The sequence below is a fragment of the Balaenoptera acutorostrata genome, chromosome 12 (genome assembly GCF_949987535.1).
Source record: "Balaenoptera acutorostrata chromosome 12, mBalAcu1.1, whole genome shotgun sequence".
Lineage (NCBI taxonomy): Eukaryota > Metazoa > Chordata > Mammalia > Artiodactyla > Balaenopteridae > Balaenoptera > Balaenoptera acutorostrata.
Window position 1 is genome coordinate 53,661,563 of NC_080075.1, and position 105,642 is coordinate 53,767,204.

General features: G+C 39.4%; 1 protein-coding gene across 3 annotated transcripts; it reads right to left on the reverse strand.

Annotated features, from left to right (window-relative positions):
• Window positions 1–10,349: 10,349 nt before the first annotated feature.
• On the reverse strand, window positions 10,350–72,553 carry PPP1R21 (protein phosphatase 1 regulatory subunit 21). Of its 3 annotated transcripts, none has more exons than XM_057558594.1 (22): window positions 72,446–72,553; window positions 63,830–63,898; window positions 60,772–60,918; window positions 58,544–58,645; window positions 57,236–57,400; window positions 56,601–56,659; window positions 55,531–55,625; window positions 53,363–53,415; window positions 52,721–52,870; window positions 50,131–50,232; window positions 49,955–50,043; window positions 47,515–47,651; window positions 37,107–37,199; window positions 32,836–32,963; window positions 30,230–30,382; window positions 27,452–27,544; window positions 24,730–24,972; window positions 19,014–19,046; window positions 17,703–17,819; window positions 15,523–15,621; window positions 14,376–14,504; window positions 10,350–12,097 (listed from the first exon to the last, which is right to left on the reverse strand). In XM_057558594.1, exons 1-22 carry the CDS (start codon window positions 72,536–72,538, stop codon window positions 12,068–12,070), a joined length of 2,379 nt encoding a protein of 792 aa, XP_057414577.1. In that variant the 5' UTR covers window positions 72,539–72,553; the 3' UTR covers window positions 10,350–12,067. The 3 variants fall into 3 exon arrangements, with proteins under 3 accessions (XP_057414577.1, XP_057414579.1, XP_057414578.1); XM_057558596.1 differs by lacking the exon at window positions 72,446–72,553 and adding an exon at window positions 71,935–72,111 and having other exon boundaries at window positions 10,351–12,097; XM_057558595.1 differs by lacking the exon at window positions 72,446–72,553 and adding an exon at window positions 72,261–72,428 and having other exon boundaries at window positions 10,352–12,097.
• Window positions 72,554–105,642: the final 33,089 nt, after the last annotated feature.

The following is a 105,642-nucleotide window of genomic DNA, read 5'->3' on the forward strand; positions in this document are numbered from 1 at the left end:
GGACGCTGTGGGGGCGGCTGAGGCGACTTGCGGTCATGTTTCCACGTTGCTTCATTGAGCTTTTGGGCTTGGCTTTCTCTCGTGATTAGAACGAAAGAATTTTTTTTTTGCCTTTTTAAAAAATTGAAGTACAGTATAGCTGATTTACAATCTTATATTAGTTTCAGGTGTACAGCATAGTGATTCAGTATTTTTACAGATTATACCCCATTAAAAGTTATTACAAGATAATGGCTGTAAGTCCCTGTGCTATACAGTATAACCTTGTTGCTTATCTATTTTTTACATAGTAGTTTGTATCTCTTAATCCCACACCTTTAATTTTCCCCTCCCCCCTCCCCCTCCCCTCTGGTAACCACTAGTTTGTTTTCATGAGTCTGTTTCTGTTTTGCTATATACATTCATTTGCATTATTTTTTAGATTCCACATATAAGTGATATCATACAGTATTTGTCTTTCTCTCTGCCTTATTTCACTAAACAATATTCTGTAGGTCCATCCACGTTGCTGCAAATGGCAGAATTTCATTCTATTTTATGGATGAGTAATAGTCCACTGTGTGTATATACAAACACACACACACACACACACACACACACACACCCTCATATCTCCTTTATCCATTTGTCTGTTGATGGACACTTGTGTTGCTTCTATATCTTGGCTAAGAATTATTTTTGAAGCCTCTGTTGAGTGCCTCCTCTTTTCCCCTAAGGTGAGACCAGCCCTGGTCACAGGGTAAGATGAAAGGATGTAGAAGAGAAGGGGAGCTGTCCTCTGAGGAGAGGTTAGAGGGTGACATCTAGTCCCTAATCCATCACTTGCTAGCAGGTAACTCTGGGCAAGTCCCTTGACATCTGAGCCTCTTCCACAAGCAGGGCTGCCTCACTGGGAGTCAGAATGAAAGGAGAAGATTCACTGGAGGGATACCCAACCCCAGGATGGGAGGCTTGAGTAGAGTTTGAACAGACTCAGAGGAGAGAAAAGAGGGTATTCCAGGCCCTGGCACACAGAGCTTTGGAGGCTGGCAAGACTAGAAGGCTTAGGAGAGGTGGGAAATGTTTGGATGAGAAGGTGGAACTAGACATAAAGCAGGAGATGGGAAATCCATGAAAGTTTTTAAGCAAAAGAATATTTTGATGCAAGTGGTATCCTATTCACTTTTGTATTCCCAGAGCCTGGCATACAGTTGGCACTCAGTAAATCTCTGTGGACTCAAAGTGGTGATTGAGGAATATTGATTTAATGGTCTGAAAGATGGACTACCTGGGAAGAGAAGGCTTGGGCCCAAGGAGAGGAGTTAGGAGGCTCTAGCGAGCATCTCAACTTGAAGTGCAATGCCTGGATGATAGAAAGGAAATGAGGGAATTCTGATTAAACACTTCCTTTGTGTTTGCACAGCAATGTGATTTTCTTTTTAACGCTCTTTCAGGTGTAGTCTTGTTTTTGATCTTGGAGTTCCTTGGTGAAATGGAAAAGATAATCAGTATCCTATCCAAATGCTACCCAGTGGTTGGAACCTGTGCTGAGGGCTTTGAGGAAGGAAGAAAACATTCAGAAAGGGCACAAGAGTGCCTCAAGTCACACAGCTGGGATCTATTTAGGATACTTTTAGTTTCAGATAAAATTTCTAATTGTGTTTAAGCTTAAGACACCCTAAGCAAATAGAAAATGGCATCAGGTCCTCCTCACTTCTCCCTTTCCTGCAGCTACCATCCCTGTGATGATCAAGGGTTGAGGGAGAGCAAGAGGGAGTCTAGAGAATAGAAAGTCAACTGACTGGTAACTTTTCAGAGACTCTTCTATGGAATCAGTCAGGTACTGGGCCGGAGCCAGCCTTCTGGTAAGGAGGTGGGCGAGGTGCAGAAGAAGGACAAAGGAAGAGGGAGGCAGAAAAAGGGAAGAAAAGAGATGCCCTGAACCCAGGCAGTCTGGCTGAAGCCCCAAACTGAAACTCCTGTGTCCTGTGTCCTGTGTCCAGCCATTGGGCCATCTAAGAGGCCAGCCCACCTCAGAAAATGCCACAGGTAACAACTGGAGAAAAGACTCATACAGGAAACACCACCACATTGGACAAACCAGTAATTATCACTGCATTTAAATAGAATCCTAAGTGCATCTTTTAAATTCCATCATCTTTTTAATTCCAAGCAGTATGGCCTTGATTAGTAGGTAGCCCACCCAGTGAAAGAAAGCTTTTTTGGAAACTTTGACACTTCTGCAAAGCAAATAGGCCCATAATTTTCTAAAGACCAAATACAGTTCGTTGAAAACCATTTATCTTTTGCAAGGGACAGCCCCTCCTCTTCTGCGTGACTCAACGTGACTCCGAAGGTTACCACTTCCATGAATGCAGATTTATTTCTTGTAACTCTTCCACGTACTTTCAAAGGACCCTTTCTGGCAGTGTCCCTTTGTATCAAAATCTGGTGGTAAACAGCTCAGCCTGGCCTCAATAGCTACGCCACCGCAGCTGTTCATGGCCAGCTGTGACCTCATTTTACTCCAGTTCCTGTCCCTTTCCTTGCTCTACAGTAAGGAGACCCTCAGACTATATCATTCTCCTTTTCATTAACAAGTTTCCCTTTTCAGACAGCCTATTCACAGAAACCATTTAGAATTTCCACACTGGTTAACAAGGGGTCCCCAAGTTGTCTGTAAATATGATCTAGTAGATTAACTTGGAACCTCAAAACTCAAATCAGCTGAAGCTGTCAGGATCAATTAATATAAATTCAAACCGGCTTTCAGAAATGCCCGATTTGAAAGGGGACTTGGTTGGAAAGTGAGGATTTCAGATCTAGGACAAGCTTAGCCCTAAATGCTTGATAAGAACATTCCTCTCTAAAAACTTTACAACAGTAAGTCTCTATTTATATTACAACATTCATTCAAAATAAAGACTTGTGGAAAACCGTATTCAAAAAAACATTAATCATTGATGGCTTCAACTACAGTGAAAATGAAACAGGAAAAAAAAAAAATCACCATTTTAAGTACATGATGCATATTGGCCTGATTTATTTATTTATTTATTTATTTTGCTGCACCGCACGGCATGTGGGATCTTAGTTCCAGGGATCGAACCCACATTCCCTGCATAGGAAGGGCGGAATCTTAACCACTGGACTGCCAGGGAAGTCCCTGGCCTGATGTTTTTAAACAACTTTATCCATGAGGAAACTTGAATATTCTTTCAAAGGAAATTTCCAGAGATAAATAAAACACCTGCATCTTCACTGAGAATGCCAGCTGGAGAATGCCAGCTGAAATCAATGATACTTAGGAGGAGGATCACTTATTTCAGAATGGCCTGAGATTCCAAAAAGCACATGAAAAGATGCTCAACATCACTAATTATTAGAGAAATGAAAATCAAAACTACAATGAGGTATCACCTCACACCGGTCAGAATGGCCATCATCAAAAAATCTACAAACAATAAATGCTGGAAAGGGTGTGGAGAAAAGGAACCCTCCTACACTGTTGGTGGGAATGTAAATTGCTACAGCCACTATGGAGAACAGTATTGGAGCTTCCTTAAAAAACTAAAAATAGAATTACCATATGACCCAGCAATCCCACTACTGGGCATATACCTGAAGAAAACCATAATTCAAAAAGATAAACGCACCCCAGTGTTCATAACAGCACTATTTACAACAGCCAGGACATGGAAGCAACCTAAGTGTCCATCATCAGAGGAATGGATAAAGAAGATGTTGTACATATGCACAATGGAATATTACTCAGTCATAAAAAGAACAAAATAATGCCATTTGCAGCAACATGGTTGGACCTAGAGATTGTCATACTGAGTGAAGAAAGACACAGAAAGACAAATATGATATCACTTATATGTGGAATCTTAAAAAAAAAAAGGGGGGTACAAATGAACTTATTTACAAAACAGAAGTAGAGTCATGGATGTAGAAAACAAACTTATGGTTACCAGGCGATAAGCAGGGGGAGGGATAAATTGGGAGATTGGGACTGACATATACACACTACTATATAGATATAAAATAGATAACTAATAAGAACGTGCTGTATAGCACAGGGAACTCTACTCAATACTCTATGATGGCCTATATGGGAAAAGAATCTTAAAAACAAAAAAGAGTGGATATATATATATGTATAACTGATTTACTTTGCTGTACACCTGAAACTAACACAACATTGTAAATCAACTATACTCCAATTAAAAAAAAAAAAAAGGAATGGCCGGAGATTGGCTCTCTTTTGTCCTAGAGAAGGGACACTCTTAGGTGTGGCTTGAGCTACAGTTGTACAGTCCCTTGGCCTGCTTCCTAGAATGTATCCAATTAGCATTAAGTGAACACCTACTATGTACAAGACATTCTGCTAGGCACTGTGGGGGAGTAAATATAAGGGCATGGTTCCTGCCACACAGCACCTGGAAGTCGTTCAGGGAGCCGGCATATATGAAAATGACGTGAGGTGTGTTGACAATTTAACATAACAGAAGAGATGCCCTAAGGAAATACAGGAAAGCTGGAGAAAGGGAGAATATTCTTCAGCATCTAAGCGAGATAGTGACATTTTTTTTCTTAGTTAACTGAACTGTGTTGTTTCTATTCTTGGACCTATGGGGTGTCACCACTGAGCTATCCCACTGGTGTTTAGGGAGCAGTGGGGCTATTTAGGGAGCAGAGATCATTAAAAACAATACAAAGGTTCTAAGTAGGGGAGGTGCCTTTTAAGGCTCCTACACCCACAAGCCAGACAATAGCCTCTAGCATGTTTCCACCCAGGAGTCAATTCTTCTGATCCTCCCTTTCCCAAACCAGTTATTCTAATCCTGCTCTATAACCTTTTCTTTCAAAGAATTAGAAGAACTGTAATGGGTTTTCCTGCTCTAATTCTCTGATTGCCAGTTAATTTCCTAATTTGGAGCTAATTACCAAACAGCTTAAAAATGCTTTTAAGGCCCAGGCAAAGCTTACTGACAAGCTTTCCATTTATCATCATGGTATCTGAGGACTGGCCCTTAGCCGAGAACAGAGCTTCCTCTTCTTGCCCAGAACAGACCATTCCTTGTCAGTGTGGCTCTGCCAGATGGTTTCTCAGCCATCATCAACCAAGGTGCTATCTTCATACGTGAAAGTTATAGAGGAGTTAGAAGCCTTTTAAGAGCTGGGAACAACTGCCAAGGTCAACGCTGCATAGAACAAAACTGCACATTTTTCTGTCTGAGGATTTTTACTATGAAGAAAGCTTTAATTCATGGTCATTTGGAGAGAGCTTTTTGCTCCAAATTTTTGGTGGCTTTCCTAGCTAATTGGTTCCTTACTTTACTTATTTTTTTCTCACATTTTGTTTGGAAATAGTGCAGCCAAGTTTTTGTTTTGTTTTTAGTGGACAATGAACTTGGAAAGTTGTCACGTTGTTAAAAAGTATCTGTTAGTATAACTGATATAGTTTCTTACCAAAAGCAGTGGAGAATCCAGTCTTATCAATTTGGAAGTGAGCAGTACTGCTTATAACAGCATAATGGGTGGGTGGTGTTTAAAAATGACATAACAAGACACATGCTATTTATCATAGTTTCTCAAGCTGTGCCTGGAGCATCTTATCCCTTGACCCAGGTCTGCTGCAGAACAGAACGTGAACAGTGCCCCCTGGAGTTGTGCAGCCAGCAAGCCAACATGCCCACCCCATCACATCTCATTAAAGAGCCTTTTTTTTTCATTTGGAATTTCTTATAACATAATCCCAATTTTGATTAAAAACATATATATGCATGAAAAAGAAAAGGAATAAACAAAAATATTAATAGCTGAATCTCTACAAAAAGAGATGTGTGCTCTTGACACTTTTCCTCATTTTCCAAATTTTCAACAAGAAGCATGCAGTATGTAATGAAGAAAAAGTCGGAAATGTCATTTCAGTAAGTTCTGAGAATTCCGTCTTCTCCAGGAAGCAATGAATGATTAATTAAAAGCCCTTTTCTTTTTTTTTTTCTATTTCTTTTGCTTCTACGTGGACTTCAGCCAACTGAATTCCTACGCTGTGCCTAGACTGAGAATTATCTCTCATTTTTCACTTTCCATGCTTTAAGAGGCCTAGACAGAATAGATGATTCCTTGAGAGGGCACTGCAATGTCACGTAGAGGCAAAGGACACCCACTGGAAAGGCTCGTGGAGTGAGAGAGAGTTATTTTAAGAGCAGGAGACACTTGATGCCTGGGATGATGAGGCAGGGAGATCCCAAGACAGCAGCAGTGCTGCTGGCCTAGAGACCAAACAGGATAGCCTGGAGCAGATTGAAGGACTCTAGGAGAGACTTCTTTTTTTTTTTTTCTTTGGCCACACCACACGGCTTGTGGGATCTTAGTTCCCCGACCAAGGATCGAACCCAGGGCCCCGGCATTGAGAGCACTGAGTCCTAACCACTGGACCACCAGGGAACTCCCTAGGAGAGACTTCTTGAAGAAGATAAATTTAGCTAAACACCCAAATGAATCTGACCACACTGAGACAAGAGTTATACACCTGGGAGAGAATTTAGGAATAAATTAGTGATAAGCACCATGGAAGACATAAATAGATGATAGATAGAGAGAGACAGACAGACAGACAGATAGGCAGACAATTATTAACTCCAGGGAAAACAAAGAGTTGTACAAGAAAGGAAAAGTCATCACAGTACATTACATGACCCAGCTACCAACAGCATTTAAATAATCATACTAAAGTATATATGCAATATCGGCCTAATCAAAATGTTGATGTAACTAGTTTGAAGAGAAGACAGGAAAACAGAGTAGCAGGGAGAGGGAGGGAGATGAAACAGAGACAAATCCTCATCTTCCAACTGAGAAGTCAATTCATAACGCCTAACTGGAAAAGCAAAAGTAGTATGCCATTTGGAAATACGGAGACAGATACCAAAACAGTGAGTGAAAGTGCTTTTCTCTGGGGAGCATGAAATGAGGGGGAGGAGCAGTAGACTTTTTGTTTTGCCTTGTTTTTTCTTTGTAATAAGTATTTTTAGTAATAAGTATTTTAGAACAGCTTGACTCAAACTGAGTGTGTAACTTTGGTAAAAATACAGACATTTAATAAAAGATGTTACAGCCTCTATGTATTATCTCTCACTTGCTGCCTTGTCTGAGACAAGCCCAGGGCAGGATGGATGACATATGGCAGTTTGTAATTATGCATTTTCACGATCACTTTGTTGCCTCACTAGCAAACTATACGCTCTAAAGGGCAGCCAGCATGTCTGTTTTGCTTATCACAGTCTCATCAGCACTGAGCACTCAGCAGGCACTCAACACATACTGGTTGAGTGAATGATGAAATGGGTAAGGCAGATCTAGAAGTTAGTGCTCACCATCTTTACAAAAGTATACATAACCGAAGTGTTTACAGGGGAAGCGATCCAATGTCTGGGACCTGCCTTAAAATACTCCAGGAAGAATTGTGGGGAAAAAAATGAAACAAGATTAACAAAATGCTCATAAGAAGTGATGGGGACATACGGGTTCATACTAGTCTCGAGTTTTGTGTAGGTTATAGAAAATTCCCTTAAGAAAAGAGAAATAACAATGAAGGTTGTACAGAAAGAGGATTATAAGGAAGGGGCAGCATCATGGCATAAATTTATTAAATTCAGAGTTTGGTAGTTGGGAAGGTTTGTGTAATGGGGAATACATAAATAAAAATAAGGATCAGACAGAGAAAACCATAATTCAAAAAGACGCATGCACCCCAATGTTCACTGCAGCACTATTTACAATAGCCAGGTCACGGAAGCAACCTAAATGCCCATCGACAGACGAATGGATAAAGAAGATGTGGTACATATATACAATGGAATATTACTCAGCCATAAAAAGGAACAAAATTGGGTCATTTGTTGAGATGTGGATGGACCTAGAGACTGTCATATAGAGTGAAGTAAGACAGAAAAACAAATATCGTATATTAATGCCTATATGTGGAACCTAGGAAAACAGTACAGATGAACCAGTTTGCAGGGCAGAAATTGAGACACAGATGTAGAGAACCAACATATGGACACCAAGGGGGGGAAGTGGCAGGGGGGTGGGGGGTGGTGATGGGATGAATTGGGAGATTGGTATTGACATGTATACACTGATGTGTATGAAATTGATGACTAGTAAGGACCTGCTGTATAAAAAAATAACTAAAATAAAATTCAAGAAAATAAAAAAATAAGTGTCAGAGAAGAAAAAAATCATGTCAAAAGCAAACCTTGTACCTGGGCCATTAGCCCATGAAGCTAAATAAATGCTGAAAGAAGGGGTAGAGATACTTAATGAAGACATGGGAAGGGAAAGTTGAATGAAGTATAGGAGTTACTGAGAACTTTAATATTTTATCCTCCAAATATATACCAACAGTGCCTGCAGGAATAGAACTGAATGCCCCCGATGTAAAAGGCTCACACCACAGCAGTGAATAACCCATGCTCTGGAATCATACTAGCCTGGATCTGAGTCCCAGCCCTACACGTACTAGCTGCGTGACTGGGGGCAAACTGCTGAGCCTCTCTAAGCTGTAGTTTTCTGTCTATACAATGGGGACAGTAATAGCACCAATGAGATACAATTATTGGAGGTTCCAATGAAGTAAGTCCTGTCAAGTCTTACCCATGCCTGACTTAAGTAAATGGCTAACAAATGGTGGTCACTATATGCTTGGGCAAGGGATTCTGCCAAGAGAGTGAAGATCTTAGCAGATAAGTTAAAAGGGGACAATTTTGCCAGGAAACCAACTGCCCTGTCCCTCAGGCCTAGGAAACCTCCCAGAGGCACTGACCCTTACAGAGTGGCCGAGCAGTCCACAAGTACGGCCTGCAGGTCTGTGGGACCAGCCACCAAGAAGGGCGACAAGGGTGGCTGGTCTGGGAGCTCTGGCAGCTCACGGCTGGTGGGAGATACAAGTCTCAGCCACCAAAGCCAAGAAGGACGCAACCCAAGGTTCACATTTTCTCTGTAAATGTGAAAACAGGACAGGTCCACGTCTCGGGAGAAGTGAACTTAGAAAAACAGGCCCATGTCTCAGGAGGAGTGAAACTCTTCCTGACCCAGAGGTCTGAGGAGTTTCAGAAAGGCAGAGGGAGAGTACACTGGGTGCTTGGAGGAGGACGAGGAGAAAGTGAGCGACGGTCAGCGTACATGTCTCATTTGTACACGCTACAGCCAGATCGCGCCCAGTGGGCAATGAGGGGCCACGGTGAAGGCCTTCTTTCCAACAGGGAAACAGCTCTGCAGAGATATGTTTCAGAAAGAGTCTGGTAAAAGGGGCGGGAGGTCTGGAGAACAGGAAGACGAGTCATCCAGACGGTAGGGAGCCAGGACTTGATTTAAGGTATCGAATAAGGAGAGGTTAGAATGGAGAGATATGCAAAGGCAGGAAGATTCAGCAGGACAAGATAAGCAAATGAGATGGGCCAGGCGAGGAGCAATCCAAGGTGATTCCCAGGTGTTCAGCTAAGTCACAACCAGGTGGAAGCTAGCTCGACCCTCCCTCTCAGTCAGGTTTGTTCAGGTCAAAATCCTTGGCTTCACCTTTGACTCCTCTTTCTCTCATACTCCACATTCCGCCCAGTCAACATTCATTCAACAAATAACTGCTCACTGAATGCCAGGCAGTGTTCCAGGTACAGGGGAAGACGGCAGTGAACAAACTAGACCCAAAACCTGCCTTCGTGGAGCTGTATCTTCTAGAGGTGGAAACAGGCAATAAATAAGATAAATAAGCAAAGCATTATGGTATGTTAGATTCTGATAAGTATTGGGTTGGCCAAAAAGTTCGTTCGGGTCTTTCCATAAGATGTTACAGAAAGACCCAAATGAACTTTTTGGCCAAACCAGTATTAGGAGTAAAACAAAGCAGAGAAGAGTAATAGAAGTGTACAGGGGAAAGAGTTGCAATTTCAGCAATTCCTATCCACTCTCTTCAAAATAAATCCAGAGGACTTCCCTGGTGGCGCAGTGGTTGAGAGTCCGTCTGCCTGCCAATGCAGGGGACACGGGTTCGAGCCCTGGTCCGGGAAGATCCCACATGCCGCGGAGCAACTGGGCCCGTGTGCCACAGCTGCTGAGCCCGTGTGCCTAGAGCTCGTGCTCTGCAGCAAGAGAGGCCACTGCAGTGAGAGGCCTGTGCACCGCAACGGAGAGTGGTCCCCGCTCGCCACAACTAGAGAAGGCCCGTGCGCAGCAACGAAGACCCAACGCAGCCAAAAATAAATAAATAAAATAAATTTATTTTTAAAAATAAAAAAATAAATCCAGAAATAGACTTCACACAACTTCCACTGCCACCAGCATGGTCCAGGCTACCATCAACTCTCAACAGCCTCCTGCTACTGCAATAGCTTCCCAACTCGTCTGTCTGCTTCCGCCGTTGCTCCCCTACAATCTATTCTCAGCATAGCAGCCCACAAATTCCACTAAAACATAAGCCAGATGAGGTCACTCCTTCGTCCCAAACTCTCCAAAGGAGGAATAGAAATGGACCAGAAATTCCAAATGCAGCGTCACAGAACACTGAAGGTCTAGCAGGGGCGGGAAACTCTAGGTTTATGGTGGAGCTAATCAGCATGGTGCTTGGGGGCTTAGGTGCAGCTGCAGTGAAAACAGCTGGTTCAGTTGATGGAGAATTAAAATGAGCAGGCCACAGAAAACGGAAAGGGCAAAGGGGCTAGGGACTCAAAGGGCCGGGAGGATGGGACTGAGTTGGCTGACCCAGAGATCCCCGAGACAGGATTCAAACACTTTCATACTGTGAGGACTGGGCACGACCACCAGAGTCTGCCTCTACGGTGGTGCAGAGGCCAAGGAGTTGGCCTTTATGTTGAGCACGGAGGGAAGCTGGTGATGAGCTCTCAGGTGAAACAGAATAAAGCGTTTTGGAGGGTGACTAGCAACTGCCTAGAGAAGAGGCTCAAAGGAGATGGAGCTGCAGGCAAGGAGGTGAGGAAGAAGGGGTTTCAGGTCTGCGGACCTAGTCGGGGGACTTGGACCCGGAGTGAAATGGGCATGTGCAGGAAACTCAGCAGAAAGGAGCAATATATTTAGAGACTTGGGGATGGAGGTGCTGGGAGAAATTTCACCCCTGAAATATACACTAAAATGACACAATGTTTATGAAAGAAAGCAAGAGGAGCCTGAAAGGGCTCAGGGTCCTTGCTTGAAGCAGGGTTACAAGTACCTTGGGAGGTACTTAAAGGCTTAATAAAGGATTAACTGTACAATTATTCCAATTTGGGGGATTAGAAAGATTATATCAAAAATCAATTGGGATTTGGTAATTTTGTGAAGCTTACTTTAATAAGTTTTAGTTTCCTTCATCAGATTTTCATAGAGAGACTGAAAGTTTGATATAAGTATGAATTTATTGACATCAATTTCCTTAAGCTATTATTCCAACACAGAGAGGGTACCGAAGAGCTGAAGACAATGATGATAAACCCACAAGATCTGAAGTTTTCAAGGCCCACTCCCTCCAGAACAGAGAGAGAGACAGAGAGAGAGAGAGAGAGAGACAGAGAGAGAGAGAGAGAGAGAGAGAGAGCAGGAGAGAGGGAGGCAGAGAATGAACAAGTCTTCAAAAAGAATTGGAGACTGCTTTCAATTACAGCAAGAATTAATGACAGTTTGACAATTTAAGCATTTTATCCAGAAACACATACCTATTCCATAGATACCAAATTGATTACCATATCACTGAGTCTGAAAATATACAAAATATTTGTTGTTCTTACACACTGCAATTAAAGCCTAATTTTAAAAAGTGCACAGTAAAAACAGCATAAGGAAACCTACAATATCCATGGTATGTGTCCTGTTTTCTGTTTTACTGTCAACATCAAATTCTGGATTTACCTTACTGGTTACAAATATATTTTAAATACTTCAAGGCCATTTACAACACTGACTACTTTACTAGGTCCAACAACGCTCCAGCTTCCTGAAGGCGGCCAGCCCTGGACGTGGAGTCTCGGCCCCGCAGCTCCGCGCAGCAGTAGCAGCTCTGCAAAGAAGTCACCAACCAGCTCTCTGTAAACTATCGACTCTTGTTCTTTTTAGAATTCCCCTGTGCAAAGAAAAATATCAACAATAAGAACGGCAACCTCTAGAAAAATCATTCACGCGGTTTAGACACCAAGCTGTCTGGAAGCCATATTTCACTGTGGAAAACTTTAGTTTCCAAGAGGGAGAACAGCTGATAACCTTGTATCGCTGACTTTTATACAGGAATCACATAGCGGTTTGTTACTTTTAACTCTCCCCACTTTCTCCATCCATGAACCTTATTCCCCTGGGGTCTGAGGACAGGCAATAAAGAAAGAAAAGAAAGCTATCTTGGATTTATCAAACCTCAAATATTCATTTTGTTCCAAAGACAATGTAGTTTATGATTTCATAAAGCTGATTAAAAAATGTTAGCCTGAACATGTTCCTTTGCTGTTGAAATAAACACCTTTTAAAAGGTCTTAATAGGTACTAATTTTGAATATGTGCCAACTAACACCCCAATAGTAATGATTACTGTCAAGGGGAAGATCAGATACCAGTTGAGAACAAGTTAGAGAGAAGATGTCTTAACTTATTCCCAATTCCCTCACATATCGAGATTTGGACTTTCCAGTTTTATGTAACTTTTCTTCCTTCTGGAGAGGTTCAAATTCCTACATTTAACTATTATATATAAGTACTTTTTTTTATTAAGTTGGAAATGATTGCAGAACACAAACATTAAGAGCAAGATCACAGCAAACAAATGGTTTCAGGACGTTTACTTGGTATCCGGTGGAGACCATGTCAACTCAGCCATAAGATGATGCTACAGCAATTTAAATGACTAATAAATGGGGGGGGGGGTGCAAAATATAAGAACCACAGAATGATCAAAGAAAGGTTAACAATAGAAACTACAAAGTGAAGAAGGATCTCTAACTCAGTGTTTTATTAATGACAGATATTCTAAGGACTAGATTGAAAAGTTCTAAGAGGGCTTAAAACTTCCCTCACTTCTAAAGTGGCTGCAATACAATTACCTTTGGGACAATGAGCTTTGCTATACCCCACATTAACCCTTCTCAATTCAGAACTGAATGCCTTCTGCAGCTCTGAGGTCTGAAAACTTTCCCTATAATTGCTACTTTTTTACAAAGGTTAGGTGCTAAAGCAGGCTTTCTCCTACTACTCCCACTAACACATGTGCTTTCTAAATGAGTCGGCTATTGCCCTGATGGACTATCAAGAGGCCAAAAGGGTTAAAGGAGGTATTCTTCAAGAGGACCAACACTCCACGCTCTACCTCCAAGCTCAAGTTCCTGAAGTACAAGCAACTGGAGAACCCGAATCAGAACCACACTGGCTGGTTACAATCATCACAAGATGTCCCAGGAAAGCATCACAGACATTCTCTGAGGCAGCCAGAGGCCAATCAATAACACGAAACTACACTGAGAAGCAAAATTACATAACGCAGATTCTAGTGCATGAACATGATACATTTTCCAAAGAGATACCAACTGGGCGGGATGCTGCTCTGTACCACCGCTGGCAGATGCTAAAATGAAGCTATGGTTTGTTCATCTCTCTGTCTTCCCCAGTGCCAGCACACAGCAGGAACTCAATACATGCCTGCTAGGTCAGTAAGGGGCAGCAGTGGATTTCAAAGAGCACAGGCTGGAGACAGTAAATCCAAGCTGCTGGTGGCAGAGTATTGTCTGAGTTACCAAAATATGCCAAGCATCTGAGATGATGCATGAAACCAACTCTCTGGCCTCTTGAAGCTTACCTTTCATGGTAAGAGTATATACATTATGATACAACAAAGAGACATGATACGTGGATATGCCTTTCAACACAAAAACATTACCAATATCTACTGACCCCAGCCTGGACAAGCAGAGGCTTTATGGGAAATGAAATCTAAGAAGTTTTTGGAATTAAAAGGACAAGACAGTCCTAGGTTATATGAATATGTATGAGAATAAATTTGCTAAAGAAGGTTACTCTTCAACAGCACCATTTTAGATTCACATAGATAGAATAATCCCCATCATAAACCCCCCAGGAATCCTCCTAACTAACAGAACAGTAGCATAAATGCCAAAAATGCCCAAAATGCCAAAAAAGCAACGGTCACAGTGTTAGGGCCTCAGAGGTCAGACCTTCTCTCAACTTATAACTCAATCAAAGAATCTTCATTCTACTTTCAGATAAGAAGACAAGTGAAATGATTTATAAACACTTCAGATCTCTTAACCTTTTGTTCCTGAAACACACAGCAATGAAATACCTTGTATTAAATACATTAAATATTAAATATTACACTGCAGAGAGACCCCTTCCTCCCCTACCTTACTAGACATCTTTAGTGTGTCAATCTCTTCTCTCTGTTTAGATAGTGTCTCGTTCATGCTGCACAGGTGGTCGCTCATCATACTTAACTGATCCTCATAACTCCTCTTGGTAGTTGTCAGCTCATCCTAAATGGCCAGGGAAAAAAGAAAAGAGAAAGCAAGACCCCACTGATCATACCACTCTAAAGCTTTTTTAATTTAGGAAAAAAATGTTTGAAAAGTAACCTATCAAGATGACCTATCTGATCAATTAATATGAAGGTTAAGCCACAGGCCTAACAGGAGAGCAAAGTTAAAAGAAACAGGGCAGAGGTTTTTCTCAGCCTTCAAAATATGTACGGAATTTCTTTGCAAAAATGAAAAAGTTTCCTTCTATGCCAGGGATAAAAATGTCACAAAAAAAACAAGAGGGCTATATGATCTTTCTCAATTCTCTTAGGTTTTCCTGAACCTTCGGTGAGGTGGGGAAGGCGATCTCTGGCACATTCCCACTACCCCACACCTTGACGGCCCACCGCCCTCTGGGCAGGACCCTCCCTGGAAGAAGCACCTTCCTCTCTCCTTCCATCTCTCGGGGCTCTCTTTGACCTTTTAAAATCTAATCCTGTGCTCCTAGCTAATCTGATAAACGAACTTGAAACCAGGAGGAAGTGCATGAATTATTTCTTTGCCTGCATCACATTTATATTTAATAGGGGCTTTCCGGAAGCTAGGCTTTAAAACAAAGCAGTGAGTAAGGAGGAATATTTTGCAGCCCTACCTTTCAGTTTACGTCAGTTTTATGAAACAGTAAAGAGAAGGAACAGAGTCACATGAACAGAACAAGCCTCCCACCCACCATGACAAGCATTAACTGGGAGGAGGAGAAAAAGGAAGGACTCTGGGTAAATAAGTACTATTCAAAGAAATGCTGACTGCAAAACTACTTACAATTAAGATCAAGTCAGAGCAATAAATAATACAACTACTTCTTGCCTGACATAAATGAGATGTTACTCTAAAATGAGTTAGAAATAAAATGGTTAGAAAAATGTTACGTCTAGAGGTCAAATGCCACCATTTGAGAAAGGAAATGCTGATTTTTTTGGCCCAAGGACTTTCAATGAAAAAACATACTAACACTGCTTAGGTAACATGAACTCACCTGAAGTCTGCTGATATTCTGACTGGCTACTTTCATCTCTTCTGCCAGTGCCTCTTTAGACTTTTCAGCCAAGGCCAGTCTTCTAGAGAGTGCTCGGCACTGTTAAGTCAGAAAACATTCCATTATCCCAGGGACCATTTCCCCAAACCAAATTTACTTCAGGGAAGGTTACTAGAAAACAATCCCCCAAACCAAAAGTACTTCCTCCCTTCCTTCCACAAGTATCTACTGAATGTCTACAGGCCTTGTACCACACACCGGAGCACACGAAAGAAAGATGTGGTCCTCACTCTCATCATTTTAATAAGGGAAAAAAAGGCTACTAACCCAAGCTCATGGATGTTTTTTCCTAGCTCTAGCCTGATGACCAGTGGCTACAAAACCACCAGAAGTTTCTACATTTATCCAGGATTCATTTACACCCACACTGGATGAGATGGGAAGTGGTTATTTCAAAAGTGATCAATGGCATCATGCAATACGAATCCTTGTGTTTTAAGTCCTTTATTGGAGACCATATCACAGGAACAATAGAAGCTTTATAGCCCCACTCTACAGATGAAAAAAAAAGTGAGTGCAGGACTTTAAAGATCCCACTTGCTTTCTTTGGGGATTCTAACCAAGGCTACCCAGAGACAGAGTAGATCAAGAAGAAAAAAGAAAAATTCTATTTCATACTATTGTTCAAAGAGGGCATGCCATTAAAAGGATCACTAAATTTTCTGATAAACCACGAGATTGACAAGGAGGATCTGTTAAGGACATGTTCGAATGTGATGTCAACATCAGATGCTTGGACTGACCATTCCAGTGAAGTAGTACAGAGGGCTACCGCTTCCTGTTTACAGACAAGGAAAAACTAGAACAATTTAAAAATTCTTGTATCACAATTGTGCTGAAAGAATTTACTAAGATAAGCAAATCTCTTGGAAATAAAACAGCCTCAGAAATTCCCCGGTTACTCATTTCATTCCTCACTGGAGAATTTCAGGAAAGTTCAGCCCACCAAATCAACCACCCTCCTTTAACCACACATCTATCTGTGTGCTCAGCACTGAACCTGAAAAAGAGGGAGAGAGTTTTGCAAAGCACGGGTCCTCATGAGGATGACAATCAAGTCTAAGAGAGTAACTCAGAAGGCAGTTAGGGATCCAAACCAGGCCACCGTGATGGGCTGCGTGCACCGAGTGGCTGGGATGGTAAGCACTGCAGCAGTTCTATGGTGAGTCGTCCAGCTTGCCATCCTCCCCGTTTTCTACAGCTCAACGGCTATCACTACTGATCATCTTATCAAACAGGTATGTATCACTAAGCTAGGCACATCATTTATTTCAGCAGGAGAAAAGAAGCAAAGCCCCCCTCCACCCCTAGCAACTGGCTTCCTGTCAACGTCTCCGTCTCTGTAAAACAGGAGAAAATCACAAAGTCGCATCCCAGTGAAGGGTGTTGTCTTTCCTTTGTCAATTTCCTTAACAGTTTAAAGCATTATAATTCTCCGTCTAACATCTATAACCTTTTAACAAAAAGTTTCTCATCAGAGACCTTACAGGTATTCTTATATATTGAGCGACATCCATTCTATCTTATCATTTGTTTCTCACTCTTTGATATCTGTAATTTCTTTCCTTCATTTTCTCCCCTTCTCATCAATGAATTTGTATAATTTTATTATCTTGTATAGTGTTTTTCTAATCCTCTTAAGAAAATGAATTATTTGGTGAGGGAAGAAGAAAATGTAACAAAAAGAAAGATTTTGTATTTTTTAAAGGTTGAAAGAGGTTACATTTTGCATTTTATCACTTACAAAAACTGATTTCCACAAGCTGTCATTTAGAAACTAGAGTATTTAAAAAAAAAAAAAAAAAAAGAACCAGGCATACTTTGCTTTGAATTTCCCTAAACGAAAATTCCTTGACCTATGAGTGTTACCTGCCTGTAACTCTCTAAAACATGCTCCAAAACATGCTACATAACCATAAGAAAGGCTACCTGTTATATTCACTGCAATAAAGATTTTTGGTTGGTATGTGGACCAATCTATACGAACTCTAACCAAATCCATATTGCGGACACACAGACCCTGACCTCTCTCTTCTAGTGAACAGCAGGAGGCCAGGACACTGACCTAATTCCTGAAGGGGTTAGAAAAATCCACCTGATCCAATTAACTCTCCACTCACCTCAGCATAAAAATGCACTGACTTGCTATCAGCCAGCTGTAGCTGAGACGTCAGTTCCACTATCCTTGCCATGTAGTGATTTCTAATTAAGTCTTCCCGAGAGTCCACATCTGGAGCCTAAACAGAGCACACATAACTCAATAAATAAATGCCAGTGGAATGAAGCAGTTCTGAGAGAGAGAGAGAGAGAGAGAGAGAGAGAGAGAGAGAGAGAGAGAGAAAAAAAATTAATATCACTTTAGCAAAAAAAAAAAAAAAAAAAAAGACATTTCCTACATTTTCCTTTGAAATTTGATGGGAAATCGTAGTTTTCCCACCCCTCGGAGAAACTTCAGACAGGGCAGGTAAATATATATTGCAAATTTCTTTTATTCATCACCCTGCCTAACTCACAATGAAGCTGAGGCTTCAAGAGAGCAAAGCAGAAGTGAAGTCTTGGGAGGCCCACCACCAATGGGGCCATGTCTCTCCACTCAGTTTTTATTTGCCACACACCTAACTTTCAAAATCTCAATCTGTCTGACTCCTATGTCCTCCTCTAACTGGAAGAAAACAGGTGAAAGGGGAGCATTTATTGGAACTCCTAAAAATCTGAACATTCTTTTTTCCCCCAAATTATCTTAAAATAGCTCTAATACTCTTAAACATACTATCAAATTAAACTATTTCTATAATGAACAATTTATGGTCCTTGTCCCAGACTAGTTTTCTACTAGTTACTCTAGCAATGACACACCACTCAGTTTAGTTTAAAAATACATGCAGAAGTTCAAGGTTACCTAAAGTATAAGGCTAATAAGGAAATCAAAGAATTTACCTGAACTATGTTTACCAGTTTACCATACTGACTGGAAAGCTGAGTGACTTCAGTGTTTTTTTAATGGTTATTTGTAAGCTTACATCTTGTAATATTTCAAAACTAAAATGTGCAAACCTATCTGACAAGCCAAATCTGACCTGGGTTCAGTCACTTGAGGGCTGAAAAGAACTACCAAGCCCACTGATGGTCAAGGCCCTGAAAAGCCCTGCTTTGCCAGCCGGCCCACTGGGAGGGTAATGGCTTGCAGCCTCCTGCCACATGCCAGCGAGCTTGTCAAACTGCCAAGTCAAGTCATTCAAGGAGGCAATTACAGACAGGCTGTAATTTATTGGTGACAGTTAAAACTGACCCAGAGAGAAAAGCAACATGGATCCACATTTGCTAGAATTGTCAGAAACGCAATTAGATGAAGCTGACTTTTGCCGGATTTTGTCAACAAACATGTGGCAAGATGTTTACTAACAAACAACATGATGTTAAGCACACATTACCTCACTGTCAGACGTCCTGGTTAAAATCCCAATCTAGAACATAAGGGAAAAAAGCTTTAGAACAGACTGCTTACACTTCAAACGCAATAGCTTAAACACTTGTAATGCTTTTCTCTTCTCGGTTCACACTGTTTCAAAGCACACTTGCGGGAATTCCCTGGCAGTCCAGTGGTTAGGACTCAGAGCATTCACTGCTGTGGGCCTGGGGTTCGATCCCTGGTTGGGGAACTAAGATCCCACAGGCTGCATGGCGCGGCCAAAAAAATAAAATAAAATAAATAAAAATAAAATAAGCAACATTAAAAAAACCCAAAATGAACAAACAAAACAACAACAAAAAACCAAGCACACTAGCAGTGGAGCTCTAGACGATTACCCTCAAATCAACCATCTTTCAATACAAAGATGCTGGACCTACAGATAAGTATTCACAGTCATGATTTCTGTCATGAGGCAGTAATGGATAGTGACCATCACTACTTCCTCTATCAGAATGCTGTTAGCTGTTTTCACTGAAACCCAACAAATTGTCTGGGAAGAGAGAGAGGAAGAACAGTTTTTAACTCCTCTTGTCATTGCTACGCTTATTTCCAAAGCAGCGGCCAAGGAGACCTAAAGACAGTTTCATGGTGACCATAATAACTAAACATTCCAAACGCAAAACACAAACAGCAAACTCTCTGGCTGAAAGCTCAAAAGGATAAAGAAGAAATATCATTATGACATTAATAAGTATTCATTTCAGATTTAAACTAATGAAAAAGAATATGTATTATACACATAGTGAAGTGCTGCCAGGTTTTTTAAAGCTTGCTTTGGTGGATTCAGAGTTCAGAAACAGATAGTAGTCATAGTTCTTGAATTCATTTTATTGTTCACAGTGGAAGGGCATGTGCTTGGGCTCAATAAGTTAAGGAAACTATTGGAAACTCAGTTTTGATGGATTCTGTTAATCAGAGATGACACTCAACAAACAGTTTTCATGGATTCTAAATAATATCCTCAAGAGCACTACTCTGAACTGTGAGCAGTACATGAATGTCATGCCCACCCAGCTGTGAAAGGATCTTTTATGAGACCTTTTTTGATAGAGGAGCCCTAATTTTCTACACACTAAAGCAGGAACAGCAATTAGTCTTTCAGTGAAAAACCGTTTACAGTAACACTCATCACTTTAATTTTATAGACATTCAAATATGAGTACATTTGGCAAAATAAATCACAAGCATGGGTTTTACCCCTTATCCCCTTTACTCCTGGGTTATGGTTTGACAATGTGGTACAACACACAGTCCTGAAAAGGAATGGAATCATATAACTTCAAGAAAAAGCTACAACATTTATAATTTCAACATTTTCTCATATGCCGTTGATGAGAGTTTAAACTAATACAGTCCTTTGATAAAATAATTTGGTAATAAAGATCAAGGAACGTAAAAACATTCATGCCTTTTGACCCAATAACTCTAACCTTGAGAGTTATTGGGTTATCCCAAAGAAATCATCTGGATGCAGAAAGAATCTTATGCATAAACATGAGATGTTATTTAAAATAATAAAAATTGTAACCAATGTCCAATCATAGGTAAACTAAGGCATATTCTATATAGAATACTGTGGAATCAATAACTAAGTTTACATAGAGTTTCTAATAACAGGATAAATGTTTGTGTATTAATGTTATGCTAAAAGATTTTAAATTTTATATAGTATAATGTCAACCAAGTATGAAATTTTGTAGAAAAAAATGTTAACAGTGGTTGTTGGGTATTCAGGAAAATGTCAACATTTTTTTTCTTCTTTTATTCTTCTGTATTTTAATATTATCTACAATGTACATGTATTGTTTTTATACTTGAAATATATATATTTTAAAATTCTGTGAATTTAAGCAATGCTTTTTAATTTCAGCAAAAAAAATGGAAACTTGTACTTTTCTTTCTTGAGGTTACTGCTTGTTTGTTTGTTTGTTTTTTTTGGCTACATTGTGTCTTCTTTGCTGTGCATGGGCTTTCTCTAGTTGCGGCAAGCGGGGGCTACTCTTCATTGTGGTGGCTTCTCTTGTTGCGGAGCAGGGGCTCTAGGCACGCGGGCTTCAGTAGTTGTGGCACGTGGGCTCAGTAGTTGTGGCTCATGGGCTCTGTAGTTGTGGCTCACGGGCTCTGTAGTTGTGGCTCACGGGCTCTGTAGTTGTGGCACACAGGCTTAGTTGCTCCATGGCATGTGGGATCTTCCCGGACCAGGGATCGAACCCGTGGTCCCTGCATTGGCAGGCAGATTCTTAACCACTGCGCCACCAGGGAAGCCCCTATCTTTTATTACAATAATTAACAGGGGGCTGAATGTTCAAATTACAGTCCTAGATATGTTAATGAAACATAATAAGCATTTAACTTTTGCAATGCTATAGGGTTAGAAATAAGAAGTTTCTATCTGATGTAACTTTTTCGGCCCCAAAGTGCTTGAACCAAAGGAATCTTCTGGGGGCTTGTGAGTTTCCTTTGTTAATCAATTAACTTTACAATGGGCACAGACTTTGCTCCAACACCCAAGAGGAAGACAACAGAAGGAGACACACACACTTAGTTCACTTAACTTTACTTAAGGCAGGATGGGAGGTTGGGGGGGTGGGGTGATAAAAAGAAAGGCTGAAAAGGAAACATCAGGGAAGGCAAAAAAAAAAAAAAAAAAATGCCGTTGCTTTTTCTCTCTATTGTCTCCAGGTTATTTTTGGCAGGAATCTGCCACGTGCAGAAGAGAAAGAGAGTTATGTGGGGAGACCCTTCTCTCAGCCTGAAATACTCTTCTCCTGCCTTGGCCTCCTGCTCATTTATGAAACCCACCCATGTTACCTCCTTTGGGATGTCCTCCCCAAGCCCTCCAGGCGACTTCTCTGTGATCCCACAGCACTCTGGACAGATGTCTATCCAGGCTCTCATTCCATGAGACTGAAAGCAACCAAGGGACGGGAATAGATTCACCATATAGACTAGACTGTGAAAAATGCAAGGAGGCCAACCAGGTCTTGGTTCTCTGATCCTGACTGTCAAAGACAATGCCCAAAACTGGGGTTCATGGAAAATGTGGCAACTCAACTGTACCTTAAATGATGGGAAGAGTTTTGAATTCAAGAAAGTCGAGGAGTTGGAAGGCAAAGTATTTGAGCATGTAGGTGACAGGAGTTATGAATAAACAGGCATCCAGGCAAAAGAAACAGCTTGAACAATGACAGGGAGGCAAAAACACAAAAAACATTACCAGGAAAGAGAGCTCAGTTTGAGTTTGTACAGGGAAATGCTGAAGAAAGGTAGTTTGGAATAGGTGTTCACAGACCTTGAATGCCAAACTAATGAGTGGACTATATCCTATAGATAATAGAGAGCCACTAAAAGTCTAGAAGCAATAGAGTGCATAATCAGTAACATACTCTAGGAAAATTACTATGCTAGCACCTTATGAAGTGGGTGGGAGGAAAGAGATCCTTAACAGATGCAGACAGAAATAGCACACACATGCTAACCAGACAGACAACTTAAAGTTATAGCAATTTCCAAACTCACCAAACCCAAATAAAGTCATCATCACTCACAGCCCAATAGTGTTTGGTACTAAAGGTTTCCCATGTCCCTGGAAATCTTTCTCACTTACATATGTAAGAATAGTGTGCTCTCCTTTGAAAATGTTCAAATAAAAAGACAGTCCTCAACTTTCAGCAATTGACATTAATGACTCAAATACACCAGTGTTGCCAACTTGCAGTACTTCAGAAAGGCAAGCCATAAACAAATACATTTGTCTGCTGATCTATTTTCTGACACCCATCAGAGCACAAGGCCATGTTGATTAAAAGGACAGGGTGTGGACCTAGATGTTCTGGGTTTGAACCCTAGATCCATCACTTACCAAGTGTGTGATTTCAGATGAGTTTCTCTACCTCTCTGTCCCCCAGTTTCCTCATCTATAAAATGAAGATATGATAGTACCTATAATCTCACAGGATCTGTGTGAGGACTGACTGAGTTAACACACTGAAAAGTCCTTAGAACCGTGGCTGGCACATGATTACTGCAATTACTATCACTGTCATCAGTGCCCTGCCTGGTCTGGTCCCATAGTTACTCCCTGACAGCACCAATTACTGTTAGTGCAAATGGGAGAAAACGGAAGGAGCAGATGCAGGGAAGCAGGGAGAGAAGACAGGAGTAAAAAGAAATCAGACCCAGTGGAGAACAGTCTGACCTGATCAATAAGACAGGCTCTGAAGGGAAGTCCAAAGATGAGTGCTGGCAGTGTTGCACTTCCCCAAATGGTACCCGGACTGACGTCAGAATTCTGCTCTGTTTGTTAAATGTTCTTCTAGGCAGTCATCTTCCCCTATCAGAGGCAATGTGCAACACTTGTGGCTGAGACTCAGACTTGCCATCAGGGGTCACATAGGATCATCCAGTGAGCATAGCAGCCATTCACATCACTGCTCTGAGAAGTCTGCTTGATGTTTTTTACTTTTCTAAAAAATTTTCATTCTTTTTTCCTCCCCTACATTTTATTATGAAAATTTTCAAACATATAGAAAAGTTGGGGAAAAAAGTATAATAATCATATGTAGCCACCATCTACATTCAGTAATTAACAATTTGCTCATTTGCTTTATTTATCTGTGTGTGTATATACTTCCTGAACAATCTGAGAGTAAGTTGCAGATATGATGATACCTTACCCTGAGTACTTTGGCATTTATCTCCAAAAAATAAAGGTATTCTCCTAAATAATCAAAATATCATTATCACACCTAAGAAAACTAATAATAATCCACGTTTCTGACACTGTTGAGGTGCAGTGAGGTCTGTATACATCTTGAAAATAGAAGTTAATTTGTATATATTACTATCAGGTACGCTCTGAATCAGATGCAAGGGAGATGTGAGGACCATGACGTGCTCTTCAACAGCATCAGTGAGCTACAGGGGTAGCCTTAGGACAGGGCTGTCAAGAAGTGCCATGGCTCTCCTCAAATTTCTCAAAAAAGGCTAACGAAAATATATTTAATGAGATCCTTCTAATTTTGAGGGGTATTTTTCCCTTCCCTTCCTGATTTCTCATTTTCTAGATTTTCTAAATTTTTTTTTTTTTACAGTGGGCAGAAAAATATAATCAGAAAACTTTTCTCAATGTAACTGAATTTTATAATTCCAACAGAGATGTTTCTTCACCTTCTAAATCACAGCAATTAAATATAAGGCAAGAAATATAAAGTTGCAAAATAACTTGTCACTATATTGTCTTATGAAGTTTAGCTAACCTGATGGGTTTCTATATTATACATATGTCACAAAGCTTTATACTACCTAGGAATATACCACGTAATTGGTTAAAAATGGTATTTGTCGTCATTTCTATAAAAAGTTAGGCAGTTAGTCCTTTGTCAGAAACATAACCCCCATATCACCAATGTTTCAGTGGAAAAACAGAATCACCTTAAATTTGACTTACTATATCTTCTCCAGGAACACAGCCCTTACCATGGGGAAGTCTCGCGTGTAAAATCAAAGAGAATTTAATAAAGTTGCTTTTTGAAGGGGGCATCCTGCTTACCAATCTGCTTTTTCTAGAGCACATGGATTATTCCTGTTATCAAGTGACATGTACTTTAGATGGTTAACACTGAACACTAAGATGGATCCCCACCAATTACCATTTAAAAAAAGAAGACACTTACCAGACTAGTGCTGTGAACGGGCTCTGGCACAGCCTTGGCGGACGCGTCTTCCTGGCCCGCAGTGGTCACCACGGCGGCCCCTTCCTGGGCTACCCCAACCGCCTGCCCACTACTTGTGCTCTTCAGTTTATCTGCAGTTCGCTGGTTTTCTTTCTCCAGCTTGATTTTAGCTAACTGTGCTTCCAACATCCAATGTTCTTTTTCCTGCTCCAGTTTAGAAATCTTCTCCAAACTCTGCTGAACCTTGAAAGCAACAGAGAGTTCTGCACCTTAGAGGATGATGCAGACAAAACTTACCAGCCAAAAAAAATACTTTATAGAATGTAGACCAAAGCTACTTCACAGGTGTGAAAACAAAAAAGGTTGATCCTGGAATAGGGAACATTTTATTAAACAGGATACAAAAAGCACAACCATAAATTGAGAAATTGAACTAGAATGAAATTTTTAAAATCTCTATTTATCACAAGGTATAATAAAGAGAGTAAACAGGAAAGCCACAAAGTGGAAGATGCATGTATCCAACAGTGGACTAATACCCATAACATATAAAGAACTTCTATAAATCAATGATAAAAACATAGACAACCCAATAGAGAAACAGGAGAAAAGAAGACTTGAATAGGCACCTGAACGTTACTATAAACATAAAAAAGAAGGTATTCAATGTCACTATTTACCAAGGAAAAGCAATTTAAAACCACCCAAATGAATAAAAAAATAACAAAACAACAAAAAACACCCAAATGACTAAAATGAAAGACAGAAAATACAAAGATGGACATGTTTATGGAGCAATTGGAACTATCATACAGTGCTTGGGGGAGTGGAATTTGGGACAAACACTTTGAAAACTGTTTGGCAGGATCTTTGAAAATTGAACTTGTATCCTATGACTTAGCAATTCTACTTCTAAGTATATGCCCAAGAGAAAAACATGCATGTTTATCAAAAGACAAGTATAAGAACGCCCATAGCAGCCCTATGATAGTCAAACACTTGAAAACTACCCAAATAGCCATAAGCTGTAAGAATGGATAAATAAATTATGTATTTTCACACGATAGAATACTCAACAGGAATGAAAATGGACCAATTACAACTACACATAACATGGATGAATATTATAAATATAATGTTGAACAAAAGAAGCCAGATCTGAAAGAGATGCGACATAATTCTCATTTAATATAAAGTTCAGTATCAGGCAACAGAACAAAGAACGCAGGATAATGGTCACCTCTGGGGAAAGAGGAGAGTAATAACTGGAAAGGGGCATGAGGAAGGTTTCTGAGGTCCTGGCAATCTTTTTTTACAGGTATATACCTTACATGAAGAAATGTTCTTTTTTAAAAATTTTATCTAGCTACCGGTTACATTAATGTGTTTACTTGTGAAAATTCACTGAAATATATTAACAATTTATATACGTTTCTTTAAGTATGTTATACTTCAATAAGAAGTTTAAAAAGAGCTAATTTTCAAGGCAAATGAAAGCTGGAGAATTAAATAAAAATAAAAACAATCTTAGAGTGAATTCCAAATGCTTTACCAACTATCATCGTTGAACAATTACCACGTACCACTGTTCATGATATTTTCCTGCCAGTATCCTACTGAAGCCTCCTAACAGTCCTACAATTCTCACGTCTCAAAGAGGAGAACTTGAAGTCCCAGCAGCTTGACCACCTGCAAAGCTAACAAACAGAGCCAGGATGTGGGACCTCGTGTGTCTGGCTCATAAGTCTGATTCTTTTCACCATATCACACTGCCTCCCATTGGCTCAATTAATCCTTACGGGACCCTGAAAGGTAGATATTATCCTCGCTTTAGAGAGGCAGGATGTGAGACCCGGAGTGCTTATCAGACTAGCCTGCAGCTGGTCAATGGCAGAGTGGGAAAAGCAATAGCTCTGAAGTCAGACCATTCTGCTACTTACTAGCTACTATGGATAAAAGCTGTTTAATTTCTTTGAGCCTTACTTTCCTCACATAAAATAAGAAGGAAATCTAAAATAAATTTTTAAGATATTCCACATTTCACTGTCTCAGGAGTTTTTTTAGGAATTATTATGTGGATTAAATTTTTAGTTTCAACATCCTCTTGAATTAATGTTGAAAAGATAAGTGATATGTGTCCAATGAAAATAAGGTCGGCATAGGCAAAATACTGTCTCAGATGAATTTGTACTCTCTTTAAAATAAATATTTCCAAAACTAAAGCAAGCCAGGTGTTAAAGTAAATAAATCTCTGGCGAATGCTAAACTGCGGTCAGTTTGTACCAACTTCTGAAAAAAATAGTACCACCTGCCTCCACGTACCCCCCAAATTCAACTGATCAATTGAGCGCTGGAAATTTTTCATTCCTGTCCATTTAGGAAATAAAAATAACTCACTAAGTCTCTAGCCACACACCCCCTTTTTTGCCTTATTATTTCAGACATTTAAATCTAGTACCTAAATAATTAATCAGCATGGCCAGAGTGTGCTGATATTACTTTATTGGCAATCATAACACCAATTGAATCAGGATGACTTATTTAGAGTATCAACAAATGGTTTTCAATGAATTATGCTTATGGTGCTTTTTAGCATGTGTTAATTAACTTTACATGTTTACTTACATAGCCTTTTAAATTGCTCTATGTGTATGAAAACCTTCTATAGGGGATTTTATATTCATGCTCTTTAACAAGTATCATGATTTTCCTGATGCCATACCTGTTGTGCAAGGCCTTCTCGACTTTCAGTAGAGCTGAGAAGGACCCGGCGGTTTGCCAGTGCTTCTTCATAAGGCACAGATTCCAGGAGGGGCTATGGAAAAAGCATCATAAGAAATAAAGAAAAAGGTCGCATCATTTCCCTGATCTTACAAATAAGAATGCTAAATGAGGTCTGATAATAAAATTCATATGTATGTCAACATAGACTAGTTCCTTTAATACACATAAAAAAGGAACTTTAAAAAAAAAAGAAAAGAAAAAGAATGAAGGGGAACATGTCATACCAGTTATAAGAGACACTATCTAAAACCATAAGACTTGCACCAAAATAGACAGATGAAGGAATGGCATAGAAAATCTAGAAACAGACAAAAGCATATACAAAAATGTATTATGTGACAAATGTTGCATTTTTAAGTCAATGGAGAAAGGATAAGTCATGTAAGGACAATCAATTAATAATTTAGAAAAATAACTATTTAGACCCCAATTTCATACCTATATCAGAATAAATAAATTCAAGATGGGCTGAAGATTTCAATCTAAAAAGTTTAGACCACAAAAATACTAGAAGAAAATATAGGTGAATTGACTTTCCAAGAGTCACCTGAGAATCACCACCGTAAAGAAAAAGCCTGGTTTAATGATATAAAAATTTAAACTTCTAAATTTTGAAAAATTACTACAGCAAACTGAGGAAAAATATTTCCGACATAAACAAAGGACTAAAATCCTTAACACAGAACTCCTTCAACCCTAATTAGGAACATTTATTTAAAAACAGGTAAACAACTTGAACAGGAAATTGAAATAAATATAAACAGTAATTTTATGAAAGGATGTTCTATTTCAATAATAAGCAAAGAAATGAAAATTAGAACAATAACACGGAACCTCTTGTTTCTAAGATTGACAAATTAAATTTACGGGTTAAATTTATACTTCTATTGCTGGTAAACTATAAATAGGTAACCTTTGAACCATTCATAGACTTTGAATGAGCAATTCCATTTTTAGGAATTAATCATAAAGATATAATTAAAACAATTAGGTAGCCTTATACGTTGCTAGGAGTGTACAACCACTCTTACGGGTAATCTGGCAGTAAATATTAAAACTTAAAATCACATTATCCAGAACATTCCACCTCTCAGTAATCCACACATATGCCCAAGGAGGCACTTACAAAGCTATCCATTGCAGTATAATTCTAACAGTGAAAAACTGGAATCAACCTAAATGCCCACCAAAAAGAGACTACCTAAATGAACAACGGAATACCTATATCATAGATTTCAATGCTGTGTTTAAAATGAATATAGTAGCCATCATATGTATTGATACAGACAGGTCTCTAAAACATATTTTAAATGAAAAAAGGAAGCTACACAATGAAACATGCATTTAAGTTAAAAAAAAAATTTAGAAAAGTCTTTATATTCTTCATATTTTACATACAGTTCAAAGTTTACAGAGATGAGTAAAAATGCTCCAAAAGAGTCTGGAAGGTTGCCCACCAAACTGATAACTATAGTTACCTCTGGAGAGGAACTGGAATTAGGGATTGTAATTTACCTATAATGTTCTCATGTAATATAAGAATGTATTTATGCATTATGTGTAACTAAAAGTTAAAAAGAAATAAAGAGAGAAAGGTAAATACACAAAGTTGCATGTGCAAGAATATCCCCTGTAGTATTGCATATAACAGTGAAAAATAGGAAGCAACCTAAAAATCCACTAGCAATGGATGGCTTAATTAAATTATCACACATTTATAGAATGAAATACTATAGATGAAATACTAGATGCATTAAAATGATAGCAATTTATACTTATAGATATATATTTTTGTTATATAAAGATATCCACAATGCATTAAAGAGGAAAAAAAACAGATTCTAAAACAGTCTATGGGGGCTTCCCTGGTGGCGCAGTGGTTGAGAGCCTGCCTGCTAATGCAGGGGACGTGGGTTTGAGCCCTGGTCTGGGAGTATCCCACATGCCGCGGAGCAACTGGGCCCGTGAGCCACAATTACTGAGCCTGCGCATCTGGAGCCTGTGCTCCGCAGCAAGAGAGGCCGCGATAATGAGAGGCCCGCGCACCGCGATGAAGAGTGGCCCCCACTTGCCGCAGCTGGAGAAAGCCCTCGCGCAGAGGCGAAGACCCAACACAGCCATAAATAAATAAATAAATAAGTAAATAAACCCAAAGTTTAAAAAAATAAAAAAATAAAAAATAAATTAAAAATAAAATAAAATAAAATAAAAGTCTATGTATCCAGATACACCGCTTTTTATAATGTGTGTGTGCGTGCATGCATGTATACACATTAAAATTTTATGGTTAAGAGAAGCTACCTTTGGGTTGTGGGATTTTCTTCTTCATGTACTGCTGTTGCTTCTGATTTCTTTTTGCAACGATCATGTATTCTTATTACATTGAGAAAAAAATTATAAATGTATTTCAATTTTTTTATTTCTACAAGTTTAAGATTTTCTGAAGTTTGACACTTACTGGCTGCCTGGCCGTCTCACCCTAAACACGCTACCAGCCACTGGAAACGTAAGTCTAATACGGCCTAGAAAGTGAGATTCGGGTCTCTGTCCCATCCTCCTCTCCAAAGACCACCCCCACCCCGCAACACCCACCAACCACCTGTCCCTCAAAACTGTATAAAACCTAAACAATATGAACTGTGGGAAAACTTCTGCCTTTCTCTGGAATTATTCCAGACTTTCCCTCTGATTTAAATGTTAACAGCAGCGCACAAACCTTTCTCAAAGCCTTCATATAGGCAGCAGCTTTTTTCTTATACTGCAGCATGCATTCAGCTGAGAGAGGACTGATGAATCCACTCGCTGCCTTAGGCCCGTAGCTCAGGGAAGCAATGAAGTAGTCCACGTTGTTGCTGAAGAAAGACGCAATCTAAACCAAGTGTGACAAGAAGATAGATTTTGTTTTCCAATAATATATCTAAAATGCATATCTAATAGTTTTCAGAGCAAAGTTAAGGATACTGAGAATGGAAATGAAACTTCAACACATGCTCAAAAGCCCACATTTATGTATTTGAAAAGAATACATAGGGAATGATTTATAATAAACACAATACAGTATAAATTTTGAGACCAGACTTGTGACATGTCTTAATCTAGACAAATTCTACTGTTCCTAAAAACCAAGGCTGATTCTGATTTATTCTGTAGACAATGTTTATGAGCTGTTTACCTTACTAAGTCTGCCCCTGCTCTCAAAATATATACGTTTGGGTTTATACATTCCATTTGCATTTTAACTTTGAATGTTTCATATTCCAACACAAGACATGATACAAGCATATTGAATATATGATCTCGCATATTGAATATATGATCTCTACTTAAATTTCATCCTGTAAATCTCAATCTGTGCCTTACAAATATAACAGGAAAGAAAAAGACTGAAAATTCAGCAGACCCTTGTCATTTACAGGTTTAACATTTGCTTAATCTATGTAAGCAACAGCAAAGATCCATGACTGTAATTTTGCTGAGCCATGATTCTGAATCTACAGTGCTATATGAAATGGTGATATAAATAAAAATGTCTAAGAAAGTTATTAGCCAGAAAAATTAAAGTCTTCGATACATTAAAGAGTATTCTATTTCAATAAATAAGAAAAAGTAACTTGTGAAACAAGAGTACTTTACCTTGGCAAAAACTGTTCAAAAAGTAAGCAATCACTCACTAATGGTCTAAAAGATTCTCTTTTTCATTAATATTTTACTGTATCAAATGAAATTCTATGTTAGGTAGTATTCAAGAAAATGAAAACTCTAAAAATCTTGAGCTGTATATTCCTTGTGTATGACATAGATAGTACAGTGTTTGCATTTCAGTCATGGTAGTATACGGTGAGGTTTACTTTCTTTCCTCTCTCTAATATTTCTACATTTCCCAAATGTTCTTTAACATGCATATGTTATGCTTTCCTAGTGGGTTTTTTTAAAATTACAAATGATAAAATTTAGTTTAATCAAATCACATTAGCTAAGTATTAAGCTGCCACCAACTAATACTTAGTTCAGATACTTACTTTAGCTAAAAACCATTTATAAAAATTTCAGAGTGAAGATCAAGTACCTTTCCTTGAGACAACTCTTAAGGTTTCAGGCAAAGCAAATGTAAAATAAGCTACGAAGTATATAGGTATTTAATATTCCAGAGTTCTCCTAAAAAAGTGACAAATGCAGAGACTCTTGTAAAATGTCAACATTCTCTTTTTCCAGAATTGTTCACAATTGAATCAAAGTTAGAATCAACCTCAGAAAGTTTCCAGAATGCCTGTGGGTGAAAGCACTAAAGAGGAGGCAGTGGGGATGGTCTTCTGGCTAAGGAATCCTGTAGGCACTGACCTGCGAGCTGACAGATCCAAAAGGTAACACCTTTTAATTACAGCCCCAAACTTAGCAGACTGTCAGGAAGACTGATCTGACTTTGGGAAAGATGACACTGAATACCTAACATAACGTATGATCATTTCTGATTAACTTAAAACACTTGAAAAAAGTGTGCTCCTACTAAGGTCAACCTGTCAGAAAAATAAAGGTATATGACACAGATAGAGATTAGCACTTTCTTGAGAAATTATGTTGACTCTGCTGAAATAAATGGGCTAAGACAGTCCTGAATACAGTACTTTTGGTTTTATATGTATGGGTAGTTCTCAGAGAAATCTTGGTCACTAAAGGCTTTGATGATAGCCACATGAACATGTGCTCTTAGAATGTGACCTGCTGAAACCAGTTATCCAAGACAGAACAATTTTTAAAGAAACTGCACTCTGGTCAGTTTATAATAACAATTAAGTACTTACTAATCCAAATGATCATTATCTAATATTAAGAATTCAATGAGAAGACACATGTTGAAGTCACCTTAAAAGTAATTATTAGGGTACAAAACCACAGAAGTAGCATTATCACAAGTGTTGCCAAAAAACAAACAAAAACCTGGAGGGGAAAAAACAAAATATTAACAAAAGTCTTATAATTCTTTTTCTTTTTCTATATCCCAATTTCTGTATAGCAGACCTTTAATATACACAAGGATCTATAGTGAGACCACCTGGAATCTTTCAATCATCAAATATCTCATTAAAACATCAGAAGTGAGTGACCTACTTCCTCATCACAAATGCTTAACAGTAACTACCATATTGTTTCAAATATTAGGTAGGAAGGAGGAAAAGGGAGACAACTTTATTTTATAAAAAAGCCTGGTAATCGAAAATCCTTTCACAGATCAATTTTCCTATTAGGTCATTCAAAAAAAAAAAAAAAAAAAGGAGCACATTTAAGAGTTGAATTTAATGTCAATATAAACCAGAGAAAAATTACCTTTCCTGCTCCATTTGTCAATGCCACTACTGATGACAGGATGCAATCATTAGTTGTTATGAGCTTCTGTGTTGCTGTTGGAAGTTCATGCTCTATTGTAGCCTTTTGACTATAATGTTTGGAAATATCTATAAACCCAATCAAACAAAAACTCATTACTATCTATATACAAGTTGTATACAGATAACCAGCCCGTTAACTTCTTATATCTACTCTTACAAATTTACAAGACAAATCTGACAAAAAATGGCCCCAAATATGAGGATTGTGCTGAATATCAATTAGGTCTCAAGTTCACATGGAAAGAATAGAGAGTAGTGAGGGTCTCTTAACACCATCCTGGTGTCTCTATTACAGCCCCCAGCAGGTGGGTCTCATTCTCCTTCATTTGAGTGTTGGCCCTTATTCTAGTGCCCGGTAAAGGACCCTGAGCAATATTTACCAGTTAAAAACCTTGTTTTGATAGTCCAGCAGGTACAAATGAGAGTTTACATTGTGCTTATACAAACAAACCATGAGGCTGGAAAAGAACAGCTAACACAGGCACAATGTCCCACAATCCTCAATGGATTGTAGCCGGTTTGCCAGTACATACTTTAACAATAAGAAAGGTTTGCATGGCCAAATAAGGACTGGATACTCTAGCATCTGGCTTCACATTCTATTGCCTCTAGTCCAAGAAAGTTATAACAAAGGCCTGTGGTTATGGAAGCATAGAAGAGAGGCTTAGATATAAATGTGTTGAGAGAAACAGCAGTAGGTGAAATTGGCCAAACAGCTAAGCTTGGGGTTTTCTGGGTCTCTGAGAAATAAAGTAATTTCACCCTGGAAATAAGGGAAAATGGGAGAATTACCAAGACAACATTGATTTACAAGGAAGGGCAATTATATTTTTAAATAAAAAGGTGTTTATGATACAGCCTCCTTTGAATTTTTTACAGTACTTCAGTTACAACAGCATTAATTATCATTACCAACAAAGCAAAAAATAAATCACAAAACATGGAAACTAACTTTTATAGCAGGTGTGTATACAAAGAATTTCATTTATTCAGAATCAAGAAATTTAGTTGATTTTAGACTATAGATAATTAAAAGGGAATAAGACTATTCAAAAAGAAAGGGGATTTGAGATTTAACCTAGTATGATACTGATATTTAACAAAATTACTGTTTTATGAATAAGATTACTTTTACTGAAATTTAAAACTAGGAAATTGCATTACTTATATATATTGTGTTATATACATATATATATAAACTTTTACATATATAAACTTTTAATTTAAGATAGTCTTAGATTTATAGAAAAATTACAGAGAGTTTCTGGATACGCTTAGCCAGTTTTCACTATTGTTAACATCCTATACTACTATGGTACAGTTGTCACAGTGAAGGAACCAACTAATTGGTAATTACTATTATGTTTAATATTTTTTAAAAATAAATGATTATCCTCTATATATTCATGAGATATCCAAGTGAATGAAAATTCAATTGGAACACTGAACATTTTTTTGTATACTGAACTTGCTAGCCCCTAGAGTAGACATTTTCTTTCTATACACCACAGAAAGTTTTATTCAATATTTTACTGTCTGTATACAATGCTATAATACAACTGGGTTGGTAGGCAATCTTGGTTGATTGGTGTAGGTGACTGAAATACTTATAAAAGATGTACAATACTAAGAATCCTCCCATGGCTTCTAGTGGATCAGAGCTACTGTAGTTTGACTATAATAATTCTCCCAATCCAACTGTTTACTCTTTATCGAGTCCAAATATTTTCATTATTTAGGGTGTTCCTCAACATTAAAGTTTAACTCCAAAAAGTACAAGGAAATCATGTGACCTAGACAAGAGATTTATTTTCTTTTATGTTTCCTATGAGTCTACCTGCTCTAGACTTGAGACTAAAGATCAAACAATTCTCACTTAGAATGCCACTTGTTAAAAGATTAATTCACTTCCATTTTAATTCCTTGTAGGATACACATTTTTATAAATCTCTCTCTTTTTACACTAAGACCAGCCTGCCTTCTTTTTTTTTTTATAACTTTATTTATTTGTTTATTTAATTTATTTTTGGCTGCGTTGGGTCTTCGTTGCTGCGCGCGGGCTTTTTCTAGTTGCGGCGAGCGGGGGCTACTCTTCGTTGCAGTGCACGGGATTCTCCTTGCGGTGGCTTCTCTTGTTGCAGAGCACAGGCGCTAGGGCACGCAGGCTTCAGTAGTTGTGGCACATGGGCTCAGTAGTTGTGACGCACGGGCTCTAGAGCACAAGCTCAGTAGTTGTGGCGCACAGGCTTAGCTGCTCCACGGCATGTGGGATCTTCCCAGACCAGGGCTTGAACCTGTGTCTCCTGCATTGGCAGGCGGATTCTTAACCACTGCGCCACCAGGGAAACCCCAGCCTGCCTTCTTGATTGCCTTCTTTCCTTCCTTCTTTCCAACTTGGACCAAGCAATTAAGGAAGCATCAAGGGAAAAGATTTGAAATAAAAGTTCTCTTAAAAACAAAGTATATTCTGGTAATGCCAGTTAATGCTCACTCTGAGTTTTCATGAGAGATATACAATAGTCTTCCAACTGGGTAAGAAGACAGATTTGAACTGTAAAACTAGCAACAAGAGGCCATAATCTGCTTGCCAACCATCCTTCATGTTTCCCAATATTCTCTCTTTATATTATGTTCACTTTCAAGGACAGAAACAAGCAGAGGCACAAAGGGGGCTAAGGGAGCCTCTGATCCTCCTCTGACAATCTCCACCAGCTCAGAGCAAATAATAATAGTAACATTCTTTGATTTGGACCACTTGGCATCTTATGTCATATATGAACAAAAGCATTTTTAGAAAACTCAGAAGTACATTATTATTTATAGAAATATAAATAAAATCAAGATTTTTTTAAATGTAAATGAAGCTTTAAGATCCTCAAGGGACAGCTACCCTCCAGCCTCTCTTTTATCAAAATTCTAGAGAAAACACTAGCAGGAACAAATCATAACATTAGCATAGGAAAACTTAGGAAACAAAACCAAAAAACCTGTAGCCACAGAGCTACTTGTGGTTTCAATGGCCTAGTTCTACGTTATGTAAAGTTCTGGAATAGAGGACTATGGTTAAGTCTGAGCTCCCCAAACCAAAAGCTGCACAGGAAAAAGGTACCAGTCCCTTGGGTTTTCTATGGACCAGACTAGGTTGTGCAGGGTTGGGGTTGCCTCTTGTCACCTGCCACCAAGACTGTCTACGCAAGCTGTGATTCCTGCAACCAGTGTTAGCTCCAGAAGTACAGTGACTTTTAAAGTTCCTTATAATTGAAGACAAGCCACAGGAAGGACCATTTTCCAGACTGAATGGTAAGGTAGTACTGGGTAATTCCACTGAAACTAAGAATGATTCCCAGTAACATAGGTTATGTGGTTATGTGCCAATCTATAGAAAGGCCCCAAATATACCCATCTTATACATGCCATCCAACAAAGTTTTAAGTTTTTAAAAAGTATTTTCTGTGAAACCAGTAATTGGTCACTAATTGTACACTAAACACCACAGTGAAAAATCTAGGCACCTGGGCTATTTCCAATAGTCCTTAATAATTGCTCCTGCCCTCCTCTCCTCCCCGTACTCCAACAGTCTTCAAAAGGAAAAGAACGGAGGAAAAAAACCTAGAAGCCATGCAGAAATACAGATTAAAAAGTCAGGACTCAGAATCACATGCTAGGAAGCAAATGAAATGCCCTTCGGCAAGCATATTCTTAGGAGCACATAGCAACTAAAAGCTGACCAAAGCTTGAAAACAGACCTTCATTCCTTAAGGCTCTCCTGAACAAAACAGGACTTATAATGGGTACTCTAAACACAAAAACATACAGGAGGGTAGAAAACCAATGCACTCTTTCTGGGATCTTTAAACCTTCATTTCCTCAGTTCCTTCATGTATGGGCTCTAACAAGTGCAGTATTTTGCTAAATGCCTCTGAACAGCATGTCTGGCTTGATAAAATTCATACACCTGCCTTAAGTCAGTGTAATGTATTTTTGGCTAAAGTTCCGTGCACAAGGGTTTCTCTTCAGCACTTTGTTTACCTTCAGGAAAGAAGCAGATGGGAAAAGCAGAAGGCAGTAAGCTGTGCACTTCAACGTAAGCCAAATGCTACTAAACCTTTATCTGGGGTCTATTAGCCTTGGCAGTATTTGTTTAAATCTCATTCAGGCAGATCTGAGAAAATGGGACAAAGCTTATTTATGTTCTTTTCCAAGCCTCACCTTTCATGACATCATGAAATCCATGCAGAGCAGCACCAACATTTATTAAGACAGAACTGTAGTTTGTCCGAAGGAGTCCATCTGGCTCCGTACCTAGGAAACCAAGATCACAAACCTAAGCATTTTCCCAGAAGAATTCACCTGAAAAACTGACAGCCCACCATCTCCCCTCTACTTTTGGGAAGAGAGAGAATGAATACTGATTGTGATATGTTGAAAATAATGGCTCTTAAAATCATTGTAGACACATTCAGATAGAATGGTGATAATTACAGGGATCTAAACTGATTTGCATCCCCCATGTCCACAGATATTAATGGTTATAAAAATCAAAATTAAATTGCTAAGCAGGATTATGTCTTTCATGATTCTTTTTGAAATGAAAGCCTTTGTGAATTTCACCTTGTTACTACAGAACACATTTCTCATTTTGTGCTTTCCCTACATATTATTGTTTGCTGAACATCACTAAAAACACTATTATTCAAACATCACAGTTCCAATTCTGGCATGACAGCATAAGCAAGCTCCACATATCCACTCACCAGCACAACTGGTGAAAATGATTTAAAAATAAATCCTAAGGGCATACAGCAAGTGAAGAAACATTTAATCAAGAAAACCTATATTAACTCAGTAAGAATAGCAAGAATCTGTGGTATGTGAACCAGAGCCCACTCCGTCCCCTCACCAGTCAGTGAGCTAGAAATCCCAGTCCAGAGGGTGCAGCCAAGAACACAAGATTCCCTCTCCCCTAACTCAGCTGGAGGGCTGTATTCCTTATCTCACTCTCAGCTACCTATTGCTGAGGCTAAGTTCTAGGTAAGTATGACTCAGAGGTGGGGGGGTTCTCTTCTTTTACCCAGCCCTGACTTGTGGGATGGAGGCTCTACATGGGCATGGTGCTGCTGAGAATCTGTGGCCCCGATCACCCTGGCCCCAGCTCATTAACAGGAGTTCCATGCTGAAAGAGGCAAGCTGAGGGGACCAGCAGCTGCTGCCCTACCCTCTCCATGGAGTGCTCAGCTACTAATGCAGGGGTGTCACTCTGAGAGAAGTGCATCACTTTCATCACCCCCTGCGCAGAACCATGGCTCAGAGATTTAACCCAAGGGAGAAAAGAAACAGTTCTTAAAACAGAAAGCTCTGAATCTCTTCCCAACGGAATTGACTTAATTCACAACAGACTGTGGAAAAGTTCAAGCCTAGGGATGCTCTCAAAAATAATGGCACTTGTGCTGAAGGTAATTCGGAGGAAACTGGTGGATTCATTGGAGATATAAGGTAAACTGACACCTATGGTCAACCGATTCTTAACAAGGGTGCCAAGACCATTCAATAGGGAAGGAATAGTCTTTTCAATAAATGGTGCTGAGACAACTAGATATCCACATGCAAAAGATGAAGTTAGAGCCTTACCTCACACCATATACAAAAATTAACTCAAAATGGATCAAAGGCCTGAATGTCAGAGCTAAAACTATAAAACTCTTAGAAGAAAACATAAGGGTAAGTCTTCACAACCTCATATTTGACAATAGTTTCTTAGATATGACACCAAAAGCCTGAGCAACAAAAGAAAAATAAATTTGACTTATCAAAATTAAAAACTTTTGTACTTCAAAGGATACCATTAAGAAAATGAAAAGATAACCCACAAAAACGGAAAATCTTGCAAATTACATATCCAATAAGGGATTTGTACCTAGACTATATAAAGAACTCTTATAACTCAATAATAAAAAGACAACCCAGTTGGAAAATGGAGAAAGGATCTGAGCAGACATATCTCCAAAGAAGATATACAAATGGCCAATAAGGACACAAAAGGATATTCAACATTATTAGACACCAGGGTTATGCAAATCAAACCCACAATGAGATACTACTTCAAAAAGTCAGATAATAACACGAGCATGGCAAAAATCAAAAAGTCATATAGGGCTTCCTTGGTGGCGCAGTGGTTAAGAATCTGCCTGCCAATGCAGGGGACACGGGTTTGAGCCCTAGTCCGGGAGGATCCCACATGCCACAGAGCAGCTGGGCCCATGCGCCACAACTACTGAGCCTGTGCTCTAGAGTCCACGAGCCACAACTACTGAGCCTGCAAGCCACAACTACTGAAGCCCGTGTGCCTAGAGCCCGAGCTCCACAAGAGAAGCCACCGCAATGAGAAGCCCACGCACCGCAGCGAAGAGTGGCCCCCGCTTGCCGCAACTAGGGAAAGCCCGCGTGCAGCAACAAAGACCCAGTGCAGCCAAAAATAAAAAAATAAAATAAATAAATTAAAAAAAAAAAAGTCATATAATATGGGGGGAGACCCAGATGGCAGAGTAGAGGGACATGGAGCTCAGCTCCTCCCACACATACATCAAAAATACATCCACATGTGGAACAATTCTCATAGAATTACCTACTGAAAGCTGGCAGAAGCTCTCATACAACCAAAGGTGCAAAACAGATCCCTGTGTAACTGGGTAGGACAAAGGGAAAAGGGAGAAGAAGAGGAATCGGGATGGGACCCACACACCTGGGAGGGAGCTGTGAAAGAGGAAAGGTTCCCTCACCCTGGGAACCTCCTTCAACAGCTGGGAGGTCCACCAAGACAGATAGGGAGCTTCAAAGGTTCTAGAGGAGAATGCAGGAGCTGGCCTGCAGCCCCGCAGGGTAGAGAGAGACCAAAACAGATGGTCCTTGCCATGTTGCCGCACTTCCTAGCCGCAGACACAGCTGCTGGCGTGTGCAGCACTGGGTGCTGAAACTCGGGCTCAGCAGACAGACCCAGGGAGAGGACTCGGTTTGGCTGCATGGACATAGCCCAAAGGGCCCAGAGTGTGGCCTGGGGCCACAAATGGGGGTGCATGCAGACAGAACATGAGCCTGCCATCGGAAGCCCACTGTCAACACAGGAAGGGAGGGGCATGGATCCCACTGTAGCAGCCTCATCATCAGTGTGCTCACAGTGGGGCAAGGCTCCAGCCGCTGTGGGTTTTGCAAATTTTGTGGTCATGCACACAAGGAGGTGGGGCTGAAATCTGAGCCAACTACAGGTGCTCCCGCAGTGGAGGCAGCCTCTGAGGGCAATGCCAGCAACAGTGAACTTTGTGGGAGTGCACATCAGGTGGCAGGCAGTGTCACAGAGTAGCACATACTGGCAGACAGCTCCTGGGGAAGGACACGCAGTGGCTCCTTTTCCAGAGGGAGCACTCCAGTTCCACCTACTGCATACCACAGCTTAGAACTAGATCTGGGGTCTTCTACTCCAACAGCTAGGGAGCAGACCCTGCCCCCTGACAGGGCAGTGACAAGCAGAGAGCAAAGAGGACACCACCCAACATCCAGTGCAGGCTCTGGTCACCACAACACAAAACACACCACTCAGCAAGGGAACAAGGGCCAGTACACTCTGAAGAAAGATGTGGCAAGCATCCATACCAAAAACAGCCTTCGCACCAAAAATACTAGACTCACACAGTCTATACAGGATCGCTCCCTCATAAAAACAGACCTTCAAGACAACAGTAGATAACTGTTTCTCCTAAATTCATAGAATCAGAGAAATATAAATCAAGTGAAAAAGCAGAGGTACTACTCCCAATTAAAAGGACAAGAGAAATCCCCTGAAAGAACCAACAATGAAGCAGACCTCTCCAGTCTACGAGACCCCAGGTTCAAAAAGGAGGCAATAAAAAATGCTGAAGGAATTAAGAAAGACTATTGATAGAAATGCAGATTACTGTAATAAGGAACTAGAAACTACAAAAAGGAGTCAATCAAATCAGACACCTCAATTGCCAATATAAAAGTTGAGATAAAGAAAATAAACAGCAAACTAAATAATGCAACAAAATGAATAAGTGATCTGGAAGATAGAATAATGGAAATCATCCTATCAGAACAGAAGACAGAAGGACAAATGAAAAAAATGAAAGCAACATATGAAATCTATGGGATAATATAAAGCATGCCGATCTACGCATAATAGGAATCCCAGAAGAAGAAGAGAAAAGGGGATCAAAAATTATTTGAAGAAATTATGGCTGAAAACTTCCCAAACCTAAAGAAGGAAACAGATATGCAGGTACAGGAAGCACAGAGGGTCCCAAACAAGATGAACCCAAACAGATCAACACCAAGACATATCAATAATTAAAATGGCAAAAGCAAAAGATAAAGAGAGGATTCCAAAGGAAGCAAGAGAAAAACAGAGTCAGTTACAAGGGAACCCCCACAAGGCTAGCAACTGATTTCTCTACAGGAACTTTGCAGGCCAGAAGGGAGTAGCTAGATACATTTAAAGTCCTGATAGGGAAAAACCTACAACCTAGGATATTCTACTCAGTAAGATTATCATTTAGAATAGAAGGAGAGATAAAGAATTTCTCAGGCAAGCAAAAACTAAAAGAATACAGCAATACTGAACCTATCCTAAAAGAAATATTGAAAGGTCTTCTCTAACTAGAAAAGAAGCAAGAATGTACAGGAAAGGGAAAATCACAACAGGAAAGGCAAATATACAAAAAGATTGAAGATCACTTACATAAGCCAGTACATAGATTTAAAAAAATTTTTTTAATTAAAAAAAATTCTGTGAAAGCTATTATAACTATGATGAAAGTAAAAGGATAAACATGCAGATGTAAAATAGGACATCAAAATCACGAAATGTGGAGGAGGCAAGTAAGAAAATGTAGATCTTTTAGAATGTGTTTGAGCTTATATAACTACCAGTCCAAAGCAAGTAGATATAGTTATGGTTTAACATACTTGAAAACCAGGGTAACCACAAATCAAAAACATAAAACAGATTCACAAAAACCAAAAAGAAAGGAAATCAAGCATAATACGAAAGAAAACCATCAAACCACAAAAGCAAAAATAAAAGAAGAATGAAGAAATACAAAATCAACTGGAAAGCAAGGTTTAAAATGGCAATAAATATGTACTTATCAATAATTACTTTGAATGTCAGTGGACTAAATGCTCCTCTCAAAAGACAAAGAGTGGTAGATTGAATAATAAAACAAGAACCTACAATATGCTGCCTATAAGAGACCCACTTAAAGGCAAAAGACACACAAAGATTGAAAGTGAGGAGATGAAAAAAGATATTTCATGCAAGTAGAAATGACAAGAAAGCAGGAGTAGTAATACTCCTATCAGACAAAACAGGCTTTAAAACAAAGGCCATAAAGAAAGGCAAAAAAGGACACTGTATAATGATAAAAGGATCAACAAAGAAGAGGATACTACAATCATTAACATACATGCACCCAATATAGGAGCTCCTAAATACATAAAACAAATACTAACAGACATAAAGGGAGAAACTGACAAGAATACAATAATAGTAGGAGACTTTAACATCACAGTGACATCAATGGACAGATCTTCCAGAGAGAAAATCAATAAGGCAACAGAGTTCCTAAATGACACAAAAGAACAGTTAGACTTAATTGATATCTACAGGACACTACATCAAAAAAAAAAAAAGAAAAAAGAATACACATTCTTTTTCCAAGGGCACATGGGACATTCTCTAGAATAGACCACAAACTAAGACCCAAAACAAGCCTCAACAAACTTAAAAGGACAAAAATTATTTCAAGCACCTTTTCTGACCACAAGGGCATGAAACAAGAAATCAACCACAGAAAGATAAACGAGAAAAAAATGATTATATGGTGACTAAACAACATGCTACTAAAAAACCAATAGGTCAACAATGAAGTCAAAGAGGAAATTAAAAAATACCTTGAGACAAACAACAATGAAAACACAACCATACAAAACCTATGGGATGCAGCAAAAGCAATCCTAAGAGGGAAGTTCATAGTGATACAGGCCTATCTCAAATAAACCTAAACTACCACCTGAAACAATCAGAAAAAGAATAAACAAAATCTAAAGTCAGCAGAAGGAAGGAAATAATAAAGATCAGAGAGTAAATAAATAAAATAGATATTTTAAAAACAACAGAAAAAAATCAATAAAACCAAGAGCTGGTTTTTGGAAAGGATAAACAAAATCAACAAACCACTGGCCAGGCTCACCAAGAAGAAAATAGAGAGGGCCCAAATAAACAAAATAAGAAATGAAAGAGGAGAAATAACAACCAATACTGCAGAAATATAAAAAAATCTTAAGAAAATATTATGAAGTTATATGCCAAAAAAAAATGAACAACCTAGAAGAAATGGACAAGTTTCTAGAAACATACAGACTGCCAAAACGGAATCAAGAAGAAACAGATAATCTGAACAGACTGATCACTAGAAGTAAAATAGAATCTGTAATTAAAAAAAAAAAAAACTTCCCTGCAAACAAAAGTCCTGGACCCAATAGCTTCATTGGGGAATTCTACCAAACATACAAAGAAAAACTTACACCTATCCTTCTCAAACTCTTCCAAAAGATTGAAGAGGAAAGAACACTCTCAAAGTAACTCTATGAAGCCACTATCACACTGATACCAAAACCAGAAAGAGACACTACCAAAAAAGAAAATCACAGGCCAATATCTTTGATGAATATAGAAGCAAAGATTGTCAAAAAAAGTTCAGCAAACCAAATCCAAGAACACATAAATAGGATCATACACCATAATCAAGCTGAATTCATTCCAGGGTCACAAGGATGGTTCAACATATGCACATCAATCAATGCAATACACCACATGAACAAAAGGAAAGACAAGAAACACAAGATCATATCAACAGATGCAGAAAACGCATTTGACAAAATTCAACATCCATTCATGATAAAAACTCTCACCAAAGTGTGTATAGATGGAACAAATTTCAACATAATAAAAGTCATTTATGACAAACCCACAGCCAACATAATACTAAGTGATGAAAAGCTGAATTCTGGAACAAGGCAAGGATGCCCACTTTCATCACTTCTATTCAACATAGTATTGGAAGCCCTAGCCACAGCAATCAGACAAAAAAAAGAAACAAAAATATCCAAATTGGAAGGGAAGAGGTAAAATTGTCATTTTGTGCAGATGACATAACACTCTATATAGAAAACCCTAAAGACTCCACACAGAACTATTAGAACTCATAAATGAATTCAGTAAGGTAGCAGGATATAAGATTAATATAGAGAAATCTGTTATATTTCTTTACACTAACAATGAAATACCAGAAAGAGAAAGTAAAAAACAATTTTGTTTAAAATCATATCAAAAAAAAAAAAATCCTAGGAATAAGCCTAACCAAGGTGGTGAAAGACTTATACACTGAGAACTATTAAACATTGATAAAGGAAATCAAAGATTATTCAAGAAAACGGAAAGTTACCTCATGCTCTTGGACTGGAAGAAATAATATTGTTAAAATGCCCATACTAGCCAAAGGAATCTACAGATTTAATGCAATCCCTATCAAATTACCCATGACACTTTTCACAAAACTAGAATAATCTTAAAGTTTATATGGAACCACAAAATATCCAGAATTGCCAAAGCAATCCCGAGGAAAAAGAACAAAGCTAGAGGCATAACCCTTCCAGACTTCAGATAATACTACAAAGCTACCATAATCAAAACAGCATGGTACCGCACAAAAACAGACATATGAATCAATGGAACAGAATAGAGAGCCCAGAAATAAACCCACACACCTACAGCGCATTAATCTTCAACAAAGGAGGCAATAATATACAATGGGGAAAAGACAGTCTTTTCGGCAAGTGGTATGGGAAAGCTGGACAGCTACGTATAAATCAATGAAGTTAGAACACTCCCTTACACCATACACAAAAATAAACTCAAAATGGCTTAAAGACTTAAATATAAGACATGACACCATAAAACTCCTAAAAGAGAACACAGGCAAAACATTCTTTGACATACATTGTAGCAATATTTTCTTAGATCAGTCTCCCAAGGCAAAAGAAATAAAAGCAAAAATAAACAAATGGGACCTAATCAAATTTATAAGCTTTTGAACAGGAAAGGAAACCATAAACAAAATGAGGACAACCTACAGACTGGGAGAAAATATTTGCAAACGATGCAACCAACAAGAGCTTTATTTCCAAAATATACAAACTGCTCCTACAGCTCAATATCAAAAACACAAACAACCCAATCAAAAAAATGGGTAAAGGGAATTCCCTGGCAGTCCAGTGGTTAGGACTCTGTGCCTTCACTGCCGAGGGCGCAGGTTCAACCCACTGATGGGGGAACTAAGATCCCGCAAGCCGCGTGGCACGGCCAAAAAAACAATGGGTAGAAGACCAAAACAGACATTTCTCCAAAGAAGACACACAGATGGCCAACATGCACATGAAAAGATGCTCCACACTGCTAATTATTAGAGAAATGCAAATCAAAACTACAATGAGCTATCACCTCACACTGGTCATAATGGTCATCATCAAGAAGTCTACAAATAATAAATGCTGAAGAGGGTGTGGAGAAAAGGGAACCCTCCTACACTGTTGGTGGGAATATAGATTGGTACAGCCACTATGGAATGCTCCAGTGATCCCACTCCTGGGCATATATATGGAAAAGACAAAAACTCTAACTCAAAAAGATACATGCACCCCAATGTTAACAGCGGCACTATTTACAATAGCAAACACATGGAAGCAACCTAAGTGTCCATTGACAGATGAATGGATAAAGAAGATGTGGTATATTTATACAATGGAATATTACTCAGCCATAAAAAAGAATGAAATAATGCCATTTGCAGCAACACAGATGAACATAGAGATTATTATACTAAATGAAGTAAGTCAGACAGAGAAGGATAAATATTATATGACATCACTTATATGTGGAATCTAAAAAATAATACAAATGAACTCATTTATAAAACAGAAATAGACTCAAAGACATAGAAAACAAACTTATGGTTATCAAAAGGGAAGCGGGGGAGGGATAAATTAGGAGTATGGAATTAACTGATACACACCACTATATATAAAGTAAACAACTAGGATTTACTGTATAGCACAGGGACTATATTCAATATCTTATAATAACCAATAATGGAAAAGAGTCGAAAAAAAGGATGGATACACACACACACATGCTGTACACTTGAAACTAACACAATGTTGTAAAACAACTATACTTCAATTAAAAAAAAAGAAGAAATTTTTTAAAAATTCACATAATAAGTGTTGGTGTGGATGTGGAAAAATTGGAACCCTGCTGCTGGTGGGAATATAAAATGGTACACATGCCTTGGAATACAAGCTAGCAGTTCCCCCAACAATTAAACATAAAGTTACCATATGACCCAGCAATTCCACTCTGAGCTATATACCCAAGAGAAATGAAAAGATATGTCTACTCAAAAACTTGTTCACAAATATCTATAGCATCATTATTCACAATAGCCAAAAGGTGGAAACAACCCAAATGTCCATCAACTGATAGGTAGATAAATAAAATGTGATATAACCATCCAATGGAATATTATTCTGCAATAAAAAGGAATGAAATACCTATACATGCTACAACTTGGATGAATCTTGAAAATATTATGCTAAGTGAAAGAAAGCAGTCACAAAAGACCAAACAAAAGACCACAGACTGTATGATTCCATTTATATGAAATGTTCAGAACAGGCAAATCTATAAACAGTAAGTAGATTAGTGGTTGCTTGGTACTGGGCGGGGACAGAACAGTGGAATAAGAGGGTGATAGCTAAAGTATACAAGGTTTCTTCTTAGGGTGATGAAAATATTCTAAAACTGACTGTAGTGTTGATGCACATGTCTGTGACTATAGTAAAAACTACCGAACTGTACACTTTAAATGGGTAAATTGTATGGTATGTAAATTATATCACATTTAAGCTGTTACAAAAAACAAATAATCAAATCACTACTACAAAAATCATGGTTTTCTTACAAACATCATTTAAACTGAGGTCCATTCAATGACCTGAAAATACTTTTTTCAAATTAAACCAAAGGGCAACACACAGCATTTTTTTTCCCCAAGACCGTCAACCTTTACATTTTGGGGCTTTGTTATGATACAGTTCTGCTAAAAATAGCATTTTTACTATTAACCTTCCCCTATGCTACTTGTTGGAAAGTTGCTACGAATTCTTACGCTTTGCCCCTCTCCATTTAAAAAAGAGGAAGGAGAGAAAGAGATTTAATATTTAATGTATGTCTTCGATGCCTGATATTGTACATTCTTAATTTAACTTAATAATCACATTTACCTCCATTTCATAAGTGGGAAAACAGAAGCAGAGAAGTGATTTGCCCAAGACCATAAATGTATAAGGAGCTGGAGGATTTGAATTCAAGTTTTTCTGATCCCAGGTCCTAGGCTCTTCTCACTGCGACATGCCAAACCACCTCCCTCCTCAAGCTTCTTGTACTCTAAGTTCTTCAAGTTGAACCATGAGTAACAAACACGCTTACTTGGCAAGGCGAGAAGACCAATGTAAGTCTGCAGCTTCTCAAACACAGCTGTCATCTTTTTCATGTCCTGGGACAGCTCTAGATTCCTGGCTCGTAATGCAGACGTGCAAAGGGAAGCTTCACATTCTTCTTCTAAGCTAAGAAAGGGCAGATTTTATAAAAGCGAGCATCCTGAACGATTTTCAACTAGCTATAAGAAACCATCTAAATTCTCAAACATCTATATCTGAAGAGAGAATTTACCAAAAAAAGGAATTTGATCTCATTTACAAGGTTCCATTTTTTATACCATAATACATACACCTGCTTGCTGCAAACGCCAATGCAGCAAAAGACGACTAAATGGAAGAAAAAATAAAGGGAGGTGCCCATTATCTTTCCATCCTGAGAGCAGCAAAAACATGTTTCCCTTAAAAATATTTTCAGGAGAAAAATATTTCATAGACTGAATTCCTAAAGAGAATTAATTACACAGGAACTAGGAGAGAAAATCATTGAGAAACCTTTTTCAGTGTATGTAGGTTCAAAAGTCAAACAGATTGGAAAAAACAATCTATAGGCTCAATACAAAAATAAATGCTTAATATTCATAAAATACATTTTACCATTTTCAATTTTAAATGATGCTTTGGAAAACTTAATTATAAGGTTAAAAAAAACTACATTGACTCTTAAGAGTGTTTATTTAAAATGTGCAGTAATCAAGTAAAATGCTTTTTACACAAAGCTACTAAAGTTATTTGCACAGAATGATAATCATATCCATTCCCTCGACCTTGCCTCGTCTCCTCTTCTACTTATTTATAGCAAACAGCTTCATTCAGTACTAAGCCCATTTACTACTAATGAACATGTCATCTTGTCAACTAAAGTGGTATTTAAACCAATGACCAAAAAATTGCCTAAAAACATGAATACGTGATAAGATAGGGCTGAAGGCATATGGAACAGAACATTCCAAGAATAGGAATCTTAAATCAAGAAAGGACTTATCCAGTGTTTCTAAAAATGTAATAGTGAAAAAATAAATTAAGATAAAATAACAATGCTTAACTGTTTCAAGTAGTAAATACCACTTTTGCAATGGTTCTTTTTTTTTTTTTAATATAAGAAAAACAAATTTAATTACATATGTAGGGGAGTCCACAAAGACAATGAGACTCAAGGGCAAGTGGGGCAACTGAGGCTTATATATGCCATCCTGAGGTAAGGAATGGGATAGGAGCCTGGAGAAGGGGAGGTCACAGGATGATAAGAAAAGCAGATGTTTGGCAATTAGAAGTTTTGCAATGGTTCTTAGAGTCTTTTCAACATAAGCCAAATCAATAAAGTGTATTCAATTTAGTGTTAAACTTCCAGAGTCAATTTTCAAAAAAACTTTAATTATACTCAACTAAATAAAACATTTAAGGATCTGAATGAAACTGTAATTCACAATTATTAGTTTGTCATAATTCCGATTCCTAAAATTCTGTCATGTGCACAAATCATTGAATTCAGTTACTGAAATACCTTGTTAGGTTAGAATTAGGAAATAAGATGGCTCTTAACACATTAATTTTTTAATAATAAAATTTCATATTATTGAAAAGCTAAAACCTACTACTTTAGTTTTACAAGGACTTAAAAACTATAATTATTTGTATATTTTCAACATCTGTAAGTTATTCATCTACGTATTTCCTAAACCTTATTTTGCAATATACTATACTACATATATGCTCTTATTTCTCCTACGTTCCAGTTGTATTATTCTTTGATTACTTTTTTTAAAGACTAAATCTTAGGATGAAAAGATTTAGATGAATTAGGACTCTTGGTAGTTTTAGACCAAAAGTATCAAAATGTACAAGCAGTATTCTCAAATTTCCAATTACATAAATTATTTTCTCTTGCCTTTCCAGAAATGTTTAAGATGGAACATTTAAGGTTACTTAACGACACATCCTATGAGGGCTGAAGTATGTAAACAAAGTTTTTACTTTATAACTTAAATAAATCACCAATAATAAAAACAATATACTATTTCAAAGAAACCTAAGGATTATAAATTGCAATGTAGAGGTTAACTATTATAACCCCCATCTAGATGTTTATAGTAAAAGGATAAAAAATACCCCAAAATGAAACATTTCCTTCAATAAATGTGTCATTCCCAATCATTAAAAATACTCGTTCATATTGCATTATGTGGTTATAGTAGTAATCTCAGTACAGAATACTGAAAAAACCCTAGCTGACAAACTACAATTCAATTTTCTTACATATATGTTTGTGCTGCTCAAACCATGACTTTCCTTTTTCACAGAAGTCCAAATTGGTTGTGGTGCAGAAAGGTCAGGCAGATCACAAGAAGCACATGTTATTACTTTATTAACTCCAGCACAGCTCAGATGACACCTCACAATTCCCCAAGCTCCCTGGCCCAGAGGGTAAGTACCTTTTTAACTGATAAGGAAGAATCTTCCTAAGAAAACATATGTAAGAGGTTAAATGCTCTGAAAAAGTTTTCAATTTCACAGTTGTCTCCTGGAAAAGAAAAAATTTCAAGGTTAATAGTGTCATTTGAAAAAGAAGAGCTCCCATTTCCAGAAGTAAAACAGAGAAGAAAATTACCAGGACAGTCACAGTATCCTCAGTAATACTTTCAAATAAATGAAGCATTCCTTCCTCAAGAGGGCGGACATAGGATGCATTTTCATGAAGATACTGTGAGAACTAAATAGAAGGGAAAGAATTGTGAGTTAAATCACTGGAAAAAAAAGAATAGCAAAACATTCATAAATGGACTCGCTGAGTTTTAAACCTAAATTCTTCTGCAAACTTTTTTTGGGAAATCAGGCTTTTACACAGAGCTCCCCTCTAAAATCCTAGATATTATCCCCAAGTCCCCATTCCACTGCAAAATGAGGAACTAGAAGAGGGATGACATAATTAATGACCAGGCATGAAGCAAATGGGGAGGGGATACAATTTACAACACAGCACCGACAGGCCTTCTTCTCCAAACAACTGCTTCTTCATAGGGGTCCCAGTTAAAAAAAAAAAAAGATTTGATAATCAAAACTGTATGACAGATTTTTGTGTTATATAACTCATTTAATTTAACTCATTTTTTAGAAGCAAAAGACTTTTAAGTATAGTTTCTTATTTTCACTGTATACAATGTTCAAGGTTAACAAATTCCAGTAATGTAATTATCATCTAAATGAGAATATAAAAACTTTTATAACTGTCATGGATACTGTAATATTTACAAAGGACTAATTCAGTATGAAGAATAGATTCAGAAGAAGATCCCCCAGGCATTTAGACAATTGAGAAGCAAGAAGTTAATTTTTCACTTGTGAAATATCTCAGTTTTCTAAATACTGTATAATGGCTTAAATTTCATTTTCTCAGTATAGAAATGTAAGGTCTCATTTTGCAGATAGGTGATTCAATTGGTCCTAGTGCAAACTACACAGATATATGGCCCTGGGAAATTCAGTCTCTCTGGGCTTCGATCTTTACAGCTGTAAATAAGTTGAACTCTAAGCTCAGGTATAAATGTCTACTCTATGATTCTATGAACAAGTCTAAACGCTTTGGTCATCTTTTAACAAATGGTTTCTGAATCTTCAGTAATACAGACTTAATAGAAAATCACATAGGGCCTTTCAGAGGCCAAAGCACCAAGGGTAAAATATTGAGAAAAATATGAATTCTTCAAAGTAATGAAATGTTTCTGTTAAGATTAACATATTTGATTCTCGCTGTGTGGGCATAATATGGCAACAAGCTAAAATAAAGTAATGGCTGGAATTCCCTGGTCGTCCAGCAGTTAAGACTCAGCGCTTTCACTGCTGGGGTCCGGGTTCAATCCCTGGTTGAGGAACTAAGATCCCGCAAGCCAGGCGGTGTGGCCAAAAAACCCCAAAAACCAAACAAACAAATAAATAAATAATTAATTAAAAGTAAAAGTAAATAAAATAAAATAATGGACAAAGAATCAGTGGAAAAAAATGTTTTTATATTATAGGAAGTATAAAAGAAAATATAACTACATTAAAATGCTGCAGTTCCATTTTCCTTACCGAGGTCATCTGAAAGCTTTTTCCCATGGTGATATTAAAGAGCATTTCAAAGGCCCAAAGTTTAATTTTTATGAACTTCAAAAGATTTGTGGAGTCAGATGAAAACTGATGAAAAGCAAGCATCTGCTGAGGGCTTCCTATGAGTACAGCAGCATGATGACGATGGTAAGAGCTAGCCTTTACTGAGTACTTACTATGTGCCAAGCACTGTTCTTAGGACTGTACACGTATTATCTCATTAAATCCTCAAACATACCTACCTGTGGGGTAAGTACTTTATCCTCCATTTTCAAGATGCACAGAGAGGTTAAATAAACTGACCAAGGGGACACAGAAAGTGGCAGAACTGGGCTGCCACCCCAGAAGTATGACTCCAGAATCTAAGCCTTTGCTATACTAATAGGATCTGTGGACATAAACACTATTCAAACCCTGGAAATACTGCATGATGCACACACAGACACCAAAAAAAAGCTGATGAGAAGAATCAGGTAAGTAGAGAGTGGCATGACTCACTTCAGACACCACAGTATGGGGCACTTAGAGTTCATCTATTGCAAGCCCCCTAATTTCCTCCCTTCAAGATGGCCCCAATAATCCCCACCTCCTGCTATTCTTGGCTCTGAGTAACACCCTCGCACACTGTGTCAGGGCCAGTCTGTGTTACCAGCACGATATGGCAAAAGTGGTGGTATGTGACTACGTGCCTACTCCCTATGGTTTCCTACTCCATGGTTTTGCTCATGTCTTTCCCTCTTCTGCGGGGAAAAAATACCCACCCCGCTTCGCTCCTCCTATGCAAATCATGCTCATTTTTCGAAGTCCAGTTAAATCACCAAAGAACCTTTCCAGACACTACCACAGACAGCAATCTCCCCTCCCTGATGACCTCATATCACTTACTGCCCATACCACTCACTCACACTAAGGTCTTTAACAACTCCCTTACTATTTCATTTCTTAAGAATCCCCACGTTTGCCGTATTTTATCTTGAGGGTAAAGACTACGACTTGTAGCTTTTCCCACGTCCTCCACAGTACTTGGCGGAGGCACAGAAGTGGTCTGATAATTAGTAACAAGTCTCCACATTTGTTCAGGGCAAACAAAAGGTATCCTGAGTTAAATGTACCTTCTGATTCAATGGAGATATAGTGTCAATGGCAGAATCAACAGGAAAAATCTGAATCCTCTGTTCTGTATAGGTGTGAAAGTTCAGAAGACCCTTGACAAGATCTTGAACAAAAGCCAGGGCCTGCCCAGCGATATCCCGCATCTTCAGCTTTAAAATGAAAAGGATATAGTTAAAGTCAACTATCAAGTTATTACCCCCAAACAACTTTGTTAAGTCTGCTTTTGGAGAAACATTTGAACTCTAGTATAATTAATTATTCCTTAATTTAAATTCATTTGCTCCCACTTAGATTTTAATACTACCGTCTAAGTAAATTACAATAGAAAGCCGCCAGTTTTGGTAAATATACCTCTCCACTTAACCTAGACTGTTTAAGTGCAAAACCTAAAAGAAAGGTATGACTCAAAAATCAGTGCATCCCACAATTCAGTTCTAATGTTATCGGACAAGAGACAGCAAAAATCTATATTATTTACCAATTCAAAAACCAGCGAGTTACACAATTTTTAAGAATGTATGAGAAAAGAAAGTAAAGTTAAACGCAATGGTTTGGTGCACTAAACAGGGGCCCAAACAACTAATTGGTGTTTCTGAAAAGTCTGACACACACATCACTGAAAATAAAAACTTCATCTTTACCTGATGTCTCCTATTGTGGACTGGAACGTTCAGAGCGTTATACCGACTATATTCTACAAAACAAAAATGGCTGTTCATTAAGTCATTTTACATTGACGAAAAAAGAGCTTAACTGAGAAATAATAAATGCTCACCCCATTTCCCAGCTTCTCTCCCCCTCAGCCCCTTCCCTTCCTGATCACTGCGGTGCACTCCGTACAGGCCTCTTTGTACTCTGTACCCCTCATTCCCACCACTCCCAACAGGGGGTTCATCCATCCCAGTTGGGTCAACATCAGTTTCTCTCCCCAGATCTAGGCTTTTATTCACAAATGTACACACCAGTAGGTAAAGAGATGCACACCAATCTGTTAGAATATTAAGCCACAACAAAGTTACCCTCAACATCTTTCCCATAAACCTGCTCCCCGTCTGCCTCTTTGATTTCCGTCAACTGCACCACACTGCCTCCTCTTGCTCCCTTGCCTCCTTGCATCTCCCTGACAACTCAGGCTCCCGCCCCCATCACAGCACACCAGGACTACCATCACAACAGCATCAGCCCCCTTCTCCCATTCCTGGGTAGTCTACACTCTGTTGCCAGATTAACTCTGTGAGTGCACAAATTTCACCAAGACATCCCCAAAAGCTTCTGCAACAACCTACTGCCTTGCAAATTAAGTCCCAATTCCTTTGCCCAGAACTTGAGGGTCCAGCCCCACCCTCCCTTTCAGAACTTACCCATCATTGGCCTCCACATCCCACCCACTCTAGCCTCCAGTCATACTTAACTAATTACTGCTGTCAGGCCCTGACAGCACCTTTATCCTACATACCATACTCCATGCAATTCCCTGGCTCGTTCTCCCTCACCTCTCTGACCAATAAAACCTACTTTTGCATCCTGGCCCAGCTCAAAGCACACTTCTTCCAAAAGGCTTCCCCAAACAACCCCACCAGTAGTAATCATCCTTACTCTGAAACCCCAAGAGGTTCTTCATGGAATAGCTTAGCTTATATTTTAGATATTTCTCTATCTTATTTCTCCCCTACTGGACTATAAATTCCTTGAGGGTAGGTAGAGATTTTCGTCTTATAAGTTTTTGCATATCCTGTGCTCCCCACCCATTTAGACTTTCAGTAAATAATCTCTAAATATTTCGGAACTAAAAGTAGTAACCTACTTGTGACATGGTAAGAACCTAAAATAGGGTGACAACTAGTATTGGAAAAGAAAGGATAAACCCAAAGAGATTCAGAAGGAAATGATTAGAACCTGATGACTAAGGATTAAGGGGAAAATGAAATGCCAAGGTTTTAAGTCTAGTGGATCAAAGTATGCTGGTGCTATTTACATTAATGTAGAAAGCAGTAACAGGTGTTGTTTTCAGAAGAATTTAGGTTTTTGATATAATAATGACATATGCTGATTTCAGTGTTAGAGCAAACTGCTATTTTTCTTTGGTGTCTTTTCTTCCCTCTTTTTTTAGGTCTTCCCTAAGAAAAATTGAGAAGTCAAAAATTAATTTCAATCATATAATTGTGAAAAGGAAATGTGTACTAATTTAAGTTTCTGCATCAAAACAATTGTTTTCTTTGTCTTCAAGGTTTAGATTTAATACCTGTCTAAAGGTTACAAATTTGGCATCTGTTATATATGTAAATTGATTTTTCTTTTTTTAACTTCTTTTTGTTGCTCTTGGCTGTGTAAATTACCAGACCATTCCCAGGATGAGCAGGAAGCAGGGCTTACCCAAGTCAACTCCCTAACTATCTCTGGGGATTGTCCAAAGGGCAGGAGATACCAGGCTAAGAAGATTTACCTCCCACCCATCCCCCTACTCCTCTCCCACCTTGCCACCCATCATGATCAAATTTTCTTGTACAAATATTCAGGTACTTTATGTGCAGGTTGGTTTTCACCTTGGGATATGTTAAATACATGCAATTAAAAAATGTGACTTTGGGCTTTTTCCAAGAAGCCTAACTTCAGCATAGTTATGTGACAAATTAAAATCTCCCTATGAAACATGAAGGCCAAAGCTGATCAAAAGGACAAAAAGAAAGCAACCCTCTGTTACAAGGCCAATGAGATTTTCTGCCAAATAGATTACAAATTATTTTAATTAGTTGGCTATCATAAAGAGGTTCAGAGTTGCAAATAATGGAAAACTGTACATAATACCTACTTGTATCATTAAAAGGTACTTTTTCACTGATGATTGATAAGGATTCCTCTAATCTACTTGACAAATTTTCATGAAGATTCTTTAACTGTAACTGACTGAAAGAAAAAATACAAAACCACATTATCAATAGACAGTAGATCATCATTTGCTTGTTACTTCAACAGCTGGTATCAGGCTTTCAGAGGATGGTACCTGACACCTGGGATACCCTTGGTAGTAGAGAGTTGTTAAAAAAAAAATGAAGATAAGAAAAATACTAAGCCTTGATTCTAAAGCTCCTGAGACTCCTGTTGAATGACTGGAAGTTTCGAAGAATTTATCACAGTCCCAATATCTTATACAATTTTAAGTTTATCTCCCCAAGCTCAAAATAATCTTAGAGCCATTTCAAACTCATAAATTTTCTCTTTACAACACATAAATATTTGTCCAAGTATTATGGTAAACGTTTTTAAAGTATTAAAGCGTTTATTTTTTCCTTGAGCTCAAAATCTGATCATTTTTGGTTCTGATTCAATTAAGAGCATAGATACACCATGCATATTCAATGCAACTAAACTGAAAAAATTCACTTGATTGATCCTATTAAAACCTAAAATATGTCATTTATCAAATAAATGTTGGTGCATGCTCTTACTACCTAGAGATAAGTAATATTTTAAGATGTAAATATCTCCAAATTATCAATAGATTGCATAACCTCATTTTATTTAAAATGTACCATTAAAAGGTTGACACCATGATCATTAGTCAGTTTTCCTGCCTGGGACTCTCAGAAGGCCTCCTCTTTAGAGTAGTCTAAAACAGAAAGGATCCAGTCCTCAGTATTGGAGCCCCAGAATGCCATCTGCCACAGTCCAAAACATCTGCAGGCTGAGGACTAACGCACAGGCCACTCTACAAAGAATTCATAAGGTCCCAGAGATAACAGAACTGAAAAGGACCCTGGAGATGATCTACTCCTGTCTCATTGCAAATGTGAGAAAATTAAGACAGAGGAGCTACTACACCAAAACTCGGGTCTTCTGATTCTCACTTCAGGGCCCCTTGGAATTCACGTTTCCACATACCATTCTTCTGTCCGAAGTCGACATTCCTTGGCCTCCTTTTCTAGAGTCTGAGATTTTACCTGAATTTTAGAAGGAAAAAAAAGCACAGGGAACTCTACTCAATATTCTGTAAGAAACCTAGATGGGAAAAAAAAATCTGAAAAAGAATGAATATATGTGTATGGGTAACTGAATCATTTTGCTGTATACCTGAAACTAACACAACATTGTAAATCAACTACACTCCAATAAAATTTTAAAAAATTAAAAAATTTAAAAAATAAACTATGCCAAACTATATTGTTTGGCTTTCCATTTTGAAATCCTGCAGGTAGAGAAAAAATTTTTCTACTCTTTTTTTTATTTTCTGGTTTTCCCCTATAAATTTTATATAGCTATTTACTTGAAATTGTGTTCAATTTGCTAGAAATGTGGTGTGACAAATATAACTAACCAAAATTATATGCATATTGGTCTGTCAAAAAAAAAAAAAAAAGAAGAGCGGACGGCTCAGGCCACAGATGTGAGCTCGCTGAGGAGACGCTGCAGGCAGCAGTCCTGCCTTGAACAGCTAACTTCTGTTCTACAGAGCAGGCGGATGATTTCCAAAAGCCTGGACTATTTTTTCACGTGCTCTCCCCAACGGCGGATCTTACCTCTAGTTTAGCCTTGTCGTTCTGCAGCTTCTCGATGGTTTCCATGTACTTCCGGGTCAGGCCATCGACCACAGCTTGGTGCTGGGCCGTTTCCATCTCCAGAGTGGCCAGCCGACTCCTGAGCTCTGCTTCCACGTGCTTGTGCTGCTCATCGGCTTCAAAAAACTGAAAAGAAAAGAGCATGGTGTCTTCTCACAACATCCCAATATACACAAATGAAGAGAAAACAACTGCAGCAACTAATCACTGAGCAACTTCCATAAGGTTCCATGTGCTGACTGTGCAAAACCACACAGGCATGAGCTCGGTGGAGACTCGCGGCAGGTCAGAGGTGGTGTACTTGCAATCCCTCCTTTACAGACGGTGAAACAGAAGCTTCAAGGGATGACCTAACTTGTCAAATGTCTCACAGTCACAGACTGACTCCAAAGCCTGTACCTCCTTCCTCCCAGGCTCATGGATTTCTATTTCAAACCATTTCTGGCACACAGAGAACTCAACTGACCAGGGTATAACTTTTCTGTTAGGCTGACTTCTGCAATTAAATAATCAAAAATCAAACAGATGTTACTCCTGAAGCAGGTAAGGCTCCTTTCCTTAATGAGAAGCCAGTAGTAATTAAGAATTATGAATACTTAACACAAAATTCATGAAGTCAAAAGTTCAGTTTGTAAACATTTTCAAAGACTGAGAATGCATATTTATTTTCCACTGTTTGACTATGCTCACCATTTCACACAAAAAATCAGGAGGCATAGTTGAATACACTACCCTACGACTCTTAAAAATATGCTGAATGGTTTGGAGCAGACACTGATTACTCAACATTCCATAAATATTTGAGGGCCTGCCATGAGTGAGGCCCTGTCCTGAGGCTGGGCAGACAAAACCGACATGGTCTATACCCTAATGAGACCTTACAGACTAACAGGGAAACAGATAAAAACCAACTAAGCTGTCATAAATTAAAAAGCAAACACTACTTATTGATAAGCCCCCATCTAAATGATCCATCCAACCATCTCCTATATAAAATGAAGAGTGCCCAGTATACTTCTTTATTGTTAACTTATGAAGTTATTCTGCTGTCCTCTGAACAAGTGCATATTCAAAGCACACATCCGTATTAAAACATGAATGAGATCTAAGAAATGAATGAATGACAGTGATGTATGTACCTAAGGACCACAGGAAACATTAAAACACCCACCCATACACAAAACACTCTATCTTGCACTGGTTTTCCCACATTGCAGATCATACAACCCATTTTTAAATTCATATGGAAAAACAGAAAGATTTTCTCACTTGTATGTGCAACCGTTCATTCTCTTCTATCTTCTTTTGCAGGTCTTCATCAAAGACACTCTTCTGCTCTTGACTCAACTGAGAAGAAGATTCTCCACTTTTCTGATGGAAAGAATAAGTTATGTCCACATAACTTTCATCCTTTAGAGAAACATCCTAAGGTACACAGATTCTCTATCACCTTAGTAGCTTGTCTCTTCTACGTGTTCACCATTCTCAAACAATCCTGCAAAAGGTATACAGTCCATCATTTAACTTTTCCTATGTGACACAAGTTGGAACTGCAAATATTGCAATGAGCAGGAAAGCTTAAAACAGAGAGAGAAAATAACAGATAAGGCTCACTATTCTTTGCAGATGAATTCAGGAGTAGTTCTGTTGGAAGACAGAGCAGACCCAGAAAGCTAGCAATACAAATATGCTAATAAATATCATTTCAATTAATCTTTTGGTGTGGGAAATGACAGTTTTACCAATTCCATGAGTCTGAGTTGCTAAAACTCCTTTAAGAAATTAACAGCATTCACAAAAATACATTTATACAGAAGTTCACATAAATTTCTAATTTAAAAAAACATAAGATAAAGCTATTATAAATAAACAGAAGGAAAAAGCTCAAAGATTATGAAAAATACCTGCCTTTTGCCTTTTTACCAATATTAACTTTTTCTACATAGAACAGCATTATTTAAGAGCCAATAATGAACATCTGTTTTCATGAAATACACACAGAAGTGAGACTATTCAAGGGACAGCCTAACAATGAAACTGTTCAGACATCAGTCACCACCCTCCTCTGCCTTTCTTGTGCTTCACTCCTCACTTAAAATGAAGTCATTTACTGATCCAATGTGAACCAGTGATTAGAAAGCCCTTTGAAAATGGAGCAGCTATGTAACAAACAGACAAACAAATAAACATTAAATGCGAACACAAGAGGTATGTGCACACAAGGAACACTGTTGAATGACATATTCTGGGTGCTTAGTGCTTCCAAATGTGGAAAGCTCTTATTAAAATTAATTCAGAAGTAATTATACCCAAATCTCTGCTAAAACAGCCCTGGGAGAGGATCTCACTAACCTGGGGACAATGTTTGAAATACAGATGGTTATTCCCTCCCCAAGGGTCTTTCAGAATTTCCAGAGCATGTGTATTTTGACAGTTTCCCAAGTGATTCTAATACGTATCTGTTTTGCCCTCTCTCTTCCCCATTTATTTGAAAATTACCACTCTAGAGAATTCTTCCATGTAGGGGAAATGCATATGGAAATGTACTAACACATAATTATGTCAACTGCCCATCATATGGCAAATACAGTCCTGGGTACTTCTACATGATCCCATTTAATCCTGACAACAAACCTGAGAGTATCTTCCCCACAACTGAGGTTGCAAGGCTAAAAAATTTGCCTAAAGTCATAGAACTACAAATGGCAGACAAAGAATTCAAGCCTGGGCTCAACTGCAAAAGCCAGCACTCTTCCCTCCACACCATGCTGCTTCAGAGTTACTGCGGGCCTTCTTCCCTCCAACCATTCTATTATTATTGCCTCAATCCACACATTTGTGGGGTGCTGTTCTACAAACATACAAGACTTCTAAAGACTCAATCACTAGCTCCTGCCCTTAAAAAGGAAGCAACTTCTAAGTCACAGAATGATCAAAAGTACTGGATCATCCATCTTAGAGTAATCAGAATCTCACCTCACTACATAAAACCAGAAGGGAAAAAATTATATTTACATCTCAGGACAAGAATACCAAATTGAACTCCTAAGACTAAACACCCGAAGAAAATACATCTGCAACAAACTTACAAGCCTAATGTATGAGTACTTCAACTGCTACTTTCACAGACAGCAGTTATACTTTGACAATGTTTCTCATTCTACCTGCCCTACCTTGGGTTAATGGCAACTCAGTATAACTAAAAAATATCAATAATTTTGACCAATGTGAGATACTCCCTTCACTTTTCTCAGTCACTAAATCAACTATGTGCATGTTGGCTCCTAATAAATTCTTGAAAACTCACTTCCATATGAAAATGCCTCTAATACTTGGTATATATTAATAATAAATGTCTGCTTTCTTGACCCAATATCCAGGTGTAATAATGGAACTTTAGAGTATCTGCAGGTGAGGTCTTCTGTTAAAACCAGGATGGCCTGGAGACGTCTGTACCTAATGACAAGGTCACACTAACTTGCTTTTACTTGACCTACCTTGTTTTTCTTGCCTCGGGGTTCACTAAGAGCCAGTTCATCTTGAAGTAGCTCTACCCTCTTGGCAAGCTGCAGATTTCGGAATGTCAAACTGTCCATTTCCTGCTGCAGTTTTCTCAGTGATTGATCCTTCATTTTCAGTTGTTCCTACATCAAAGTGAAAACAGACCATTCCTTGTAATTTAGCCTTAACATTTAAAAATAATGAAAAAAAAAATATTTTTCTTTCACCAAAATATAATCAAAACCTCTTGCTTTAAGGAATTCATGTTGTATGTTTATCATTACAGTTCCTATGTTTTTAGCTCTGTTTTGTGACAAAATCATTTTCTGGCCAAACCAAGCATATTTAAAAATAAAACTAAAAGCGTATATATACTGAAGTAACAGTCATCGACTTAGAGTAAAATATCCACAACTACGTGTTGTTATATAATGTTGTTATACTTGTGTCTGGCAGTGAGGAGACACAAAGTCTGAGGCTACAATTTTATAAACTTGAAAGTTCAAAGAGAACCTCAGACTCACTGATGATGCCCTTCAGTATAGAATAGAAGAAATAAATTTGTATTCACTATTTCCTATAAATCCTCCTTGAATTTAAGTCAGTTGAAATGAAGTCTTTTTAATACACTTTAAATTATTCTGATTTGTCAAAGATAAAAATCAATATTATCCTAACACAAGAATAGTTTCAGATGCTTTAAAGTGAAAATAGAAACAAAATCTAAAATCTAAACAACAGATCTTCTACTGACCATTCTGTACTGTTTATACCATGACAGGGTAAGAAAATGGGAAACAAGAGAAATATTTAGTTTCACTCTATTTTTTTAAAAAAATATTATTCTGGGGCTTCCTGGTGGTCCAGTGGTTAAGACTCTGTGCTTCCAATGCAGGGGGCATGGGTTCGATCCCTGGTCGGGGAACTAAGATCCCACATGCCATGCAGCATGGCAAAAAAAAAAAAAAAATTATTCTAACTATATTTTCCTTATGACGTTATGATAACTTTGTGTTCACTGGTAATCAAACACAGATGGCCATATACTACCATATATTGAAAGATCTTTACTTTTATTACTTTCATTGAAAAACCACTGTAAAGCTAAGAGGTCAAGTTTTAATGAATAGGGGATTTAAGGATATTGAAACAGCAACCTAAAAACCAGAGGCTGGTGTCTGCAATCTATTGACATTATTTGCATGTTGAGGGCATGGCTAGAGGGATAGAATATGTTTTCATTAAAGAGAAAAACATTTTCCTTTTCTGTTGTTTGTTTAGTAAGTCCTTAATTTTTACTTGAAGTTCAATGGTAAACTTAGGCTCAGCCCATGTCCAAATTACTATATATTTCAAATTATAGAAATTCAAATCAATGAATGCTTACTGTATCTATCAACTCATTGAAGAGACAAACCCAATATAATCAAATGCCTACTCTAACAGAGACATCCTAACATTCCCATTGAGCAAACTGGCAAACTGTCATTCTCACTATAATTTTAATGACCACTGTGATGAATAGTAAAACATAAAGTAATTTCTTTACATCCTTATAATTAGTTAATCACTAGTTGACTAACGTCCCAACTCCATTAACCAATCATTAATTTCAGAAGACATCCATCCCAACCTCTCTGTAAACCCGTTTCTGCAATGAGGACGATAATAGTGGTGTCTGCCCTCACAGAGCTGTTGTGAAAACTGAGATAATGGATGTAATGTGCTAGTGTAATGCCTGACACACAGTGGGTGCTCAATAAATAGAGCCTGCTGTTGCCAACATGGCCACTATCACAGAGTTAATTGAACACAACCAGCAACAGGAGGGTGTCAAACACCAGAGTGGGCTACTAAGACGAGCTAGGAAATACCTTCCCCAGTCATAGGTTTTAAACGAGCCAGGAAATACCTTCCCCAGTCATAGGTGTCAAACACCAGAGTGGGCTACTAAGACGAGCTAGGAAATACCTTCCCCAGTCATAGGTTTTAAACATCATGAGGAGAGATAATAATCATTTCTTCAGTGATTTAGGCAAAATAATAACTTGGCTAACATATCCTGACTTTAAAGCTTATTTTTAATCATCTCAGCTTGGGCGCAGAGAGCTTTGGGAGTATGGGTAAGATGCTCTGAACTGTCTCAGCCCTGAGTCTGTGGCATAGCACCTGAGGAGGGAGCGCCCTCAAGAGACAGATTTCTCTAGTGGAGGGTCCAACACCAGCCAAGTGAAAGGACATATCTCTGGGTCTTGGAAACCTGAGTGGAAATTCTCAGGATATGTCACTGGTTGGGGCCTACTCCAGAAAGAGAGAAGAGTAAAGGGAATCTTAAGCCCTTTTCTCTAAAGAGGGAGCAAGGGAGAGTGGGAAAGAATGAGGTAGGCAGTATATTTAACTGAAACTTGGCCAAGAAGGAATCCATGTCCTAGAATTAATTTTTCCAATTAAAAATATCACTAAGCAGTACTTATTATATGCCTACTAAAATGAGGTAGAAACATATTCCTGCATCTCCCGCCATATTTCTCCTCTCAGTTAAAGGTGTTGATGATAAGATGTATCACTCAACCAGTCCTCATTAACACAGGTTATTTATTACTATTAAACAGCTTGACCTCAAAGCAAGATTAATGGACTAAATGATTCACACTTTCAAATCCATTTAGTAGGGGACAACCATCGGCTGAATGCTGGGGATATAAACATGAATATGACACAGCCCCACAGAGTGCTATCAGATGAAGCCAGATAAGAAGCCCCATTAATCCTGATGAATTTAGCTATGAGAGAAGCAAGGTATGAGAGAAATGCATTACATACAGTCCAATAATACATTTTTGTAATTTCTAGCTAAGGAAGTCAAAGCACATCACATTCATACCTAAGCAAGTAGGAAAGTTAAACACAAAAAAACTCTTATTACCCTCCCCTATTCCTAGTGAGTCACTGTCAGAGTTGGGAATTTAACCCAGAAAACGAGCTGAATTCCCTGCTGTGAGCTTCACCAAACACTAACCTAACCCTCACAACACAAAATACCCTGTAGCCTACCTTTAAAGCAGCAGAATTCGCTTGTTCATCCACGACACCTTTTTTCAAGACCTGATTCTGAGCCCGAAGCTGAAAACAGAGGAAGTAATAATTAATTTTTAATATAAAGCAATCACTTATAGCAAGGAAATCACTTACCATAACTTTACAGGAATCAGTACGCTGAGTAACTATCTGCTCACATATATATGAGAACAAGAATATTAGCCCAGAAGAGAATAGTAGAGTTCATCAGTCTGCCATTTTACAAATAAGGACACAGAGGCTGAGCTGCCCAATGACAGAAAACTAATCAATGCAAAATTGAGACTAAAATCCAGGTCTCTCGACTTCCTGTACATGGTTCTTTCTATGAAACCAATCACCTCCCTAAATAAAAACTAATGCAATAGATAATAGGGTACTGAGTATGTCATTTTCCTTGAAACTCTGACACACCATTCATCTGTAAAATACATACAACTGGACTGATTATGGAATAAGAATTCAACAGAAAATCGAAGTATAGGGCATCAACATACCCAGCAGTACACTGTGCCTAATGTTAGTCATGCAAATATCATCACCCACAATAGCCTCAGGAATGGAGAACTTTTAATCAGGCATCAGCGGAAGCAGTGTACAAAAGCAACTAAGAAGCAAGCTCAATATAGAAACTGATAATAATAGCAGCTAGCATTTGAATGCTCGTTACATACCAGGCACTGTCCTAAATACTTTACATACACTACCTCATTAATCCTCACAACCCTATGAAATAGGTGCTATAATTATCGCCATTTTACAGATGAAACCAAGGTACAGAGAAGTTCAGTGGCAATGCTGAGATTCAGACACCAGCAGTTTTGACTCCAGGCATAATGTCATTAGACAATACTGGCTACTATTTTATAAAGCTACATATAAATGAGAAAAGTAGTGGGCTGGAGAGGTGGCAGAAGCCTTTGAAGAGGTAGGACTTGGGCTTCTTTCACAGTTTTTTTTAAAAATTGAGGTCTAACTTTATTGTAAATAAAATATACAAAACAGAAAGTATACAGCTTGATGAATTTCTACTTAGGTATACATCTATATCACCACCACCAGCAGGGTTTTGAAAGATAAACCTTCTGTAGTTATCAGCAAGCACAACACAGAGCATGTATAAATATAAATATACCAGCCCAGTGTAGCTGAAGCAAAAAGGGTTACAGACTAATTTTCTGAGGACTCAGTACAGAGACCATGAAAGACCAGGTTCTTCTCTGAGAAACTAAATGAATGGGACAATTTTATCTATGAGCTTAAAAAAAAAAACTACTTCTAGTTCTGCATAGCTCACATCTGTCTCCTGAGAACAGAAATGACCTTTTTCTATGCCAAAAGAGTAGGAATATTTGAATATTTATGAATTATCTATGATTGTTTTTGTGTGGCAATGACAGAGATGAGTAGATGCAACAGAAACCATACGGCTCCAGGACTAAAATATTTGCTATTAGGCTCTTTACACTCTGCTCTAGAAGTTCAGAAGAGAGAAATAAATACCACTTTAATGTTGACTTCCATTGCGTAGTATTTTACCTTTTAAGCAATATCAACATATTCTTGGATAATGTGCTACCTAGGTAAGAGAATTCAAAAAATACTTTCAAATCCATATAGCCAAAGGACAGTGATACTACTTCGGTCTTTAGGTTTCATTTCAGACCCCTGTTCTAACTTTGCTCTCTGATCTTCTTTGTGTGGTATTTAGAAGCTCCTAATGACTGCCTCAAGGACTAGGGATGAAGCTTGAAATCTGCTGAACTGACAATTTTCTGTAGGACCAGAACTACATCAGTTTTCAAACAAACAAAAAAAAAACCTCACCTTTAATTTTTAGGGCACACTTATAAGCTACATAAAGCAAACTGAACAGCCTACTGTGTCATAAAAGCAAAATTAAATTTTTCAGATTACTGCTGTTTGGAACTTAATCTGATTATAATGAAAAATGATTTCGATTTTCCTTTGGAAAATAGTGTTTGCTAAATTGACAACAATTCAAACACAGTTTCAATGGAAACATTCAACAGAAAATGCAGCTTTTAGAAATATTTATCGAATATCCCTTTCTATTATTTGGTAGGTAGAAAAGGATAAGCTTGGCCTACTCCACTGCCTTGCTACCTGCACTTGGCATTTGGCATCTTCCTGCGTTTCAGCATCACTACTGCCACATCTCTGCATTACTGACCAACATCTTGTCAAATGCGGATACCGCTGTGACCAGTCTGGCCTTTTACAATCTTATCTTTCTCCTCACCGGCATTCACCGCAGTGGGAGGCAAATGCAGTGTTTGTTTCAGAAACAGTTACCGATGGTCACTAATGCCTCTAGGAGACTAGTGTGGAGACTCCAGGGGATGTGGATGTAACTGAGAAACAATTGCCCTGAAGTCTCCACTAGGACAGAAGAATTCTCCAGAAGGTGACAGAGCCTATTTCCAGCAGCTGTGCCATGCACTTTTGTTCCATTCAGTAGAGAAATGGTCCTCTGAATCCCAACTCAGAAACCCTCTTAGTCCTTTCAAACCTCATTTTTCATTGTGTTGTAACCTTTTGATTAGCTTTACCTTTACTCTGAAAGCACAGCCTTTTCTCATTTTGACCAACCAAACCCCAACTGTTCTTCTTGAGCCTACCTCCTACTCTGGTCCTACTTCTTCCATAAGTTTTCCCTAACCATTCTCTATAGTGCCCCTATGGTCCACAGTGACCTTGCCCTCAGTTCCCTGGGCACTTGCTAGTAACAAGACATCTCTTATTTAAACTGTTCGGTTTTAATTTTACTTTTTAAAGCAGTACATTTTATGTTTACTAATTTATGTACGATTTCTATACTCAAGTCCCATCTGCCAATTAAACTGTCCTTCACAGTAGAGACTACAGTATACTTCCTTGTATCTCCTGCCTACAATGAAAGATCAATGCTATGGATAGAGAAGGCACTCAATAAATTTTTAGTTAATTAATCAAATTAAGTGCTGTAAATAAAAGGTGTTTAAATGTAACACATTAAACAACTATAAGAGATAGCTAGGATCTTCTGTGTTAGAATCACTCTTACATAACTGTTTCCATACAGTGGACATTCTGACATTTATACATGTTTTATGACCCTATAAAACAAATCTTTAGATGTATAGCTTTTCTCCATTACAAAGTAATGTATGCAACAGACAACCTGAAGCCCATCCCTAAGCCTCACCAAAACCCTGATTTCAGCACACTTGAGTCATCTGCAAACCACGGCTTCAGTATCTCTGGCCTGGATGATCCTTAAGAAAACTCCCAGTTCTAACATTTTAGGTATTCTACAGTGCTGGGAATACCACTTAGTCTTTCTCTCTGCCTACTAGCTTGCTCCTCGCCGTGGAAAAGGAAAAATTAACTGAAGGCTACATACTATGTACTAATGGCTGGGGTCATTTTGTCACCGAGTTGGGAAGAAAACTTTTTTTTCAGAGCTGCCCTCAAACGAGACCCTTTCTCTAGCTCCTGCTCCCATGCGAGGAAATTCATGAGGACAAAACTCCCACTCCCAATCCTGTAATCTAGCTGCCTCATCAGGGACTGGTTGGAAATTCAGCCGAATTAAAGACGGAGAGTAGGACACCCCTTGTCTTTCTAAAGCCTTGCTATTCAAAATACGGTCCGCGGACAGCTGCAGCAGCATCACCTAGGAGCAGAATCTCAGGCCCCACCCCAGACCTACTGAGAAAGGATCTGCAGTTTAACAAGGTCTTCAGGTGAGTCGCATAGACACTTACGTTTGTGATGATCTAGGGGCTAAGCTAGCACAGCTCGACAGGGTAGCCATATCCACATGTGCCTATTTAAACTTAAATTACGTAAATAAAATCCAAAATTCATTTCCTCAGCTGAGCTAGCCACATCTCAAGTACTCAATAGCCCCACATGCTAGTGGCCACCCTACTGGACAGCAAATATGCAGAACGTTCTCACTCTCCTGAAAGTTCCACTGGATAGCACTGAACGCAGACTGTTTTCCAATCCACCTTTAGTAGTGAACCCTACACATTAGTGTAGAAAAAAGCTGATACTCCATTTTAATCCAATCCAGCCCCAGAGTCTATTTCTCTTACAAGAGAGGGCGATCAATCAGGTTCAGCCAAGCCCTGCTATCTGGAAAGCAAACACACCAAATCAAGACTGATCCTTTCCCAAAATGAGCAGCTCTAAGAGTATAAGTCTAAAAAGTTTCAAAAGGCAATCTCCTTTGTAACTAAAAGAAGCATCAATTGCAAAGTCAACTGTTAGAGAAATAATGGATGTTTACCTTTCCCATTGGCTTTTTTTTTTTTTTGCCAGTATCACATTGTTTTGATTACTGTAGGGTTTTTTAAAAAAATATTTATTTATTTACTTGGCTGTGCCAGGTCTTAGTTGTAGCACATGGGATCTTCGTTGCCGCGTGAGGGATCTTCCTTGTGGCACTCGGGATCTTTAGATCTTTAGATCTAGTTCCCTGACCAGGGATCGAACCCGGGCCGCCTGCATTGGGAGCGTGGAGTCTTACTCACTGGACCACCAGGGCAGTCCCCCCATTGGCTTTTATTGCCTTGAAAAGAGCTTTAAAGAGATTATCTGAGCAAAAGCTACTATACTGATACCATTTCCTGAGCAATGGTTCTGGTAGGCATCCAAATGACTGGAGAGGTTTGTTACAACACAGACTGCTGGGTTCGACCACCAGTTGCAGATTCAGTTAAGTCCTGGGTAGACCCAAGAATTTGTCTTTCTAACCCATTTCCAGCCACCGATGATGCTGATCCAGGGTCTACACTTTGAGAACCCAGAGTAACACAGACACTGGAAAGATCAGAACTTCAATCTTGCCTACACATGAACATGGTACCAGGCAAGAGTGCAGAAGCCCGTTCAGAGAAAGCAGGCTGAAATCAAATGAGCCAGGACTGCACGCTCTCAGCCTCGTCTCCAGCATGAGATATACCAGAGCATCAGAAGCAGAGCAGGCCGTGGAAGAAACACCAAGTAAGAAATGGTCTTTGAAAAATGAGGCCTTGATTAACTTTCCCTCACATCTCAAAGGGGCAGCCTCCGTCTATTACCTATTAACTTCATAAATCTCTGAAAACCAGCTTCTACATACCATTCCCCTCCCCCAAACTCTGTTAAACCAGAAATGTTTAACGCCTCCAGTGATTGCCTAATTGCCCAGACCAGAGGGTCTTAATCTCCACTTTTACTGACCTTTCCATAACAACCTGTCCACCTCAGAAATTCTCACCTGCTTCGGCCTCCATGGTTCATCTTTTATCTAACGAAACTCTCAGCCTCTTTAATGGGAGCTCCTCAGACTGCTTTTTTTCCTTCTCAAGGGGAAAAAAGACTATGACAGAAGTTACAAAGGAAGAAATGGGCCCCTTCCCAGAACACAGGCCAAGATCTGCATTAAATAAGAATGAGAAGATTCTGCAAATGTCCTTGGTTTAGGGATCACACTTGCTGCTCTCTTGATTTGTAGGCCTCCTTCTACATATTAAAAGGAAATCTTTTTTCTTTGTATTCTAAATAAGGAAAAAGAAAGATGTAACTGGATTTCAACATCAGCCCACAATTTCTGCACCAGGGAAGCTATCAAAAAAGTAGACTACCCCCTTCCATAGGCACAGGGCTGAAGGTATCGATAGCATAGATCTTATCTAGAAATTGCTTGGCACTAGAACTGACAGGGAATGAAAAGCACATGAAATCTTTTGACCAATCCCTGTTCTCACATTCTGAAATTTCCATCACATTGCAATTAAAAGGATGAAAAATGGTCTGGCCCAATACGGGAGATAACCTGAAGTCTGGCAGACCTCCTATAGTCTCCTTAGCATTTCCTGCTACAGTCACATCCTTCCCACAGGTGTTCCCCCAAAGAATCTACCTAAAGTGATTAACTCTCAAAGTTCAACTATTGTCTTTATGGGAATTATTCCAAAAGCTTTGGCCTTTGTCCTGATTTTCAGCCAGTCCCCCTCCACTAGAAATTTTCAGCAATTACCCCAACATCATCTCAAGCTACTATGTGAATAAGATAGCTTCAATGTACCTTCCAACCATAAATACTCTGATTGCACCTAAACTTCGCTCCAAACTGGCTCACCTTCCTGCCCACCTTCCTCTGCCAGTGGCAGTGGTGTTCCCTCAGAGCAGTCCATGGGTCACCTTCAGGGTCAACTCTCAGTCTTCCCTCACTCATCACGTCCCACAGAATGAATGAGACACAAGGATGACTGCCTTGACACCTTTATATCCTTCATAAGTTTGCTGCTATGTGCAAAGCAGGCACACAAAAAAGAGGTAAACTAAACCTTATTTTTTAACCATAATTCCTAAATCTAAGCCCCCCTCTCCATCTCAACAGTCACAAACTTTATTTAATCCTACATTACACTCCGCAAAATTATTCAAAGAGCCTATAGTCTGGTCTTCTTTTCACCAATCTTTCCCCATTTAAGTCCATCCTCCACACAGCTACCAGTTTTCTTTCTAAAAGCAATGTCACTCTCCTGTTCGAAAACCTTTAACGTCTCTCCATTACTCAAAGTTCAAACTTTTTATTTGACATCCACAACCCTTCATGATCGGGTCCAAATTATCCCTCCAACCATATTTCACCACTCTCTGTCATGTATCTGAACGTGCCTTCATGTCAGCAGAGACTGTCTCCTTTGCCTGGAGTACTACCATCCATCCCTTCCTCCCTATTCCCTACTCCCCAATCTAAGTAACTTCTACCCTTACCCGCCATTTCTTCTGTGTTGCCACTGAGCTAACACTTGTCATCCTGTATCATAATTATGTACAACGGTTGAACATTCTTTTAAAGGGTTCCCCTTAAGGTGGAACTCTGCCTCACTCAACAGGGCCTGGCAGATTGTTCACAGGTGGCACTAATTGTCTGCTGAACAAAAGAGCTTACAAATCCAAAATAAAATCTTTCAAAGTTTTTATTACTTTTGGGAGGCTATACAATTATTTCAGCAATGCAGTCACTGTGCAAAATATTTCTGAAACTCTCTTCTGCCATTTGGAATTGCCTTGTGAGCTTGTTTACTCTCCAGAAAAGAAAATCAGTCCCCTTACTTTATACGCATGAAACATTTTCACCCAAAAATAGTAGAGCCAAGTTTGAGTACTGTCATCCTCCACCCACCACACTGCAACACATGGATTTGTTCCAAATAAGTTCCGGCCCTTTCAAACAAAAAAGTATTCCTTCAAAGGATAAAAACTTGCCGTCACTAACATCATGCCACAGGCCCTTAAGGCAAATTCAAATGGAAACGCAAGAAGTTTTGCCAATGGTAGCACCCATGGAATAAGTGTAGCATCCCAAAAGGCTCCCATTTGATGGTCAAAAGACTTAAGTGTGTATGTTTAGGCACAGGTTTTATTTTTCAAAGAATATTTCATTTTGCCCTGCTGCATATTTGTTACATGAAATTAAAAAATGTGTCTCAGTTTCTCCAAATTGTAAAAAGGGGGCTAAGTCTTCCAGTTGCTCCCATGAATGCCAAGATCATTGAAAACTAAGTTTAATGACTAATGAATCAATTTCCAAAAATGTAAGATTCTGCTTTCAGGACTTCATTAGAATATTCTTGAGGCAGAAGCACCCTACCCATTAAAGCAGCACCACCCTTCTCCGAGAAATGGGTTCCATCATTTTAAAAGACTGATGCCATAAATACAACAAAGGGACAGGTCCCTACTTTGCTTAATTCAGCATGTATTGAGCACCTGCTGGGTGCTCCTCCCCAGTCCAGGTGATCCAAGAAAAAGAGAGATAAAAGGACACAGCCTTAGCACTAAAGCTTTCAAAATCATTTTCAGACAACACCTTGCCAAAGCACTGAATGCATTCACAACCACCCATCTCTGGTGAAGCAGTTTACACGAATGACTCTATTTACACTCCTGATTTGACTGGGGGCAGATAAATCTCTTTATCCTCATATCATCCCTGTGGGAAAGGAGAAAGCTTGATCCTTCCCATCGCTGGGCTGGGAAAATTGAGGAAGCAGCCGTGGAGGGATGGTCCTCACCTTTCCTCGTCCCCTCCCGACCAGCACCAGAGGCGGAAGCCAGGATTTCTGACATCCCAGTCCAAGCCCGCTAGTTCAGTGAGAAGGAAGAATCAAACTCCTGCTCCTTCCCGCAGAAACGCACACGGACCCAGACACCGCCCGGCCCCATCTCCTGAGAACTGCAGGTGGAGGCACGGTAATGGTGGACAGAAGAGGCGGAGGAGAGAGAAGGGGCGCGCTCGCGTTCCCCCCTCCGCCGTCCCCCTGTGTCCCGACAAGTCGCTGCCAAGGCAACCCGAGGCCACAGGGCCGGGGACCCCCTACTCCCCGCATACGACGGGTACCTTCGAATACTCCTGAGCCAGCTTCTGGTACTTCCCCTGCAACTCTGCCGAGGCCATGGCCTCCCCCGCCCCGTCCAGGCCAGGATGCCCAAGGCCGCTCAGCCCCGCCCCCTCGCCCCCAACCCCAGACACGCTGCCGGGTACGGTTCCACCAGAGCCTGCCCGCTCTGCCACCACCGCCGCACCTCCTCCTCCACTTCCGGGTTCGCCCGGTGAGAGGAAGGCGGAGTGGGGCCGGGGGCGGAGCGACGACCGAGGGCGGGGCAACGTCTTGACATCACGGCCCCCGCCCTTCCGCGCCCGAGCACGTGCGCGCGCAGGCTCCCCGGCGCTCCTGGGCTCTGCCTCTGGGACCGGGGGGCGCCATCTTGGCGCATGGTCCAAGATGGCGGCCTAGAACAGGGAAGGAGAGAATGAAAAGGGGAAGAGAATGATGAGAGCCCACAGAATGGGCGGGGGACGGTGGAGAGGGGCGGTGGTTGTGAAGAACCGAGGACCGGAAGAAGAAACATTCTAAGCGCATCAAGAATTCTGGCCGGACACACCGCCCTCCCCCGCTGGTTCCCATGGCAACCGCCTGGCGTTTGATGGTTACGTCTTTCAGAAGGTGCACTGAGAGAAAGACCTCTATATTCCGCTACCTCGTTTTCCGGATATGGTAGCCCCGGACATGCCCTGCATTGTAAACTCTCAGACCTCCCCCGAATTTATAACGCTCGCTGCTGCCACCCTCGCCTGCTCCAGACCAGACAAACCTCCATTGTCTTATATTTTGACACTGAGATGTCTTTGTGTCCATTCTCTACCCACTCCATTCGCCCACCCCTGCCACCATACGGGGACTACATCAGAGCCTTTTGTCAGTGGACTGGGAAACAAACCTTTAGGAAATTTCAGGGAATGACCCCTGCCGCGCATGCAGAGAGAGTGGACGTTAAGGACAAATAACTGGACGATTGAAGCAAAAAATGGTCTGCCTGAAACATTTTGTGCCGCTTCATTCACTAAATTTGTTTTGAGGACGTATTATATGTTGGATATTCTAAGCATTGCATTTATTGCAACATTGAAATGTTCATAGATGAATGAATAAATAAATTCAGAATATATGTTTGCCATAAATTACAACACAGCAGTTTAAAACTATAACCTAGATCTGTATATATCTGCGTATATCTGTATATATCAACATGACAAAACTGTTAAATGTAAAAAGCAAATTGCAGTATACTACAGCATGAAAAGATACATTTAAAAAATATGAAGCAACATTTGTACTGCTCATGGACACATGAACAGGTACTAAAAATAGAGAAACAAGAACTGGAAGGATACACATCAAATTCTGGGTTGTGATTGCCTCTAGTGAGAAAAAAGAAAGGGGAATGAAAAAGAACAAAGGAGCATAAACTTCATTTTCATTTAATTTTTTTCAAGTAAATGTGACAAGATGTTAACATTTATTATCCAGGTAATAGGTACAGGGATGTTAGTTATTTTGGCATTTTAGAATGCTTGAAATTTTCCATGATTAAAAAAACTGCTATCCTGGTTTCCTGTTTGACTATGAGTAAGCCTGGGATTTTATAGTGAAGGCCTGAGCCCATATGCACTTTTCAGCCATTATAATGTGTAAAAGGATTACAGACTTTTTAAAATGTTAATTATATTTTTCAATTTGCTAATAGCCAAGTCCTGCTGTCCAGCAAACTTGCAGAAATTTTTTAAAATTATTATTATTAGTTATCCATGGCACCACCAAGCGGCAGAATTAAATATTGTAAGTGTATTTCTGTGGTTTGTAAGGTAACGGAATTTTCAGTTATTTAAGAATAAAATGCCATTTCAGAACTAACATTCCAAACAAAGAATGTGCAACTTTGGCTATAGAGCCTGTGTGAGTTTATTTTACTGAACTGAGAAATTTATGTTTCCACTGCTTAACCTGGTTGTTCTGTCAGATGCATTGTTTCCAGATCTCAACTAATAAATCTGAATACATTAAAGTTAGGAATCTATAGACTGAGAACAGTGTGGAACTTCCTATGGTTGTACAGATAATGACCAGTTATGACATTGGGTTACTTAGATGACATTGTCAGTCTCTGAGTGAACATCATTTCCTGGTGCGGTAGAGTCATGTTCTCTATCTTTGCAGACAACTGAAAGTCAAGAACATCTTTCAAGCTTCAAAGCTCTGTCCTTTGAAATCATACATTCTACTTCATAATAACCTGCTATGTGCAGCAGCTATTACAGTGACGTTGGGAGACCAGCTAGCCCCACCAATACCTCCCCATACAGTCATTAAGATAACTAAGTAAAGATTTTCTCTGGCCTGGTTTCACATCCCCATGGCCGGTCACCACACTTGATTATTGAGGTAATGGACAATGAAGAGTGCTTATATGGGTGGATATAAGGAAAGGATTAAAGAAGGCAAATTATAGGCCTTTTATTATGACATATTGTCTTTGTTATTTATTTTTTTAATCCAGTGGGAAAATATATGTCACTCTACAATGAAATTAAAAGAAGGTAGGGAAGGAATAAAAGAAAGAAAAGAACTTCCCTCCGCATGAGTTTTTCCTGAGCAGTTAGCTCCAAAGTTTACATTTTTGTAACGAGTACTCAGTGAGACAAAATCTGAAGACTTGCAACTTTAAGGAGCTCTACAAAAAATGGGCATTCTGGGCTTGAAATTTTGTAACTTTTTCCTTTGGCCATGCCCTCATGCTTTGCCTATCTCAGTCACAGCAAGACAGAAGAATGACAGAATAAGCCCAGAGCCCTGACATACCTTGTCCAAAATCACATGAAAGACACTGGCAGAAGCAAAACTAGAACCCAGGTCCTTCGCCTCCACTGCAGGCTGTATTTTCTCTGTTAGGTTTAGTGCCCACATGTGGTAAACCCTTTACTATTTAGTTTAAACAATAAGGTTAATGAGTCCTAGATTAGAGGTAAGGATGCCAAAGGGTATGTTACGTTCCTTGGTATTTATTTGGACTTGTACCTTCATGAAATAGATACCTTTAGAGCTGTTTAAAGGGAAGTGGGTGGGGCTGGTCTAAGTATCCAGGGGTCTCTCTCATAACCCAAGGGGAAGGTCCAGGAGGTGGGTGGGGTGCAGGTGAGAAGCAGAAACATTTTACTGCTCACACCTCATTTCCGACCCCTGCTCTCCTCTGTGTTTTCACTTCATAGTTGTTTTTTCCCTTCTGGTTTTCTCTGCTGCCCAGTCTTACAGGAGGAAATGGTCACATCCAACATCCAGATTTATATACATTAATCTATAAGATTTTTTTAAGTTTATAACTGTATTCTGCATGTATTTATATAGCCTTGCATTTTTAGAAAGAAGACTGTTATTCACTATTTTCTTCCCAAGCCAATCCATTAGCAAGACCCAAATCTGTCCACTATTTTCCACCTCTATTGCTACTATCTCTTGTCTGGATGCCTCAAAAAGCCTCCCACTGGCCTCGCAGCTTCCATCCTTGCCCAACTGCAATCTTTCCTCCACAGAGCACCCAGTGTGATCTTCTGAAGCATAACACTTATTAATTAAAACCTTCTAGAACCCACAGAGCACTTAGAACAAAGTCCATATTCCTTACCATGTTAATAAGCCTTTACATAGTCTGGTCCCTGTGACCTCCCCACTTCATGTTCCAAAAGGGCAATAGCAAAGCCTCAAGTCTTCTTAAGGTCTAGGCTCTAGAATTTGTACATCACTGCTGCCATATTCTACTGATCAAAGCAAATCACACAGCCAGACCAGATTGATGGGAGTGGAGAAATACACACTGTCTCTTGATAGAAGGGGCACGAAGATCAATTGTAAAGGGTATGAACACAGAGAACCCTGATTCACTGGGGTACATTATTAGAACAATCTACCACCCTTCACCTCCTACACTACCCTTCTTTCTGTTCCTCAGTCTTCAGAAACTTTGTACCTGTTTTTCTCCAGTGGAGCTCCAGAATTTCTCTGTAGGAGGAATTTAGGAGGATAGATCTAGTTGGAAGAGGGAACTGGGTAGGAGACATTTAGAGCTGAGTTTGGATGGTGAACTCACTGAACTTATTTAAGATGGTTCGAGGGAGCTAAACCCCAGACACCACCAGCCTTTCCTTGGTGCTGCTGCTCATTATACTTGGCCTGGCCTTTCCTGGATCTGGGTATGATTGCATCCCCATCATTCAGGTCTTAGCCCACCCATCGCCACTTGAGAGAGACATTCCCGAGCATCTGCTTAAATACTTCCCTTTCCCATCTCTCTGTGCTCTATTGTTTTATTTTCACCATAAAACTTATTGCCACTTGAAATCACCTGAGGCAAATCAGCAGCTTTTTTAAAACCCTCCATGTATGTATCTCATCTTCTAGGACTCTAAGCAACTTCTCCAGAAGGGCTCTGGGGGCCCTGTCTGTGCAGAGCTATCTGCAGACCTAACATTCTAGGTTAGACAGAAAAGTGGCCTCTCAAAGATATCCACGTTCTAGTCTCTGGCGCCTATGTTCAGGTACATACAATTAAGGTTGCACATAGAATTAAGGTTGCTAATCAGCTTTCCAAAGAGAGAACCAAAGAGATGGCAGCATGAAAAGGAATCAGCCCAACGTTGCTGGCTTTGAGGATAGAGAAAGGAGGCCACAAGCCAAGGAATGCAGGTGGCCTCTAGAAGCTGGTGAAAGAAAGAAAAGGAATTCTCCCCTAGAACCTCCAAAAGGAACACAGCCCTGCCAAGAGACTGATTTTAGCTCAGTGAGACCCCTTTCTGACTTCTAACCTCCAACACTGTGAGATGACAAATTCGCGTTATTTTAAACCACTAAGTTTGGAGTGATTTGCTACACCAGTAACAGGAAAGTAAATAACCCCTATAGTTGAGGTAACTCATAGTGCTACACCCAGCTCCTTTCTTCTACTGTGACCTGAGGTCATTGATCATCCATGGCTCAGAGTCATCCCAGCCACATTATTCCCAGTGCCCAGCCGCACACTGTATATTACCATGGCTACACTGCAATACCGTGACAGGTAAAACAGTGGTGCATGGGAGCAGGCTCATACTGGCTTGAGAGAGCCAATTGTTACATTTTCAGGAGTTGTGCAAGTTAGTTATTAAACACAGCCATCATTAAAGATTAAATTATATGAACGTTAAATAAGTTATATTACAAAGATAAATATTCAAAACTCATCACTTCCTTATTTTACTATATTTACTATATTTAACTCTGATCTAAGCTCTTGAAATTACTTTTATTGTATCTATACAATACTATACAGTGGTGTGCTATGCATATCTTTGCAACTGTGCATTCAGTGACATCATGTTGGTAGCTTGAAACTGGCCATCATGGGAGGATTTACACCATGGAAATAGGCAAATGCTACAAATCTGGGCTCCCTCCACCCCAGAGCCAGTTATACATTTGCCACCTGTGTATAGGACATTTGATACCTGACTTTGGAGTGTTACCTACAACTTCAGGGTGCTCTTTGTATTTTCCACAACGAAGGCCATGAACATCTGCGCGAGGCAAAACCCAGGAACTACTGAGGCAAAATTCATCTGCTAGGCCCCTGAGGTCTCACAGAGTCTGGGTCTAATTCATCTTTATTTTCCTAATGCAATGAGTGCTCAAGAAATGACAACTGAATAGAGAGAAGAATCCATAGTTTCTTCAAGGTGAAAAGTGACACCTAACTTGAACAAGGCCCTTTCGATCACAGAATGACTAACACTCTTATTTTCTCTATAATTAATGAGTTATCATTATTAGGTAATTAATTTAAATCAATAGGATATGTTTCATAAATGTTAGTAGCTGCTATCATTACAATTATTACTTTTAACCCACAATCTATCCAAGTCCATTAACATATCAATGTTCTTCTATATTAGGTATCTTTTTTCTTAAAGCCAGGTGAGCAAAGTCTTATATTTACCTTTTGAATAATACTTGATTATGAGAGCTTTTCTTGTCTTAGCCTTTTAAAAAGTTTCTAACAATCAGAGCTGGGAAAACTGGACAGCTACATGTAAAATAAAATTAGAACATTCCCTCATTTACTAAATACAAAAGTAAACTCAAAATGGTTTAAAGACCATAAACCTCCCAGAAGTAAACATAAGTGAAACACTCTGACATAAATCATAGCAATATTTTCTTAGGTCAGTATATGTATGTGTATATATACATGATAGACTGTTACTCAGCCATAAAAACAGAATGGAATACTGCCATTTGCAGCAATGTGGATGGACCTAGAGAATATTATGCCTAGGGCTAAGGCAGACAGAGAAAGACAAATACTATATGATATCACTCATATGTGAAATCTAAAAAATAATACAAATGAATGCATATACAAAGTAGAAACAGAGTCACAGACATAGAAAACAAATTCATGGTTACCAAAAGGGAGAGGGAAAGAGGGAGGGACAAATTAGGGGTATAGAATTAACAAACTACTATACGTAAAATAGATAAGCAACACGGATTTACTGTATAGCACAGGGAATTATACCCAATATCTTATAATAGCCTATAATAAAATATAATCGGCAAAAAAATGAATTACTGTGCTGTACACCTGAAACTAACATAATATTGTAAATCAACTATATGTCGATGAAAAAAGTTCCTAACAATCAATAAGCCCAATTAAAATTTTTCACTAGCAAATTAAAGACAAATAATTATTTTTCTTGCCTTTCCTATATGACAATGAGAGAAAGTTGGTAAAAGAAGTTTCTTCTTTACAGAACAATTTCATATAATAAATATGGAGGGATAATAGAATTTTTAAAAATAAATTTATTTCTTTATTTTTATTTATTTTTGGCTGCATTGGGTCTTTGTTGCTGCTCGTGGGCTTTCTCTAGTTGCGCGGAGCAGGGCTACTCTTCATTGCGGTGCGCGGGCTTCTCATTGTGGTGGCTTCTCTTGTTGCGGAGCATGGGCTCTAGGCACGCGGGCTTCAGTAGTTGTGGCACGCGGGCTCCAGCAGTTGTGGCTTGCGGGCCCTAGAGCACAGGCTCAGTAGTTGTGGTGCACTGGCTTGGTTGCTCCGAGGCACGTGGGATCTTCCCGGACCAGGGATCGAACCCGTGTCCTCTGCATTGGCAGGTGGATTCCTAACCAATGTGCCACCAGGAAAGTCCCTAGAATTTTTAAAAATCATCATTTTGCAATTCCTAACAAGACTCAAGGCAAAGATCATTTGAAACCATTGGATGAAGAGTTGATGGGGAAGTTTACACTGAGGGGATCAGGTCACAACCACCTGGAGCTACATAGTGTCTTAATTAAGAGTGGGGCAACCATGCCACTTATGGACTTTCCGATGCAGTATAGGATGAACTATACAGCACCACTTCTGAAGCATACTTGCCAAAGTATTTAATCTGAATCTCAGCCGGATTTTAGACCAAACTTCTAGTTTATAAGAAACCCAGGAGTTAGAGGGAAAAGTTAAGCAACACTACGGAGGAGCTAATGGACATATGCAGAGTGTAGAACTATTGGACCATAAGAAAAGGAAGAGCAGGGGTGCTTCTGAGAAGAGACTTGGGGTTTTCTTACAAAGTTAAACATACACATTCGCTGTGACTAGTTATTTCACTCCAGGGTGTTTACCCAAGAGTAATGAAAACATACATCCACAAAAAGAGTTATACAAAAGTATTCACAGCAGCTTTTTTCTTAGTAGCCCAAATTGGAAACAATTTAGATGTCTAGCAACAGGAGTGTACCTAAGCAAATTGTGGTACGCAGATGTTATGGACTGCAACTTACGATAAAGGGAACATGCAACAATGTGGATGAACTTCAAAAACATTATGCTGAGCGCAAGAAGCTGTACACAAAAAAAGTACATACTGTACATTTCCATCTTATATGAAATTCTGGAACAGGCAGAGCTTATTCACAATGAAAAATCAGAGCAGTGGTTGGGGGTGAGGGGAGAGTTTACTGTGAAGGCACAGGAGGAAACTTTCTGAGGTGATAGAACTGTTCTCTTTCTTACAAGGTCCTACTGTATAGCACAGGGAACTATGTTCAATGTCTTGTAATAACCTATAATGGAAAAGAATCCCAAAAAGAATAGATATGTGTACATATGTATAAATGAATCACTTTGCTGTACACTTGAAACAACATTGTAAATCAACTATACTTCAATTTAAAAAACTATCTTGATAAGGATATGGGTTACCAGGTGTATACATTTATCAAAACTCACCGAACTGTATGCTTAATACCTGTGCATTTCACTATATATAAGGATAAGTCAATTAAGAGGGAAGGAGGCAGGAGGAGAGAGAGAGAGAGAGAAAGCAAACAACTGCAAAACAAGTTTTATATTCAAAGAAACTTGAATGTAGACTGCTTGTATGGGCATTTAGATGGCTCCAAGGGATTTTTAGGTGTAATAATTGTGTATGGTTAGGTAAGAAAATGCCCAGTTTTTAGAAACGCCTACTTCAGTATTCAGGATAAAGTGACATGATGTCTGGATTATAATATTTAAGGGGAAAAAAAGGCAACTAAAAAATGAATGGGATACATAAAGCAAGAGTGACAAAATCTTGATAATTCCAGAACCTGGGTGGTGAGTATATGGAAATATTGTTCTCTTCTCCCTATTTTTGTGTATATTTGAAAACTTTTGTAATAAAAAAATTGAACTGTCCTAGGTGAACAAAGACAGAATATAATACCCACAGTGTAAAAGCAGAAAATATATGGAAACTCTCAAAGTTATGTTTTCTTTCATTATCAGACCAAGGATCAATTTTCCCCTTTTTTCTGCCTTGGCGGGATTTTTCACTGTTGATTAAAATTCACACATTCCAAGATCATAGTTACGAATGGATTATAATAATCACCTTTATTTCATATTTCCATCAACAGTTATTGAGAAATAACCATTAATATGCCCCGCTGAGAATGTTCCAAAAGCATCCCCTAACGCCCAATTACTCTCCCCAGAGAAGGCGTCACTGGCTCCGCAGAGTGGTTCTTTCTGCCTGGTATAATCTCTTGTTGCCAGCAGGGGGCGCGCACTCACCGAATTTGTTTAGGAAAGATAAAAATCAGACGACAGTCCGACTGGCTGATTATGAATCTTTCGGTGCACCTAAGACCAGTGTTTGTAATTGTTTAGGCACGTCTCTAGTGACCTCATCCCACTACACCTGAGTCTTTTTGGGGAAACAATTAGCCTGTTTGAACAGAACAGGCAAGGCAAATTAGTAACTGGAAAATTAGTCATTCTACAGGATGCGATGGGACATCCTGTATTCCCTTGCGGCTTAGAGTTAGGGTGTGGACCCTTCTTCTTCACCTGGTGGCTGGGAAAGGAGACAAGTCACGCCTCTCCGCAGGGCGCAGCCCTTCCTTTGTCCTGGGTAGGCTGGGCGGGCAGAGCAGGAAGGAAGCGGGCCTTGGTGGACAGGGGTTCCCTGGGACAGATGAGGGGTCCCTCTGGCTCGCAGCCTCCTGAGCCATGAGAGGCGGCCTTCGGAAGCCTCTGGGCTGGAGAAGACCCCGAAGAGGTCGTGCCATGTGCTCTGCCAACCCTGGGAGGGGATTCCCCAGCACATCCTGGGCCCTCTTCCGGGCCAAATTCCTGCTCTGTGAGCAAGGCCTTAGAAGACACGGGGCTTGAGGCAGAGGATGAGAAAAGGAGGGCTCGCTCTCACTCAGCTGCAGGCCTTCCCAGCAGAGCCATCACCAGAGGGGGGGCCCCGGGTGAGAATAGGACTCCACCAGAGAATTACATTCTGGCCACCATTCATTTACACCTTCATGCGTTCATTGAACAGGTACCAGTGTGTGTGTGGTGAGGGGGGTGGGGGTGTGCCAGGCCCTGGGATAGGTGGTGGAAGCACCTTCAAGAGCCCACAAACAGCCATCTGGCGGGGGAGGCAGGTCATAAAATCATACTGATACAGCAAAAGCGCTTCAGCAGCTACAGGTACAAAGAGGCTCTGCGCTAACACAGGAAAAGAATCTGGACCTTTTGTGAATGGAAAGGAGGAAAGTACCGAGGTTAGGGAGGGTTTACAGAGGAGGTGGGCACTTGGAGATTCAGTCAGCCCGTCAGCCAATAAACGCTTACTGAGTGCCCTGTGTGTTGGGCACAGTTCCAGGCACCGGGACGCATTAGGAAAGAAACAGTCCCAAACCCCTACCCTCTGTGGAGGTGGTGCTGTGGTGAGGGACACAGAGCATGAATAATAAATACAGCCAATACCTACAGGCTAGAATGCTCTCAGGACAGCTGGGGAGGGGGTAGAGTTTATGGTGAGGTGGTCAGGTGAGCCTCATTGAGAAGGTGAGACTTGAGCAAGGACTTCCAGGAAGAGCAGGAATAAGCAGACCCCCTGGGTGCAGGTATCTGGAGTGTTCCAGGCACAGGGAGCAGGCAGGGCTGGTCCCCGAAGTGAGAATGTGCTGGCGCATTCGAGGAAAGGCAGGAGGCCCATGTGGCTGGAGCAAAGGGGGGGGAATTGGAGAAGGAGTCATTTACAGGTGGTCTTGCAGGCAGTTGTAACAACTCTGGCTTTTACCCTGAGAGAAGTGGGTCATCTTCGGAGCAGTGGTATACTGGTAAATTGAATCTCAAAAAAAAGAAGCCCTGGTTTTTTAGCATCTGCCTATTTCTGTGGTGTAAATACTCCCCCACAGCTTATTCTAAGCTACCAACGTGACACCACTGACACAGTAGGGAAGACGTTTGAGCGTGGTGTCTCACCAGCTGGGACCAGCTCCTCCAGCCCGCCATTGCTTTGGAGGGTTTTGAGCAGAGGTGCGACGTGATCTGACTGGTGTCTTAAGGCCACTCTGGCTGCTGTGTTGAGAGCAACTATGGGTGGGGGGGAGGGCAAGGGCCAAAGCAGGGGGCCACTTTGGAAGCTAGTGCTGAGACCAAGGTGAGAGAGGATTGTCTCGGAGGTCAGCAGCAGCGGAGACAGTGAGTCCTAGACAGATTCTTCTGGGTGTATTCTGAAGGAGGTATATTGAAGTCCACCTGGTTTCTTGGCAGACTGGATGTGGGGTGTGAGAGAAAGACAGCGATACAGGATGGCCCTGCGGTTTAATGGAAGGCTTGGAGGGGAATGAGCAGAAAGGCATTCCAGGCACAGGGAACAGCATGTGAGAGCCATGTTGTAAGCACACATTGTATTTGGGAAAAAGAAACAAGGAGGGGGTGTGGCCAGTGAGCCCGTTACATGGGCAGAGGCTGCAGACGGGGCTAGAGAAGAGAGTGCAACCCCAGAGAGAGCCAGGACTCCGGCTGTAGCCAGGGGACAGCCACTAACGGGGTTCCAGCAGAGAAATACGTGCTTAAGTTCTTAAGAAGAAGAAATAACTGGAGAAGCTGGAGGCAGTGAGACCAGTTAGGAAACTGCAGCATCGATCGTTCCAGGAGAGGGAGCGGGAGTCTCACCCAGACAGTGGTGGTGAGGCTGGAGAGAGGAGGAAGAGAAGGAAGAGTCTGATGGCCTGGCACCGGTTCCAAGGCCAACCTTGCATATGGACCACGGAGCACAGTGGGCACTCCGTACCTGTTTGTTCAATAAATTAACTAATCAGCTGATTGATGTGAGTCTTGTCTTTATAAACTTCCTCCCATCCCTGCACTTATCTCCCAAATGAAAATGTCTTTTCCAGTGGACAAATAAATTTATTATATTAGAAATATAGTTTAAATGCACATGCCCCTGTGAGGGAGCTGGAAGGTTCTCACTGTCAGTCCAGGGGGTGGCTGCGTAGGTGTCCCTCAGGCTGTACGAAGCAGGCTTGCACACTCACTGGACGCGGGTACGTGCACATTGGCTGGCCATGATTCACTCTACCACGTAAATGACAGAACACAGAGCCCTTCCTTAGACTGAGCCCTCGTTTCCAGGAAGGAAAAGAAGCCAGGAGTATTGGGCGAGGACAGAAGGTAGAGAGGAGGGAAAGAAGGTGTAGACAGAGCATAAGAGACTATAACCTTTGCCCGTTTGTTTGCTGTTGAAAATTCACGTGGCCACGTTTATCTGTAAATCCACATCTTTCACCTGTCACACTTTAGTTAAGGTGGTGTGATAGGAGGAGAAAGGACAGGTCAGTACTTGGTGGCTGACACAACAACACAAGACACACAGGTCCCAAATTTGCCCCTTAGCAAGGCTGTGTGGGACCATCCCAAGACATCATTTTTTATAGCACTGTAAAAGCTCCATCATCAGGCCCCTGGTCCATCTATCTGGGAGGAAGCTGAGTTTTTCCGTCCTTCAAATCTCTTCCCACCCCACAAATAGCTTCTCTTCTCCTCCATGCCCAGGACACACATGTGTCTCTTCCACAAGGCCGTTCTGCACAGCACGTGCAGCCAAAGACCCGTAGACTGTTCCAGACGGATCATGAAGCCCAAACCCCACCTACTCCACAGAACCAGTTATTACTTCCTCAAGTGCAGTCGTGGATTGTTTTTCATTCTTATAGGGTTTGTTTTCTCAGTTAGCCTGCAAGTGTGAGTTCAAGGGCTGACCTAGCCGGGGCTGGACTCCCACAGGCTCTCAAGGATATTTACTGTTCTCAGATAATGACCCACACCCCTAAAAGGAAACGATAGATGGCCACCTTTCGTGCTCAGACTGTGAGGAGTGTATCCATTCATCTCCACCAGATTTGGATTCTCTCTAAAAGGACCAGAAGACTTTGTGTGTGTGTGTGTGTGTGTGTGTGTGTGTGTGCGTGTGCCTGATTGTAGGTGTGTGTCCATTTTTGAGAGTATAAACATATTAATAACTATCATTTATTAGATGCCCACTGGGCACCAAGAACTTAATATTCTCATTGAATCCTCACAACAGCCCAGTGAGGAAAATGTTATTATGGAATCTGTGATTAATAAATCCATTACAAGCTAGTCGTGGGAATGACATGAGACTCTCTGATTTATTTTCTCTTTGGAGATGTTTGATGATTTTTACAGCTAGGTCAATTTTTTTCTACTTTATCACTTCTATGGGATTACACTGTCTATAATTCAGACTGTTATGCATGATAACCAAGTTTAATTAGAAAAATAAAAATGCATTTCTGCATTTAAACATTTTTAACAAATGGTAGTGTTACTCGTGAACAGTTCTAAGTCAAATGATTTTACTAATAGAAAATACTCACTTAAGTAACTGTTAGATCATGAAAAATAAATCTTGAGCAAAAAGCAAAATAATAATAATGTCTGTTACAAACAGGTATTCAGTGTGCTTTGGTAACTTGTTCTAATTGTTTCCTTAAGAACACAAGTTACTAAGTGCCTCAGTTGCTATACTGATACTCAGAGGAGCAAAGAGACTTGCTCAGGGTCACAGAAGCTCAGTCTCTGAACGCCCTTCATCTACCTCTTGCTGGACAGAGAAAGTCATGCAAGAAATACAGGCGTCCCTGCTCTCCATGTGGGCATGAGCTGGGGCCTGGGATCCTTGCAGGTCAGGTTGGAAATCCCCAGGAAACAGTAATCGTAAACCAACCCTAAGCCAAGAGCAAAAGAGGGTGAATCTTTCAAAAGGTGCTATTCCAGAGCTCACACTGGGGACATTACTGACTGATCCTCACTTCCTTTCTGGACCTGAACACATTTCAAAACAAAGGGTTTTCTAAGAATGAAGATTCTAAAACGCAGCGGGAAAAGAGCCCCGGACAGTCGTGGGGTGGTCATCAGGCAAACACATCACTCACCACGTCCTCAGAAATGATGACACCTTCGCCAGTGTTTGGTTTCTGTTGTCCTGGCAACACGACATCTCTGAACAGTCCTTCTCCCAGGCACCTCTGAAAGAAGACGGCCAAAGGGCTGTAGCAGGAGTTTTGATCAAGATAAAGCCCAACCTGAAGTGCAAGTTGGTTGAGATTTGTCTGTGGTAAGGGTAAAGATTCTCACTGCCCTGCAAATATTGTTTATATGTGTTTGTTTTACACCCCTCTCACTCCTATGGGAGTTCAAGGAAGCAGGCACAGCCCCTGGCATAGTTCTACCCACAGAGGAGGCAATCAAGCCACATCTGTGATTGGATGGAAAGAAGTGACATGATTTTAAGGCGGTCATAACATTTTTTCCCCCTCAATTGTTTTACAGACGAGGAAACAGACACAGAAAGGTTAAATTACTTGCCGAAAGTCACAAAGCAGCTTAATTACTGAGCCCAGTCCCAGAGTTCCTGACCATCATCTGGTCCAGGAAGATCCCACTGGCCTGCAGTTTGCACAGGTTCTCTGTCCCCTTGCTTTGCCTGGGCCAGGCTCCACAGGAGACACTGCCGCTTTGTATCTCCCTCCTTGGCGCAAGATGAAATCAGGTGGTCCCCATTCTTCCTGTTCCACTCTGCCAAGTTTATCCGAACACATTTCCTGTGCACAAAGCCAGCTCGCCAATTATCTGCTCCAATTAAGGCATGTGAGATGTGGTTAATTCAGTCACTCCAGCGGGGTGACCAGGGCAAACCGTGGGCTGGCCGTGCAGGCTGCAAGTCCCCTCGATGCCCCTGGCCGTGCTGCTTCTCCTGGCACTCTCCCCACCCCCAGATGACCTCTGTGGTTTCTTCAACTCCCCATCCCTTCCTTTCCAAGTCCCTGGAGTTCCAGAACTGTGCCTTGCCCTGGCTCTCCCTCTATCAATAGATAGTTCTGTCCTAATTCTTTGTCCTCTGATAAACTAATGTGTATAGAGTTGTCATGGTAGATCACAGATTAATATTGATACTTAACTCTCTCAGAAATAATTAACTCTCAAGTGACATTGCACATGAGGCATCTTCTGTATTTTTGCCCAAAGCCAGGCTTGCCACTGACGAATGTAAAAATCATGCCTGTTTGGCTTTGACATACAAACCCCACTCAGCTCTCTACTGCCAGTCCTTTCTGCCTCTTAGCATGAAAGTGAAGAAGGCAGACAAAGGCTGAATGTGTAATAGTCTGATCAATGAGGACAATGGGCACAATGTCAAGACCAATGCATTTCTCCTTCTTTTATGAAACAAGTGTTATGACCCTGAGATGCAATGTATAGATAATATAACCTACCCATACATACCTTCTCAAAAATAAGATCATCATACTGCCTTGACTGGAAAGATTCAGAGGAGAAATAAAAGGGAGGTCATTTGTAATAAAGTAATATGTATTTCAATATGGAAAAGCTTGGGCCCAACTACCTTAGAAGATAAGATGAAGGAAACAAATGTAATTATTCATACATTCACCATGAACGGGACAGCTATAAACATAGATCAATACAGTTGTGTCATGTTGCATATAATTAGTGCTGTGAACAATCCTAGTAAAGGTCCAAAAAACAAAGTACAAGATTTCTTTGTTTCACATGGCAGTTGCATTCCTGGAAAATTAAGTGTGCCTGAAACCATGCAAATTATACATTTTATTTATACGTAAAATATAGTTATGCTTGAGGCACAGGTAATTATAAACATTATTGTTGTCATTTTAATTCTGCATGAACATCTATGACAGCACATCCCAGCCTCTTATCTACTAAATACAAGTAGTGTCATTTATTGTGACAGCAAAAATGTACAACCACCCCCCCAAAAAATTTCCAAATGCTTACTGTGCCCTTCATCCCATAGAAAGTCATCCCCATAGCAATTACAGTTAGCCTCTACTAACAGAGTCAAGTGACAGTAGTTAAACAAGATAGGGGTTTGTTTCTCTCTCAGGTAGAATAAATCTGGAAGCAGGCAGGCTTGGGCTCGTTTTTCCAAATCTCCTATCCTTTCTGCTCTAACATGCCTAGTACTGATTTCCATCCTTAAGTTCATGGTCACAAGATGGCTGCTGGAACTCCAGCTACTGTATCTGCGACCTAGGTAACAAGAAGAGAGAAGGGAGGAAGTCAGGAAGAACAAAACCACATAGTAGATGAATAAGGCTCCTTTAGGAGTGTTCCTGGAAGTCTCACACAACAACTCCCTTTATATCTCATTGGCTATCCCTGTCCTCAAAGCAGGCCTAGAAATGTAATTTTTTAATTAGGTACTTTGCTATCTCTAATAATAATGGGTTCCATAGTGAAGAAGCAGGAGTGAATGGACACTGGGTAGGCAGCCAGTCGTCTCCACCATATAGCTTCACCCATTGACAATGTCCAGAGAACGTGCCAAAGCCCCGAATGCAGATACAACACACAAATGCTAAGGGAGGTATGCAATCTTTTGGGTTGCTTGGCTCAGGGTCTCAAGCTTATGTGGGCTTCAATATTTGTCTGCTATTCCACATAAGGGAGCAGAGTGAAGCTTCATCACAGTGATCTAGTCTAACTAGATCCTGTTACTGAACAAATCTGGGTCAGAAGACCAATCTGAGAAGGGGCTCAAAACTCAATATCTGCCTGAGCTTCTAATGTGAGAACTCAAGATGACAGCGGTTGAGCTTCTCACATTTGGCATTAGCCATTCAAATGTGTATACGTGTGTATGTTTTCCAGACTTTGTGCCAGCCCCTCTAGAATTTTCCTAGGGGGAGTTCTGTTCAGTTTTACAAACATGCATCGCATCTACTGCATTTTTCCTGCTGTGTGCCAGGGATGCAAGATGAAATAAACAAAGGCCGTTCCCTGGAAAGCTTACATTCTGGGCATGGGGGCTGGAAGGCAGGGAAAGAAGGGAAGGGAGGGGGTAGCAGAGAGAGGCCACCGCATGCTGAAGTGGTCAATGCTGTGGAATAGCACGTACTGGGCGTTGTGTGTCCGCAACAGCCAGCACAGTGCCATTCCTCGTGGGTGCTCAGTAAACAGTTAGCTGTATCTTGACTTATAATTCTTCTCTGTGATGCTTGGAGAGGAACCTGTTCTCTTCCAAGCTGAGGCTTCCCGTGCTGAGGAGTTACTCACCGCGGCTGAATTGCTTTGTTTTCCCTTCCATTTCATTCAGTCAACTATGTTCTAGAAAAAGTTACCGAAATGTGTTTTCATTTTCAACCTTGCAGAAAGCCTTCTTGGTTGAAGCCATGCCAAAACTCTTGGAACTGGGAAATCTCAGAGCTATACAAAGATAATAAAAATAATCTCTGTACTTGGAAATTCCTAATTCTTCCATAGCCTCAAAATCCCTCCAGAGGGCAATTTGGCAATTTTCAAAGTTTTAATAAAACATTCATACCCTTTAACAGCAATTCCTCTTCTAAGAACTTATACCAAGAAAATAATGAAGGAGGTACACGAAGATCCAAAAATATGGATATTTGTTAGAGTTTGGTTTATCATCATGAAAGATTGGAAACCACCTAGATGCAGTTGTTTCCAATGTTTTCTAACCAATAACAGGAGATCAATGAATAAATATAGTACATTCCATATAACAACACATTATAGCCACTTGAAATGATTCATTTAGCAAGTGATTACCTGCTATGTGCTAGGCACTGTTGTAAATAGGATACATTAGTGAATAAAACAGACATTGTGGATCTCATTCTGGTTATGTGCCATAATTGTACTTATTAACATGAAAATATATTTAGGATATATTGTTAAATTAAAAAGGCAGGTTAGAATGTTAATATTCTTATTAAGAAAAATAATAGCTAACACTTATATGGTATTTATTATGTGCCAAGCATTATGCTATTATATGCCAAACATCAAACATTTAATTTACATAAGAACCCAGTATGATCCAATACTTGTTTAAAAATATTTCTTATATTTGTTACTATTTTGTTGATTAAGACGGGCACAAGTGTGATAACAAAGCAACTGTTTTCCTTCTCCCACATTTACTTCAAACCTGCTTTCTGGATTTGTCCTTTTCCTGCGCCTGGATGAAGTCTCAGGCAGGTCTCAAAGCTTTTATGGTCCCTTTCAGTCAGTTGGGCGGTCTTAATTCGATAATTCAGTCCAATCTGAACTTTTCCACTTAAAGGGAATCTTCTCCTCCAGGCCAACCTGCTGCGAACTTGGACTCCTGGAAAGCTTAGTAGTGCTGTCTTCCCTCTCATAGCGCCTCATCTTCCCTTCAGCTCCAACCCCATCCAAGGCAGGGCCCTTGGGATGGCACTGGGGGAAGGGCAGTCTTCCCTGGCAGGCTCATCCAGATCCATCATTGGCTCCTGCGTGTGTGGTAGATGCACCTTGCAGCCTCTTTCTCTGGCACATGCCTTTGCAGGTTGCTCCCAAAATTCACTGTTAAGGATGCTGTCTCTCTTCCAGGTGGAAGCTTCCAGTTCTCCCCTCCACCCATGGGGTGTCCAGCCATCTCCCTTACACTAACCCTATCCTTTGGGACCTTTGCCCTCCCACTCAGGTATCCTCTTAAGAGGTCCCCTTTTTATTTTTTTTTTAAATTTTGGCCACAACCCACAAGCATGCGGGATCTTATTTCCCCCACCAGGGATTGAACCCGCGTCCCCTGCAGTGGAAGCTTGGAGTCTTAACCACTGGACCACCATGGAAGTCCCTGTGGTCCCCTTTTTAAATAACTCAGGCTAGATCCCTCCTTGGATCCACATGGCCCTGGCGAAGCTCACACATCTTGGCCTGCCACCATGGCAGTGCAGCCCTTCTCTCTCCTTGCTGTCGGGTAGGCTTAGGTCCGGCCACAGTCTCTCATCTGCGGGCTTTTCTTGACAAAAGGCAGACACCAGTTCCCAAGCTCCAGAAGGACGTGTCTAGCTCTCTGAGTGGGTCTTGGAAGCCCCTCTCGCTTGGCTTCGGATGAGGGGATGTACTTCCCTCCCCCCTGGGAGGTGGGGTGGGACCCAGCCCACCAACAAGGCTCTCCATGACATTTTCTCTCACTACTCTTCAACCCCTACTTTTTAGGCTGGTGGGGTGATTGCTCAATTCTGGCAGAACCTGTTTCATAATCTCTCAGTCTACCCTTGCCTAGGCATCACAGCACCTTAATTTGAATATTTAGGATGTGGGATTCTTGGGTACTTATTGTATTGTTATCAACCTGTAGGGCTTCAGCCAAAAGTAAGCAGAAAGAGTCCCTTTTTAACATCCTGTTATGTACATATAAAAGTGCACATATTTGAATGTTTACTTCAAACTGCTATCAATTCTCTTCAGATCATGGAGTTATTTTCCTCTTTTTTGTTTATCTGTACTTTATCTATACCTACTTTGAACATTAGAAAAAAATGATCTTTTCAAAAATTTTATTGGAGTATAGTTGATTTACAATGTTGTATTAATTTCTTCCATATGGCAAAGTGACTCAGTTATACATATATATATTCTTTTTCATTTAAAAAAAATTTATTTATTTATTTATTTAATTTGTTTTTGGCTGCGTTGGGTCTTCGTTGCTGCGCTCAGGCTTTCTCTAGTTGTGGCGAGCAGGGGTTACTCTTCGTTGCGGTGTGCAGGCTTCTCATTGTGGTGGCTTCTCTTTGTTGCAGGGCAGGGGCTTCAGTAGTCGTGGTGCACGGGCTCAGTAGTTGTGGCTCGTAGGCTCTAGAGTGCAGGCTCAGTAGTTGTGGTGCATGGGCTTAGTTGCTCTGCAGCATGTGGCATCTTCCTGGACCAGGGCTCGAACCCATGTCCCCTGCATTGGCAGGCAGATTCTTAACCACTGTGCCACCAGGGAAGCCCTTCATATTTTTTTCCATTGTGGCTTGTCACAGGATATTTAATATAGTTCCCTGTGTTGTACAGTAGGACCTTGTTGTTTATCCACCCCATATGTAACAGTTTGCCTCTGCTAACCCCAAACTCCCACTCCTTCCCTCCTCTACCCCCCCTCTCCCTTGGCAACCACAAGTCTGGTCTCTATGTCTGTGAGTCTGTTTATATTTCATAGATATATTGATTTGTATTGTATTTTAGATTCCACATATAAGTGATATCATATGGTATTTGTCTTTCTCTGACTTCACTTACTATGATAATCTCTAGGTCCACCCATGTTGCTGCAAATGGCATTATTGCATTCTTTCTGATGCTGAGTAATATTCCATTGTATATATATACCACATCTAGAAGAAAAATGATCCTTAAAAGGAAAATATTCTCCCACATGTAAAAAAAGCAGAATCTGGACACAGACCTTACACCCTTCCCAAAAAGGGTCACAGACCTAAATGTAAAGCACAAAACTGTTAACTCTTAGAAAATAACAGGAGAAAATCTAGATGAACTTGGGTGTGGTGATGACTTTTTAGATACAATACCAAAGGCATGATCCATGAAATAATTGATAAACTGGACTTCGTTAAAATTAAAACTTTCTGCCCTGCAAAAGACAATGGTGAGAGAATGAGAAGACAAGCCATAGACTGGGAGAAAATATTTGCAAAAGACACATCTGATAAAAGACAGTTATCCAAAATATGCAAAGAACTCTTAAAACTCAACAATAAGAAAACAAACAACACAATTTAAAAATGGGCCAAAGACTTTAACAGACACTGCACCAAAGAAGATATACAGATGGTAAATAAGCATATGAAAAGATGCTCCACATCATATATCATCAGGAAAATGTAAATTAAAACAAAGACGTACCACTACACTCCTATTAGCATGGACAAAATCCAGAACACTGACAATACCAAATGCTAGTGAGGATATTGAGCTACAGAAACACTCAGTCATTGCTATTGGAAATGTAAAGTGGTACAGCAACTTCAGAAGACAGTTGGCAGTTTCTTACAAAACTAAATGTACTCTTGCCATACAATCCAGCAGTTGAGCTCCTTGATATTTACCCAAAGGAGCTGAAAACTTATGTCCACAAAAAACTGCACACAGATGTTTATAGCAGCTTTATTCATAATTGCCAAAATTTAGAAGCAACCAAGATGTCTTTCAATAGGTAAATGGGTAAGTAAACTGTGGTACATCTAGACAGTGGAATATTATTCAGCACTAAAAAGAAATGAGCTCTCAACCTATGAAAAGACATGGAGGAAGTTTAACTGCATACTGCTAAGTGAAAGAAGCCAATCGAAAAGGCTACGTATCCTATGATTCCAACTATAATACGTTCTGGAAAAGGCAAAACTATGGAGACAGTAAAAAGATTGGTGGTTGGCAGGGTTTGGTGTTGGAGAAGGGCATTGATAGGCAGAGTGCAGAGGATTTTAAGGGCAGTGAAAAAACTCTCTATGATTCTATAATTATGGAGATATGTCATTATAAATTTGTCCAAACCCATAGAACGTACAACACCAGGAGTAAACCCCAAGGTAAACCATGGACTTTGGGTGATTACTATGTGTCAATGTAAGTTCATCAACTGTAACAAATGTACCACTCTGGGGGATGTTGATAATGGGGGAGGCTATGCATATGCCAGGGCAGGAGGTATATGGGAAATCACTGTCACTTCCTCTCAATTTTGAAGTGAACTTAAACTGCTCTAAAAACATAGTTTTTAAAAAAGGGAAAATATTCTTCCTGAAAAAATATGTACACACATTTATTTTCTATTTTCTTCTTGAATCAGTTTTGGTTTTGGGTCTTCCTAGGAATGCATCCATTTCATCTAAGTTATCTAATTTACGGGCATGCTGTTGCTCAAGTGTTTCTTTATAATTCTTTTAATTTCTGTAAGATTGGTAGCAATGTCCCTATTTTATTCCTGATATCAGTAATTTATGTCTTCTCTCTCTATTTTTTTTTTTCTTGGTCAGTCAAGCTATAATTTGTCTGTTTTCTTGATCTTTTCAAAGAACCAACTTTTTATTTCATTACTTTTCTTTATTGGTTTTCTATTTTATTTATTTCCATTTTTATCTTTATTATTTCTTTTCTTCTGCTTCATTTGGATTTAGTTTTCTCTTCTTTTTCTAGTTTCTTAAGGGAGAAGATTAGGTTATTGATTTGAGATCTATCTTCATTTCTAAAATAGGCATTTAGCTATAAATTTTTCTCTTAGTACTGCTGTAGCTGCATCCCATAAGTTTTGGCACATTGAATTTTTGTTTTATGCATTTATTTACCTACTTTTCTTATAAATTTCACTTTTAAGAGTGTTTAGTTGATCAGACTCAAATTAATGAAACTGGAGGATATTCTATATTCAATCCACCCTGTAATGCCCTTTAGACAGTGTTCTACCCCACCATGATATTTTGGGTGTTCAGGCTCCCCTTGGGATTGGTTTGAATAGTGAGTGCTGTTTTACATATCCATTTGCTGCTTTAAATTGCTCTCAGGGCTTCAAAGGCCCTTCTGTTCACTGGTTCACATGGCTATAGCCAGCTACTTCTTCAGAATTTAAAATACAGGCAAATCTCCCCTATACAAGAGCTTTAAAAACTTATTCTTTTATTTTACCCTTTTATTCTTTCAACAAAAATTTATAGAGCACCTGTCATAAGCCAAATATTGCACCAATCCCTAGAGACACAAAAGTCTTAAGACAGTTTTGGGGGCTTCCTTGGTGGCGCAGTGGTTAAGAATCTGCCTGCCAATGCAAGGGACATGGGTTCGAGCCCAGGCCTGGGAAGATCCCACATGCCGCGGAGCAACTAAGCCCGTGTGCCACAACTACTGAGCCTGAGCTCTAGAGCCCACAAGCCACAACTATGAGCCCACGTGCCATAACTACTGAAGCCTGCGTGCATAGAGCCTGTGCTCCACAACAAGAGAAGCCAGGACAATGAGAAGCCCACGCACCGCAACGAAGAGTAGTCCCCACTCACCGCAACTAGAGAAAGCCTGCGCACAGCAACGAAGACCCAACACAGCCAAAAATAAATAAATAAATAAATAAATAAATAAATTTATATATTAAAAAAAAAGACGGTTTTGGGTTTGTGGTCCTGATGAACCTGTTTACTTCCGAACCGGATCTGACTTTATTGTTTAAACCTCAATATAGTCCTCAAATATATGAGCACCAACATGTTGAAGACAGATTTTTTTTTTTTTTGAGGACAGATTTAACAATACTAGATAAGGCATATAACAAGTCAGTGGAAATGATCTTTGCCCGCTGTGTGTTTGCGATCTAAATTAACTTCACATTGACTTAATTATAGGGAAATCTGGTCACACTTTTAACTAGATTATGAATTGGTTAGTTATTTGAGTCTCAGTTTCCTCAACTGCAAAATGAGTCTTGTACTAGTTAACTTGTAAGCGTCTTACAATTCTAATGGATTATATATAATTCTCCTATTGGAGTCCCCCAAGTGAATACCATTAATTAATTATGCAAAGATATATGTGCATTTACTATGTGCCAGGCACTAAGAGAGAAAACATGGTACCGACTGTCCTCATGAAACTCACTTAATGTGTCTGCTAATTGATTTATTATCTGACTAAAATAATAATAATAATAAAGATTTCTGTTCTTTAAGCCCACTCACCTGTGGTCAATTAATCTTCAACAAAGGAGGCAAGAATATACAATGGGAAAAGACAGTCTCTTCAGCAAGTGGTGTTGGGAAAGTTAGACAGCTGCACGTGAATCAAAGAAGTTAGAACACACACTCACAGCATACACAGAAATAAATTCCAAATGGCTTAAAAACTTAAATATAAGACATGACACTACAAAATTCCTAGAAGAGAATATAGGCAAAACATTCTCTGACATAAATTATACCAATGTTTTCTTAGATCAGTCTCCCAAGGCAATAGACATAAAAGCAAAAATAAACAAGTGGGACCTAATCAAACTTACAAGCTCTTGCACAGCAAAGGAAATCATAAACAAAACGAAAAGACAACATGCAGCCTGGGAGAAAATACTTGCAAATGATGTGACTAACAAGGGCTTAATTTCCAAAATATACAAACAGCTCATACAACTCAATAACAAAAAACACAAACAACCCAATCCAAAAATGGGCTGAAGACCTACATAGACATTTCTCCAAAGAAGACATACAGATGGCCAATAGGCACATGAAAAGATGCTCAACATCACTAATTATTAGAGAAATGCAAGTCAAAACTACAATGAGGTACCACCTCATACCAGTCAGAATGGCCACCATTAAAAAGTCTACAAAAAACAAATGCTGGAGAGGGTATGGAGAAAAGGGAACCCTCCTACACTGTTGGTGGGAATGAAAATTGGTGCAGTCACTATGGACAACAGTATGGAGGTTTCTCAAAAAAATAAAAAGAGTTGCCATATGATCCAACAATCCCACTCCTGGGCATATATCTGGACAAAACTATAATTCGAAAAGATGTATGCACCCCTATGTTCATAGCAGCACTATTTACAATAACCAAGACATGGAAACAACCTAAAGGTCCATCGACAGATCAAGAAGATTAGGTATATATATATACAATGGAATATTACTCAGCCATAAAAAAGAATGGAATAATGTCATTTGCAGCTACATGGATGGACCTAGAGATTATCATACTAAGTGAAGTAAGTCAAAAAGAGAAAGACAAATACCATATGATATCACTTATATGTGGAATCTAAAATACAACACAAATGAACTTATCTATGAAACAAAAACTGACTCACAGACATAGAGAACAGACTTGTGGTTGCCAATGGTGTGTTGTGGGGAAGAGTTGGAGTGGGAGTTTGGGGTTAGCAGATGCAAACTATTACATATAGGATGGATAAACAACAAGGTCCTATTGCACAGCACAGGGAACTATATTCAATATCCTGTGATAAACCATAATGGAAAAGAATATATTGATATATATGTATAAACGAATCACTTTGTTATATAGCAGAAACTATAACATTGTAAATCACACAACATTGTAAATCAACTATACTTCAATTAAAAAAAAGATTTCTTAAGGAAATCATTATACTGTATAACTGGGGGCAGAAAAAAATGGTAAACAATTAGGGCTCTCAAATTAACAAAAAATCAGTTTCATGAGAGAAATTCTAAAAGAATGTGCTTTTTGGGAAACAAACCGAACAGTCTGAACAAGATGAAAAAGATGATTCTGGAAATCCAGTTTGGAAACAATACTGCCAGTCTACACCTGGGTCTGTCCAGCCCTGTGCTAAATTCTCTAGCAGAGTCAAGTGCAAAAGAGGAGGGACAATCTTGCAGAACTTTCTGACTGGTTGGAAAAATAAGATATACTTGCAAGGCCCCCTACCTGAGAACTCATACAACAACTTTGTGCAAATTAGGAAAAAGCACTACTCCAGGCAGACAAATTACAAAATGGCATCAGGGCGACAAATCAGATAAAGACATTTCTTGAGAATAACTGAACGAGGGTGTGTGCGGACACATGGAGCATAGGCTGATTTCAGCTCCACTCACCCCCTCCCCTAACTCTGTGTTGGGCACAGGCCATACACCTGTGTGACAGCCCAGCTTATGGGGAGCAAGAGAATAATGGGTCTAAAGACACCAAGGAGATAATCATGTGAGTTAAATCATGACCCTTGTGAAAAAGAGGTTTTAAAAATTTCCAAATTTACTGGTCTTTTCAAACCAAGTAAGGTCCTTAGTCTAAATAGAAAGTTTCCTCTCATGGCCTTTAGAAAGATAGCTTAAAAAAAAAAAAAAGCTGCATTATTCATATTAAGCCTTTTGTCTAGAGATTATTGCCATATCAGCAACAAGAAACCCTGACAGTGTGAGGGTTAAATGTTTGAAAATTCTCTTCCACTGAAGGCTGATCTTGTTGCCTAGTGACTGCTGCGTTGCTTGCTGCTGTCACTCACCTTTTCTCCAGAGAGTTATCCCACACTCTCATAAGGAAGGTTATGATTGGACAAAGGTGACATCATAGCACAGAGAGGAATGGCATCTCTTTGTCAAGACAGCACCAATAAGATGACTCAAGAGTTGGTGGCCAAGTGTTTCGGTTCCTTTGTTTTGTTTCTTTAATATAGAGCTAACAAATTTGCTGAAACATTTTCTTCTTTTCTTGCCGAGCCAGTTTTGCAGGTGTTAGTAGTGAATTTTTGCCCATAAAAATATTCCTTGACAGCATATGGATTATCTTCCCACCCATTTAATCAACACTATCCTTGCCAAAGCCTTTCCCCCCCGCAAGCACTTGGTCAGCACTTGAGAAGTTGAATAGATTACAGGCAGAAAATGACTACCCCAGAGCTCATTATCACACTACTGGTTGCAGAGTGGAATTTCATACAAGGCAGGTTCTTCTGGGTGCTTATCCGACAAGTACCTAAAGTGGTTCCAAAGCATCAGTTTCAAGGACAGCACTGTAATAATCCTTCAGCACACATACATAAGGCATCAAAAAAGTTTTTAAAAATTTGATTAAAGTTGAAAGCACACCTACTTTTAAAATCAAGCAGTTGGAAAAATCTCACGCATTTTAGATAATAAACAAACATAAGCTCTTTGATTACTTTTAAAATTTACATCACACGTTTGCCCTGCTTTGAAAATCAAGCCGGATAGTCTTTATTTTTTGTTTTGTTTGTTTATTTTTTGCCCTGACTTCAGCTACACGTGTACTCTTGAATATTTCAGCCATTGAAGACATTAGCTATGTGATTGGAGGGTCTGTGGCAGGTTCATTATGCCAGGCTGCTATATTAAATCATCTGTTGAATGTGCTCTTTTCTTGGTAAATATTCGGTATACAGAATAGTCACAGCTGGTATAATTGGATAATTGCTTCCAATTAATGCTCCATTTCGAAAGCTGCAACTCCATATAAAGCTTAGAGTTAAGCTGTAACAAAGGAAACCCCCAAGGGGAAACAGAAGAGAGTGAGAATTCCTTTCTGCAATTCTACTGGAAAGCAATTAGAGAGAGAGTACTAATAAATTATATATGGTCCTGCTTTTACCTGCACTGGTAAAGAACCTGTAGTGTGTCAGCTGAAATGTGTAAATACACCACTGCCTCTCCAAAGAGCTGGCTGCAAGTGTTTGAATATTGCAATTTCTCATTTGAATAATCGACATTTTTCTTAAAGTGAATTCAAGCTGACCATACATTTCCTGGGGAGAATTCATCTAAAAGAAGGGAGAGATAGTATTTACACAGAATCAAGTTACAAGGAAATACTTAGTCTCAGAATTATCATCAAACACTTATTTTCAGGAAAAACCAATTTCATTTGTAATACAATTTCCTTTAAGAATTCAGATTGGTGTGTAAGTGAAAGCAGAAAGTGGGTGGGAGTTCTTTTAAATGAAATCTTAATAGATGTGAGGGGCAAATTCTGCTGCAACACGGTTCTTGCTCATTTGACTAGAAAGATACCAAACATCTCGGTTCTTAAAGTGTTTGCTTGGTAACAGTGAATTAGGCTGTTGTAGAACTGACAGTGCTATAATTTGATCAAGATTCAGTTTTATATTTACTTTTACTCTACCTATTAAGAGATTTAATACTGTAAACAAGATCTTAAGGGAATGCTTGAATTACTTAATGAAACCTCTCAGATAGGCTAATTATAAAATTATTCCTCTCTATTCCCTTAATGCCATAAAAAATTTGGGTGGCTTAGATCCAATTATATTTAAAAGTAATAAAGATGTATTTTAATAGACTTTGCAGTAATGTAGCCTTATAATAATGAGAAGAGGTAAGATTTTTACCCTATGAAACAACTTGTTAATAAGATACAGTAATATATGTGCCAGTTTAGAGAAACACCACTACTATCTTAACTTCCTGGATTTACATACATTTCTTGGTTTTGGAGTTATTTTGGCTTGAAGGGTAACTGTAACAGGTGATAATGTAGAGGATGTCCTGTTTTGTCAGAAAGTATTTAATTAAGATTTTGGATTTAAGCTTTGCTATGGACAATCTCTAAATCTCAAGGTGTGGTAGCGATCCTTAGAAAAATATCAATAATTTGATTACATTACTCGCAGATCTTGGATTCTAAGTTCTTACTGCGGTGGCCACAGAACTCTGCAAGGCATGGCCCCTGGTACCTGAATACTTCACAGGCCTCAGCTCCTACCAGTCTTTCCTCTGCACTGGATGCTCCGGGCAAATAGCATTCCTCTTGCTAATGCTGTAAAAACATCAAATAGTTGCAGCCTCTACTTTAGCCTTCACTGTTCCCTTCCTCTGGGTATTTGTGTATGTTGCTCCTGCACATCATTCTAATCCCTGCTCAGAGCCACCTAGGTAAGAGGTCTTCCCCATCTAAAATAGCAACTGTTGCGCTGCACCCCGCAGGCCTGCAAGCCCTGTACTTGTCTAGTTTCAAGATGGGAGAAAGAGCCTGGAGTCAGCAACAGAGACATCTATGGTTTAATGGATGGGGGAGCTTACTGTCTGAAACAAGGTCCTGGAGCAACACCCCACCATGTGCAGCAGACAGCTGGCAGGACATGGCAGCAGTCTCCGCTCTTGGTGGGAGGGGGAGGTTACCAGTTATAGGGGAAATGACATCATGTTGGCTCATTGGTTACTAGGGAAACTAGCAGAGGGGGATGCCCCTCATCACCCCTTTGATTAGTTATCCCAGTGGAGACGGTCTGATCTAAAGTTAGAACAATCACTAGCTGGGGTGGGGGCAAGTATGTAGGAAGGCCAGTCATGTGACTAGGATATAGGTGAAGAACACCTATATCCTTGAGCAGGGGATGTGCAGAGAGCAAGAGAACAGCCATCTTGGGTGGCCTGACCACACAGCAGCTGTCACCTCTCCTCTTCCTCCCCTGTTTTTCTTCATAGCACTATCACTTCCAGTATTTTATTTCAAATTTTTATTTTGCCAGTCTCCTCCCACTAGAATGTAAGCTCCATGAGGGCAGAGACTTTCATCTGTTTTGCTCACTGCAGAACCACGAGGGCCTCGGCAAAGATTTGTTGAATAAATGAATAAAACGCCAATCATTCTTCTCGTGCTCGGTTGGTCCTGTAAACTAGAGGCAGAAAAGCCGGGTAGTTAAAGCAAAAATTTAGGAACCAGGCTTGGTTTTTTTTTAACCATTTACTAGATGGTGTAACTATTGGCAATTTAAGCTCCTTGAGTGTGGATTTCTTTGTCTATAAATAACATATACCTCATTAACCTCAAAGAGTTGATGTGAGGATTAAACGAAATAACAAACAATATCTAAACGCTTGGCTTAGTACTTGCCATGCCTGTCAAGTAGAAAACACTCATTAAGTAGTAGTTACAGCATTCCAGATAATACGCTTCGTAGATGACTAAATCAGATTCAGGTAGTTCTTAATTTAATTAAAATTAAAAAACCATTGAACTCCCAGCAACTGATTTTCCACACCCACCCAACCCTTCTCAGAGAATATTTCTTTCTGTCCGATCCATCTCATACTTTGTATGGGAGCCATCCATCTGACTTGAAGTGTCTTTATTCAACTCTCAGCTCTGAAAGTAATAGAAGCCGTTGAATGTATTTCAGCTTCTCATCTGTTCCTTATTAACAAATTTTTATTAACTCCTTTACTCTGCAGTTCAAATAGGACAACTTATTTTTGGTTTGCTAAAATGAGTTTGAAGGTCAAGGAGCTTTTCTCCCCAATGTCTGTGTATGTGTTTTAGCTCTCACTCCACCCACCCTGCCCACACCTCTATCTTGGACTTCTTGCCTCCAGAACTGTGAAAAAATAAATGTTTGTTTCTTAAGCCATCCAGTCAGTGGCAGTTTATTGTAGCAAACAGCCCTAATAGACTAGCACACCGGGCTATATAATAAGTGTATGTTTAACTTTATAAGAAACTGCCAAACTGTTTTTCAAAGTGTCTGTGCTACTTTATATTCCCACCAGCAACCATGAGATTTATAATTGTTTCACATTTTTAAATTCACTTGTATTGTCAATCCTTCTCATTTTAGACAGTCTATTGGATGTGTAGTAGTATCTCATTGGGGTTTTAGTATGCATTTCTCTGATGACTAATGATGTTGAGCATCTTTCTGTGGTCTTATCTGCTATTCATATATATTTTTGGTTAACATTCTGTTCAAATCTTTACCTGTTTTTTACTCGATTTATGTCTCTTTAATATTGACTTGGAGTTTTTTTAATATTCTGAATACAATCCTTTGTCAGATATACATGTTGTGAATATTTTCTCCCAGTATGTTGTTTGCTCTTTCATTTTCTTAATGGTGTCTTTTGGAGAGCAAGAGTTTTTAATTTTGATGAGGATCAGTTTATAAATTTTTTTCTCTTATGGTTTGTGTTTCATGTGTTTTATCTAAGAAATCTTTGCTTGCTCTGAAGTCAAAAAGGTTTTCCTCTGTGTTTTCTTCTAAAAGTTTTACACTGTTAGCTTTAACATTTAGGTCAATGATATTGATTTTAAATAAATTTTCATGTATGGTGAGAGATAAGTCAAGATTCATCATTTTCCACATGTATATACAATTGTCCAGCACCATTTAAAAAAAAAATTATCCTTAGTCCTTTGAATTAACTTGGCACCTTTGTCAAAAATCAACTGCTCATATATGTGTGGATTTTCTTTCAGGACTATTCTGTTTCATTGAAATATACATATTAAACCATACTGTGTTTATTATAACTTTATAGTGAAATTTGAAATCAGGTAGTATAAGCCATTCAACTCTTTTTAAAAAATGCTTTTGGTTATTCTAAGTCATTTGCATTTCCATATAAATTTTAGAGTCAGCATGCCAATTTCCTCAAAAGAGCCTGCTAGATTTTGATTGGGACTGAATTGAATGTGTAGATAAATTTGGAGAGAATTGACATCTTAACAATATTTAAGTCTTTGGATCCATGAACACAGTGTATCTGTCCATTTATTTAGATGTTCTTAAGTTCTCTCAGCTAGGGTTTATAGTTTTCATTGCACAGGTCTTACACATGTTTTGTTAAATTTTCTCCTTTGTATTTCATTTCTTGCATACTAATGTAAATAGTATTTTAAAAAATTTCATCTTCCAGAAGTTTGCTGCTACTATATTGGAGTACAATAGATTTTTATAAATCATTTGACCTAGTATCCTGTGGCCTTATTAAATTTATTAGTTCTAGTAGCCTTTTGTAGATTTCTTAGGATTTTTTATATACACAATCATGTTGTCTGTAAATAAAGGTGACTTTATTTCTACCTTTCCAAGCTCTATGCACTCTAGTTATCCCACCCCACCCCTCCTTCCTCTATTTTATTTTTGGCCTTACCAAAGTGGCGAGGAGGCCCAGTAAAATATAGAAGTAATGAGAGGGGACACCCTTGGCTTATTCGTAATTAAAGGGGAAGTGGTCAGCCTCTCACCATTCGATACGATGTTTGCTGTAGATTTTTCAGAGATGCCTTTCATCAGGCAGAAGGATGTCAAGAACTGTGAAGGATGTGAGCTTTTACAGTACTTTCAAGCTAACAAGCTTACCTGCTACAGTTTCATGCATGCTGGCAGAAAACATGAGACTCTTGGGTCAGAGACAAAGAAATTTATTACTTACAGTACAGCAAGCAACATGAGATTCACAGTCACCTTGGGTCTCAGTTTTCCCATGGGGCTGTGCAGAGCAGCCCAGGTGGATGCTGCTTAGGAAACCCTAATATTTTATAAAGGCTGCAAGCAAATGTGTCTGACCTTTGCCCCAAAGGGAGCCATTCTCTTTATTATGCTGGACCGTTAACAAACCTGTCCTCTACTCTGAAGGGAGACACTATATCCATCTTCCACAGTCATTCACTATAAAAATATCCTTGAAAATATAGTCTGGAAGGAAAGATTGTCAGTGCCTCTGTTTGCAAGACGTGGGAAAGTGTGAGACACCCTACTTCACCTCCATTAGGATGATTTAGGATTACTATTATGAGAGAGAGAGAGAGAGGGAGAAAGGAAGAAAAGAACAAGTGTTGGAGGGAATATGGAAAAATTGGACCATTTGAGCATTGCTGTGGGAATGTAAAAGGGTACAGCTGCTGTAGAAAACAGTATCATGGTTCCACAAAAAAATTGAACACAGAATTATCATATCATCTGGTAATTCTACTTTTAGGTATATACCCCCCAAAATTGAAAGTAGGTATTTAAACAGATACTTGTGCACCAATGTTCACAGCAGCATTATGCATAAGACCCAACAGGTAGAAACAACTCAAATGTTCATCAACAGATGAACAGGTAAACAAAATATGGTATGCATTATGGTATGTATATACATTGTATGTATATTATATTATATATTATTTATGGTAAGTTTATAGTGATACAAGCCTACCTCAATAAACAAACAAAAAATCTCATATAACCTAAACTTACACCTAAAGGAACTAAAAAAAGAACAAACAAAACCCAAAGTTAGAAGAAAAGAAGTAATAAAGATCATAGCACAAATAAGTGAAATAGAGACTAAAAAACAACAGAAAAGATGAAGAAAACTAAGATCTGGTTCTTTGAAAAGATAAACAAAATAGATAAAATTTTAGCCAGACTTATCAAGAAAAAAAGAGAACAGTGTCAAATAAATAAAATCAGAAATGAAAGGGAACTTACAACTGACACCACAGAAATATAAAGGATCATAAGAGATTACTATGAACAATTATACACCAATAAAATGGACAACCTAAAAGAAATGAACAGATTCCTAGAAATGTATAACCTCCCAAGACTGAATCTGGAAGAAATAGAAAATATGAACAGACTGATTATCACTAATGAAAGTGAGTCAGTAATTTAAACACTCCCAACAAGCAAACGTCCAGGATGTTTCAGATGGCTTCACAGGTGAATTCTACCAAATATTTAAAGGAGTTAACACCTATCCTTGTCAAACTATTCCAAAAAATTGCAGAGAAAGGAATGCTTCCAAACCCATTCTTTGAGGCCAACACACTCTGATACCAAAACCAGACAAAGGTACTACAAAAAAAGAAAATTACAGGCCAACACAAGAACATAAATTCAAAAATCCTCAACAAAGTATTAACAAACTGAACTCAACAATACATTAAAAGGATCCTACACCACGATCAAGTGGGATTTATCCCAGGAATGAAAGGATGGTTCAATATCTCAAATCAATCAATGTGATACACCATATTAACAAACTGAAGAATAAAAATTATGATCATATCAATAGATGCAGAAAAACTTTTGACGAAATTCAATATCATTTATGATAAAAACTCTCAGTGAAGTGGGTATAGAAGGAACATAACTGAACATATGACTTTTATTAAGTCATATATGACAAACCTACAGCAAACACTTACAACTACATCAAAAAGAATAAAGTACCTAGGAATAAATCTAACTAAGGAAGTAAAAGACCTGTACTGGGAGAACTATGAGACATTGATGAAAGAAATTGAACATAACACAAACAAATATTCCATGCTCATGGACTGGAAGAATTAATATTGCTAAAATGACTGAATTCCCCAGGCAATCTTTCAGATTCCATGCAATCCTATCAAAATACCAATGCATTTTTCTCAGAACTAAAACAAGTACTTTGAACTGAAACACAAAAGAC

Bases quoted from the DNA above. Each gene is read 5' to 3' on its own strand.
- PPP1R21 (XM_057558594.1), bottom strand. From the start codon at position 72,538: ATGTCAAGACGTTGCCCCGCCCTCGGTCGTCGCTCCGCCCCCGGCCCC. The intron at 55,626-56,600 runs GTATGTGGAAAC...TTTTTCTTTCAG, and splicing joins CGACTTCGGACAGAAGAATG to TCAGTTACAGTTAAAGAATC. The intron at 53,416-55,530 runs GTAGGTATTATG...TTTGTTTTGTAG, and splicing joins AGTACCTTTTAATGATACAA to AATATAGTCGGTATAACGCT.